The sequence below is a fragment of the Dermacentor silvarum genome, chromosome 8, assembly GCF_013339745.2.
Source record: "Dermacentor silvarum isolate Dsil-2018 chromosome 8, BIME_Dsil_1.4, whole genome shotgun sequence".
Lineage (NCBI taxonomy): Eukaryota > Metazoa > Arthropoda > Arachnida > Ixodida > Ixodidae > Dermacentor > Dermacentor silvarum.
In genome coordinates, this window is record NC_051161.1 from 8,636,914 (window position 1) to 8,753,954 (window position 117,041).

At 45.6% G+C, this 117,041-nt stretch overlaps 2 protein-coding genes across 5 annotated transcripts; one reads left to right on the top strand and one right to left on the bottom strand.

Moving 5' to 3' along the window:
- Positions 1-2,005: 2,005 nt before the first annotated feature.
- Positions 2,006-60,176, top strand: LOC119461932 (aminopeptidase N-like). 4 transcript variants are annotated; one of them, XM_049672787.1, is made up of 23 exons: positions 2,006-2,124; positions 4,396-4,615; positions 8,220-8,547; positions 11,066-11,265; positions 19,694-19,849; positions 22,362-22,464; positions 23,094-23,214; positions 28,145-28,299; positions 38,432-38,545; positions 40,945-41,079; positions 41,969-42,034; positions 43,110-43,175; positions 44,547-44,704; positions 46,649-46,743; positions 48,943-49,073; positions 50,250-50,305; positions 53,467-53,614; positions 54,274-54,353; positions 54,435-54,548; positions 55,147-55,323; positions 56,698-56,850; positions 58,627-58,705; positions 59,812-60,175. In XM_049672787.1, exons 2-23 carry the CDS (start codon positions 4,419-4,421, stop codon positions 60,019-60,021), a joined length of 3,042 nt encoding a protein of 1,013 aa, XP_049528744.1. In that variant the 5' UTR covers positions 2,006-2,124; positions 4,396-4,418; the 3' UTR covers positions 60,022-60,175. The 4 variants fall into 4 exon arrangements, with proteins under 4 accessions (XP_049528744.1, XP_049528747.1, XP_049528746.1 ...); XM_049672790.1 differs by lacking the exon at positions 55,147-55,323 and having other exon boundaries at positions 59,812-60,176; XM_049672789.1 differs by lacking the exon at positions 40,945-41,079 and having other exon boundaries at positions 59,812-60,176.
- Positions 60,177-61,213: 1,037 nt separating this feature from the next.
- Positions 61,214-106,623, bottom strand: LOC119461935 (aminopeptidase N-like). Its single transcript, XM_049672791.1, has 22 exons — positions 106,568-106,623; positions 103,904-104,294; positions 100,693-100,969; positions 99,668-99,823; positions 95,002-95,104; positions 92,799-92,919; positions 92,209-92,360; positions 84,645-84,758; positions 83,505-83,639; positions 83,286-83,351; positions 82,320-82,385; positions 81,491-81,651; positions 80,451-80,545; positions 79,916-80,049; positions 78,772-78,827; positions 77,048-77,195; positions 75,301-75,380; positions 74,484-74,597; positions 71,874-72,050; positions 70,493-70,630; positions 62,009-62,087; positions 61,214-61,457 (listed from the first exon to the last, which is right to left on the bottom strand). Exons 2-22 carry the CDS (start codon positions 104,289-104,291, stop codon positions 61,257-61,259), a joined length of 2,961 nt encoding a protein of 986 aa, XP_049528748.1. The 5' UTR covers positions 104,292-104,294; positions 106,568-106,623; the 3' UTR covers positions 61,214-61,256.
- Positions 106,624-117,041: the final 10,418 nt, after the last annotated feature.

The window sequence follows — 117,041 nt, forward strand, 5'->3', positions numbered from 1 at the left end:
TGCTGGCTTGCGGAGAATCAATATTATTGGCCTTTCCTAGTGCCCACCACTTTAGGTTAGTTAGATGAAAATGCGCGAGCACGCTCATTGTCAGCACCCGAGAGTCTAGACCTTTCAGGTATAATGCACACACTGAGGAGAGTGTATTTCACAGTCCACACGTACTCTTGGACTAAGACCCGTTGCCCTTTTCCTTCTCCCAAAACTTCCACCTCACGCCAGTTTATCTGACTCAAGCCACCACACCTGGCGGACTTTATTGAGTCGGCTTTTATGACATTCGCAAGTGAGGCCTCAGATCACGACGACTCTTATTTCTGCACCGAGGGCCTCTATAAACCTAACCACTTTATAAACATATTAGGGGGAAAGCCTTATGTCTATGTTGGCGGTGCCCTTGGCGGTGTCTTTGGCGAAATCATGGTGTGATGAAAAATTGCCGACGCCGCAAAGAGTAAAATCACGTCGACAAATGCTGTCTAGGTTTCTTCTCAGATTGACGTCACATTTCTCCGGGAGGTTCCTGTAAAGAAAGTAAATTAGTTGCTTTGAAAAGAAAATTTGGTACATTTCGGTCTGGGTGGGAATCCAACCTGGGTCTCCGGGCTGGGAGACGAGCACGCTTCCCTGAAGCCACGGCTGCTCCACGGCTTTGGCTTACTAAAGGTGTGCCTAGTGCGTGCCTGATTGTACACGTCACGTGGTCACAGAGACGCGCTCGTGCCACTGCTCGCACGTTCGTCGTCGTCTTCTTCCACCGCTGGCTGCGATGCCGCTTATCATGCCAGCGTTCCCATACTTCCCCTACCTCTACGAAGGCGTTGACGGCACTGGCCCACTACCAGTAGGTGCTGCGATTTCGGTGAGTTTTGTCGTGCGCTCCGATGGACAGTTGTCACAATTCTTCACAAATGTATCTTAATCGTGACAAAAAAAATTGACTGAGGTTTAACTCTTGTTAACCTAGTTATCACGAGTGAAAGGTCTCTTTGGCTTGGTTTTGCCAAGACTATGTACACAGTGTTTCATTAAAGTTAGGCTTTATTGCAAATCTGATAGTGTGTCTGCGTTCCTTGAATGGCGACGAAGACTGTCTTTGCTTGAGATTTCGCAGCCTGCCGTCTAGCTATATCTACTGGATGATTGGATTCAACCTGTCGGTTGCGCCGAAGCGCACGCACAGACGGCCCAGCCGGTGCACCATCCATGGCGAGACGGAGCGACCAAGAGCCTGCGAAGCAGCCGTTAAACCCTCTCCTAGTCACGAGGTACCACAGCGGCGAAGCTCCGAACAAGCGCAGCTGCGACGCCTCTCCGCAGCGGATCACGTGGCGTGACGTCACACCTACCACACTTGCGCTCCGACGACTCAAGGTCATTGCGACGCGATGAATAACCTTGCGAAACATGGCGTAGTAGAGCTGTCGCTATAAAAGTGTGCCGAGTGTGCAATCAGGCTTTCGCCTTAATGTTTTACAAACGTGATACACTTGCTTAATTTTTTTGCCTCTGTCTCGCGTCTTGGTTTTGGTACAAGACGAAGATTAGCAAGGTCTAAAAAGTGGAAGTTGCATCCTGGTGCGTTCCTCAATCAGCGTTTTTGTTCTTTTTTCTGTTGGGCTGCTGAGCACGAGGTCTCGGGATCGAATCCCGGCCACGGCGGCTGCATTTCGATGGGGGCGAAATGCGAAAACACCCCTGTACTTAGATTTAGGTGCACGTTAAAGAAACCCAGGTGGTCCAAATTTCCGGAGTCCCCCACTACGGCGTGCCTCATAATCGGATCGTAGTTTTGGCATGTAAATCCCCACAATTTATTTTTTTTCTGTTGTTTTTTTCTCTTTGATCATTTGGGAAACGGGAAGGTTTGAGGGACCAGTCCAAAATGCAGAAAGAGCATTTACCACCTTTCCTGACACGCTTTTATATTAGCGAAAAACGAGTGATTAAAATTTAGATAATGCCATTGTCTTGACAAACAAAGAAGACGTGTGTGAAACCACGCGCGTTCGTGCCGTGTCCTAGGCGCGTAAGGCAAAAAAAGAAGAGAAAATAAAGATTCGCTCTTCGAGGTCCGCCTTGCTGGGAACGCGCCCGCAGCCTTTCTTCGGAAGCGTCGCCGAGGTGAGTCTCGGCCTCTCATAAATTCGCTATGTCAGCGACACCGTTTTCATGTGGTTTTGTTTGCACCGGAAGCTTAAAGGTTATCGAAGTTAATATTAACGAAATTTCACCTCTCAACGCCGCCTGCATCCAGGTCTCTAGCTTCAACGCAACTCTCTACTTTTGGGCAGTTACTGCGGTCAGAGGATTATTTCCTCTCTCGGTCATTGCTCTTATATATCCTGCTCTATTCAGTAATGACTGATGCTCGGTTTCCGACCCTACCACAGTGAGGCCATCAGGGAGACTATACCACAAGATATATCGTCGATTTGTAGCCGTAAGCTAAACCTTTTTTTCGCTTGTTGTTTGCTTTGCCGTTTGCGAGTAATAAGCATTTCAGATCACGAGTAACAAATATGACTTCTGTTCGTTTCTTCTAAACTATCTGTATTGTTAACTTAGTAATCTTGGCGAGCGGGGCTTCACGTGAGTCGAGCAGGTGTCACCTGGGTGATACAACGCGCTTATCCAGACTGTCAGTGGCCAAATTCATAAAACTGTTAGTCCATGAAGGCTATATACTACTGGCCAATCGCCTTCGCTAATAGATGGTGTCCAAATTCTCGCCCCACCGACAGCGCTCGCTAGGTAATAAAAACAGATCTCAAAGGCGGTGTTGTTTCTCATTGGTGTAGCCAGGGGTGGCACAACTATGCACTTGGAGGTTAAAATACGGATAACCATTGTGAGTAACGACCTTGAGAATAGCTTAAATACAATTCACGAACATCTGATAGCCTGTTTTTTGGGCGTCAACTACTTACGTCTATTACAATTTAAACACCAGAAAACGCGATGCTGAAATACTACGTAGTTTAAATCTTGGATAGTGCGTGCATAACGACAGACTGTGACATCAAGAAAGTGCACAAGAACCTTGGTCTTGTCGTATTTGAGTTATTTTGACAAAACCACTTAAAACGAATTCACGCCGCTTTTATTATTGTCTGATTGTCGCCTAAGGCTATCTGGTTTTTGACAACTATCGATGCCCACCTGATTTCGTGAACTAGAGATTCGCCGTAGTTTTTATTCATCTAGCCTCATTACCTGGCAAGGATTCTCCTGTGTTGACCTCTATTGGAGTCACCGGGCAATACCATTTCGATTCTTATTTTCCGGCGTATAAAATGCTTCTGTAGTAGCTGATTTGTCCCCTTCCATTCTTTCAATTATGGTTCAATAATAAGCGCAGCAGATGTTTAAATGAACAAAATTATCACCTACCTGCAGTTTCTGGAATGACATAAGAATGGAATTTGCGGCACCACGTCATAAGCAACTCGTAAAACACACAGTAAAGTGGCGTATCGCCGCCGAGGCATTTCCCCCAACATGGTACTGAAAGGAAGGCATGAGGACAAGGATACAAGTGTCAGGCTGATGAACAGTGCGATGCCTTGACCCAGCGATTTCAGGAGCACAAAGGTGGTGCCTGTCGAGAATGGGGATGGCTGGTGTTTGCACGGAGCAGTACGACACAAACCTTCCTGGATTTAAGTTTCTTGTATGGCGAACATTGTTTAATTGCGCGAACAAACGTACCACAGAGACGGCATGGAACAAGGATGGGCGCTTTTTGTACAACTTGTGACACATTGGCACATACCTATTCAGGAGGATTGGCTAAGAATGGACAAATACAAAGTGGCACAAGCCCAATTACTACATTAGAATAAATAAAAAAAAACATCAAAGGAACCACTCAATGTAATGCGCTATCCCATTAAGAGGCCTGTACAACACATACGCCGTTCTACTTGTGTCCGTGTTTGCACGCCTGCCCCCTTTCAGTACCATAAATATTCAACAACTTGCTCAACTTTCAGCTGTTTTATTCTCCAGACACTTCACCCGCTGCCAATACGGCCACGTATTCTCTTTGGAGCTGGTCAGAGATGACATTATCGGGCACAGAGCTGACCAGAAACAGGCAAAATGGCAGAATTTAATGAAAGACAGCGAGTAGGTCAACTTTTGATCGTAGATGTGAAGTGCCGCTGCTAGGTTGTAACAGAACACGAACGAAGAAGATGGCATACACATGAGCAAAGCGGTGCCTACGCGCCTTACGCATCGTCATGCGAGTGCCATCGCGGTTTTTCGTTTGTGTCTCGATACAACTATGAAGCACAACATCACATCAATGGCAAAATTCAGCAGCGGTGAGGTGCTCCGGTGCACTTACGAAGCTGTGTCGGTGCGAACCAGGCTGTTGTCCGCCGGCAGGGGCCGGGTGGTGGTGCTCAGAGATGGCGGACAAGAATGGCGCAGTGCGTCGCTACGTGCGCACGGGCTGCGGCCCGGGTCTGGCCGTAACGGCGCTGGTCACCACCGTGCTGGCCGCCTGGTTCCGCCTGGCACCTCGAGCTGCTGGCCGGCAGCTGGACACCGATGCCGGCATGCCCGTCTGGTGGCCTGGCGCCGCCGAACTGGCTGTCGTACGCAGGTATGTAAGCCGTGTCGTCCCGCCCTCTGCTTAGTCGTGGAACAATGTGCGCCGATTATAGCATCGGATGTACTTTGATTAAACTAAACATGCACTCACAGAATAAAAAGAAAGACAACATAATAAGCATACGTTTGATGTAGACGAGAGTTCGCCAGAGGAATATTGTATGGTTAGGTAAAATCATTGTGACTGAAGCATGTCACTGACCGTAGACAAAACGAATGACGTTTCGAGATCCTTAAGAATCCCTTGTTTACAATGGAAAGCCGTCTACACACAGGTACGCTAGCATAGAGCGCAAGACGCAAAGTTCGGGAGCACGTGTGACTCAAGGAGCCACATTATCTGTTCATTGTATTACTTAAGAGTGTGAATGGTTAAATAATAATACTGAACCTTGTTGCCTTGTGCTTTCCTGTGGAATCGATACGCACATCGTCCTAGTTAATCTTGTGATCCGTCATCTGGGCATGCTCTGCAAGAGCATTTGTCAGTACATTGCCTTTGGTGACATTGTTCTTGTGTTGTTAGACGCCTGCAGAAATTTCTACTCTCACCAACGCACACTGACTCGCATATGGTGCCCGGGATCTTCTGGACCACCCCAGGAAAACTCGCCCGAGAGAGCTGATCTTTCGCAATCATCAGGTCACATTTGAGCTTGCTAGGGCTTTGCATGCACTTTGTATACATACGGGACAGCGACGTGCTTCTGCCTTGATGCTATACGGCCCATAAGCATTCCATGTTTACCATGTTGGTGAAAAGCTATGACTGAATTGGTATTTTACATGCGTTTATTTGGTGAGTGCAGCCGTAAGTTCAGATATGTTCCTTTCTCGCCAGACGGGCTTGACTTGAGCACTGGAGTAAAGAACACAGAAAAAAGGAATCCGTACGAATACCGAAACGCCTATGTGTTTTTACTATGGTCAGTCACGCGTTTTTTTCCCTACTGGACTATACATATACGTATGTGTTTCTGACAGCGAGTACAGTATAGGCAATCACGTGGAATGGGGTTTAACGAGCCAATACCACGATCTGATGATGAGGAACGCCGTAGTGGGAGACTGATGATTAATTTTGACCACCTGTGGTTCTTTAACGTGGACCTAAGCCTAAGTAAACGAGCGTTTTCGCATTCCGCGTCCATCGAAATATGGCCGCCGTGGCCTCGAGAACTTGCTACATGTTGACACGCGGACACCAACTCACTCCTTCCACCCTCCTTACATTAGCGCAACAATTTCCTCCGTTTGAACATTTCCACTTCTCTTGCCCTGTTAACTCCTTCTTCATCATCATCATCAGCCTATATTTATGTCCACTGCAGGATGAAGGCCTCTCCCTGTGATCTCCAATTACCCCTGTCTTGCGCTAGCTGATTCCAATTTGCGCCTGCAAATTTCATAATTTCATCACCCCACCTAGTTTTCTGCCGTTCTCGACTGCGCTTCCTTTCTGTTGGTATCCATTCTGTAACTATAATGGTCCACCGGTTATCCATCCTACGCATTACATGGCCTGCCCAGCTCAAGTTTTTCCGATTAATGTAAACTAGTATATCGGCTATCCCTCTTGAATTGAATTTTTTATTCCGCAACAAGAAAAAGTTACGAGGAGGGCAGGTAAAAGCTGCAAGAACAGCTTGAGGTGCCCTGACCCCCCTAGCACACGGGAAAGCATAAAAGCGTGCGGCTAAGGAAGTACAACCTACTAAGGAAACACAAAAGATATAAAACGTCACTTGAAAAGGGGATTACGAAGCAGTCATAAAGAGCAAGGAAATCGTCGTATCACATCATTATACAAACATTAAACGCAGTTGTTTTGGTGATGTACTAGATATGTCAATGTTATTTTCTTTTATTATGTGGCTTAGAAGTGTAGGCAATTGAAATTTTAACATTTGATTTCCGTAATTAGTTCTACATTTCGCGACATACCACACTTCAGGATGGCGTACATTATAAGCATGAATGTTTTTCTCTAGCCTTGCTAGGCTTGTCATGTCATCATTATTTTTCAGCAAACCGAGTTTATATAAACTACATAGCTTGTAATCATACATTGATGTAACCTGAATGATGTGGTACTTCTTAAACAAGTCTGCAGTGTGGTAGCGATATGGGACTTTACAGGCTAGGCGTAGAGCACTTTTTTGCAGGACGGTAAGTTTGCTAATGTTTCCAGCTGTTGTTGTTGACCATACAAGAAACGCGTAATTTAATAGAGACAAAAATAAAGAGTTATATATGAGTATGTTAACAGAGGTAGGAAAATTGTAGCAGTGGCGGCGCATAATGCCTGTTGTCCTAGATAGTTTATTAATTATGTAGTTCACGTGATCATCCCATGTCATGTTTTGTGAAAAATACACGCCCAATGATTTGAAGCTTTTTACCACTTCAATTTTAGAGTTGTTTAACAAAATGGTGGGTAACTGGACATATGCGTGGCGGGGGTGAAATAAAACTGCCTTCGTTTTATTAATGTTTAGTTTTAGGGAGTTCATTTGGGCCCATGCATTAATTTCAGACAGTGCGCTATTCACTCGACTACCCAAATCGGCACATGATTTCCTCGAAAAGAATAAACTCGTGTCATCAGCATAGATTATATAATGGGCTGTTTTATCAATGTGGACAATCTCATTAATATAAAGTATGAACAGAAACGGTCCCAGGATGCTTCCCTGAGGGACGCCTGTTTTAATGCATTTTATTGAAGAAGGATTTCCTTCGATTGCAACAAATTGAGTACGGTTTGTTCTCTGATCCACACCACTTTCTTCCTGTTTCTTAACATTAGGTCTAACATTTTTCGTTTAATCGCTCATTGTGCGGCCCTTAACTTGTTCTCGAGCTTCTTTGTTAACCTCCAAGTTTAGGCCCCATATGTTACCACCGGTAGAATGCAATGATTGTACACTTTTCGTTTCAATGACAGTGGTAAGCTCCCAGTCAGGATTTGGCAATGCCTGCTGTATGCACTCCAACCCAATTTTATTCAAGATTCTGTAATTTTCCGCTCATGATCCGGGTCCCCTGTGAGCAATTGACCTAGATAAATGTACTACTTTACAGACTCTAGAGGGTGACTGGCAATCCTGAATTCTTGTTCCTTTGCCAGGCTATTGAACATTATGTTTGTCCTCTGCATATTAATCTTCAACCCCACTCTTACACTTTCTCGGTTAAGGTCCTCAATCGTCCCCATTGTTGCTGAATAGGACAATGTCATCTGCAAACCGAAGGTTGCTGAGATATTCGCCGTTGATCCTCACTCCTAAGCCTTCTCAGTCTAACAGCTTGAATACTTTTGCTAAGCATGCAGTGAAGAGCATTGAAGAGATTGTGAGATTAACTCCTTAGTACTCACTTATTCTCCTCGCCCCAGGAATAAGAGTGAGTTATACATAAACGCTGTCACAGTAAATCCTTTTGTCGAAACGATTGGTTCCAGCTGTGGCTTCACTTTTGAGGCAGCTGCTGATTGCATCGAGTCTCCACCTTCCTGTGAACCCTTTGCCTTATTTGGCTAAGAAACTGAAACGTGAGACATTGATCGAGAAAAATACGTGTGCTTTCACGCGTAGGCCCGGCCCCCTGGCGCACACGTCGGTGCTGCGCGAGGACACGCTGGCGTTCCTGCGCGCACGGCACCGGACATCGGCGCAGGTCTCCAACAACCGTCTGCCCCGCGCCCTAATGCCCGAACACTACGACATCGAGATGCGACCTCGCTTCGCAGCTGAGGATCCGTCTACAACGACGGCAGACGGCTCAGCGGGCGCGGACGACGATACCTTCACGGCCACTGTGGCCGTGCGTGTGCTATGCGTGCAGAACACCAGCACTGTGGTCATGCATACCGGCAAGTTCAACTACACCCCGGCCTCGACTGGCACCGGACCAGCAGTACAGGTGACAATGGAAAAAAATTACTCCATCTCCCGCTAAAGGGAACCATGTGTGGATGCGAAGCAGCGGGGAGATAGTTAGCTTGAGCGGGAGATGGTTTCGCGGCAGCGGCCCGAGCACTCATCGCGGCGCTGCACAGGAGAGAGAATGAGGCGCGCGCGCTCCGTCATTTTCATACCGCGGAACTACCGTGGCGCCCCCAGCGGAGTATGCAGCTGTCGCACCACCTGTCGTGCGCGCCGCTCCGGATTCCTAGAGGAGAGAAAGGGGGGAAGCGTAGGAGAAGAGAGAGAGGGGGAGGGGACGCGCATGCGCTGTGGGGGTGTGGCACGCGGGCGCCGCTCCGTATTGTAGAGGATTCCTAGAGGAAAGGGGGGGAGCGTAGAGGAGGGAGAGAGGGGGAGGGGACGAGCATGCGCTGTGGGGGTGTGGGACGCCGCGGGAGGGACGGACAAAGCCCCCGCCATAAGCTGCTTCGCATCTAAAAATTTCCAAAGTACTTTTAGTATCCTTATATGGCCGCGGTCACCTCGAGCAGCTAATGAACAAGTTATTCGCAGTCGAAAAGTCGATGGCTTGAATCTCACGCGGTGGTTTTAAAGTTGCATTCGTACCGCGCGTGAAATCACTGATTTGGTGCACAGACAGATCGCCGGAAAGTCCACATATGGTGCGGATTAATGAGTATAAGACTATTTGCATTTGTTGACTAGACTTGAACTCTTAGCTTACTCTCTCTCGGCCGTTTACTTTGAGTTCTGCAGTGCGATGTTTGCTATACCAATAGCTCAAAATAACAGCGCATTAGAGCCTTCGATGAAATTCCTCATGCGGTTATACAAGGGTTCGGGGTGAAGAGGAATCCGCTGACACTTTGATGAGAAGAAGTCGTGGGTAGCTTTACATATCAATCCGTGTGCATGAGCAATTAAACAGTTCCCAGCATCTCTTGACAGAGGCGTCCAAGTTTCACGTGTGGGATACGAGTGTGTCTATGGGGTGGAGATGTTTTGCTGAACACAATTTCGTCACTGGCTGAGGCTTGCTCAGGCTACGGTAACCGCTCTTTTAGAAGGGCAGGGCTGGACCGTTGCACTTAGTGATGTGACGCGACACTCGTTTCGAGCTGATTTCGATGTCCAGGCCCTGCAATGTGTGGCTTGACTTCCATTTCTTTCTCTCTACGCTCATTAAGGTTGCGACAGCGGCCGCGTGGGAGCCTTAGAGAATGAGTGGAATTTGAATACCGGCTGGCCCGTCACATTAGATAGAGGTTGCTGTATCATATAAGGAGTAGCGCCATACAATAATAATTAAAATGCTTTCCTTTAACCAAGGCGAGACATCACTGCAGATAACAGGCCTGACCATGAAAGAGAATGTACTTCATTTGGCAATAGGCCTTTAGTTCGAGCCCTTTCTGCTGAATTACCTGGGCGTCGTAAGCTATACCATGGCTTAAAGGGCAACTTCTGGAAGACAGCAGAATACAGTACACATAATAAAAACGACAAAGACGGTGACATGATCGATGCATTCTACAATAAATAGTGTTATTTACAAAATTTAATTAGGTCAGGACAACAGTCGTAAATTTAGTCAGAACCATAAAAATAAAATCAGGAAGGTGATCCTACACAACAAGCACAAGTATACTGAAAAGCAGGACCAGAATTCGAGAAGGCTATTTGATAACATCTTTACAAGCTGACGGTAACAAAAAGGAGGTAACAAAAGACGCACGGGGAAAGAATAGATTAGTGCAACATAAATTATTTATCTATAGGGCCGGTCCCATCAGATACCTTAACAGGGTCCCTTCGTCAGATAAGCAGTTCACGAAGCCAAGATACTGTCAAAAACATAGTAAACATGACGTAACTTAAGAGAAAAACTACAGTGATGAATTTGCGCTATTGAAGGAGATCAGTGAGAAAACTATAGGGCTAATTATTTCTTATATATAAAAAAGAAAACCCGCACGAAGCATAAAAAATATAGTACATTGTACTAAATGCACAACAACTCGAAGGACATGCCAGAAAGATTGAGTGAAGGGAGCAGCAGTAAAATTTGAGTCATTACTGCGATTAGCAATTAACTTGAAGTTCTCGCTCGCCCCGCTTCTCTCGCTGTTTCTGTGCGTGGTTCGTCTGGTGTTGGTTGAACGTGTAGACTCGGTCCTGCGTCGACTCTTTCATAGCTTCGCCTGGCATTCAAATACTCAATTTTTGAAATGTATTACGCAAATTATGTCTGTCTGTGACACAACACGCGAACTAAGGGTGAAATAGCATGCGTAGCCTTAAAAAAGTGAGCCTGATGTTAAGTACGCTACATGCGAACCCGCATTCGTACGTCTTAACTGTTTAACGGATCTAGCAAAAGGATTGTCGGTCATGCTGTGCTAGGGATTTATTCATATGTTTCGGATCAGTAATAGCATTGTAGTAATGTCGCTGTAGTAAGTTTTGAGTGAGCCAGAACAGTTGCTGCAGTGCTTTCTGTCCTTTCGGCGCAGGTATGGGACGCATCCAGCCCTATCAGTCAGGTGGCAGTCACTGGCATCGAAAAAGGCAGCGACAGCGGTCTGCTTGTCATCTCGCTGGCCTCCAGTCTAGAGGCTGGCAAGAAGTACGCCGTGCAGATTCAGTTCAGCGGACGCCTGGGTGACACCAGAGGGTTCTACAAGTACCACTACACCTCGGCCGACAGGAAGCAGTGAGCCGTCCTACTTCCCGCGCTCGTTGTGACGTCACGTGACAATGTTTTATCGGCGAAACGACGGCATAGATGGACAAGAGAGCATAAAAGAGAATCGTCAGGATAACCAGCACTGTATTTCGATGGGCAGATGCGAAGAGATAGCACCAAATTCTTATGATTCAGGTGTGCTCTATTCGAAATATTCAAAATTTAGTTAATGTACTGCGGTTAACGTCCCAGAGCCGCAACGTGCTTGTGAGTGAGGCCATTGCGATGTGCTCAGGATTGACTATGACCAAGTGGGACTACTTAAGGTACCCCACAAAGCTCGGCAGGCGGCGGCAGACGGCCTTTTTTTTCATTCTGCCACTGTTGTAATGGCAAATCGCAAACGCCACAGCCGCAAGAATCAAACCAGCGACCTTGTGCTCAACATCATAACTCCATATCAAATGAATAACAGGAGCACAGTTATTAAATGCTCAAGCATTTCTATGCCTACCTAACGAGGAAACCCGTCCGTCCGTCCGTCCGTCCGTCCGTCCGTCACGTAAAAGTGCATTCACACGACCGGACGGAGGAGGAATTTTCGTAGCGGATGGCGCATCACGTGACGCGTGCGTCATCAAAACGTGCCGCCCTCGCCTAGTCCGGCCTCCTCCGCTCGCGGTCCGGATTGATAATGCTCGCCGGTATTTCCGTCCGTACGTTTGGCGGTCGTCTGACTTCAATTTAGCCTAGTCAGCGTGACATCTGTCAACAATGGACGGATCGGCGCGGCTACAATAGCGTGTTGTCGGCTTGAAGCCACGTGTGTTTTTGTTGTGCAGCAATGACCGCATGTGCTTTTGTTGTGGTGCAGCGGGAAAGGCGAGTCGTGGTTGCACGCGCATTTCTATTTACTCAGACCGTGCGGCCTGCGTGACCTCGACATGAGTGAGGTGCACAAGAAAAGTGACGAGGCAACCGTCACTTTTCTGGCTCTTGTTGAGGGATTCGCAGCGCTATGGAATATAGAGCACGCCGATTATGCAAACGCCGATTATGCGAACGCGCAGCTGCTAAGCGTTGGAGTCGAGAGTAAGCGCGTGGATTCCGCAAACGGCGCTCCGGCTGTGGGAATGCGACCTAACTCGGCTCCGCCGGATTCAAGTGAACACGTGACTGTTTGGCCCGCGGAGCAGGCGGGATTTTGCCCTCGCGTGTGTATCCACCTTAAGAGGATCTCTTTCAAGATAGGGCCCGCAGCAGCGAGCGAATTGAGCTTCCTGCTGTCTCTCGCCTCAACGCGAACTAGGCGGCGAGAACACAGCGCAGATGACGCTATCAGCACTTGGCTCACTCTGTTCCCATCGCAGGTCGGTTTCAAGATAGGGCCTGCGCGGCCCGCCATACGCCGCCGCCGCCGGAGTACCGTTGATCACGGTTTATAATGATTCAACGCAGATGAATAAGGCGCGATAACGGCTTATAACGGACAAGCGTTAACGGCTTATAATGATCGGAACGTCATCAGTGCACCTGGCGCCGTCACCTGCAGTAGTTTGCTTGCGTCTTCAATTCACCTTGCGCCGCCGCCCGCAGCAGCTCCTCCGCAGCAGTGAATTTTTGCAATGTACAGGAAATATTTTGCAAAAGTGAAAAAAAAAAAGAAGTCGGAAAAGATGCTCAAGGAAGTCGGTGGCATCGGCACTGAGCACAAGTACAGTACAATATGACAGCGCGATAGAGACAAGACAGGTAATAACTACAACCGTCAGTTGTCGGTGCTTTTTCGGTAAATAGTTTTTTGTTGTTTTGGACTTCAGCCATTTAATTCACAGTGTGTTATTCAACGGGGCTGTCAGTTAGTATGCCGGGTGTTCAAAATTAAGCTTTACGGAATTTTTAAATATCGCCTGTGGCAGGTAGCATAATTCTTATCGTTGAGCTGGGTTATTCGAAGAGGCGGACATTAGTAGCAAGAGAAATCCAAACACATATTAAACTAATTAACAAAAATTGACTAATGAACTTATTAGTTAATTAATTTAAGGTACATATTGCAATTTACGAATTGTAGCCAGTGACTCTGTGAGACGCATCCACTTGAAATGAACTTCCAGGATGACACAAATTACGAGATATTATTTCCCCAAGTGTGGGACGAAATACATGGGCGTTCCAGTTACTTTTGTGCTTCAATGTATAAAACTGCATTTTGGTAAAGAAGAGGAACAGCAGTGCATTGTTATGGCGAGTTTGATGGCGCATATCTCCAAACTGGTGTCATTCTGGAAATTCATTCCAAGTGGATACGCCTGACAAGCTCACGGCTATAATATATAAATTTCAATGTGTCGTAAAATAATTAACCGAGAAGATAATTAGTGCATTTTAAAATTAGTTTAATATCGGTTTCGATTTCTCGTGCTACAAATGTCCACCTCATCGAATAACCCAGCTCAATGATATGAATTATGCTACCTGCCATAGGCGATTTCTAAAAATTCCGTAGAACTTAAAAATGAACACCGGGTATAACGGCCCATGTTCATAGAATACTCGAGTACCTTGTTGTGGAGTTTTATTATAATACACGTACGTGGGTGCATCAACCGACCTCCGTTCAACGTTAACTGCAGAGGGCAGAAATAACTAAAGCAAACTTTATAATTTCGCTGGAATAAACCAAGACTGGGGTGTGTTTGAGGTCACCACGTGTATACTTGGAGTGATGTGCAAGTAGGAGTATCCATCCCTGGTGCATTCAGTAGAATGTCGCGGAGCAATAAGGTCGCACGTATGGACGTACCACTCCACGATTGCATCTTCGAGAAACAGCACCCTGTGGTCGGAGGGAGTCAATCCAGAGCACATCCACTGTCAGCTGTTAGCGCTTCCCTAAAAAAAAAAGAAGTCTTTTTTTTTTGCTTCCCCATCCTCCGCCATACACTGCCTTGATATTGCCACATGGTGTGGCAGACCAGGGGAATGAAGAAGAGGAGAACGAGGTTCTTCATCGTGGTAATGCGCGTCGACGCTTACGCTCAGTAAAGTGCTAACGTCTGGGACTATGTGGCAATAGGATGCCATCGGATTACCACACATTCGGCCTTTTGATGGGGGAGCCACGTGGTAGTTTCAGCTCACACGATGAGAGTCCAACAAGTGGTGCAGACATTGATTCGTGAATAATCATCTTTGCGGACGGGATACATAACCCGATTACATGATACGAAATGTGCAATGCCGTGCAGGGGCCACATGTTCAAAAGTGATATGTATTGTTCTTTCTGTGTAGAAAAAAATGTAGCTGTTTCGCCCGAAAGGCGAAATTGATTGCATTGCATTGATTGATTGCATTGATTGCGATAGCCAATTATTAGACAGCTCTACGAAGCAAGGTTAGTAGTTTTATTAGCTGTGTAAAGAGAATGGCTACCAAGGGAAGGGAAGTGCTGTCGAGGACGGCAGAAAGTTAGGTGGTGTGATGAAATGAGGAAATTTGCAAGCGCAAGTTAATTAGAATCGGCTAGCGTAAGCCAAGGGTAAGTGGAGATCGCTGGGAGAGACCTTCGTACTGCAGTGGCCATAAAACTAGGCTGATGATGATAATGAATCTGCTGTGAACATTCGCTTACTCAGCTAACAAGCATGGTACCACGCGCGCACAGTCAGATGACCGTGGACACTCGCTGTCAGATTGCTGGCGTGATGAAGAGGGGCGGCAGCGTCGAGGGAATTTCCATTCGTGCAGCCTCTCGCTTGAAGGCGAACCAGGCGCGCGAGAACACATCGCAAACGAAGCCATCACTTATCTCGGGTCGGCTAGCCTTTGAACTCACCGCAGATTACCTCCAAGATAGGACGCGCGTGGCTGCGCTTGGCCGCGCTCAGCCACGCCATGCGTAGCCCGTGCTACCCTCTTCGCTCACTTCCCTCCTAGCAGAAGATAGCGCCAACCTTTCCCTTTCCTCAAGAACCACTTACTACCTCCTAGCGCGAGCACATCTCGCTCTTTTCCTTACGCGCGCGATAAGTCGGCGCGCACCCTCGCCGCCTTCTCCCCTTGCGCACGCGAGAAGACGCCGCCTCGCCACGCCACCATCCTTCTCGGCTCACCCTCGCATGCTTCCTCTCTCAACTAAGCACGCGGTGCGCGACCACATCTTATCGCACTTGGACTTTATGCGGATCTTTACGGCGACGCCGACGACGACGGTGTGAACTCGCCTGGAGTATCCATATAATGGCTATCGCATTAATAAAGTTATGTGATAATTTGTCTTTACTTCTTGATATACCCTCGCATAATACCTGGATAAGTGCCAACGATGCCGGAACCTTGCATTTGAACAAATACCGAAGAAATTTATTATGAAAAGTTGACTCGTTCTTTTTGGGTCATGCTGAATGAAGCGGTTTCTAGCACCGTTGCAGAGATTGCATTCCTTTGTTGTTTAATAAATGACAGCGATGAAATAGCGCATATATGCAGATTTGGAAGCTGTTTTGCAAAGTATTGCTGTGGTCCAAGCGCTGGCGACATGTGGTTCTCCACCACCATTTATTTCCGGGCGCGTGTCGCAGACGAGCGTGCTCACATGAGACCTTTGCTTATAAGGGAATAAATAGTGGAACGTACGATGGCCCTTCTCAAATTCACCTAGTCGTGAAAATCGCTTGCTCCTGCTAATTTATTTCTGTTCCTGCCTTTATGTTGCTTATTACAAACTATGAACCCATTCACATTGGTCAGTCTTGCAGCTGTTGATGGATATTTTGGAGCACAAACAAAATACCGGGTGTTTCTGTGAACACTTTCAAACATTTTTAAAGACTGCCTGTGGCAGATAGCACAATTCTAGTTGATCAGCAGGTCTACTCGAAGATTCGGGCATTACTTGCTCGAAAAACCGAAAGAAATGTACAATGCGCACACACACACACACACACACACACACACACACCACACACACCACACACACCACACACACACAACACACACACACACACACACACACACACCACACACACACACACACACACACACACACACACACACCACACACGCACACACGCACGCGCGCGCGCACACACACACACCACACACACCACACACACACACACACACACACCACACACACACACACACACACACACCGCACACACACACGCACACGCACACCCACACACACGCACACCACACACACACACACGCACACGCACGCAACACACACACACACACACACACACACACACACACACACACACACACACACACACACACACACACACACACACACACACGCACACACACACACACACGCGCACACGCACACGCACACACACACACACACACACACACACACACACACACACACACACACACACACACACACACACACACGCACACACGCACACGCACACACACACACACACGCACACGCACACGCACACACACACGCGCACGCACCACGCACGCACACACACACGCACACGCACACACGCACACACACACACACACACACGCACACACACACACGCACGCACACGCACGCACACGCACACGCGCACACACACACACACACACACACACACACACACACACACACACACACACACACACACACACACACACACACACACACACACACACACACGCACGCACGCACGCGCACACGCGCACACGCACAAATAATTATCATATTTAGGACGCGTGGAAAGTGGTGTGCCCACCTAGGGTGTTTCACAGTTTCACATATGTGTTACTCGCGGGTTCCACTATTACCAAAATGAAATTACTCGTTCTGGTTCTGACATAAGAAAACAGTGGCGTTTGATCAATTATTTGCCAATAAACCTATAAGTCCTACTATAACTAATGTTACTCACGAAGGATACATTATCTCTACCCCAGTCGACATCGCTAACGCATTCGGTGAATACGTCTCCTCCATCATTCCTGTTCCATCTGTTGCCACAGACATACTTCGTCATTGCGGACAATCATTTGTTTTCTTTTCCCCACAACTCCTGAAGAGGTAAAGAGTGTAATAATCAACCTAAAAAGCTCTAGTGCTGGTGTAGATAATATTCGTGCTAATCACATAAAATTGGTTGCTGATGTTACTGCGAATGTGCTCGCCTTCATAATTGATCTTTTTTTTTCAAACGGGTATATTTCCCAGCGTATAAAAAATAAGTAAGGTAACCCCGGTATTTAAAAAAAGTGATAAATCAATAATTTCCGATTACAAACCAATTTCTATTGCATTTTTTGGGGTAAAATTATTGAAAAACTAATCCACATTGGTCTGTTTAGCTATCTTTAAAATTTTAAGTTGTTTCACCTTAAACAATTGGGATTCAGTGACGGGCATTCAACTAACCTTGCTCTTATCCGAAAGTAACAAAGGTAACTACGTTGGTTCTGTCTTTTTTTTAGATTGCACTAAAGCTTTTGATACAATTAATCGTGACGTTCTATTCCCTAAACTTGGTTCTTATGGCATCGAAGGAACACCTCTAAACCTCTTTCAAGGTTACTTAGCTGATCGTGACCAAGTAAAATACAGTGGCGCACCGACGGGGGGGAGTCCGGTTGTTGTAACCCCCCTCCCTCCCTCCCCTGCGGCCGCGTTAACCTCCCCCCTCACGCGTGCAGCCCCACCAGTCAAACGTGTACCTTCAGTGCTCTGTTCACATTGTGATTACAATTCAGGAGGTGGCTTAAGGTCGAATTTTCTGCATGAACAAAAAACACTCTATAACTGTCTTGTATTTCTTCATTCACTTTCAAATTACTTTGAGTAAAACTCTGAAGAAATAAACTTCGTCATCATCCTTGGTCTCATCATTGTATTATAATTATTAGGCATTTTATTTGCTGTTGGATTCCTCTGGCTAAAGCAAGGAAATTGCATATTATGCAAAGTGCTTGCTTCCCCGCACTCCCCCCCCCCCCCCCCCCCAATCACCACACACACAAAAATGTAACCCCCCCCCCCCCCCCCCCCCCTGGCAGAGATCCAGGGTGCGCTACTGGTAACATACATTTCTGGCGTTTCTTCTAACAAAAGAATAATAAACATCGGGGTTCCACATGGCTCAATTTTGGTCCCCTTTTATTTTTATTATATATTTACGATCTACCTAAATGTCTAACTTCACTAATAGAATGCATCTTATATGCCGATGACACCATTCTTTTATCTTCGGGTGACTGTTTAAACACTCTTATAATGGCCCTTAATGCTGATCTTATAGATATCTAGGCTTGGTGTGCTAAAAACAAACTTTTAATTATTCATTACAAAACTAAGTTCGTAATCTTTAGTTTTAGGCCCACTAATGACTCGCAAGTTATGCCAATTTTTATTGATTTGCATGACATTTATCCCTTCAACCCCTGTTCATCCCTTGGTGTCGAGCTTGACTCGCCTTTAAAATTTAACTTGCATATCCCATGATCTACAAAGAAAAACTTCATACAGTATTAGGATTACTCAAAGCTAGATGTTATTTTGATTTACATACTCTGGTTGCTCTATACTACGCATTCATTCATAGCCTTCTAAACTATTGCATAACTTCCTGGGGTCAAACCTATCACTCTCATCTTTCTTCCTTATAACATGCACAAAATCAAGCAATCCGAATTATTACGAAGAGTAATCGCCGACCACATGTTACCGAACTGTACCGCGATCTTAACATACTCTGCATTACTAATCTTGGGAAATTTAATGTTTACATATTTGCATAACGAGCAATTAAAGATCATCACCTTATAAAATTTGTTCTTATGCAAGGACTTACCAATACAAATAATACACGTTTTTCTCTAAACAACAATTTTTTGCTTTTAAAAGTTCGTTAAACTATGGTACTCAAAGAGTTGGTTTGGTCTAATTAAATTGTGAAATGATTTGCCTTGCAATATTAAAACTATTTCTGTATCATTATTTAAACGTTTAATTCATGATTTTATTTGTGACCAATAACACAATTTGTCTAGTGCAATAACCTGACCAGTATCGTTATATGCTCTTTATATGCTGAATAATGACTATTCATTTATTTGTTTAATCACTCAATTGATTGTACTTGTTTAATTATTGTAATAATAGTTGTGTTACTGCTCGTATTTCATTGTAACAGTTTCTGTTTCTGTTATTCTTTTTGCTGTTTAGTAGTTTTACATTTCATGTGACATATTATAGCAGGTGCCCCTACAGAGTACAGACCTCCTTCTGCGATATCAGACCCACTTTTGTACATGCATTTACCAGAACAAACTGCAAAGTTTAAACTTCAAATAAAAAAAAAAAAACAGTCGGAAGTCAGCGCTTGCCTTCCCTGTCGTTGTCCCAGTGTGCGCTGTAGTTTACAGTAACATGGAGCAGCAACTAGCTCGGACTGTTTGCTTCTTGAAGCTCCTTTCTGTCGGCGTTCGCAGGCACCTCTTGGTGACATTCTTCGAGCCGACGTTCGCCCGTGAGGCGTTCCCGTGCTTCGACGAGCCGGACATGAAGGCCACCTTTTCCGTGGTGGTGGTCAGGCCCGAGGCATACCACTCCATATCCACTATGCCCCTGGTGCGCTCCGAGGGCAGGTAGGAGGTGCGGCGTACCAAACTGCTGGACTGAACAGGTTCAGCGAGTAAACGGTGCCTACCTGGGAAGAAAATTGCGCCCTATTGGCCGCTCACGTGGTACTACATATGCTAGCTGCAAGTATGCGATGTTGAAGGATGAAAGTCGTCCGCGATATTTGGCAGTGAACTGTTTGTTGTAACATTGTTGTGCGAAGGGCACACATTTGCTTAGTTTATTGATTTTCCTTGTTGGGGTGACTTTCCATGTCGTTAACTGTATTGCAGCATTATGGAATTTCATGTTCTGTGATATCGTTATTGTTTACGATGGGTCCCCTAAAATTCATGAGCCTCCGTTGCACACCTTCTTTCAAAGATGATGCGATTAAAGCACTGCCTTGCCGCATTATACTAGCTTCTACGTGCATGGCGCACGCATACTCAACCAAGCTGCAATAAGGAAATACTCTATGATAGTAATATTCATATTTGAAAGATTTCTGGAATGCACCTGAGATTTTTTTCTTCTTCAGATGGTGTCTTTCCCTTTAGGCGGTTTTGTTTAATGTGCGCTCTGATAATGCGCCTATATGATTCTGAAGTTATTACGGTCGCAGACGCGGCCAGTTAACTGACGCAGGTGAAAAAGTTGCGCTTTGTGGTCTTTGATTAACCGCATGTTTTCTCGTGAAATGTTTCATGTATCAAACTCCACATTTGGCTCCGAAAGCAAGGTTTGCATAGGTTTTCATTCGACGTCACTAAAATGGCCGACTTTGTACCTGGAGTGCCGCCATCCTTTCATTGCTCCTGGCAGTATACTTCCAGAATGTATAAGACCGAGACACTCGCGGTCCGACCATTTTCTGTCCCTAATGGCACTGGAGACCGTCAGGGGGGGAGGGGGGGGGGGGTAAAAGATGAGCTAGATTAGTTTCGCAGTAACTTGCAAAGTGTGTCTGGCGGAGAGTGCTACCAACCCGGGAAAGTTTCTCTACATCTAGAGACTTGTTTAGGAAGAACGGGGGGATTTGTCTAAATCACAGGATATTTTCATCTAAGACAGGGAGAAAAGTAACACTCAGAGACCTAACAAACCTCTGCTGCGACGTTGCGATGACCGATAAGTGGGACTAATGTTGTGACTGCATTATGGTTTCAGTGACCACAGAATACCTGTAGAGTATGCCTTATAATAGTACTGCAGCGCGGTCGACGTATCCCAGCAGATGAACGGCAGGGTGTGGATGCCTTGGACACGTTACGAATTACTGCTACTGCGCTATTGCTGTTCGTACCTCTAGCTGGGCTGTGGATTTCTGCGCACATTGAAATACTTATCTGTAAGAAGCAAAACAAACGTATGGTGCAACACCAAACAAAGCATCATAGACAAGTCTCGCCGTAAGAGGAGTCATATACCTAGCGCCGAGCACGACAAAGCGGTCGTGGCACTGAGCAGCTTATTATGCACGCACGTACTAAAATTTACTGGCAACCGCGCATATGTAGGCAGAGCTGTCGTGTACTAGGCAGTGATATAGCGTATATAAACATTTAGCACTCTATAGCTTAGTAAATTTGTGCAGACTTCAAGTGGTCACGTGTTTAAAAGCCAGTTTTGGCATGGAGGACAGAAACAAGATTGGTCGCATTTTGCGTGCTTCGCTGTGAATGATACGTAAGCGTGGTGGTGCTACTCAGTACATGACCTGCAGGAAAAATTTCATGCAGAACTCTTACGTTGGTCTCGTGGAGTGGCACACTTTTTTGACATTGTTATACTCTGTAAGGGAGGTCCCACGTTCGTCTTCCTTTCAATTCGAATAAGATTCCGTGTCAATCTTGGCACTTTGTTGTTGGCCAAACTTGTTTGCCTGTAGAGTTATGTATCAACGTGCTTTTGTGAATATGGCTTCAAGAAGGAGGCTGTGTCTTGCATTGCTACATTAGTTTAGCTTGAGTGCAGTGACGTCATTATATAAAATTCCTAAAGCGAGATATAGAAATCAATGGTAACTATAAAATTTCTGTCTATTTGCATAGCACAGAAATTATCTTTGCACAAAACGTATTAACAACAAACTGAACAACCGCATCTTGCAATGATCTAAAGAATTCTAGGGATTGAAAAAAATCCGAGTTAGGGGGAGTTAGAAAGGAAATCGGAAGAGAAGATAAACTAAACCGTGCTTCAATTATAACCACTTTCCTGTCTTTCCGAAGCTGAGTTCAGTTCTGCTATGCTGTAGTACTGACGAACAGAGCTGATGTACTTGGATATGCGATCACCGCCGGTGGAGTTCTCGCTGGCTCTTCTTAAGATGGTTGGTGGACGTACGTTTTGGTGGTCGACCTTCAGGTTCGACAGCGTTTCGATCTTATAACTGTGGTGATTGAGATACACTACGAGCTCGCTTGCGGGTTTTAGTTATGCCGTATTATACATACGGAAGCATCCGATAGGTTACTTGGAAACCTTTCAATTCTTTTTGTGTGCATATGAATACATTCAGCGCTGCCTTCGCAGAACGGGCGGATACGTGGCTGATCACTTTATGACGAGCATCAAGATGTCAACGTACACACTCGCCTTCATGATCAGCAACTACACTGCCACTAAAAATGGAAAGGTGAGACATAGACGAGGGCTGTATAACACTATTCTTTTGCAATTCCACTTTATGCCACGCTTCGTAAGCCGGTTGCGCAGCGTCTCTTCCACGTTATCACCAGAATCAGTCGAATGGGTGCAGCGGATGTAATAGAATCAAGTAAAAGGAATCGTTTCCGTTTTCTTGTTAAGTTTCTTATATTATGTCGCGGGTGAAACTTCGTTACTGGATCGAACTTTCATCGAAGTCTGAAAGCAGTAGTTTTAATGTACAGTTATTCAGTAGTGTTGTGACAGCTTTCATATACTAGGACATAAAGATAATCAATAAAGATAACACGAGATACAACGAAATACATATCTACATTGCATGTATTCTGATAGGTACAGACTTGCCTCGTCATATTAAGGGATAGCTTACTTGAAAGCTTTCATTTAGCCTTATATTACTGCAAACAGCGTGCTCTCAACGGTACACCTGTCACTTTGCATGAGGTGACATTGGCGAGTATGGCTGCGTCGTAAGCGATAGTGTCACGCTCTTTGTAGCCTGCCTGCGCTTTTCGCAAGCATACAAAGGCCGTGTCTTGCCTTAGGGCTCAGCGTGCTCGATGAAGCGTGATCGCCTTTGTCGTCATGTGTTCGCAGGTGTCCGTCTGGACGCGGCCCGAGGAAGCGGACCAGGCCAGCTATGCTGCCGAGGTAGCACCCCTAATGATTGACTACTTTGAGCGGCTCCTGGACGTGCCTTACGTTCTACCCAAAATTGGCAAGTATCCTTGCTCGTACGTCAAGCTGGTGAATCACCTGCGATGCGATCCACAGAGTGGCCAAGTGAAACTTTTTTTTTCCGGTTCTGTAAAAACAGATCAGTGCCTGTTCAAATCCGGAGCGAAAAAATACGGTTCAAATATGCTTGAGCCGGCACATGTTCGTTTGCATAAAATACAAAGTTTTACATTAACATCGCATAAATGTATTCTGAAACAACTCAACGGTGCCCCTGAGCTGAATGAAAATGCTTAAAAAGTACTCGTGCTGTTCTTTAGGCCGCAAGTATAGGTGAAAAAATCGCTTTGTAGCAGCATACCTCAAAAGCAATGCGTCTTTTTTATCGTACCTACCTCAGTTTACTGTGGTCAAAAGCAACCGCCCAGCTATAAAGCGTTCTTTCATTCTAGCGATATTATACATGTCTCCTACGACCGAATCACTATTTGACGGTCACCAATTTCAAACACTCACAAGTGTTATTTATTTTATTTATTCGGTACCCATCATTTCACCTGAGGGAATTACATTCTGTCTGCACCAAGTGGGACAGTGCTTTGCATTGAAGTGGTATAGATCCAAACACATGGTTCGTCGAACATAAATCATAGTCTGAATATTACGGACCACTGTTAAAAACAAACGAAAAGGTAACATGCAAATGATAAAAAATATTACCAATAATTTGTACATAAAAGCACTACTCTATGTGCATAAAAAACGCTACAAATAACCTACAGAAATATTCTGCAATGACAGTAACCGCAGATGCCACTTTAGCTCCTCACAAAAAGTATGAGTCGTGTGCAGCTTGAAAGACCTCGATGGGTAATTTATTCCACTGATTTATCTTACGTGGAAAAAAAAAGAATTTTGGTAAGCAGTGGGTTGTCAAGGCATAGTGAAACATACGTCGGAGTGTGAAGATAATGATCGACTTTGTGGATCGCGCCGCGTTTTAAAAGTGTGTCCCGCAAGAAAGAATGCCGATGAAAGCACTTCGTGTAGACAGCTCAGGCCAGTTAAGCTGCTTATCTCGGTCACGCTGCTTAGGAGTCTGTATGTTTTAATCGCAAATCGGGCTGCGCGGTTCTATATTGCTTGAAGACTTTTTTTTCCAAGGATTGCATATGCGGATCCCAAATTATGGATGCATATTCAAGTATTGGTCGAATGTTATTTTTGTGAATAAGACCCTTCACTGCTTGACGGGAATGTTTAAAATTTCTTTTGATGGAATTCAAGGTGCGGCCGGCTTTTAAAGTTATAGAGTCTGTGAGAATTCCATGTTACGTCAGAGGAAAATGTTGCATCTAAATATTTCGCCTGGTTTACTTCCGAAGTACTCAGATTTTTTATGTAGTAGGGGGAGCTTATTGGTTTCCGTTTGCGCGAAAAACGAACGTAGATACAAATTGACGTATTTAGCGACATAAGCCACTTTTGACACCATGAATGTATAATATTTAAATCTGCTTGTAGTACTACCCTGCCAGATTCGTCCTTAACTTCGCTATATAATAGGCAATCAGCTGCGTAAAGCCTGACTTTAGGAGTTATGATTTCCTCGATGTCATTAATGTAAATTAAAGATAAAGTTGGACCCATCACGGATTCCTGTACAACATCTGAGGTTACTGAAACATGAGCGGATTGATTGATCACCGTTAACAATTACCTTTTGAAAACGACCTGTTAGATAATTATGCAGCCACGAAAGAACATTAGTGGGCAAACCAAGGAAAGACAGCTTGTGCGAAAGAACAGGGTGGGATACCTTATCAGACGCCTTCTGAAAATCAAGTAGAGTGCTGTCGGTGTTCAAACCTTGATCGAATGAGCGAAATATATCGTGGCAGAACTCTAGTAATTGTGTCACGCATTAACGTCTTCATCGAAATCCGTGTTGGTATTAAAAAAGATTATTTTCGAGGTGTCGGAATATGCTTGTGTAAATATGCCCAAACGAGTCACTTTATGCAGAAAAGTGCTTTTTTGTTACCGCGTGGGATACGAGGGAGCCAATTAGACTATGGTGCCCCTGGCCTCGCCACGCAGTCTGCTGCCGTGACTATTCCTGGAGCACCTGGTTGGGTTTTGGTGAACTCTATTCACGGACCGACACCTGTGGAGCTCTGAGCGTAACCGCCATATCTTTAGCACTTTTCTGTCTGCGCATACTCGAAAATGGCTGACGATGGCAGGTCGTGTCATGCATGCTCTAAGCAACTAGCTGCACAGAGTCGAGCAATGAGTTGTTCAATGTGTGAAAAATTGTACCATTTGGGCAAGTGCTCTGGGGTAACAGAGACTGGTGCTCGCGGTAAAGGTGAAGCATTTTTTGAGTCTTGGCTGTGCCCGGCATGCTACTCGCTACGTCTGAGAGGTGGAAGTAACGACAAAGACGTCGATATTCATGTAATTTTGGCAGAGATACTAACAAAACTGGAAAAGCTTCAAAGCCTGCCGACCAAGGTTGATGGTATTGAGAAAGCTATTGGCCTAATGTCAGAAAAGTACGATGAGTGTTGTGCACAATGGCTCGCCACGAGGCAGAGATAAAGGAACTCCGGAAACGTGTTAATGCCGTCGAGGTATGCAATAACAAAAAAGAAGTCAAACAATTAACACTAGCCGTAGATGACCTGGAATGGAGAAGCAGGCGACATAATCTATTAATTCACGGTGTGTTGGCAACTGATAACGAACAATTATTGAGTAAGGGGAACGAAGTGGCACGACTGGCGAACCTTCCCGACCTGGGTCCAAGTGATGTGGAGGCAGTGCATAGACTTCCTGCAAAATCTGGGATGGTCCCTGGAATTATTGTCCGATTCAACAAACAGCAGCTTAGAGATGATTGGCTGCGACAATGTAAAGCACTGCGAAACTCTCATTCCAAAGTGTTTGTTACAGAAAATCTGACCAATCTAAACAGGATGTTGCTTCGCTTAGCTAAAGAATGGGCGCGCGAAAAGGGTAATCAGTACGCATGGCATCGTAACGGAAAGGTGTACGTCCGGAGAGCGGGCGGGGAGCAAGCGCATGCCGTCCGTTGTGCTGAGGACTTGCAAAAGCTAACATCTTAGAGTTGTCAAAGTCGTAACCAGATATCCTAGGATGACTGCCACTTACCAAAGTCCTCAAGACCTGAATAACCTTGTTGAAAATAAAAGCCCTTTTCTCTCTCTGCTACACCTAAATATTCAGTCTGCCTGTGCTAAACAAGACGTATTCCAAGCATTTGTGGAAGAGTTCAACTTTAGATTTTCAGTTATTATGCTAACTGAAACGTGGTTATGCGGAAATGATTATTTCGCCCTAGATAACTATGTGCCATTTACGTTGAACCGCAGCCTCAGACGAGGTGGTGGAGTGTGTATACTGGTTCAAAGCGAGATGCGTTGTGAAAGGGTTGACGATTTTAGCGTCAATACACCTGATTATGAAGTGTTGTGTGTAAATTATGGTAAACTACTCTATGTTGTAGTTTACTGTCCGCCTGTGGGCTGTATTGAGGAGTTCTTTGATTTCATTAAAAATGTTTCAATATGCTAATGAATATAACTATGCTGTGTTCGTTGGAGGTGATCTAAATATTGGTATGACAGATAATTCGAGCAGAACAAGAAGGTTGCTAGCTCTTCTTGAATCGTATTTTCTTATGAATGTAGTGAGGTTGCCAACGCGTATAACCACAACGTCTTCAGCACTAATAGATTTAGTTATTACTAAATGATCAGCCAGCGTGATATCTGCAGGTGTTATCAATAGATCACTAAGTGATCACCTTCCTGTCTACCTTATAAGCCGCAGTACTGTCAACCCTTCCGCCAACCAAGGTAAACATATAACACAACTTATTAACAAGACAACTTTGAACAATTTTAGAGATGCAATAAGGAGACATAGCTGGCAGCCAATTTACAATCACGAGTCAGCAGATGTTAATGACTATTTAGTATCGTTGGTGATTAGCGTACATGAGTCGGGCGCACTTGATGGTATGAGTAATCACCTTAACAGCATATTTCTTCCTTCTTGTAGTAGTGCTGACGTGCTGTTCATTTTTAAACAAATGAAAATGAGCAAAAGTGAAGACCCGTTCGGTCTTAAAATGAAACCTATTATCTATGTTATTGATGGAATCAAACCTGTACTAACTCACATATATAATATGTCTTTAAAATCGGGTGTGTTTCCGCAGCAAATGAAGAAAGCAAAAGTTATCCTTATACATAAAGGAGGCTCCAAAAACGACCTAAGTAAATACAGACCTGTGTCGCTTTTGTAGGCAACGCGGTTTGCCTATACAGCCCGCGATGTCAAACCGCAATTCATACTAAACAGTGTCTATTACGATTTTACTTTTTTTATTGCGATAATTTTTTATCACAATACGTTTTGACACTTCTCGCAATTAAACGCAGCTGGGGCGTACCAACTCCACCTAAATAGCACAAGGCCTACGCCCTCCGATTATGACGTCATGCTACCTGGCCCGACTGCCATAGAATCGAATGGGGATGCTCCCGCGTAAGCAAAAGGGATTTTAATATCACCGTTTTCTTCACGCCAGCCTTGGCAATGGAAATATCGAGTCAGGTAGCATGACGTCATAGAACTGAGTGCGCAGGCCTGTGCAATCTAGGTGGTGTTGGGCTTACCCGGCCATACTCTTTTATCACTTTGTTAATCAACAGGATCGGCCGGTCGTGAGCTCTGAGGAGACTGCCATCTTTTTTGCCTACGCACACGAACCTCCAGAACCTAGCGTATAACAGTTCCGATGTAAAAAGGTGATAGATAAAAACAATGCAAGAACGACATTCACGTCATTGCCACCCTTGTTCTGAGTGTTCACGCAAAAGTTTACTTTGAAAGTACCCGGATGGAATGTACCATTTCCTGTATATTGCCTCTTGCAGACTTGGCGGCGCTTCCGTCCTTCCTGGTGGACGCCATGGAAAATTGGGGACTGCTCACGTTCCACAAGAACAGTCTACTCTTTAGCGACACGAAAGACGCCGCCACGCACAAGGTGGTCATCGCCACGGTTATCTCGCACGAACTGGCACACCAGGTACGTCTGCGATTGTCAATTCGGTGCGGTAGCCCGTGTCTTGCGCGCTAGCTCCACCAGTTATTCGCCTTCCAATGGACAATCCAACGGTTCTTTTGCTGTCTCTAATGGGGTTACCTGTTTTTGTACTGGAGATTATCGGTGCCGGCGCGGTGAAGTGCGGAAGAGGAAGTAGACGAACAAGTAGTGTGCGCTCGATCGGTTTCCAGCTGAGACTGCTCCGTTTTCCTGTACTTCGGTCAGACGCCCTGTGGACTTACTCGTGGTCTGGGGGGAGTAGGCATCGGTCGCCAGTGGCGTAGCCAGAAAATTTTTTCGGGGGCGGCTCAAGTTGCAACGCGGCCTCCTCCTTATAAACGTTGTCGAGGCATCAAATACATGAATAATAACTGCATTGCCATTGCCAATGTCATTGTATATTAGGTGCTGAAAACGAATTATTTAACGCTACGCACAGTCAAGACAAGTAAATTATGTGTTTGTTTCATAAAAGAATAGCTTCGTATGTCCCAAAAATTGTGGCAGTAATAGCTGATATCAATGCTTCCACGGTTTTTTTTTGTTTTTTTTTGGTCTATCTAATAAGTAAAGAAAATATCACGCGAACTTTAGAACTATATCAGTTCGAAACCAGCAAAGCAGTGCATGCAGCTGGTATGAAAAACGTAAAGGCCATAAAATGAACAAGTTGACAAATATTTTAAAGAACCTTTGTCATTTAACAACCAATTGTTTACATTTTTGTACATATGCAACGGCCAGGGAAAAACCTCAATGACGCTGTGCTTCGTTGCAATGGATTGCGCAGGAGCAGATGTTACCGGTCGTATATTGTAATTGTACCGAAATTATAGTTGCAACAACGAGTACATATAAAAAGCAGAAGTTCCGCAAAATATACATTAGAAATGCGAAGATAGAATGGAATATACAAATGCCAAGATAAACGGCAGGAAAGTGTCGCGTGAAACCAAGTTCACTGCTTGTATACACGAAACCTCGCAACAAGATATTTAAATATACGTATAAGTCTGCAATAAATCTACGTATCTAAGGAAACGTCATTGTATATAATGCGTCAAACAAGACAAATAAACATGTTGCGCAGTCACAGATAGTAAACATCACGCATACGAGTATAAAGACAGACGATCCAGACAAGAAGAAAACTATGATCTCAGAAATTGTGATATGCATTTGGGCCATGCTGCGATCGCGACAGCACCATGTGGCTAGAATAAGAGAAAAAGAATGCAGAAATCAATACGAAAATGCGTATTTTAACTGCCTGCACAACGGCAACAATTATTCTGCACCCAAAGTCAAAGAAGGCTATTGCTTCGTTTCAAAAAAAAAAAAGAAGTAAATACATGTAGCTAAAAAGGAAAGAAAAGGACAAACGAAAGCCACAGATGATGCGGCAAGTTCATTTACCTAACATCCGAGTGCGTTTTTGGGAAACGCCGCGTGTGCCGGGCTTTCAATGAGCAAGGTTTGTCAAAATTGGTTATTGATGTCCCCGTAATTTTTCTATTCCCAGGATAATTTTGATCATCATGCTAACTGTTACAATAAACGGTGAAAATTTCTGTGGTTTTAAAAGCTAGGAAACAGTCATACGTTTTCATAATTACGAGCTTATATAGGAACGTGAAGGAACAGATATTTTTACAGGCATTGATTTTTGCTGCTTCGCTATCTAAACGATAAACTTCACTCGGCGGGGAGGTTTAGCGAAGCGTTCAGTAACTTCGGACACGTTGATGGCGACGTCTCTGTGGGCGTATAGAAGCGCCAGCATAACCATGCGTTCCTCATTGTAAAGCGCAAGTGGTTTTTTTAGTAATCTCATGTTTGAAGATCTCTCTGCGCTGCAGTGGCACTGGAAAGGCGACTAGAATATGCAGCAGTTTGTACTAGAACACTGCACGGGCCGATTTTTTCAGCCCGGACCCGGCCCGGGCCCGTTTTTACGTTGGGCTGCCCGCCCGAGCCCGAACAAAGCTTTTATGGCGAGACCCGGGCCCGGCCCGGGCCCGGAAGTAATCTACGTTACCCGCCCGGCCCGGCCCGCCACCCCTTTACCTTAGGCCCGAGGCCCGGCCCGAGCCCGGCCCGAGACCGAAAAATACATGTTTTTCAGAGTTGAAACGCTCGAGAATAACTCGCTGCACGTTACATGCACACCACCAGAAAGCCCGAGCCCGGCCCGGGCTCGGGTCAAAAAGCACACGCCGTGCCCGAGCCCGGCCCGAGCCCATGAAAAAACTGCTCTACCCGGCCCGGCCCGGCCCGGCCCACGGGCAAGCCCGAGCCCGTGCAGTGCTCTGTACACATATACATATAACCTGCAGTCTCCATGCGAGAGGGCATCTATTCCTGTGCTAAAGCCTAAAAACACTTCGGTATCGTTTCCTCAGCACCACGCTCGACAAGGTAGACAGCCGTCCTCTTACGGAAGCCACAATTCTTGGTCCCTGGTCCCAGCCGACGTCGGAACGAACTGCTTTAAAAACGCTATTACGCTTTTAGGAGCGAAGCTCCTTATAGCGGCACCCGTTCCGTCCCCGTCGTAGTAGTAGTAGTGTGTAACCAGTCTGAGAAAAAAAATTCCGAAGTTGTGTCCGTAGGGCGGAATCGAACCAGGGACCCCTCGCTTCCGAGCGCGCGGCGTTAGCCCACTACGCCACGAAGCTTTTTTTTATTCTTTATTTCCAGGTTGGCTACAAGCCTGAACAGGAGTTTGTCAGATCACACTCGTTTTATATGTGCTAAAGCATCCCACATTGATATCACATCTTCATGACAGTCAGTCGTTTTGTACACATCACGTACTTTCACAACCATTTCAACAAAATAATCATGCACAGATCGGCCTTTAACATCACAGTGTCTATATGCCAACAGAGAACGCCAGACTGCATGCAGCCCGAGTAAGAAGATAACGTCCATCTGTTCAAAATCGCGTTCAGGAGGCAGAAAACGAATGCCATGTGGATTGAGGGGTAGGTCTATCTTTAAGGTTCTCTGTAATATATCCCAAAAGAATATAGCATTATTACAGTCAATAAAAACATGTTCAATAGTTTCAGCTTTGTTGCACAGAAAGCATCTGCTACCCCAAGGCACATAAATGCCTTTTTCTTCTAACCACGTTTTAACCGGCAAGGTTCCCGTGTGAAGCTTGAAGAAAAAAGTTTTAACGTTGGCTGGTATCTGCATATTTTTAACCCTCTTGAGTACGTCTTGCCCACGCCCTTCGTGAAACATTAAACGATACAATGGTACAGGGAAAACATTCTCCACAAGATCCTTCATAAGACGCTTTCTTTTTACATTGGAGAGGTACTCAAGGGAAAATCTTGCTCTGAGGAACTGATAGGACGTAATAACTTCGAAGCGCACATAGACATACGCACCACGATGGCAATAAATACCCAACATTAACGAAAGGCCGCGTTTCTAGCGCGTTTCTAACGCGTTTGTGCTAGCGCGTTACGGCCCGTGTAAGAAGCTGGTGTAAGACGCTGTGGCCTCTCCGCCTTACCTTCAACGCGTTTCGAACGCGCTGCCCAAGGCGGTGGCAAGTCAAGTTCAAGTCGAGGAGCGTTTTTGAATACGGGGGGTATACTCTCTCAGCAGTCATGTGATGGCGTCGGCAAACGCGGTGCACGTTCCGGCATGTGTAAATGGCTGCGTAAGACGCTGTGGCCGCTCCCCCTTACTAGAGAGTAGTGCACGTTTCTAACGCGTTTGTGCTAGCGTCCCCTTAAGCGGGAGATCCGATGATTCCCTCCGGAGCTTCGCCCACTCATCATCATTCACCCCGTGGATATGCTGTGATTTTTTTAAAAGAAACAGGACTTAGTGAAAAACTATAGAATGTGCGGACTGATACGTTTCTTTTAGTTTTTTTTAATCTTCTTTTGTTTTCTAATCTTTTCTGCCCTTACCCCATCCCCCTGTGCACAGTAGCCAATCGGACACTTAACCTGGTTAACCTCTCTGCCTTTCACCTCTTATTTTCCTTCCTTCCTTCCTTCCTTCCTTCTTCCTTCCTTCCTTCCTTCCTTCCTTCCCTTCCTTCCTTCCTTCCTTCCTCCTTCCTCCTTTCCTTCCTTCCTTCCTTCCTTCCTTCCTTCCTTCCTTCCTCTTCCTTCCTTCCTTCCTTCCTTCCTTCCTTCCTTCCTTCTTCTTCCTTCCTTCCTTCCTTCCTTCCTTCCTTCCTTCCTTCCTTCCCTTCCTTCCTTCCTTCCTTCCTTCCTTCCTTCCTTCCTTCCTTCCTTCCTTCCTTCTTCCTTCCTTCCTTCCTTCCTTCCTCCTTCCTCCTTCCTTCCTTCCTTCTTCCTTCCTTCCTTCCTTCCTCCTTCCTTCCTTCCTCTTCCTTCCTTCTTCCTTCCTTCCTTCCTTCCCTTCCTTCCTTCTTCCTTCCTTCCTTCCTTTCCTTCCTTCCTTCTTCTTCCTTCCTTCTTCCTTCCTTCCTTCCTCTTCCTCCTTCCTTCCTCCTTCCTTCCTTCCTTCCTTCCTCCCCTTTCCTTCCTCTTCCTTCCTTCTTCCTTCCTTCTCCTTCCTTCCTTCCTTCCTTCCTTCCTTCCTTCCTTCCTTCCTTCCTTCCTTCCTTCCTTCCTTCCTTCCTTCCTTCCTTCCTTCCTTCCTTCCTTCCTTCCTTCCTTCCTTCCTTCCTTCCTTCCTTCCTTCCTTCCTTCCTTCCTTCCTTCCTTCCTTCCTTCCTTCCTTCCTTCCTTCCTTCCTTCCTTCCTTCCTTCCTTCCTTCCTTCCTTCCTTCCTTCCTTCCTTCCTTCCTTCCTTCCTTCCTTCCTTCCTCCTTCCTTCCTTCCTTCCTTCCTTCCTTCCTTCCTTCCTTCCTTCCTTCCTTCCTTCCTTCCTTCCTTCCTTCCTTCCTTCCTTCCTTCCTTCCTTCCTTCCTTCCTTCCTCCTTCCTTCCTTCCTTCCTCCTTCCTTCCTTCCTTCCTTCCTTCCTTCCTCCTTCCTTCCTTCCTTCCTTCCTTCCTTCCTTCCTTCCTTCCTTCCTTCCTTCCTTCCTTCCTTCCTTCCTTCCTTCCTTCCTTCCTTCCTTCCTTCCTTCCTTCCTTCCTTCCTTCCTTCCTTCCTTCCTTCCTTCCTTCCTTCCTTCCTTCCTTCCTTCCTTCCTTCCTTCCTTCCTTCCTTCCTTCCTTCCTTCCTTCCTTCCTTCCTTCCTTCCTTCCTTCCTTCTTCCTTCCTTCCTTCCTTCCTTCCTTCCTTCCTTCCTTCCTTCCTTCCTTCCTTCCTTCCTTCCTTCCTTCCTTCCTTCCTTCCTTCCTTCCTTCCTTCCTTCCTTCCTTCCTTCCTTCCTTCCTTCCTTCCTCCTTCCTTCCTTCCTTCCTTCCTTCCTTCCTTCCTTCCTTCCTTCCTTCCTTCCTTCCTTCCTTCCTTCCTTCCTTCCTTCCTTCCTTCCTTCCTTCCTTCCTTCCTTCCTTCCTTCCTTCCTTCCTTCCTTCCTTCCTTCCTTCGAGATCGTTGACATCCTTGTTTACGTACCTTGCACAAACAGTAAGCTGTTCGATTCCAGCAATATCCGTCGTTTCGTCAGCAAGTACGGAGAAGCAGCCTGCAGCGTTCACTTTTGCATCTAGGCTTTTTTTGATAATTTCACCACAAATTTCTATAATTTGGTTTTGTACGTCTGGTTTAAATACGAGGCATTACTGGGGCAACTTTCCAAATGGTTCTTCAGATGTGTATCTCCACAATCAGCTCGCATGCGAAGAAGCGCTCTGAAAATACCTGTATTTTCAGCGGGGACTTTGCTTAAATGCATAGGACCAGTGTCCCTATCGCCACGGAGAGCAAGACCTTGCCGCCCGCAAAAAAGAACTGTCTCAAATTAAATAGGCCGTTGAGTTTCTTCTGTTTTCTCTTATTTTACTTTGCCTGCCCTGGTCCAGCTTATCGATCACATTGGGCGCGCTTGCTGAAAACTTTTGGAGAAAATTATCAGATGCCAGCTGACAGTCACGGTGATATTTAATATTTTCGTGTCTGTGGAAGATTGCGAGCGCGTGCTTCCATTTCTGGAACGGCTTGGACACGCGCGTTCGAGTGCGTGCATGTTGGCCCAAGTTTATAAAAAACATTAAACCCAGAAAGTTCCAGAATTAAAAATCAGAAGCACGCCTTTGGAAATGTCAGTGCACTTTTCGCGTCAAAAGTGTATGAGAACTTTATACCCATCAAGTTTCGGAATTGAAATCCATGCGCTCCGTAGATTCCGGTGCCGCTGCGAGATGCCGCGACGCGCCCGCTCGCTATCGAAAATACCTTGAAAATTTGTGCTCGGCTGGGGCTCCTTACGTTATGTGACTCCAGGTGCATGGGCGTTTCCACGAAATCCAGCCCGAGTTCGCAAATTTCGCGCCGAAATGTCTTTTCGAGTGTCAAAAAGACATTGTAGACAAAATCCACAATGATTCCCGGCGCCGGTGGTTGTTTTGGTCGGCGGTGCATGACAGCACGAAAATATTTCGGGGGGGGGGGGGGGGGGGCTGAAGCCCCATCAGCCCCCCCCCCCCCCCCTTCCCCCCTGGCTACGCGCCTGTCGGTCGCGGAGGAGGTCGGTTGAGAGCGGCAGCGTAAGTCAGAGGTGCAGTCACATACGGCGGTGGAGAGGGAGGTGGGAGCGCCTCGGAAACTTGCGCCTGGATCACACGACGGAGCGACGGTTCTAGTGCGGAAGCAGGCTTAGAAACACACACCACAAGAGATAGCTGGCGAGCCACTTCTTCCCGAATGTATTGCTGAATCTGCGGCAGCAAGCCGGAGTGATCAGCGCTAAGGCATCCAGGCTCCAAGGCCGAGAGTTCCGCGGATTGCAAACTGGTGCGACTGGTGGAAAGGCGCTGCTTGCGCAGCTCGTCGAAGCTTTGACTGAGCTCAATTACTTGTGTAACTGTCGTAGCGTTCTTGGCCACGAGCATATGGAAGGCATCGTCGTCTATGCCTTTCATATGTCTTATCTTATCGGCTTCGGTCATGGACGCATTCACCCGCTTACAGAGGTCGATGACGTCCTCAATGTAGCTCGTGAAGGTTTCACCGCTCTGTTGAGCTCGACCACGCAAACCGTATTCAGCACGGAGTCTGCGCACAGCGGGACGGCCGAAGAACGAAGTTGAGGGTCTCGGTGAAAGCTGACCAGGTTGGAAACTCGGCTTCGTGGTTTCTGAACCACAGATTTGCCAAATCAGTCAGATAAAAGATGGCGTTGGTCAGCTTGGTGCGGTCATCCCACTTGTTATTCGTGCTAACGCGTTCATACTCTGCAAGCCAGTCCTCCACGCCGTGATCGTTGGTTCCACTGAAGATCGCAGGGTCGCGCTGACGTACCACACCAGAACACACGACAGCCGGGGGGGGGGGGGGGGGGGGGGGGGGGGGGAGCGGATTGCGAGGGGCCGGCGTCGTCGGTCATTGTGGTCGCAGATGGCAATGTACGGCTTCGGAGCTCCAGGTCGGGGAAAACGGGTACTCCGCACCTCCACCAAATGTCACGGTATGTTCTTGTAAGTCCACAGGGCGTCTGACCGCAGTACAGGAAGACGGAGCAGTTTCAGCTGGAAACCGAGCGCACTACTAGTTCGTCTACTTCCTCTTCCACACTTCACCGTGCCAGCACCGATAATCTACAGTACAGTTTTCTTCACTTTGAGCATTCTTTGGACGTAATGCTTGATATCCCGTAGCGCTGGTGTAGTGTATTTAACTCCAGTATAGATATATAAATAACTATAGGTTTAAATAACTAGGGCGTTGTATGCCCCGTGTGCTCGAGTTTTCCATACTGGCAACACCGCCAAACCAAACCGCGAGCGGAGGAAGCGCATCTCTTCGAAGTCGTTACGCATTCTCGGTACCCTCCAGCCACCTTAATCTCAAAGCAAGTTTTCACGTTCTGCAAGGATAGTACAACCGTGCATGGCTATAGGAATTGACGGCCAAAGCCCATGAATTATGCATTCTAACGCTGCCATGGATTGGGCAAGCTTTCCCCACATTTATAAAGTTCAAGCAAGCTATGAAACGGACGCGTCTCTTTTTCTCTACAAACTGTCGTCTCGTTTCTTTCGTAATACAGTGGATGTGGTCGGCAGCACTTGTAGGAAGCTGCAACAGCCGAAACGCCATCTGACAAGCTATTTTAGGAATGGAAGCATCCATATCTGGCGGGATTTCTGTGAACTCATCCTTTTCGGTCATATATAGGTCAATATAGGGCCTATCGGTAGGCACTATTGATAACTTATTAAAACACGCTAGTAATAAACTTATTTACACGGAGCACAAAACGCAATTTTCATCCGCGAGGGCCCCTCGTATGTGAAAGTAAAGTATACTGCGCTGTTGTGGCGCCCTTGCAAGTTAAGAAATATTTTGCATTCAAAATGGTGAAGTGGTTTGTCGAAAACAGCCGACCAGGCTTTATCGTAAAGGAATGCCATGTTCTGAGAACGCGCAGAGGCCAGAGCTCGGGAGGGCAGCGAACGTTGGCGAGTTCACTTATTTAGAAAATTTGTCGATTAATAGAGGACGTGCCGCGGCTCTGGCGCTAAAGCTTGGCGTGGATTCTGGATTGGCTCAGCATTGGCTATACAAGTGAAGCGTGAAAGCAACCGAGTCAGGCGAGAATAGTTATTTGTGAGATGCAGAACGAGCAGCTGGGGTGATTCCCACTTCAGACAGATAGCACAAGGTCAATTCACATGGTTGCGAAGGCGAGGCTGAAGTACGGTTCCAAGCCAATGAGCAGCGGCATCTATTATGGTCGTGCGATTGAAGCGTGACTGCATCTCGCGGGGCAAAACACTGGTTGTTGAAAATTATGCATCCAATACGTCTCCAATGGAAACATTTGAAAAAAAAAAAAATGGGCTGTGGCTTAACTCAGTTATGGCTGGGTGTGCGTAGCGAGAGGTCCGTGGCGATGCATGCTGATATATGCCGATATTGTATTTCCGTATTTAACAGTATAATGCCGTCAAAACTCTCTTATGCGTGACTATGAAAAGCAATGACTTATATAGTGTTAACCTTATAACATTTGATCAGTAACTTTATTTTTGAACTGCCTTTTCACTAAATATTACGTTTTGGCTACGTATTTAGTACCAGAGAAAAACTACAGGTGGCACGCGTGCTGTGTTAGTGAAGAATAAAGTGTGGTATTTGTGAATAATTTCAATGTAATGTTGATTTTATCTTAACACCGACATAACAGATGTGTGTTGGTATGATATGACGCATGGATATGCTACTTCGTTCAAAATCTTGGTGAACACATTGCTCGAAATTCATGCAAAACTCTCAAAGCTCACCAGTGTAATGTGTACGGTTATAGAATGAGGTCTATAAATATAGCTGGAAGTTTTCACGTTAGGTTGTGACGCGATGCTGTAGCGAATATTCTCACTTACTACGCTTCCACCTTTTTTTTTTATGTAGCGGCCGTGGTATTGTTGTGTGCTCAGTATATGCGATGTCATAGTGATGTGATGTGAGCTAACACAGTAGAGTACTTGGCGCAAGAAGCCTCGAATGGTAAATGTTGATTTTTTTCCGCCAAAATGTTGGCTCCGCGAAATGTAGATGGCGTTGCTGTGCCTTCACAAGCCGCCATTGGAGGACGTATGGGCTTCTATGGCACCTTCGCCACCATGCGTACATAGACCTTGGATAGTACGCCTGACTTCTACACTCCTGCTAAGCAGAATAAAATGGTAACTTAGGCAATCTTCTGTGATGATACTAGCCAGTTCGCTTTCTTCAGCCCTTCTTGTGGGATGCGGGAGCTAAAGGAAGTATAAGGGGTAGGCAAAAATATATTTAATAGCGTTAGGAGGAAAATATTTTCAATAAGTTTAGGCCTCTATAACGTGCGCAAACGAAGCTCTGATTTGATATAAACAGATAGCATGTAGATAAAGTAACATAGGTTACTGGGACACATACACAGGCCGGCGGACGGATGGACGGACGGATTTCTACATGCAGTATTTAGATCTGCATGTGTACGGCTACGTGTCAGATTTACGGAATGTTCGCTAAAGCGAGACACACAGTTCCTTGTTCTCACGCGGCTGACGTTTGCGCGTCGCAGTGGTTCGGAAACTTGGTGACCATGCGATGGTGGAACGACGTGTGGCTGAACGAGGGCTTCGCGTCCTACATGCAGTACCTGGGGGTCGACGCCGTCCACCCCGAGTGGAACATCGTGAGTGCTACTCAGGTCACGGGATGCCTTCGCAATGCGCAACACTGAAAAAGCTGTCTCACTGGGCAACGACGGGTTTAGCCGACGTCGCGATTCGCGACCATGTGGCTACTCGCAAGCTGCCTGAACTATCTACTCCTCGTCCGCGCGGACCGGGAGTAGATACTTCAGGCAGCTTGCGAGTAGGCACATGGTCGCGAATCGCGACGTCAGCTAAATTTAGCGCGGACCGGGAGTAGATGGGATCGACAGGGCGGGAATGGCAGCTTATTGTGCGCCAATCGCATCCGGTTCGCATTTTCTCGCCGCTGAAGAGTCCAACCAAAGTTTAACCTTACGGCATCTACAGTTGGTTGTGAATCACACTACAGTGTTCAGAATGGGGAAAAAATAAGGAAGCCAACCTTTTCTATCTCGTTCTTCTGCTCTTTGCCATCGACGGGCCGCGATGGCTAAGCGGCGTTATGCTGCTGAGGACGAGGTCTCAACTCGTCTGCTAGCCGCGGCTGCTGCATTCCGATTGGCAAGGAGCGCAAGGATGCAAAGCCCGCGTACGATGCTTAAAGGGCACGTTAAACCACAGCGGTTTAAAATGAATAATCCCTCGCTCTCAACTATAGCGTCTCTCATATCTCTTGCGTTGCTTGCTTTAATTGCCAGCGAGCCAATAAACTTATATTTTTTATCATCTGTTTCAATATTCCTCTGCAGTCGCAAGTGTAACTACTTGTGACAGCAGGAGCCAGTACTTCACGTCCCCGCTAAAAAACTGAGTAGTTGCGCGTTTTCCGCGACCATCCTTGAAATCATTTAAGTGCTTGAATTTGAGTTTGCCTTGTCCGCCCCATCCATTCTGTTACGCAGGCGACAACAGTCGTCGTCATCGACTACATGCAGGGACGACTTTTGTAGTCGTCAGGCCACCTCGTCATCCCCAGCTTTGCCATTGCCGTAGCGTGAAGAAAGGGAAAAGAAAACCCTTCTATAACCGCCCCAACCGGGATTTGAACTCATGCCACTGATTCAATGTGCATTTGGGAGTCGACCTAACCACTGAATTATTGCGCAACAGCAGTGCTGGGCGATTAGTGCAAGGCTTTGCGCTGCTGCACACAGGCATAAGTGGCGTCTGTGCATGTATTTCTGAGCCGAAAACGGTCGGTTACTCTAGTGGACGAGGAGGACATTATGTGCATCGCATACAAATTGCTCTTGACAAGATGGCATGGTGTTTGTGAAGTATTCTTGGTTGTCATCCTTGTGAAAACAGCGGCGGTATATAGCAAAACGCACGCGTACATTACAGTGATGATGATAAATCTCAAACATGGCACATACCCACAATAGAGGATGCGACGAGAATAAGGTTGTTGGTGGAACTAAATGATGGAAGCAGAAAAATGTGACTGTTTTACACAGGTTCTCGACACTTACTACACTGACCACAACGCCACCGCACATTAGTAACACAATATACACGAAAATAACCTTAATACACCTAGATGAACTGAATCAAATATATTCGAATAGCAAAATGTTGAAACGCCTCGAACAGAAACAACAAAAAGGAGCATTACCATAAACATTTGGTGAAATAGCTGCTAACAAATAAAGCTATACATTTGAACTAAATAAACCTAAGCTACTTCGACATGGAAAGCCTGAAAGTGTTTAAGTCTGGTCATGTACGTAGTTAAAGTTCCACAACGTGAATTACTATGTCATCCAGAAAAGAAGTTGCGTATATCGCAAAGAAGGCAAAGGCAGCCTAATTTACAATATTCCTTTTGCACTATCACACAATAACAATATATATATATATATATATATATATATATATATATATATATGTGTGTGTGTGTGTGTGTGTGTGTGTGTGTGTGTGTGTGTGTGTGTGTGTGTGTGTGTGTGTGTGTGTGTGTGTGTGTGTGTGGGAGGGTGTGGGAGGGGGGTTGTTACTTTAAATCCTTACATTTTTATAAGACCGCACCCATTCCCCCTAACCAACCTCCCTAGGTTCAGCTCACCGTAGTGGGTGAACGCAACTATTTGAGCGTCTGACCGCGGCATGACGCGCAACACTTGCGCCGGTTAACTCAATGCTTTGACAATATCTGGTTTTGGAAAAAGTTCATTTCTAATTAATCAACCGGACGCTGACCAGAAAGCTTGAAGAGGTATAGACCAACAAGCTCTTTCTTCTTCAATATGGAAACCAAAACCTCTTTTAAGCCCATGTTATGCCAAAATATTATGTCCGCGTCAAGTTTACACCTGCATTACAGTGTATTCACCCCCCCCCCCGTCGTTGAAGTGTAGAACTCGAGCTTCCGGTCCCTATAAGCGCAGTGCGACAATTCAACCGTTGCTCTGCCGTACTGTGCCTGCGCGCCATGCAGCTGAACCAGTTCACCGTGACCGACATGATGCCCATCATGAAGGCGGAGTACAACACTGAGAGCCATCCTCTGTCCGTTGACGGCAACTTCTCGACCGAACTGGACAGCCTGTTTGACAGAATCGTCTACAACAAGGTCAGACTGGCGCCCATTCTCTCCTGCAGGGGTTGGTAAACTCGCGTCAGGCATCGCTGCCGCCCACAGCTCGGTGGCGCAAACTGGTGGAGGTTTGATTTTATAAAATGCTTAATCAGCATTCGCTATGCCAGTTTTGTAGTATCCAGAGAGTGCATTTTGACCACAACCATCATCATTAGTTTAGAAGGCAGATTATAAGAATAACGTGCGGCGCTGACTGTAAGCATAATGCAAATGTTGGATGAGCAAATTATTAGGTACTAGAGACTATAGGAAGTTGTCTTGCTTTGACCGACGCTCCGTGCTATACACGAGTTTAATAACTTTGTCCTGCGAGCTTTATATCTCCTGCTCACTTTACTGGAGGCTTTTTCAACTTGGTAGTTTTACAGATTAGTAATTTCGCACCTTACAACTTCGTAGCGTTTGCAGCGTGTGCGGCGTTTCAAGTGCAGAATTTTGCAATGAATTCACTTTTCTTGTGGAACTAAAAATTTACACGCTGCCATGGTTACATCGTGCACTAAGTAGTCAGTCGAATACCTTTTTTTTCTGGTTGAAGAGCAATTGAGAACACATAAAAGCTTGCGCCGCATTTCCAAGGTAAGATTAATTAGTACGTGTATGAATCACAGCAAGCCCTAACAGCAAAACTTAAAAAAAAAGCTCTTTTAGAAGGTGCAAAGTTATGGCTGGTAAATTCTAGCTTCAAGAACATCAAAACCCTTCTACTGTGTGTGGCGCGGTGATGTGCACAGTACTAAGGGACTGGCGGACTGCCATGTGAATATTCTCCATGCACTGCACGTTGCCCCCGAACTACGTGTTTAAGACACCAGGCCTATAGCACAAATTCTTGTTTAATAAAACGGTGTCTCCCACGCAGGGTCCTTCCATTGTGCGAATGATGTCATACTTCCTCTCGCCTCCGGTGTTCCTCAAGGGCCTCAGGGTACGCAAGCCGATAAGTAGAACATTCTGTATAGAAGTTAACGCTAAAGCGACGAAGAGCACAGCGGCAGCGTCGGCCTTTACGCTGGTGCCTGTTTAACCTTGCACTGGCAGACCAGTCTGCTTATCAGCGTTCGGCACTGTTGCATGATTATGACATGTGGACGATCGTGCACTTCACAGTGTGAGAGCCAAGTTGGGGGGACGTTGCATAAGCGCAGCTGACCTGCCGCCTGTGTCTGTCGTATGTGCGTAGTGGTTGTCGTGCATGTTCGCGCTGGAACACTTGCTTTTCAAGATGCCGCCGTAATAAGTTTCAATGCTATTGCAATAAACTATGTGCGCAGCTACAAAAAAAAAAAAAATTGAAGGCACGATTGCTTTGAGACATACGTTTTACACGAAGCTTACTAAAAGTTACAGGATCGTACGTCTATGCATATTTATAATTTTAGTACATTTGATATTCAACATTTATTACTACGCAATATTTTCATCAAGAATTCTTAGACTCGCTTCTTGAGTTGATGTGAAGACATATCTCTTGGTTCACTCATAACGCTCTCACACCAAAGTGAAAGTTCACTGGTTCGGTATGTGGCATTGATGACTTGGAAAAAGAAAATGGTTTTATTATGGCAAACAGCATCGAGTTTTTATCACTAGATAATCTAAACATTTGCGAATTGTCGAAAATTAGGCAAATGCTACTTTCGTCATTATTTTTTTTAACCTTGAATGACCGATAAATCAGAAATTATCAAAAGGCATGCATTCTGTAGTGCTCGGTGTTTTTCTTTTTGTTTGTAATTGCCTTTTATAATTTGGGCAGCATAGCTTTTTAGAAATAAAATAGAGAAACTTGTATCAAATGCAAGCGCTGTGCCACTTCATCGTGGAGGAAAACTGCACTGAGTAGACAAGAAAACCAGAAATGCTGTTCTATCTAAATACTTTTATCCACATTACACATTTATTCTCCTCATAGCGCACTGTTCTTGTTCTCTCCTGAACGAAACACCCTGATTACTTTCATCCTTTTCACCCATAAAGTTCAAGTCACACTGACGTTTCAGGCTTACCTTAAGAAGTACAGCTTCAGCAACGCGGATCAGGACCAACTCTTCGAAGAGCTCACTAAGGTATGTATCTAATTTCTGCGTGCCTTACCACGCACATGTGTTTTCAAGTGCGTTGCGTCTAGCTTAAATGATGGTTTTAATAACAAAACCTCACCCATTCTCCTTGGAACTATAATACGCAAATTAATCACATAGCATCTGTATGGGACGCAATTTCCCAGACCTCTATATTTACAGCTTCCGCAATGCCGAAAGATGTCGCTGGGAGTTTAAATTTCTTAAACGCGAGGCCTGTATAAGCTGTGTCATCGCTACGAGGCTGCTCTGTGGCTGAGGGGCAATCTGCAGCTTTATCGACTGGTCATCCCGCAACTTCGTTGCACACAAAAAAGTCACTCAGTTCAAAAACGAAAGTAGCATTTTTCCACGGCTTGAGCGCACAACCTGAAATCTAGGACTTCAACTTCTCATTTGCGTCATAGGCGGGAAAGAAATACAGCTTTTTTATGGCAGCTGTATTCCACGGCCTTATGAAGCCATTGTACGTTAAGATAAATGAAAAAAAAAAAAAAAACGTGGTGGGGCCTTCTTTCTTGGAATAAACGTTGCATAACAATTTTTAAAGTAAGAAACTGCGCCGTTCAGTGTTGTTTTGTACCGACGGGCTTTTAGCAGACAGCACTCAAAAGACTGACAGACGCCTGCTGCTCTCTTTTGGGCCATTCTTTTATAAAACGCACAACAATACAGTCGTTTTGGACAGTGCCTTGGTTAGTTATAAGGGCACGTGTGTGGGGCGTTGTTCGTCTCTGTGATGACGTGTCCTGGTGCGCTACATGCTGTATATACGTAACCGTGATTGTGACGCCATAAATACGTGCTTATGTCCCAAATTACTCCATCGACATGCCGACAAGTCATTTAACCCAGCGTCAAGTTAGGCTACGCGACAGGCATATAGCTACTCAAACCTATCATGCATTTATTTCTCTATGATGTGGGAACTGTCGAGGGGACTAGAGGGCGGGCATCTTTTCGATGGCGGTAGCCCGAAGCAGGCAGTAGGGAAGATTTTGATCGATTGTGGAATTCGTTAAGTAACAATTTACTTTGCATCAAAAAGTCATTCACGAAATGATTGTGGGGAATTCGAGGACAGGCAGGATGCTGTAGAAACTAAGAATACCATTGGACACTCACCTTATTCACTCTTTCTTTTTATTCCCTGTAAGGCAGATATTGAAAACAGGCATGCTCATAAAATCTAAGTATTCGACTACACGACTGAAAAAAAAAAAACTCTGGCCTATTTTATTACACTTTGGGAATTACTCCTCTCGCAATATGGTTTATGTAGCAGACTGTGCAAATCAGTAGCGTACATTTCGCGCCTTCTTGTGAGATGTGATGCTGTTATGTGTGGCATGGCAGGCGCAGCCCGAAGGTGGTCCACATGGCCGAGTGGACGTCAAGGAAGTGATGGACACGTGGACGAGGCAGCCGGGCTACCCAGTGGTGGACGTCGTCCGCGACTACGAGACGCGCACAGCCTCTCTCACTCAAAGGCACCACTGCGTCAGGGCAGACCAGTAAGGAAGAAAACCAGAATGTCCGCGATAATGTTGTCCAAACTCTTGAAGATTCTGACCTCACCCGAACTGTTGCTCATTGTTTCTTACATTTCCTATTCAAAGTGTCGTTTGTGCGAGCTGTCTTTCTTCTCCGTCCCCACTCTTGACGATCTCGACTTATTCGAGCCTGTGGTGCGTGCACACGGCGTGCTCATTGTTGCTGAACTGGTCGTCATCTCTTCATAGCCGCTTGTATTTGTAAGGGAACTATTTATTTAATCACGGAGAGACAAAGGGCAGCACTTGACGCTTTTTAGAGGAAACAGAAAACGAAGTCAGAGAAAACGTAGGAAAAATAACTCCCTTCTGTTTTATTAATGAAGAGTGAAAAGTGGACGAAAAGACAACTTGTCACAGGTGGTAGTCCAACGTACATATTACGTATTACACGTGCGGTGCTTTACCAGTTAAGCTACCACATTGGCTATCCTGTTCGTCCAGTTTCTTGGATACTTGTCCGTGTCTACACGATCAGCCCTGGAAGAGTTAGCTATACTCGCGGACAACTTTCTGTGGCAATGAAGGGAAAGCTACACAGCGCTTCTGAAAAGAGTCCCGCGTTTTAATCCACGTTGGTTTAGGCTGGGCAAGAGAAAACATAAACAGCTTATTAGCAACAGTTAAATAAGACAGAACACACCACTGAGCGTAAAAGTTTACTTATTTTGCAGCTTTTCCCTCCCGCGTCTTGGCAAACGCGAAACAGTCGCACGTGAAAGCTGCGTCGATTTAGCGTCCGTTCTGAGCAACCCAAAGCACTGTCAAACCCTGCCGGACTACTCGGCGCGGTAACACATGTGCAGCATCGACGCGCCCGTAGCTTTCCCTTCATTGCCACAGAAAGTTGTCCGCGAGTATAGTGTCTCTCACGTCCATGGCGGCGTATATGAAACATCTTTTTAACAGTTGACGTCACGCAGTACGAGAACTTAAGAGCAGGCAACTGGCTAATAAATCCTCGACTTTGGCAACTTTATGCCATCAAGTAACATACGAGGGTTTATTGGCCAGACGGGGTAGTGTGATGGCCCTATCTTATGGTAGAATTAATGCGTCCGCGTAGGTAAGTAGACTTGTAGTTGTAGGATAGTAAGCCTAAATATACACATTTTATTGCGATAGCAATGATACGGACGCTCGACACGTATTCCTCCCGTTGGCGCCGCCGCACCATGGTGTCGATCCCGCACCATGGTGTCGATCCCGCCTATTGACGGCGCATGCTAGGCTCGCGCGCGAAAGGTTAAAATGGAGCGCGTTTGACTGCAAGAGCGGTGCGTCCAAGGCAGCGCTCCGCTTCTTCCACTGCTATACAGTGTTCTAGTACACTGTACACTGCTAGTATGAACGTTGTGCACACACGCATTATAAGCACACTAGCGTTCCTGCTGTGCGTGTGCACTGGCCTGAACGCAGCGGACAGTAAGCATTAAGCTGCACTACTTCACTGGGCGCTCACTAACGCCCATTGTTTCCAGTCGGTCTCGTCTCGTGCACTATCGAGGTGCAACGCCTTCGAAGCCACTGGCAGTGCTCCTCACCACGCGTGCATTGTGAGGTGCCTGGTAGCATGCCAGGGTGCGGTTCCTTCTGCCCAGCAGCGGTTGCCTTGTGCGTCGCGCCAACATGTCGCACACGCGTATTAGTTCGAACACCATACGAGGAGTTCAAGCGCAACGATGAACATTCCGTTCATTGTGAATGCCTCACTCTTCGGGCGAAACTGCCAAATCTTTTCTCATAGTGGAAGCTTTGATTTTTTTGCAACGATGTAAAGGATGTGAGAACATTACCTCACCCTTTCAGGGTGAAATAATTAGTGTCAGATTTGTATGTTTGTTCTTTGAAGCGTGTTCTGCTGCGCGTGCTTCAAGCAGTCACTTCGCTTTTTTCTCTTTATAGGTCTAGAATATGGATAATTCCCATCACGTATACGGATGCTGAACACAAGAATTTCACAAACACGGAACACGTGATGTGGATGAAAACTAAGAAAGGTGAGGAACATAGCTCTGGTTTCTCTTTTTCTGTCCTATTTGGTGCCCCTGCAGGACGAAGCCTCAGCCATCGATTTGCAATTACCCCTGTCTCGCGCCAGTTGATCCCATTGCGTGCAAAGTTCATAATTTCATCACCCCACTTAATTCTCTGCCGTCCTCGACTGCGTTTCCATTCCATTGGAACCAATTCTGTAACTCTAATAGTCAACTGATTCTCTTCCCCATACCCTTACATGGCATTTCCAGCCCCATTTGTTTCTCTCCTAATGTCAGCTAGAATATCGGCTGTGCCCCCGCTTGCTGTCTAATGCATACCGCTCTCTTCCTGTCTTTTAGCTTACGCCTACCATTTTTCATTCCATCGCTCGTTGCGCGGTCCATAGTTTCCAAGTTTCTGCCCCATATGTTTGTACCGGTAAAATGCAATGATTGTACACTTTTCTTTGTACAGATCTCTTATGAGTCCCGCATACTTCTCGATAAAATTTAGACTTTTACGCGATCGCAAGCTTAGTCGCAAAGCCTTTTTTGAGGTTCGTTGAATTAATTTTGCCGGCACGAGCAATTCTTATCACGACGAGGTCAAGAAATTTAAGCCTGAAGGTACACATAAGTTCCTATGTTGGGGTGAAAGAGTGGCTTCGAGGTACTAGCAGCTAGGTGGTGTGAGAGCGGAGAGTAGGACAGCATCGCTGCCAATGGCAGAGGACTCGTTTACAAGCTTGGTGCTACAACGCTGTTTAGTTATTCTTTTAAATAAAACGGCACGTGAAAGCGAGGACGGATAGAACAAGTGACACATGCCACAAGCGCTTGTGGTGTGTGTCACTTGATCTATCCGTCCTCGCTCTCGCGCACCGTTTTATTTCAGGATGAAGCATTACCAACTCGCCCAAGTCGCAGTTTTATAACAAGATATACTAGGACCTGTAGCATTGTCGAGAGCAGCATGTTATACATATTCGACAAAAGACAAAATAACACAAGAAAACTAATATTCAGACAAGTGTATGTCACCGCTATATAAAGCTACACAATAACCTACGAGATATATAACTGCAGCAAATAAAGATGCTATACCAGTGCAATGACAAATGTAGACAGAAACTGCGAATACATTTTGGTGGACATGAAAAAAAAAAGAGAAAAACTAGACATAACATCGAAGTAGAAGCATTACTAAACAGTCATGGGAAAGTGCGCATTGAAAAAGTTAAAAAATAAGATTGCAAAATAGAGTATACTGAGAGTGACAAGATACCATCGGGAAGGTGGTTACATTCCTAACATGTACGAAAATACACTTTGTTGGTGCTTAATTCGGGATGAGCGTAAAATGGTACTGATAAGCTCAATGCGTCAGGGAGAGTGATGGCACACTTCATGGAAAAGACACAAGCAATTGAGTATAAGGTAAAACTGTATTTCATAGTGGTTATACTCAACTTGCGGCATTAATTAAAGAATAAAGCGAGTGACAATATTCTGCGAGTATAGGTGATTCAAGAAAGTTAGTATCTCTAGGACTCCAAACGGGCACGAATTATTCCCCTTGGCATATGTGTAGTAGTAATTCTTAGTGAAGTGGTGTATTCGCTAAAATTATCCGTGATATTTTAACGTATAGCGCTTTAAGCAATGTATTTCTGATAAACAAATGCTGTAAAATGCAAACTTAAACCAATCGCTCGCAGAAAAGCAGCAAAACACATTTTATCACCCACTTTACTTTCGAAGGCTTGGAGTACAAGAACAAGCTTGACATAGTTGAACACGCATCTGCAGCTTCCCACCATAACCGTAGTAATCACATAAAACAAGAAGTTTTGCGAACAAACGTAATTTAAATATTGAATATTTGCGAGAAAAATAACACGTAAGATGCATCGCCCGAAACTATGTTTGTTAATGTATCGATGCAGAAATTTTTATTGGCTATTGTTTCTTTTATGCATAATTTTTGTTGTATTATCGCCTGACTGATGTATTCTTATTTGCTCGACCCTACCACCTTTTGCAACACTGAGACGGTCGATTATTTTTTATTTATGGGTGCGCGTGCTGCCAGCGTCCTTTTCTGCCTGCGCACCTGCGATGTTTGAAAATGAGACAAAATCAAGGTGCGGCTTGCACCCTGCAATTAGCATTGTAGCCCAGCCAGAAGTGCACGCACTCCATTTTTTTTTCTCTCTTCAGCCACGCTGCAGAACCTTCCCGAGAAGAACGAGTGGATCATTCTGAACCTGCAGTCGGCCGGCTACTACAAGGTCAACTATGACGTGGACAACTGGGCCCTTCTTCGCAGACAGCTGCTCATTGCTCCCGAGGTGGGGCTCTGCTTGCTCGTCATTCTCTCGATGAATTCTCTCGATGCACACTGTACGGTGCTGGTATTAATTGCGGAGCGTCACGCGTGGGCAATACAAAACACGTAGGCGAATCACTTCAGCTTCACCAAAGTGTGAGATGTCCGGCCTGTCGTAAGCGACGAAAGCTGCGAGGTGCCAGGTAGTAGTCGTAGATGGCCGTCATTGTGTTGCGCTGAATTTAACACTGAAATAATGAAAAAAAAAAGACCATGAATTGTTTCATCCTTCCGTTTCGTGTTGTTTCATTATTTCAGTGCTAGAGATCAGCGCAACACAATCGTGGACGTGCTATAACGAGCCCTGTTCATTGCTTTACTAAATACTCGTAGATTTACCTTCTTGTGGCCCTCTTTGCCATTTTGTTTGGAAAATCTGGTTACTATTTTCTAGTTAGCCAAGCTTCAATACAGCTGTTAGCATCGTGAAGCCGCAAACAACGAGCAAGTGGTTTCATACGATATTAATGAAGGTAATCGCGTGCTACAGTTGTTCGTCCATGGTAGGAATCATGGTATACCGATGATAGCCCATGTAATATTCCCATTTCAAAAATCGTCTCCATTGAGGTTGCACCTTTTGCCTTCCTCATTAGTTTTTGAAGCTCAATCCTGTTGCATCGAAGCCTACCGCCACAGAAATTAAATGCGTATTATCCAGAACTAGTTCGTTCATCGCGGAGTATTCAGTGCAGTGAAGAGTGTGACTAGTTTAGTGCATGTTCGCCGCTAAATCTGGGAAAATAAACAACACGTACTGTACACGGGTAAATCCATTTTTCCCGTATTCTAGACAGTTTATTCATCGGAAAACTTTGAAAAAAGAAGTTTTTGCAGCTCAATGGCACTTAACGAGATTCTAATGTAAAATTATCTTTAGAAAGAAACTAGGTAAAGAATCAGTGGCGAACATAGTAAGCCAAGAGAACTTTGAAATATGTCTCGAAAGCTGTATCTGCTAGCCGTCATTCCTACGTGGGTGGAACGGTTATGTGCACAAGCGACGCACTTTCTAGAGCTGTTGGTGTATGAACATTGACAGTTAATGCTCATCCCTGGTGCCGTAGCCGAAGGAGGCGAGGCGGAAACGCTGATGGAAGCGGCGTGTGTCGGCGCTCATTGCAAAATATTGTTTCAGGCCATCCCCGTGCTCAACCGTGCGCAGCTGATTCAAGACGCGAACGACCTGGCTCAGTGAGTAATTGCACCTTTTTATTATAGGGTTTCGTTCGGAGTTCAGAAAAATGTGCTCGTGTGGGAGCGATCCATCATAAGCATGCCTAATCTCTCGAACCTTGCCCCTATTTTTTATTGTATGAGCCGCTTTTCCTAAAGCTCTTCTTTTTTTCTGTTCTCCGAGCGAATGAAGTTTTCGAAATGTTTAAAAAGAAAAAAGTTCGTTTAATACGAGAACTTCGTAGCAATAAACTTATAACCCTATAATCATCATCTATAAGCCACGTGATGAGCTTCGTGTAACTTGCCTATTAGCGGGAATTATATACCTCTGAATTATATACCGCGTGAATTATATACCTGTGAACCATATAACAGTGAATGTCCTGCAGCCACTTCCCCGGGTTGACGACATTTTTGATGACCTTGCTTCCTGTTTGCGGTCTTGGATTTGTGTTGTGCATATTGGCAAATCAGAGTGAAAGAGGAAGACCAGGAGAAAACCGCCTTCATCCCACACAGTGGGACATACATGTGGACACGTATGCCCTTTTAACTCAGGAATGCACCTTCAACATTTCAACGTGCCATGCAGCTCGCCCTGCAAGACCTTCAACCTCCTATAAGGTCGGGCATCAGAGTCTACTTGGAGGACATCCTCGTGTTTGCGTCCACCTTTGAAGACTTCTCGCCCGGCATCACGTAGTTCAGAAACTGCATCTGCTTTGCCGCTGAACGATCAGTACCCAGTCAGACAGCCCAGACTGCCCACCCATCTACAGGACTATGATCTGTCAATACAAGCGCAGTTTTTCTTTTCCAAGTGGACTTCGACTTCTAGGTGGGGTGGGATGTGAGCTTCAGCTCTAAACATAGCTTTATTCAGAAACGAGGTCAAGCAACCCTGAGAGCCGTTGGACGTTTTGGAGAGAGAAGAGCGGGGAGCCGGAGTTTTTCAGCCTCAAACAATATGAACGCAGTTTGTAATTCTGCCAAATAAACCTTTCCCACCCTTTCCGCCCGCTTCCTCCGCTTCCTCCGCTCACAATACTTAAATGCCTTCACTTCCAGCAGTGCACAAAAGACGAACTTAGAGTAAGATACATTCTGGTCCCGTCTCGGTACCTCACTCCTTGCTTCGTGCGCTGCTTCAAATGGAAGCATTCGAACTCAACTGGTTTGCTTTGCTGAGACTGAAGTTGTTAAGTTTTGGCATCTAGGTATAAAACCAGAATCTAGTATGTGTATTTCAAATATTCGAGAAAAAAAAACTAACATTTGACTCATCATTGCGATGGGCCTCATGTATTGGACCGATAACTAAAGAAATGCTCTGGGCTTTTTTACACCAATAAAGGCACGAAAAACACTTGATTTGTAAATAACACCTTTGAGATGCCTCAGACATTTTTGTCGACATAAACAAAGTGCGCCATGTCGCAGCCAGGCAGCAACGTACCGAAAAAATAGCCGCGTCAACACCCCTCAGGTCCACCATCCGCGGCGCTCTTAGCTGAATGTTATGCAACCAACACGCTAGTTGTAGCACGTTTTCCTAATTTAAGGAATGCTTATCAGAAACGGACGATATCGGCCATCGATGTTACGTATGCCTACTGAACACGACAGTTGGCGTTTGTGACGGATAAGGTGCGCAGCAAAAAGAAGGAATGGAGAGAAAGCTAAAACACGACAGGTTTGATATATAAATCCTGTTTTGCCGTAAACGCCATCTTTGATTTATTCGAAGTACTTTTCATTTCTTGGCGATAAAATTTGAAACAACCTACTTTACTGCGTCGAAGGAGTAAGGAGAATCCTTTTTCGCGCTTAATTCAAGTCCGAGCCTTCGGAAGACTAGAATAAATGCCGGTAAGCGTCAGAACGCTGCACAATCTATTACTATATATTTTCCTGCGACCTAGCTTCAGTTCCGGTACACGGAAATGGATCCGTCTCGACGTCATAGCGCGAGGGTTACGAGGGTGCGCAACATCGTAGACACTGCCTCACTAGTTGCATGTGCTTTTGCATTCGTCGCTTCTCCCTCGACCGCGCTAGTCAAACTTGCTGCTGTTTTCTGTTTTGCTGGTTGTACTGGTTCTTGAAAATTTCGCATTCTGTCTGCAAAGAAAAGCTAGGTTATAGATGAAGACGGACGTTCTTATAATGCAGAATGTTTCTATTTTCAAAAAACACGAAGGCTGCAACGAAAATTTGAGTACCAAAAGGATGCAATTTGCATTGCCCTATACAGCCACCGCTCGTCGTTCGCTTAAATTACGGTGAAAATTACGCCGCACTGGCCTAAAAAGCGCAAAATTTGCGGATTTGGGTATGTGTACTGCGTCACGACGCTTACACTCATCGGCCCAGATAGGTAATTCTGCCCCATCTAACCTTCAATTGAGCGTAACGAGAAGAAAATTACCGACCAATGGAAATGATCGTTACCGTTATCGGACGTTGCATAGCTTTCATGTTTCTTCCTAATAAAATATTGTTATAATTCAGTCTTATTTACAAATTATTTGATGATTCAGAGCGATGCATAAGATATTACTTATCTCCGCTTTAGACAGTCCCGACAGACGCAGTGGACCAGTTTGTTAATTATCAGTTACACAGCTATAAATCTGACGCTTTATTTTTTGGGGAAAATATTGTGACTTTAAAGGTAATTCTGATAAAAATTGATGGCCCAAATAAAAACTTTGTTCCCGATAGTCTAGATTTGAACTTACTTTAGCTTTTTCTTTTCAATGCAACAAATCATAACTGATTGACTGCAACGGAAGCCGAGCAAAACGATTTCTTTGTTCCCGTGTATTCAAATAGTCCTTGAGTTAAATCTTCCTCTTAAGACACGCCGTTTTCCTGCTGCATCGACAGTGCTGACAATGCCTTAACGCCAAAGACAGCGAGGACCGACGCAGCATTCTCTCTTGCCGTACGTGTCGTCAGGTGGTATACGGGACGCAAAAGCAGTGGTCCACGTTGGGAGAACGGAGTTGTGTCTCTCGTCAGCGTACACTCATGTGATGCGCTGAATGAAAGTTAATAGAAAATTATGAATATTGGTGGATACTCGAGTGTTCGTGCCCTTCACGTGACCTCGCTTGTAGTACAATGATTCAGCAGTGCAAGCGCATCGCTGACACCTCACTCGCTGCGCGCAGCTCGGGAGACTTGAGCTACGCGGTGGCCATGGACATTCTGGACTACGTGCGCCGTGAGACGGCGTACGCGCCACTCAAAACGTCGCTAAACACGGTAGAGGTGCTCGACGCCCGGTTGCGGGCTACCGACTTCTACGCCAAGTGGCAGGTGGGTCATGTGTGTAGTGAAGTTTCATATGCGCGTTACTTTGAACCACAGCGTGCACGCGAAGTGCAACCTTGAGTGAGAGATGTTTTGCCGGTGTTACAGTCATGCACACTTATGACAGTGTAGGGGGCAAAGCCCACTAGAATAATGTTCCGTTTACCAAGGAAGTAACGCTGATGCCAATACCGAGACAGTGAAATTAGCTTCACTTTGCCTGAAATATCTTCGATGTTTAGGGGATAATGTTAAGGGGATAAGTCGCTGCATGCAGCTATAAGAATGTTTAATTAGATTCCATAAATCTCCGCAGCACCTTCGGTAAGTTGCTGCGGGCTCAGTTGTTGCGTCTCGAAGTGTAGACGCATCGCAAGGATCGTCAACGCCGCCCGGAGTAGCGAGCCGTTGTTGCAGCAACTTATGCAACATTGACAGTCGCAGTTGACGGTGGTTTCGCATAAAAGGCCAGTTTCCATATAGTCAGTAATTAGCGTCGCAGTAGTTCGCGTAGTTAAAAAAAGGAGAGCGGTTTTTTAGTGCACATTTTAGCGTATTTACACATGCTGTACATCTGGCCAATAAACGCACCTCATTAGACCCAACGGTTCCGCACTAAGCACAGAAGGGTGCCCACAGTGTCTGACTTTCTTCTCCCTCTGCAGACTTACATGAGCGGGCTGTTGAAATTCCACTTCGATCGGTTGCTCTGGGAAGGCCACGCAAATGAAAGCATGCTGGAAAAGTGAGGCTCGAGTTTTCGTCGCTTGCCGAACCAGTTGAACACCGGCCGGCGAACTGGTTTACAACCAACATTTCCTCGCAGGATGATCCGAAAAGACGTTGTCTTCTGGTCCTGCCAATACAACTACCAACCTTGCATCGAGAACTGCGTGCGCAGCTTCAAAACCTTCATGAACAGCCCGGTTCTCCTGAGAGAGTGAGTCACTGGGGCTAATTAGAGCTCAATGGGAGCGGAGCAGACCTACAACTGTTTCATGCAGCCGAATCGTCAACGAATTGTACACCGTTGCAAGTGCTAAGTAAACTGAAGGTTGAGCACGCATAACGGCGACTAATGTATAACTACAGAATCTGTAAGAGCGGGACGAAGAGGCATATAGGACAGAGCGCTGACTTAACAACCTAAACGCTTTATTTACAAAAGCTGCAATGAAAGCATGAGGAACGTAACACAAAAAATTAGCACTTCTTTTGCTTTTCCCTTTCACCGTTCGACCTCCCCCACTTTCGTGTAGCTTTTGTCATGCCTTTATATGCTGCTTTTGCAAATAAATCATTTGGTTGTAAGTCAGCGCCTGCGCTTATTTTCTTCGTCCTGTGTCGCGCTGTTCAAAATTCTACTGTTTGACAAGATGTAGCCGCCAGACTAAATGAACACAGTGCTAGTTGCAGTGCAGTATTTGCCGGAACCGCGAAGCCCCAGGCACTTGCAGTCAGGGCTACTGGCGTAAGCACTGCCGCATCGTTGTGACGAAGTCGCGGTGTCTGCATACCACACGATTATATTGACTCAGTGCTCTGAGGCGCGACCTGACGGGCACGTTGGTGACGCTGTGTCACGGCATTCGGCTGGGCGACAACACGGACTGGCGCTTCCTGGCCGACCACATCCGCGACGCCAGCAGCGCGGAAGAGGCCCACGTCATCGTGAGCGCCCTGGGATGCACTGGCGAAACCAAGAATCTGCTAAGGTGACGTTATCGCCTCGGCCTGCTGCTTTAGGACTGCACTTCTTGCTTGCCAACGCAGATGGCCAGAGACAGTTGTCAGTGAGCTTGACCTAACACCTGTACAAAACTGGCATCAATTCATAAGCGCTAAAGACTCATGTTCTCATACTCAATTTAAGGGCTTCGATGCTGAGATCTTAGAAATGCTTGATCGGCAGCTGTGCTTATGTACATTATTCCCAGAAAGTCGTTCTCAAGGCGCTCTGCAAGGTTTGTGTGGACCTAAGCCCGTGAAAACACTGAAATCAGTAGATAGATTTTCCTGTTCTTCCTGGGCGACTAGGTCCCGGTTTCTGGAAAGCAGTGCCTTGGTTTCGAGCGTTGAGCGGCGTTCCCGTGGACCTGGAAATTTGGCACAGCATGCTTGGAAAGCAATTTTGCATTGCTCGTAACATGGACGTATAAGTTTCTGATGAACCTGTCAGTAGAAAAATTGCAGTTGAAAAGATTAAGATGGTTCGGAAAGAGGTACATAATCGAAAAAAAAACAAGGAAAAACAACGGTAAAAACGGTTGAAGAGCGTATCGAGAGGAACGCTAATGACTTAAATTGGCGAATCGTGGTCCCGATATTGAATTCAATCTAAGGTCATAAACGTTTTACAGAATAATAAAATAAGACATCTGCAATGTCCATGCCTATGTGACGTAAGATCAATAACTTTCCGTAATAATCGTGGCGAAACGACTATTTTCTATAGACATTTATTTCTTTTATTTATGTAGCTTTTGGGTGAACCACTACGAACTCTAACAAGTTCGGCGTCACAGTCTCGAGTAATAATGACAGCTTAATATATTTCTTGAGGAACGCACTTTTTGAAGCTGTTTCAGTATTAAGTAAACCGTTTCCTTTTTCCTTTAAATAGGGAAGGTGGTATTGTACAGCCAAACAAGAAAAATAAAGATAGATGGCTAAAAGTTTGTGTTACTACTCATGAATATCGAACATTGTTCAAAACCAATGACCTTTAAGTTGGGAAATGAAGAGAACGATTAAAGTAATCCCAGAATGAATCAATAAGGCTTCTGAGCGACCTGTTCACTTGTAATCAGGGATCGAATCCACAAAGCTTTTTGTTCCTAACTGCTGTTTGCCATTGACCTTCGCTAATGATATTACTAACGTCGTGATTAGTTGGCATCTGCTCTTGCGAACAGTTCTAGCTTAAGAACCTTTTTGTGAATACAGACCCAGTTTCGTTAAGATTTTGGGTAGTTAAGGCGGGGTGAAAGTTCATGGGTCAGTGTTTCTCTTCATCCATGCGTCAACGTGTACGGGTGAAAATTGTTCCTGATGAATACGCATTTCATGGAGACATTTTCCGCTTGCAGCTTGCTGTCCTTCTCTATGCGCAACATGACGACCCTGAATAAAAACGTGGAAAACTCTGTGGGGTACTTCTTCGAGAGCGCCTCCTACTCGAACAAGGGCAGCGACCTCACCCTCAAGTTCTTCATTGAAAACTGGAAGACGTTGCTGGACAAGTGAGAAAAAAAAAGAAAACAGGACGAGGGTTGCACCAAAAGAAAGCTGACGGAATTTGCTTTCGTTAACATTATTCGTTGTCTCTCCCGTGAGGTAATAGGGCTATACATCACTCTAGCGACTACCGGTTGCAGAGATCACGACATTACTGCTGTCGACCATGTCGGTGCGCTAAACAGATACTCTGTAATGCTTTCAGAAACTACAGTGACATGCGTTTTTACTCTAAATATGCTGAAACAATTTTTTCGCTTCTGTGGCTTTTTTTTTCTCCAGTTTAGCAACAAGACTGAACTTTTTGACTCGCATTTTTTGATAAGGCACTGACATTTTCGCCTGCTTGGTTCATCAATAAAAAAATTGAAAATAGATAAAAACGACAATTGTATGCGCGTCTTGCTATTGTAGAAGTGGGATGTTGCAGATACGTCAAATGGTTGCTCTATACCTGCAACGAGCTATGCAAACAACGATGCCAAGTGTTTTTTTAAACGACACTGACCAAAACATGTAATGTTGCGGAGAAATGTGACCAAGAGCAACATATTTCTCTCTTTTTTATCGTGTTAAATTGCAAAACGCAGGTCACTGTACACCCGGCCACATATATCCTTAACGAGGTCTGTTGCCGCCCCTTTAGGTATTCGTCGCAGTTCTGAATACTCCCAGAAAGTATTGAAGGAAAATGTAGCCTCGGATATCCAGAAGTTCCCTAAGGAAAGCTAAGCGGTTTCTGTGCGATGACAGTAGACAGCCAGTCGTGAATGTTGGTCCTGATGCCAGGCGAATCAGGCACCTGATGCGAGCGTTGTGCACGCTACAAATTTACGCGTGACGCGTGAGAGCTAGCCGCCCTATAAGGCTTAGCTGTAGCACTCTTATTTGAGCGTGTAAAACTTCACTAGCTACTTGTTGCAAGTATAGTTCGCTCACACTTATCATTGTAGATAAAACGCGAAACCATTATCAAGAAACGACCGGACATGAAAGAGCAGTAACACTGCTAGATGAACGTGCTCCACACCTCTTTCCAATGCGTGCTAAGCTCCATTCTCAACGCGGTCTCTACTTGTGGAGGTTAGCCCTCCGCGAGTTGAGGGGTTTTCGAGTAGAGAAGCACTTGATAAATATGTGTTCTAGTCTAGCCGGTTTAACTCCCTCGTCTACTTGGGAGCGCAGCTGGATGATGAAAACATCTCTATAGGTAAGGTGCTAGTGCCATTTCTTATTCATCTTTTCAACTACCCATTATTATACTCATACCAAAGCGCAGTCACCAGCACCGTCTCCGTCTAGAGCTTTCTATATTATTATGTAGCTGTCTTTATAGCGATTCAGTCGATCATATGTTTGAATATGCGGCTGTATTCTACTACACCCTGCGGACGCAACCATACATATGCGTGGAACTGTCATGGATAAGAATTGGTGAAATATTTGTGAAGTGTGAGGCAACGTTAAATAATTAGTTGCAGAATTCTACTACAGGACGCAACCATACATATGCGTGGAACTGTCATGGATAAGAATTGATGAAATATTTGTGAAGTGTGAGGCAACGTTAAATAATTAGTTGCAGAATTCTACTGCAGGACGCAACCATACATATGCGTGGAACTGTCATGGATAAGAATTGATGAAATATTTGTGAAGTGCGAGGCAACGCTAAATAATTAGTTGCAGGTGAAATGTGGCTCGAAGGTCACTCGCTATGCGGGTTTACGACGGTTACCTCTCTGCAACATTCGATCGGCATGTGTATTCTACATCCGTAGGTATGGCCAGAGCCCATCACTAAAGGACACCATCTGGTTTTCCATTCAAGGCATTCGCAAAAGTGAAGACCTGAAACAGGTACGTTTTTTTTTCTAGCATGCACGAGCTGAATAATCGCGACAACGCGTATAAAAGGAAGGACGCCATTCGAACTTACCCTCTTATACTGTACATGCTAAACATCGCTGTATTAGGTCCCCGCGTATCAGGTCGCTTAAGGCGAGTATGATTTCAGTGTCCATTTACGTGAGAGCTACTTTATTTACTTACTCTTTCTATCTGCTCGTCCCATTCTGTTAAAACGACATATTAGAACCTCTGCTCGCCTTAGCCCACAGCTTTCCGCTAATCCGCATTCCCTGTCGCCCACCGGGAATGAACAACTCTTTATTTCCATACGCAATACAATTCAAAGAAACCTTTCACTGACAATGCTGTAACGTCTATACAGACCACTTAATACAAACCGATGGCCCTGTAGTTGGACTGTGCCTCGAATGTTCTAGTTTTTTGTTTTGATGTTTGCCAATGCCGTTCGTCGAATAATTTTACTGCGTTCTCCTTTTTGCGTATTGGGGCGCTTGCTAACGCCATTAGGATTTTTTCGTATTTCTAGATGCAACGCAATATATTTTGTAGAGTTATCGACCGAATTGTATGTGCCTGACTTTTAGGTTAAGGTGGAAATAAAAGACATGCATCACATTGCTACATCGTAAAGAAATTGCTGTAAGGAAGCGCCCCTCCAAAAGCAGCGTATTTGCTGTTTTTCACACAAACGCACTTCCGATTGATTTCAAACGAAAAAAGTCGAGTAACGGCACCCAAACGTCCTGTTAAACTGCGGCAACCACGAAATGCCATATATATGCGAAATTTTTATGCGAACGCGCGAGTGATCGGAATAGTCAGAAAATACCTAGCGCACCTACCTTAGTAGGCTTCGGCATTGCGGCATCAAAGCCAAATACAGTCCAATTTCAGCTGCGTTGACCCCGTGTGCTATCTGGATATTTCTCGAATTCTGTAAAATCGGCATTTTGAGCCATTCAGAGGGGCGGCGGCATCCCTTTGTGCCAAACAGAGGTGACAAGGTGGCGAATGTGACAATATGGCGGAATTGTTCAATGTCCAGGATAGCATTCCCTGACTGGGAGAGGCTTCGCTTCTGTGATGGTGCGCAGATGGAGCACTTTTTCGCGACCAACGTGGAGAGGAAGACGACGGCCAAGAAGCTGACGCGCACTTTCCAGACGGCGCTTGACTTGGCCAGGGCCAACATCAACTGGGTGCGCAAAAACGCGCGGGTCATCGAGAACTGGCTCGACAACAGGCTCGCCCGCAAAGACGACGAGGGAGGCAAAGTCGACGCCCGACCGGCACCTGGGGCCTGACAAGAAAGGCTGCTGTGGCTGCCGCGGCATTCGGCGCAGCTTTGGCCGAATGGCCTCTTGCAGAAATAATAAAGCCCGCGCATCTGTGAAAATTACAGTCGCACCGAATAAAGTTTCAGCTATATGAGGCGCAAAGATTATACCTGTCTCGGCTCTTCTCCGACTTCTACAGTCGTAGCTCTTAATAAATCGGTATTTTTCATGAAAGCTTGCGTACTCGACGTTTTCGGGGAAAACAACGTGAGTTAACCACAGCACGAATCGATATATTTCTTTGCACTCGCTGGCATCCAGCGAGGACCAGTCATCTAACCAGAAAAAAATTCTGGAACAATCTTCCTTCGCCTTTCGCCTCGAATTTATCTAATTTTGTCGAGTTACCAGGCTGGCCGTATATGGACTGTTCCGCGAGACAGTTCCCGTAGACGCGTATTCTGTGCTCACGTGCTCATGGCAGTGTATATTGCGTCTTCTACCAGGTGCTCGCACTTGAACTGGGACTGAAGCAGCGATTTCGTCCGTATAGTTTGAATCTAGGTATGTTTACTGGGCACGATTAGTCAATGATATTATAGTTAACTTACCATTCATCAGGCTCCGATTGCATTATAGTACGATGCTGATGATTAAGTGGTCTTTCTTTTCTCTTCGTGATTTACTAGAAAAAATGTGGATTCAGTATTCGAGCACCTAATTTGGACCTTTTCGCCATTGCCTGCGATTGCCTGCGCTCGCTGTCGCACCTTCAATTTGTTACTGCACGTTGCAGACATCAATCGGCGATTGGCGCGAGGAACGCAAGTTGTTCGCGAGGTTTTGTATCTTTTGAGCACGCGCAGATGCAAGATTTTCTAGAGTTCAACGACGATGATGATGGCTATGGCCTTTTCCTTTGTAGCGGAATATTTACGGGAGAATGAAACTGGGGTCTGTTAATGTGGGCCTGCAGCGCACCACATTCACTGGTACAAGACCAGTGCTCTTCTTCTGGTACGGCAACATCTTTTCTCGTGAAAGTAGTCACCCTATACAGAGAGGCTACGCAACTCCGGAGAGAGAGTACGCACTAACGCCCCTTTAGTTTGCAGCGAGATCCCTGCTGTTTTCGACTAACAGCCATAGACATGCATGTGACACGCGTGACAGGATGACTCCCGCCGATATGCACAGGTTGGCACGCATCACACTGGAATCACCCATTTATTTCCTGCACATGCACACGATGCTTCAGACCCCTAGTACATGGCCCTAACGACGTCCTCGTACAGGAAGGGATACTTGGCCATCTTCTCGTCAAGCCACTTCTCGACGGCTGAGCCATGATTCTGCGCCCAGAGCAGCGCCCGCTCGGCCTCAGACAGCGCGCCCGCAAACGTCGTGTCCACTTTTCGCGGAAATCGGTGACGCCGAGAGAGGTCTTCGTGGAAGTTCTTGATCTGAAAGCCCAGAGCAGAAATGAAGTACGACGCTTAAACCGAAGATGAAACACAGATTCGTGCAAATGAAAGGAACTACAGTGATCGTATTGTTTTGTAATGTGAAGTTGGGTGCGTGTAGATAAGCAAGTAAACGATACATGAGGTCTTTGATCTGCATTGTGCTAAAGTGACCGTGAAAGTAGGCGAGCCGCCGGCGGGCGCCTGAGAATGGTATTGGCGATTGTCGCCCCCTATATTTTACAACAATTTAAGCTACCACCCTGTTCTGATTTCATGGGTATTAAGGCGCACGCGCCGATATGCAAAAAAGGCCGCGTCTCGTGCATTGAAGACACGGTAAAGATCCTCAGGTGGAAAAATTACTCCGGAGTCCCCCACCACGGCGTTCCTGATAATCAAATCGGGGTTTTGGCACGTAATGCAATCCCCAGCATGCAATTCAAAGCGCACGCGCTTGTAATCCACCCAGCACTCGTATACTTGGAATGACTCCAGTTTTCATGACCAGTGCGCGTGTTTTGTGAGCGGAGAGCTTCCACCTAGCGTACCTTAGTGAACCTGTCGACGCTGCGGACTCCGGTGACGACGGCCCGTATGGCATGCCTCATCGAAGATCCCGTTCCGTACCTGCGGAGAAACAAGATCACCAGTGCCTTTTGACCACACCACACATCTGCTTCCGTCGAGATTAATGTGAATAGTGGATCTACTCAATTGCTCGGCATCCTCAAAGTTAAAATTTTACTTCTGGGCTTTTATGACCTTTTTTACGCGCAGTACTATTGCGTGATTTAACAAAGCACAAGTGATAAAATATAGTTTTGGACGTATATTATTCTTTTTGTCACGCGCAACCAAAAATACAAATTACTATTCCGAACAATGCGTTCGCGCTTTAGGAGTGTAGCAATACAGTTATGTAACGTATGGAGAAAAAAATGTCACAGTTTCGCCCTAAGGGCGAAGCAATGAATGCGATAGCAACACAGCAATGTCATACGAAGTAAGGTGAGCGGCTTCGGTAGCAATATGAATTGTAGTAAACATGAGCTGGTTAAGTAAGCAGGTGTGCTGCGGCGTAAGTAGACCGACATGAAGAGAGACTCGATGACCACGAGGAGGCGCGTGTGAAACGGTGGTGTTGATGAGAAGCGCTTCCCGTGGGCAGCGCGTGCGAAGGGACACACCTGTAGCGCTGCACTGCCGACCCGGGTAGCATTGCATGTGTAGCGTGCGTTGGAAAATGTGGCCCGACTATTACTAACTTATTGAACAAGCGTGGTGTGAGCGCGCACAAACAAACATGAATAGATCACACTGAATGACTGCAGACAACGACCGTCAAAACGCTGGCAGCAAGCGCATATATACGCCGCAGCAGCGGGCGAAGGTACGTGCGGTCTATCGCTTCAACGGAAACTGAGCGGCGAATGCACGGCGCATAAAGGTCAGAGCCGTGTGGAGATAAGAGACGGTGCGGACGAGCGACGAGCGCGGTTGTTGGCAGCGTAGAAGTGCGCCCCCCCCCCCCCCCCCTCCGCGCTCCCTCCGGCGCTGGCTTCCCGCTTCCTTGCTTGCGCGTGGGTGATTGAGTGCGTTCGCTCTCCGTGATAGCGCACGTCCCCGCACGCTTCCGCTCGGGCATACGGCGCGCGGCGAAGATTTTATCTATAGGGAACCTCACGGCGACGGCGACGGCAGAAATCCGGTAGAAGTGTCCATATAATTGCTATCGCAATAAAAATTAGTGTAAGACATGGGGCGTTCATAATGAAGCCTAAAAGCAATATTTCCTGGGCAATTTTTTTGACCAGATAAAAAGAATGCAACGATATGAACAAATCTAAGCCAATTGTGACTCGCACATCTGCTTGGCAACCAGTCGTGCTGACTCAACTGGCTATGACGTTCTGCTGCTGAGTAAAAGGTCTCGGGTTCGTTTACACTGCTTGCGGCAGCCGCATTCTAATAGTGGTTGAATGCAAAAGCGCCCACGTACCGCACTTTAGGGGCGCGTGAAAGAACTTGAAGCATTAAGAATTTATCTGAAGCTCTTCACTGCGGTGTCTCTCATAGCTCATGTGATGCCTTGGGATATTAAAGCACTCAATTTATCAATCAATCAGCAACTTTGATCAATCCAGAGGCATCAGAATCTTACTGAAATATTTTAACTACACTACTATGCTATCCAGATTCCCATGAATGCGCATATTTTAATACCCGTGAATGGCGTTTACTTTCTTGAGTAAGAGTCTAGCATTTTGGGCAGCAGTGGTTGCGGCTGTGTGCAAGTGCTGATACTTGTGTTGCTCTGTCCAGGTGGCGAATCTAATCTGCACGATCCACTGGGCAGCACTGTTAGGCTGCTGCATATCCACGGCACGTGCACATCTTTACACTACGTCACTGAACTTCAACTACGGCGTTCGCCATCTACCGGACAAGAAACTCTACAAAAAGGCCAACGCTTCCTGTTGCTCATCATTTGGGCAGCAGCGGTTGCGGCTGTGTGCAAGTACTGATCCTTGTGTTGCTCTGTCCAGGTTTGTACACTTTTGTGCACGATTCTATAGCGTTTTTTGCCCGCTTCCACTGCTGCCTATATCTTTTGTATTGTGTTTACTTTTTGCATTGCTAAACTTGAGCATGCCAACTTCTGCTGAACTAGCAAAGGAATTGCAGGCTCTTCGTGAGGAGGTTGCCGAACTGAAAACTAGCTTAGTGGTGTTTAATGACATATGTGACTCTGTGAAAAATCACAATGAGGCACTGACCAAGGTAAACAAGGTCTTGAGGGATGAAAATAACAAACTTAGTAAACAAATGTGTGATCTCGAACAATATTCGCGACTCAATAATGTTGAGCTGAAAGGCAACCCCGAGTCAAAAGGTGAAGACTGCCTCGCAGTCGTCCAAACTATTGGTAAGAAGGTTGGTTGTCCAATTGCCAATACAGATATAGACACTGCACACCGGGTGCCCGCGAAAAATGGAAGCCACATTATTGCGTGATTCTGTTCGCGAAACAAGAAGGCTGAATTCACTAAAAAAGCAAGAAAGGCGCGGCTGTTTACCGCGAATCTAGGGTTTGCCCAGAGCACGGGCCCCAAACCTGTGTTTGCGAATGATCACTTCACGCCAGAGCGAAAGCGCCTTTTTGCGCAAGCACTTGCGCTTAAAAGAGCACACCAGTGGAAGCACCTCTGAACCGATAATTGCACAATCAAAGCTCGATGACCGATAACAGCCGCGTGTTTCCAATGGCACGTGCGGAAGATCTTGGTATCTTCCGTTAGATTTGCTGTCGTTTATCATTTTAAACCGACCGCAAATCACCATGGCTATATACACGTGCCAAAAAACTACAGAGTTGTTACACGAAAAGTCTCCAGCATTATCGCTTCTGCACCTAAACATTCGCAGTCTTAGAAAACACCATAATGATCTTGTTGCGTTTCTTTCTTTACTTGATAATTCATTCTCTATCATATGTTTGTCTGAAACATGGTTATCTGGCAATGAAGATAACTTGTATGGATTGCCAGGTTATCATTCTGAATGTTGTAATCGCGAATTGTGTCGTGGTGGTGGAAGTGCCATGCTTGTAAACTCGTCCTAAACATACACCCGTCGTCTTGATTTCACATTTAACAATGTTCCCTGTGAATCTGTTTGGCTTGAATTTAACAATAGTATTATACCAATGAACAGTCGTGACACCATCGTGGCTTCCATTTATAGGTCACCTTCATCTTCGTATACATAATTTTGCAGTCAATTAAGCAACATTCTTAATAATTTGGTAATACAAAATAAGAACGTTCTCATATGTGGTGATATTAACATTTACATCGTCAATCGTGATAGTGCATCATGTTTAAAGTACATGCACTGTTTATACAGCTTTGGCTTTTCTTCGCATATTTCAGCTCCAACTAGGAATGATTTATTGGGCTCCAGTACACTAATAGATCATATGATCTCCAACATTTCATCTGATCACATTGCAGGAGTGGTAGATCATTGCATTACAGACCATAATCCTATTTTTTTTTCACCTTAGGCTTTAAAAATATCAAGAGTAGTAATACATTGACAAAGCGGCGATTTTATTCCGTCAAGCTTGTGCAGCTATTTCGTGCAGTAGATTGGACATCGGTGATTAAGGAGGATTGCGCAGAAAAGGCTTTTGGCGTCTTTCTCGGAATCAATAGCTATGTGCATAGAAAACTGCACCACTTACACTACTGTGACAAAATGGTTTCGCTCACACAGAAATCCATGGATTAGTAACTCACTGTTACCGTCCATTAATAAAAAGAATAACCTCCATAATAAATTAAAGTCGCAGCCACTCTCCATTAAAATCCCGCTTTCAGTTATATTCTGCAACGTTATCTTCTTTATTAAGGCGCGCTAAGCGCAATTATTACCAGGATCTTATTCTAAAAACACAACTAACAGGACGCGCTGCTGGAAAATCATAAGAGTTTCTGAACAAAAATGATTGCTCAGAGACTACAATAAAAATAAAGCAAGGCGACGAAATGTATACTGATCCTCTCAGAATAGCTGACGCATTCAGTGGGCATTTTTGCGCCTCTACGGATACGCAGCAGCTGGCGTGTCTTTTACCTGATATACCTCGGTGTAGTCATTCCTTTTATCTGCATTCAATGACTGCAGATGAAGTTCACCAGGTCATCACATCTTTTGAAGACTACAAGCGCTGGATTAGACCATATTGATCCGTGTAAAGTAAAACTAATTTCGCATGAAATATTGTCGGTTTTGGCGCTAATCATTAACAAACTGTTCTCTAGAGGAGTGTTTCCAAGCTGTCTTAAAGCTGGTAGAATAGTTCCTGTTTTCAAGAAAGGTGATCAGACTTCAGTAGGCAATTAGAAGCGAATTTGTATCCTTCCTTTCTTTAGTAAAGTGATTAAAAAGCTATTCCAAACTCGATTGATGCACTACTTAATCAAATTTAACCTTTTGTCTCCTCAGCAATTCGGTTTTCGAAAAGGATATTCAACCGAACTGTAACTTTTTTCATTAACTGAAGAAGTTAAGCAAGCAATTGACAGAGGTATAATTCTGGGCTGTGTATTCATTGATCTGACGAGGGCCTTCGACACCATAAACCATCGCATACTACTTGTTAAACTCGAATCATTTGGTATATCTGGTCCTCCACTAAACTTTATTAAAGACTACTTGAGTAACCGGTCTCAAATGGCACAGGTCAACGGCCATCTCTTATCATCAAAGCTAATTAACGTAGGAGTCCCACAGGGATCAATTTAGGCCCACATTTATTTTCGATGTTTATTAATGACCTACCCACTATTCTTGCTAAGACCAAGTGCATACTTTACGTTGATAACACTACCATCCTTACATCCAGTAAAACAATTGCCACACTCCAGTCTAACACCGACTTAAATAATATTACTTCATGGTGCCATAATCATCATCTGCACATTAATCCCACTAAAACATTTAAGGTGTTCCATTCCCCGCGAATTTCAATCGACATCCCACCTTCTGTTAACATTGGTGATCACGTCACACATGTTTCGAACGAAGCGCGGTTTCTCGGTGTCATCTTAGATACTGAACTAAAATTTTATGGACACACCCGATCACTTGTGAGAAAGATTGCATTTGGCATCCACATTATCATCAAGACAAGAGCTTATTTTCCACCTTACATCGTACGATCTTTGCATTTTGCTTATATTCATAGCCATCTTTCGTACTGCGTATCGTCATGGGCCAATACGTATTTTACCCATATTGAACGTCTGCAGCGACTTCAGAACCAAGCTATAAGAATATTGGCTTTCACCCCATTTGAGTCGCCCTGCAGGTCACTGTTCCCTAAACTCCACATTCTCCCGTTACGACAACTATTCCGTCAGAAACTATCCATAATTACATATAGACTCATCGCCCATGACATCATCATTGAATGTATTCACCCTGAACACTTTACTAACAACAACAGTACCTAGTTTTCCCTGCGCAATAATCTTTTACCTTCCGTAAGGACGAATTACGGGAAGTTCACAGCCCCCTTCTCTGGCATGCAATTCATTACGTCTCGAAACAAAATCATCACACAACGTTCATACATTCACCGCGCGCACCAAGAAATATTTCATTCAGGAATTAACCGACTCATGTGAATTTCCTAATTAATTATCAATGTTTTTTGCTGTATACCTTGTAAATTGACATTATTAATAATACGAGTTTGGTCTCCTATGTCGGATTGATTATTCTTGTTCATATTAGTTGTTATTCTGTTCGTTCCCACGCTTTCGATTATTTTTTCATATTATTCAATTATTAGCATTGAAATTAACCTATATGCATCCAATTACCTGTTATAGATGGTAAACTTACCTAATTAATATTATTATTGCTCCCGTGACCATACTTGTTTGCTGTTTTTTTTGTATAATAACCCTATTTATGTAATCATATATAGGAGGTCCCTTTGACAGTTTTCTCAAAACTCTGGGACCTCCTGCTGTAATACTGTCACCATGTAACTCCATGACTGTTGCGATAAATTTGACTTGACTTAAAATTACATTTCGAGTAAACTACTTAGTATTCTATAGGACATGACCTAAACATGAGCTAAAGGAAACTAAAGCCGATTGGAAGTAAATTACATATACAGGGCGTTTCACCTAACTTTAGCCAAGGTTTAAGAATATGCCGATACACTCAAGATGCAGGCGGCGAAATGCATGTTGTTGGCTATTGTGTCTAGCCAGCCACCATATTTTTGTATTTTGCTTAATTGCATAAATATGCAAGCCTATTTAACTAACTTCCTCAGTATTAACTGTAGAAAAAAGCTTGAAATGAGAAAATTTTACAGCGATCTAAGAAACGCCCAATTCAGTAGGTTCCAACTTCTTACTTATTTTTTTATTCAATGCTGCAAACCTTGTACAGTTCGAACCAGAGTGGGTGAAAAGTAAGCAAAGCAAAAATAAGTTTCAAAGCATCAAATTGTGGTAAAGGCAATAAAAATCATTCCAATTGGTTACAGTGCGAGGAAAAAAATGAAAACGAATAAATCTGTTCGTACAAAATACAGGTCAGCGAATTAGGATGATGGCGGCGAGTATGCCTTGATGTTGAAGACGATAGATAGGGTGATGGATTAATTGCTAGGTCCCAATTCCAAAGCAAGAAAAGAAATTGTAAAGTTTTTGCTTCTTTGTTAAGACATTGAATGCCATTAGCCTGCATTATTTCAGAGGGTGAGTCATATGGAGAAAAGTTTGTGCAAATAAACCTTACAGCTTTCCTCTGTACCTATTCGAGATGGGTAAAATGGTCTTTAGTACACGCGGGTCCCAAACGACACATGCATATTCAAGTTTCGGTCTAATTATTGAATTGTACGCAAGTAATTTTTACACTCGGGGGTGAATTTGTAACGTATGCTCCAAAAAATAATTTCTGGACCGCGGAAGAGCAAATATTACCTGTGTGTAAATTCCTGGATAAAGTAGTAGTAAGTGTGACACCTAAGTACTTGTATTGAGTGTCTTCCTGCAGCGGTGACGAACCTAGCGTGTACGTAAAAGAGAGCGGAGCTTCTTGGCGAGAGAAGCGAAGAAATACGGCCTTATCAGTAATATGCTTCATATACCATGTTTCACACCATTAAAAATGTTAGAAAGTATTACCTATTTATGCGTCATAAAACAATCCTGCAAAATATGAAAAAAAGTATTAGTCAACATTAGTTAACCAACTAGGCAAATAAATTTAGGGGAAAACTTAGTGACTAAGTTGTAGAGCGTTCTGGGTCGTTGTTTTGTAGCGATGCCTTTCCGATGCTAGTGCCTTTTCGCGCTTTTCGCGCTTGGTCAGTGGTCAGAGCGACGGTCCGCTCACATTATCAACGGGATCAGCCGGCCGTGAGCGGTGGATGATAAGACTAGTATGGAATAAGGCATAAGGCATCGCTACAAAATACCGGCCCTGGAAACATCTAATGCAGCAGCGTCTTCGTCCCTACTTGTTACGCAATCATTTTTCTGTCCCGTGAAATACATAAAAAATGCACGTGACATGCCTGTTCGCTCGTCGCGATTGCAGTGCTCACAAACTTGCCACGTATGAACGAACAGCGAACTTAACATGGTGCGCTGCCTGGTCCGCTTATCGCTATCATGAACCACCGCGAGGCAAGCATATCACTGGGTTAAACCTGTTTAAAGCGTGCAGCGAACGTCTGTGTCACTGTCCTGTAACTTGTTTAAAGGGCAGCACAGCAGGCTAAATTCTCTGTTCGTTCATACGTGGCACGTTTGAATTCACTGCAATTGCGACGCGCAAACGCACATGTCAAGCGCATTTTTTTAATATTTCGCGGGACAGAAAAATTATTACGTTACAAGTAGGAACGAAGACACTGCTAAATTGGATGTTACCTAGAATGGCCTACAACTTGCCGAGTTGACTAACTAGTGTTGACTAATTGCGCAACGAAGCGGAATACAAAAAGAAAGACTAGTATGGCTTGATTCGTACAATAACCAACAGCATGCATTTAGCAGCGTCTTCCTAGAGTACATCGGCATATTTTTAAACCTTGGCTGAAGTTAGATGGGACACCCTGTGTAAGGTTCTCCAGCCAGGAAGGGTAAATCCGACGCATGATGTTTACGTACATTCCTTAATGGTAAAATTACTTGCCCCACCGTTTTACTGCGTTTAGAGAGGTTTCATGTTGTATGATGTTTACGTACATTCCTTAATGGTAAAATCACTTGCCCCACCGTTTTACTGCGTTCGAGAGGTTTCGTGTTGTACCGTATAGAATTCCGTGAAGGAACACAACAGGGCATTTTGTCAGCCAGGCTGCTTGGTGGGACAAACACAGCGCGCAAGTTTACTGCAGCGCGATGGCAGTCGAAACATCACCTGGGATTGAACTGCCAGAGAGCTACGAGAAATCGAGGCATCCAGCCAGAAGGAAGTGAACGACTCACTTGTGAACGAGCTTCTTCAGGTTCTTCATGAGGAAGTCCGAAGCAAGCTCCTCGCCCACCGGCGTCTCCATGAGGCTCTCGAATATGTACTCCATCTTGCCAGGAAACTCGGTCTTGTCCATGGTGTGGTGCAGAAGTCTGCGTAAAAAAATATTTTAATGCGCCAAATTTCTCTGGGTTTTCACCATCGCTCTGGCCATCGTTGTAGCTTGCGATGGTGTGGAGGAAGAGAGAATGAGTAAAGGCTTGGGAGAAAGTAGTGAAGGAGAGGAGCTGAGGGTAGCGCCAGTGCAGAAATAGAGGGCACGACGCGTAGATTTCTTTAAAAGTTGTGCGTGATGGAGGTGACGCACAAAAGCGTGTATTTACAAATATTTACAAGATAAAATGAGACGTAAGGGCATACCAGTAGCCAAGATGGCGCGCGTCCTCCTCATCTGCTCGGTAAATAGTCTGAGAAGATACCTTCAGTTTCGCGGCAATACTAATCCTAGGGCAAGATCACTGACGCCGGGCTGGTTAGGGTGCAGTATCAGAGGCCGGGTTATGTGGTTTGAGTCGACCGAGGTGAACAATATTACTTTGTGGGCACGCCGACAGTGGCGTAGGTTTGATCAGTGCAATATGATATAGGTGACTTCGGTGATCTGGCGTAAAACTCGGTGGGGACCGTTCTAGCGTGGTAGAAGCTTCTTTGAGAGACCAAATCTTCTCAATGGTGACCACAGGACCACTATAGTGCTCCTGTGGTCGCCATCTCGAAGAGACACTTATTACGCTCCTGGTTCCTTATAGGGAACCAGGAGCGTAATGGGTGTCTCTTTGGCGGCCGTAGTAATGGAACTAATGGAGGAGGCATCAGCCGCCGCCCGCCACTCCAGCAGCATTCCACCGAGGTGCCGGGAAGCGTAATTCATTTTCCAGAGCAGCTGGGCCCTCGGACTGTGGCGCCGCCGCACGGGAGAACGTGAACCACGGCGGCGCCTCGCATCTGTTTGTGCCCCGGTGCCGTGGCGGAAGCCCCGGTGCCGGGCGCCGACGGTCAGCGGTGGTCGTTGGGGTTTTGCGGAGCGCAGCGTATATGTCGTGTATATATATATTACATGACTCTAAAATAATGCGTTACCAGTTGGAGTGCTGCATCACATGCCGTAGTCGCATCAATTTGATAAGTAATCTGAAGCATGACAGCGTGCAACACAGTCGATGACCTAGGAATCCAGCCGACCACGCGACTGGTCGCAACCATTGAGTTCCGATATTGCGTCTCAATTTTGGTCTAACGCGCGCCGATCTCGTTGCTAAATGGCAGTTAGCTTTTCAGGACGTTGTAATGAAATCAACTTTTCTCGAGTTCTCTAGACAGCAAATACAGGCGTACTCGTTTAGCCGGGTTTGGTTTTTGGCACATCCGAGTGCCCTGACGGCGGCGCGCTTGCTGTCGTCCGGAGCTGCCTCGTCCAGGTGGTCCAGGACAAACTGCCAGTGGCTGCCATTGTCCAGGCGCACGCCTTGGCACAGCACCACCATGGTACGCCACGGATTCTTGCGAAGGGCCCTGCAGGGAAGGACGTAATGAAAAACACGGCAAATTTCTCGGCTCCTGCCTAGGAAATAAGAAATGCAGTATAGCGTTGACAGATCAAGCAGTGCATGCTCGTTCGGCTTCTTTCAGGAGGTCGGCTTCACCCTGACTTCGCCAATTTGTCCTCGTTTGAGTTTTCCTCTACAGAGTTGCCTAAGCGTTCAACGACCTCGCGCAGCCTTCCGATTCTTTCAACGGAACAGGTGCTGTTGGTTTTATGCGATGACGTTATTTCTCATCTTTCCATAACTATGTTAACTGTCCTTTCGAGCACCCATCTCACCTATGTTCCACAGCTACCTAACCTTTACTGAGGTGTTTCTTAAAGTCAGAAAGTGGCCTTGAATGACGCTTTGCTTCATGTGGCGCATAGCACCATTCATAAACACCATACTGCGTCTTATCGGACTGAAGTGTCAGACTGTTCCTTTGAAGTGTTGATTATCTGTCAAGTGATGACATTGGTAAGAATACATTCACACGTATTCAAACATTTGCGCCACAGTCGGTGCAGCGGGATCTCTCTCTCTTGTGTTTTATTCTGCCGCTGAGCATGACGTCGCGGTTTTTCTACCAGGTGGTTATCCTACCACCGGAATGCCACCGGCATTCCAGTGGGAGGATAACTCGAACATTGCTCTGTGCTGCTATGTCGGTGTAAGTAAACCTGTAGCCGTCTTGTGCGGTGTCTCTCACAACCACCGAGTGCAAGGTTGCGACTAATAAAGCGTTATCAATTACAAGTATTCTTACTTTTCTCTCTCTCCAAGTTCAGGTGCATGGCAAATAGCATGTTATAACCTTCTTAAAATTTGTAGACAGCACCGTAATGTCAATTATTGAGTTTACATGGCAGCTGCCTCGCACTTACGGATCTGTGCAAAACAGTCTTTCATTCTCAAAAGGAAGAGACCCGGACACCGATCAAAATGATTTAAAAATATATTAACGTTTCGGCTCCCCCACGGGAGCCTTGTTGACAATCCACCTTGTTCAAATAACCATTTTTGTCGGTGTCCGGATCTCCTCCTTATAAGTATGCATCATTCTGACCAGACATGCTTCAGTCATACTCTCGACTTCAGTCTTTCATTGTGCGCAGTTGCCTCAAGCAAGAAAACAGACGACGTAGCACGTGGTAGAAAGCAACAAGGCGTAAGCGCTTGCCGTACTCGACACACAGCCGTCGGTATGAGTAGCGCAACCACACTCTTATCTCAGGCACCTTCCCGGTGCCTGTGATACGTATTGTCAGATTGGAGGCTGCAACACCTCAGTTGATTAACGTCGGTACAAACAATAACGCAAGCAGCTCCCGCTGTATGTAAGCCAAAGGCAGGGGTATTTCAACTGTTGTAACCTAACCTAACCTAACCTAACCTAACGTATACTCTCTATAGTGTCCTACAAGATAACCTAAAATTGTTCTCAATGAGTCAATGCCTCCCAAGTGTCCTTGAATGACCAGAGCTATTGTTTGAGCTAGTTGGTCAGCCATATCGGTATGAAGGCGCGAAAGAACGAAGTGCCCGTTTTGTCGTTGTGTGTTTCTTGTCTTCCTTTTTTTCCCGCCTTAACACTCAGGTTCTCGAATGAGGTCGCAAAAAACGCACAGTATTCAAATGATGTGAGTTCAATATACTTTTGGTAGCCATCAAGCAGTCAGTTTCTTATTTCTCGGCAGTGAATTGTTTTATATTCGATGCCTCGAAAATTGAATCTGTTTCGGCCACAGCGGAACGCTTCAAATAAATGGTAGACTGCTCCCGTCCACCCAGGCGTTTCTAGGTTTCTCTCAGTTATTTAGCTATGAAGTTCACCACTGTTTATCCTGGCAGCAAATAAAACAATAAATGACCGGCGTACTTTGCAAAAAAAAAAAGAAGAAAGAAAGAAAATGAAGAAATGCATTGGAAGTCAATCACTCAAGTTTTAAGTTACTGAAAAATTCGGGCAGAAACTATCTTATTGACAGTTCATCTGATTAGCAATGAAAGCAATGTACCGGCCCACCGTATTTCCACTGCCGAAGCGTGTCGTGTCCTGCAGCCGGGTTTCCCTCTGGCCACGCTGCGCCATCGAAGTCCGTGATTGGCGCGTGTTTGTTACATTCAGACTATTTTGGCTGAATACACGTGACGCAGGTTCGATTCCATCCAGTACCAGAGAAATTATTAGGGATTCTTTCTTGCCATTCGAGAACGCCGCATACCCAGTGACCCAAATTGGTCGGACGGTTGTTGGTTTGGAACTCGGTTCCCTTAGCACAGCAACCCGATACTACCCCATTGGACCATAGACTACCCACTGATTCAAGTTGGAGTGAAAGAGGTTAGATATGAACAGACATATCGGAAAGCGCGTCAAATTCCCCCAAAATGCTAATCGTTTAAACATACAACTCACTTTTGTATCTTCGAAGAGTCATTCAGGAAGGTTCGGAACTTGTTCGTTGAGAATGCCAAACATGCTTCGTTCTCGAAGTAACACGAGTTCATGATGACGGCTTTACGAAGCAGGCTGTAATAGCGGAGAAATCGTGAAAAAATAAGTTTGCACCAAAGAACGGAATCCCAAGGTTACCGAGAGGCAGCCTCGATATATCTGTTAGGATTTTTGTTGCAGTTAATTTAGTCGTTACGACTCCAATTGCATTTTCCTTTAATACAGATACATAGGCGGTGACTGAAAGGCTCAAGAAATTGATGCAACATGCAAGGAACATACTTGTGATGTGTAAAATGGAGTGGCGTCACGATGACTCAATGAGTTGATGAGAGTGGCTTGTTGGGCTAGTTGGGACATGGTTATACTAGAAGAATGCCAGCAAACTTGAAAGTAGAAACAATCGAGAAGCACACATAGACAAAGCGACAGGAAGGGGGCTGGACTAACAACTCATGACTTAATGGAATCGATAAAATGCAGACAAAGTGCGTGTTGATGAACCCCGAGATGCGAGTTCGTATCTCTCCGTAATGGTGGGAAAGGAAGTACGTGTAATTGGAAGCGTCAGTGCGGGCAAATGCTTAATATGTTGTTGCTACGAGAAGTAAACTGTTCATTTTATCTGATTTCACTAACTCGTCTGCATACATAGCTGCATCGCATCTTGAAAACATATGTTAGCATTATATACTTGTACCACAGGCGCGAATAAGAACAAGCTTGACATGTACATTATTATAAGGACGCCATAATAAAAAGGCAAGGGGAGTCTCACTCCTCAGCAATCGTCAGGTTGCTCCTCTTTTCTTTTATGAAGGCCTCGAACTTCCGCTCCAGAATGAACCGCACGAAGACCTGCAGAGAATTCGATGGTATATTATGGAATCCGTCGGGATTAGCAAATGTCAGCCGTGCAGTTGCACTGACACAGCTCATGAACGCACATTCTTTTTCACCACTTTCGCGCAGAACTTACCCGCACCGCAACACGGCGCGAACGCATCACGCAGCCGTTGTTATGATGATGCATTTATTAGACTCACAGCTTGCTGGAAAAGTAATAACTATCACTGGTTACGCGAGTGCGCATTACAGTTTCTGCTATTGTTCCCGTCATAGTTATATATGTGCAGCTGCCCGTTTAAAACCATAGGGTGGACGTTTTCTGTGCCCTGCGCGAAAAAATGTGAATTAGAAAGTGGTGTCGACATGATGGTCGGGCCATCGCCGAAAATATGACTGCGCGAAATAATCCGCTCTAGTTATGTATGCAATCAACTTCAAATTTAAGGTTCCTTGAGTTAGAATAAACTGATAGCGTTTAGAAGGCACTTATCTACGTATGACCTAATGTTATCTAGGCTGACCTAATGTTAAAGTGAACATACTCATGGATATAGTTATGTTACTGCAAAAAAAAAAAAGCCTCGAACGACGTCGTTAGTGGCAATGTTACGAGAACCAATAACCTTGACTGACGCTTATTCCCAATTCGCTGTCATTGGAGCATCCTGGAAATTAATTTCAAGTGGATGCGTCTTGCAAAATCACCGGCTACAATTCGTAAATTGCAATATGTGTCGTAAAGTAATTAACTAAGAAGCTCATTAGTCAATTTTTGTTAATTAGTTGAATATGTGTTTCGATTTCTCGTCCTAGTAATCTCCGCCTCTTCGAATAACCCAGCTCAACGATAAGAATTACGCTACCTGCCACAGGCGATTTTTAAAAATTTCGTAAAACTTAAAAATGAACACTCTGTAGTCTGTAGTTTGTCATGCCGAGAACTTGACCACAACCATTTATTCGCGTGTTCGCCTGTTTACCCCCTACCCACATTATTTCACTTTTATTCCTATTAAGAAATCATTGTCGCATGCATTAGGGCTGTCCCAGGACAGCTTGGTGGACTGTAAATTACTCCTGTAATGATGCTGTCGAGTTCTCACGCGTAATATTTTGTGCACATGCGCGATTAGTGCGAAACGTCTTGTCTTTTTTTTTTTTTTTTACTTTTTGAATGCGATGTAACGAACATATCCTGACTTGACTTGGGATGAAAGAAGCAGATGCCGAATTGGGGGGGGGGGGGGGGGGGGGCAAAGCTTTTGGTTCGTAAGTGCTATATTTCATTGGCCGGCCGCCTTTACTAATAGTACACTTTTAAATAAGTTTAAATAATAGTACACTTTTAAGACAAGATACCACCCTGTGGGTGGTATCTTGTCACCAAACAATAATGGTCACGTGTCTTGCTTGCGTTTGGTTTCTTTAGAACTCTGCGATCGCTGCTTTCGTGTCGTTAATGCTGTGTCGCAAAGCTCACGCACATGTCGTTCGCGACCTGAAAGTACCGGGCGAGATAGACGAGTTTTGGTTGGGGACAAGGTGCGCCCCAAAGGGGGAAATCTTCGCATAGAGTGTATCTTCTACATCACGATTGGCTGTAATCTGTTGTTACGAAAATTTCTAGCGTAAGAACTTTATTTGTGAATACGAACCCCGTTATTTTTATTACCCACCTGATACTTCCTGTAGTATTTGGTCTTCCTGATCAAGAAATCAAGATCATGCATGGCATCCAGAGCCGATTTCCAGGGCATGTAGTCGTCTTCTGGCCGAACCAGGTCCAGGAACTCCAAGGCGACTTCGTAAGGCAGGTGACCGTTCCTAATGTGGCGCACGCAACGAAAAAGAATGAACATTACTTGACGCCCACCGCAAATCAAAGCAAGCAGTTAGTGATCAACATGGAGAAAAACAGAACAAGAAAGATGTGGTAAACTGCATAAAGTTTATGAAAAGGTTCTTACTGTTTAAGTTTTTTAACTTTTAGATTTGCTAACGAAATTGATTGTTTCACTATCTAAAAACTCGCCCCTGGACGGGGGAGTGACAGTGGCCGGGATGAATAGATATAAGCTTAAATTTCTACAAATGCTGGGTTTAATTACAGTGTGCACTAATTCGTCACCGTTCACCCATGGTTTATTTTGTGGGGATGACGCATTCACCTGATTTCGGTTCGCCTGGAGAAATCCTCACGTGTTCAGTTTTGAAGTAATGCTCACCACAATGTATTTAGTACGAATGATATTTCATATAAGCAGAGGTCAGGGCATTGCTCAACTGGAATCAGGGTATCAAGTTTCTTGAACTTCCTCAGTTACCAGTACGTAGGAAGGTGCAGATGTGACAGTGCAGTCTCTGGATGACTGTGAAACATAAAATTAAGACGCAAACGTTTGAAGAAATTGGCCGGAGTACAGTGCTGCAACGGTCAGCAACGCGCAGACTCAAATGCGCGCAGCTTCCATAGAACAGAAACAGGTTGACCACGTTCAAATAACTGTCACGAGATGCTTAATGATACAAATGCGCGGGAAATGGCACTGTTGCGTATTGCTTCTTCATGGTGACAATAAAACGCTGAGCTATAACAGAAAAATACAACGAAGAAGGAGCGTGCGTAAAAAAAAATATGTTGTCGCTCGATTCTTTAGCTGCTGCTTTATGATCCGCTAGAATAGGAAACGGAGCAAGTAAAAACTGCATGCTCGCACTTTTACGTTCTGTTCAATCGCGGAAAATAGCACTTTTTGTCATAGCGTTTTCTCTACTGAAGCTACAAAGTAAAACAGCGCGCTCGTTTGCGTGAGTAAATGTACACTATGCGTTTAAAGGTACACTAAAGACTGGAAACGCGTTTTTCCAAAGCTATTTGCACTCAATGAGCCAAAAAAAGGTTGATTACTACAAGAAAAAATGAGAGCTACGATGTCTTTCTTTCTTTCTTTCTTTCTTTCTTTCTTTCTTTCTTTCTTTCTTTCTATGATGTAGCAATAAGTCAGGGTGACGTCACGCATTAAAAATATTTTCTCGTATTTCGGCCATTTCAGCGCAGTAAAAGTAATTGAAACATAGTCTATTCACTCTTCGATTCCTTTAGAACGCAATTTAGTCCTTTACCAACAAACAGTTAACTAAATATGTGTATGCGATTTCAAATTCAATACATCATGGCGAGAAGGGGCAGAAACTTCAGCACGGCTTCGCCGCCCGTCTTTAGTTTTCCTGCCTTTCCTGGTTTACAAAACCTCCTCTCACAGTAACAGTGGCCGTTTTAATACTGGAAAAGCGTAACTGTCCAATACAACTTAACTTAATATTCGTCTTGAGAGTTCATATTAACGCTTATTAGCCCTTACTAACGCTAATCTTTACCAGTGATTCAAACAACTCTTACTTTGCAAGATCCAAGGCATCATCAATGAGCTGTGCCCGATTCAAGACGTGTATTGCCTATGAAAAAGGAGACAGCAGAAAATGTGTTAGGCATATTTCTTACCAGAAGCAGCACAATGGGGCAAAAACAGAATTGCGTGGAACGCGAAAATAACGTTGCCAAGAAATTGCTGCTTTAATTTGTTGCATATAAACATCAGGCTGCAAAATATAGAGCACTTAAAACTTCTGTAGGTTGCATGTATTCCAAAGCGTAGACTACGGTGCTGGTGGCGTTCTCCCGGCCGTGGTGGCAGCATTCCCATGGGGACAAAAAGCAATAGCGCTGGTGCGCCAAGCTTTGGGTGAACGTTAACGAATCACAGGTGGACAAAATTGTTCCGGTGCCCTCCACCACGATATTTCTTATTGCTTTGTGTTGCTTTGAGACGTTAAACTTTATTAAACATTCAAGTGTATGTTTAAACAAGGCCAGCGCCACGAAAAACATGAACTTATGGCTTCCATAAACGAGAATGTCTTCATTAGCTGGGTTTGTCGTTTCAATTCAGGGAGGATAGATTGGTTGGCTGGGCTCGTCCTCTAGGTAGATATGATCTATGTGGATGTTGAGCGTATATCGCAGCTAGTGACAGTGAATCATCAGTCAGTCGATTCCTGAAGCGTAGAATTACAACGGCTGAATAGATAGTGTTTCAGACAGGTGTTCAGGGCTTAGCCCTTTGAATCAGCCGACTCAGCCGCTCATGCGTGTTGTGGGTATTGTTGAGTGCTGTTCGCCTTATCCTTGACTATAGGCGTCAATTTCCGCTTTCACTGGAAGACCGACCACGGGAAGCTTCGGAAGTATCTGAATTTTCGGGGTGTCAAGGAACGACTGAGGCAAACGAGGTAGGATGAGACGACGAGATGGCTTTGTCGGGCCATTGTGGGAAAGCCGTCGGTGGCAATGAAGGCTGATCGCGAAAGGAAAGGAGCGTGACGTCATGGCCGTTTTTGTTTTGCTTGTGATTTACGTTTACGCCGTTCTCCGCCAGGGGAAATTGGCGTTTATTGTAGGCCTGACGTAATTGTGACGCGATCAGACCCGGGCAATGGGAGACATACGGAGCTTCCCTGCCGCGCTTAGACCACGACTCTCTCACCTCGGGGCTGTCCCGTAGCTGAGACTGCAGGAGTCTCCAGTTGAAGACATCGTAGTTGACCCGGTAGTAGCCTATGCGCTGGATATTGACGATCAACCACTTGTTGCCTCCTCCAACTTTCCTCTTGAGTTTCCCTGCGCGTGCGCAGGTGCGAGATGTTCGAATCACGTTTTCTCTCAGTGCACACTCGTAAACAAATGAACTGTGCTCATGCTTGCATCTGGAGCTTATAATTTATATCGTCATTGGCTGCCATAGGATGCGGTACTTAGTTCTACCGCACTCGTCATAAACCTGTTCTGCGTCAGCCTTTCCACCTCGCGCTCGTACAAGGAGTACGCGAGTGTATGCGCGTCCTCCTGTCTTGTTTAAATTGTTTCAATTCGTAGCGCCCCACAAAAACCATTTCTGTCTTTTTTTATGTAACAGTAAGTCATGGTGACGTCACGCATTTAAAAATAACTAGGCGCTCGCGCCTGGTTATTTGCTCCCACGTTCTCTATCTCTCTCTATGCCACGCAAGTGGTGCACTCACCTTCTCGCTTGTTGAGCCATTCGATCTTGCCATTCCTGTCAAAGTTTTTCTCTGACATGCTCGTGTACGTGATTGGAATGTTCCAGGTGGTTCTCCTGTCAGTAATGGAGAAACACTAGCTTTGTACTTGTTTACTGTTGCTGTTAATATAAGTATGTGTATTGAATACGGGCCTCCACTAGCTTTTGGATACTTACCCAACAGTTTTTTTGTACATGTTTATGTATTAATGACAAATAAATAAAATGAAAAAAAATCATATGAAATGAGAAATTCATATGGGCAGGATTGACCGGTAAACGTTCTGACTCCCAAAAGCTTTAGACATCTGTAAACACAGACTATTGATTAGTAATAAACATTTACGTACCCTTTGCATCTTGGTTAAGTTCGCAATCGTTATGATGTAAAGACTGCCTGATTATCTTGAAGGTCTTGGTATATTAGGCATGAATACTTTTTCATAACAATCAATACAATAATTACACATGTGACTTGTAATTGAGTAAGGGTTATACTTTGTTGAGTTCGCATATTTCCACCTTGACGATATGAGCTTGTTTGTTTTGGGGGTGAAGTAGCAAGGCATGAGCTTTATAGCCGTGCACTGATTTGTTCAACTGTTCGATAGATAGATGCCGCGCACTTCTTTTTCTAACGTATCTGCATGTTACATGCGTTCAATTATTTTGTTTGGTGTTGTCTCGATTTCGTTTTTTCTGCCCCTTTTGTTTACGATATCTGTAAATAATGTAATAGTAAATACTGTAAATTCATCCTGAAATTTGCAATAGGACGGGTTGGGGGGGGGGGGGGGGGTTGAGCTCTCGTCAAACGGGTGACTTATTTCTCTCGCACTCTCATATTATTGGCGTATGAAATAAATTGAGTTGAAATGAACTAAAGAAGTTGAAGTAAATTTTAGTTAACTGAACAGTGAAATTTCACTTCCATTTTCGGAGTCCGGAATTAATAAATCACTTTTCAAGATGGCAGCGCCTGCTTGCCGACGACTACAATGCCGGATACGCAGATCTCACGTGTCATTGTGAGTGTTCTCTGCCGGTGCGTAGGCTTCTTGCTTGACAGCCACTGTGCCCGTGGTGTAGTTCCGGGTGGCCGTCAGCAGAGGGTAGCCGGGCGTCTTCACCCAAGACCTCATAACTCGCTTCACATTCACCTTGGGCTCACCATCTTGAGCCTGCGGTTTGCGCTCCATTTGTTAGTCACCACGGAAGAGGACATACACATCAGCAAAAAGTGGAAATACTGAATCAAATGACGGTTAAAATTGCCGTGTCATCATTATAACTGCACGAAGTAAGCGGTTGTGAAAGGCCCATCGACGAAGAAGCACCTGCGAACAACTCGAGCACACTGTTCGTGTCATGCAGAAGCGTGGAATGCGTATTATGTCGTGGTGATGCCCGTCGTAAACCTCCTTTGCTTCCTACAGCGAAGTACTGCACTGCCGTCATAGGATTTCGTGTTTCTTGGTCTCTTGGTGGTCAACGGCATGGGTGAAACTTTTGGTCATTAAGTGCGCTAAACCGTTAAGGGACGAGTTCGGCCCAGCGCAACTGATAGAGCTCGACTAACGGCCGTAAGCAAATCTACCGCATGTAACAACTACAAGTTCTGCACAAAACGTAGCCAACATCTTTAACAGAGTTATCTGACCGATTTAAGTGCTGATAAGCAATAAACTTCAGTAAACTGCAGTCTATCGAGAAACGAAACAAATATCGCTGCGTCATACTTAGGTGCTGTTGAAAACAAATCTCATTTGAATCCTCAGTTCACGCGTGCAGTCGTCACAAGAAGGATCAACAATTGTACAAAGAAATAGTCACCACGTTCTGAACTTACTGCGCCGAGTTCACGAAAGAGGTCTTCTTGCTTGACGTTCTTGAACCTGTATTTTCTGAGATAGGACTGAACGGAGAAAAAAGATTGTCATGAAATGGCGCTTTATTGGGCTGTACAAACATCGTCAATCTGCAATATAAAACAAATAAAATAAAATAAAAGTTTATTTTTTGTTCTGTTGAGGTACAGAATAAAGGACTGAAAAAAGGCTGTTTTTTAGAACTGCTTGACTAGTTGACGTCCCCAAAATATGAAATCAGGAAAACAATATTTCCATTCAAGATGACTTCGTGGCTTAACTTCATTGTCGAATACAAGTATTCCAAAAAATATGCAGCTTGGAAGGTATTTCGTACGTATTCACTTGTTTGGCTAGAATCCCGAAGTCAACAGTTATCATTATTGAACCGGCGCTCTCCCGCATATTGCACATAAGTGCTCACTGTTCTTCATATTCATATAGAAACAACCGGTACGCTGCCCAAGTGACGCGTACTGTACTCTGTGTTAGTTCAATTTTTTTTATTCACATAATATTCACTGTCGTCAAAGTTCTGTTCCTCACAACGACACATAACTAAGCAGCAGCCACCACATGCATTACCGTTCGTCAAGAGGGTTTGTTTTCCTTCGGCTAAAACACACCACCGTCCTTGTCACTGAAACATAACCTACCGACACATTCTTTATGGCTTCGAGACTTTATGCATAATCAAAACACTTGTTTGACATCTGGCATGTATTATCCTTCTGCAAGCCTAAATACCTTTTCCGAGCTCATGCTGGCCTTTGAACTCATTATCAAGTCGGTCTACAGCATTTTCTTTTCGGTGGTCACTACGATTATTCTTAAGGAAATGGACAGCTACGTATCGAACGAGATCAGAGCAAGAATGCCCATTCCAATGCGCTAACAATGCTGCATTTCCATCAACGTTCTGCCTGAGCTGCAACGACGTAACTGACCTTGAGACCGCGGATGAATACTTCCGGTGTCAGGAAATGTACCATCATCCGAATAACACTTGATGCCTGGAAATTAACCGAAGAAACATCAGAAGGGACAAAAAGTGCAAAACTGTCCTTCACAAAAAAGTATTAATCGCGCAGCGACAACCGTGAAGACGTTGCACAATCAACTACACCCAAGGACCATGGGAGTGACCAGAAACCCTCAGAACTCGCCTTGCTGTAGACAATTCTGTCAAACAGCGCATCCAAATGATGCGTCGAATTTGATGTCACCGACACTGGATGTGCCGTCACGGTGGATTCGGCTCTCAAGATAGGTTGCATCTCGTTAACGACAAACAGGTCCATCTGTAAGAATAAAGCATGCAAAGCACATTCTTGCAATGTTTCCACAGTACGGACGTCGCAACCTACTTGGCCCATGGTGTTCACGAACAAGCACGTTGGTAACAAACTTTATCGCAAGCCTGACTTCGTTCTATATACACACTAGAATATTATGAAACCATACGGGCGTTGGAATAAATGACCTCAAAAATGAATTGTTGGAAACATGAGCTTATTTTTTTATGTCCAGTGCAGGACGAAGGTCTCTCCCAGAGATCCCCAATTACCCCTGTCTTGCGCTAGCTGATTCCAACTTGCATCTACCAGATTTCCTAGTTTTATCACCCCACCTAATTTTCTGCTGTCCTCGACTGCGCTTCCCTTCCCTTGGCACTCATTCTGTAACTCTAATGATCTACCGGTTAAATACGCATTACATAGACTGCCCAGCTCATTTTTTCTCTCTCTTAATCTCAACTGGGATATCAGCTATCCCCGTTGGCTCTCTCTGATTCACGATTGCTCGAATAAATAACCTCAAATTTTTGCTACTTCCTGGATAAGTGATTGACTAGTATTTCTGGTATACCAAAATCGGATGCCGATTTCCTACAGGTTTGGGGAGCTTTAAACATTTATGAAATGGACACAAACACCAAAGCGCAAGTATTTTATATTTTTGCGTTGCGCCGCGATGGCGTGTCTTATTTTGCACTTCTTCCACGATAGACTTGCGTAAATAACTATTCCCAAAGTATTCGCATTTAGTTGCGCCGATGATTTACGTTTATTGGGCAAATTTCGTTGCTTCAGGCCGTTCACCATACTGAGCATGGTTAATAACTAAGTTGATAACAAGCGCTTTCGTCCTTTCGACAGCGCATACAGACGTAGTTAGCTTCTCTTCCATCATGCTAATGGTGTGACTCGATTTAACTCATGTCATCCGAGATTGTAGACGCAGCGTAGACTTGTGCCGCGCCAACACTCTCAGAGGCCAAGCTGCGCGCGGCAGTGCGCACCCACCATTCGCCATTGCTTTTGGATGTAATCGGCTCCGGTGTACTGCATGTAGGTGGCAAAGCCCTCGTTTAGCCACAGATCGCTCCACCAGTTCATTGTGACCAGGTTGCCGAACCACTGCGGGCAAATAGAAACCGTATGTGGCAAACAACAGACAGCACTTTAAATAGATGAGCCTATCGAAGTTTTCCTGTAATCCTGCCTGTTACGTCAAGGTCCACGCCCCCCCCCCCCCAAAAAAAAAAAAAAAGAAAAGAAAAAAAAAACTTTACGGAGGCCCTGGCGCTGCAGTGTGCCGAACAGGTCACGGCGGCTGCAGCGCTAGAAGTGGGCGGACGTCCTGCCGCATTCTTGTGGATAATGCACCCGGTTCGACTAATACGACATTGCTTACATATATTATACTAAACACGCAAGTGATAACTTTATTTATTGCAAGTTTCACTAAAGTATTGGGAAAATTCCTCTAGGTGGGCTTTATTTGTGTCGCTTCCTTGCAGTACGGACATTAAAAAAATTAGACACATAATTTGCAACGTCTAATTTATTTTTCACACTTATTTCAGTATAATGCATTGCGCCGAGTGGCAGATTTAAGATCTAACGGCGGCACGGCGGCCAACGACGACCCAACGACGATGAGCGAGATGAATGTAACGTGAAATACGGCCCCTAGTCATTGTGTCGGAATGGAACGAAAACAAAAACAAAAGACGAAAAAGAACGATATTTTTTACCTGAACGAAAACGTAACCGAAACGTTATTTATAATTTTGTTCCGCAGTGAAACCGGAATATTTTGATCGGTTTTCGGTTCAAGGGGAAAGTCGGCAATCCGCAACAACCGACGTCAGGGGACTTGAGAATTCGCCCGTATCATAGGGGTCCGCATACGCGCGTATCTCAGGCAGCGATAGTGTGTGCGATAGCCGGTCGAGCGCTCCACTAATCTAAGCCTGCCGCTCGGTGCACTAGCAGATCGGCATCGTAGCAAAACCCAGAGCTTGCGCGCTGAAGAGCTCATCGTTTCGTTTCCTACGGGTACAACGCTTTGTTACCGAAGCTTTATAGTTCGTTTGTGTTCATTTAAGTTCGTTTTATCGTAACAGTGGTCTGGCATTTTGGTGAGTACTCTTGATGACGTGCTGCTTCTGTGATCATGCACAGTGCCTGGACTAAAGGCTTTGAGCGTGACCTCAGAAATCACAATCCATAATAGCGCGAATAGCGCGCAGCAGGCACGTCCTCACCGAGGACGAGACTAGGGTAAGCCCTCGTCGTCAGCTGCATCACATTCACGTTACCGTATCAAACCACGCGATAAACGATTACAGCGTGCATAGACAAATAAATTCAGAGAAAAATACTTGAGAAATGTATTGAGAAACATAAATATTGAGAAAGCTATTCGCAAGTTATTGAGAAAAATAAATACCAAGTTTTGATCGTTACCTTGCTTGAAAATTTTTGCATGCGAACGAAAACCGTTATGAATCGTTACGGATCATGTTTTTTTTTTTTCGTTCCGGAGCAGAACAGGAACCAAACGTTTTTCAGTGGAACGAAACGAAAACCAGAACTAAAAACATTTCGTTCCGACACCCTGCGCCTAGTGTCTGCTCCCGGTAGCCAGTTTTCTGTGAGAAAAAGGTCTAAGAACCTCCCACCTAACGGAAATCCGCGCCGAGACTATGACGGGTCACCATGATTCTGGCACGTAAGCCCCAGAATTTAAATAATTTTAAGTAACTGCGTGTGCAATACACAACACGATATTGTTTATATCATGGCGTACACAGAGATGATATCCTTTCGAGAGATTTTCGACGCTGTTTATATCACGGCACACACAAAGATGATAGTATTTCTAGAGATTTACTTGGACGTGCATGGATAGCAGTGCATGTTACGCGTATGTGTTCGCATGAAACAGCATAAGCAGGCGTATGCAGAGTGTGCATAATATACACCGCACCAGCACATGGCCATGCTCTGCATAGACGTTGTCGAGGGCATGACGCCATTCTGCTTTGTCGTCGAGAACAATACTACGGTGACCATACGGCGCACGTCTGAGTCTCCGCGTCAAGGGCATCAGCACGAGGACGGCGAGTGGTGGACGCCGAGCAAATGTAATCCGGGAAGAGATCTGTCGCGCTCTGCATGGAAGCTGTCACAGGCTTTTTCTCCTTTGTACGCGATAACCACTTTGCGCATGCAATATGAAACGCTTGATGCCGCGTGAAACGGCATCAGCCCCAACACGAGGGAGCGATATGCACTGAGCAAGTGCTTGTCGAGATAGACATGCAAAGGTGGATATTGTGTCGTGCCAGGTTATATGTAGTGGGAAAAGCCTTGGGGAGGTGCATACCACTTGCCTTTTGGTGTGTCGGGTTAATACGTAATGAGTGTGGTTTGTGTCGTTTCTGTGCACGTAAAATTGAGCGCGGTAAGAGGGACTACTAATGTCCCCAAATGAATTAATGCGTCCGAAGCGCATCTTAACAGAGGAGGAAAAAACAGCTCTGAAGAAACGGTGCGCAGAGCAGGAAAGAATTCGATATGCAGCAAGGTGTGGCATCAAGCGTGAGCGGATGCTTAAAGTGAAACGCGACGCTACGCGTCGTAGAATGTCCGAGCAGAAGCGTCAGGTCTTTGCACGCTGTATATGCACGTACACAATTCATGGACGTCCACACTACATGTGTACGTCCACAATTCATGGACGTCCACACTACATGTGTACGTCCACAATTCATGGACGTACACACCACATATGTACGTCCATGAATTTTTGAGATTGTCCATTTGGCTATTTGTTGAACTTCACCGCAGTGCACCAGGGTAACTTAATGGGCAGCATGTAAAAAAAAAAAAGATATTTCAGAAGGCCACCCGAATGTCATGGACTTCCAGTATGCAACGTCGAGATTGTACACCCTTTTATTAACATGCGTATTTACGGCACTTGGTTTAATAAAGTGAGAAGCGTAAGGCGATAAAGGCAAAAAGTTAAAACATTCGACGATAGATTTACAGATCAAAATACAAAAACGAATTTACAACATGATATACGAATGTATGAGTATTACACATTAACCAGTTGTAGTAAGTAGTAACTAGTTCCTTAAATTTTTCGGTTTTCCTCTCAGTTTCAACGTTATCTGGGAGTTTATTCCAATCGTCAATGGCAGCAGGTAACAGTGATTAGTAAAAGGCTACTGTTTTGCCGAACCAACGCTGACACGTAAGGAGTTAAACAGCAGCCGCAAAGTACGTGCTGAAGGAAAAAATGCCATTACGCAAGCCGAGGATGTGTAATATAAGTTTTGAAACAGATTTAACACAGAAAATTCTCTAGGGGGAAGCTCCGGGGGTGATTTAGTGGCACTGACACTTTGGTTATGGTTGTACTGCGAGGTGATGAAGCGTGCAAGTGCGATTTGAAACGGCTTCGACAGAGTTAGTCAAGCATTCTTGATATGGCTTCCAGATTGCCGAGGCGTGCTCAAATTTTATGCGAATGAGCGTAATGTACACTAATTTTCGAACAGATGCCGGACAAAGGCGGAGGAGTCGCTTGATGAAACCGAGCGCTTTGCAAGCATCAGACGCGAGCTCAAGTATGTGCTCTGACCACGCTAGAGTGTTTGAGATGGTGACTCCAAAAATAGCGATAACACTCGACCTTCACCATGCAATGGAACAGCGTTTAATGAATATACAGAAGGGATTGCTGAGCGTTTGCACGACTCTTGCATACATTTACACTGTTATGTTTAACTGCCTCATACACTGAGCATACCAGTAGGTCGTCCAGTAATAATGCAGCTCGGTCGTCAGCAGAAGATACGCGACAATAAATAGCGCAGTCATCTGCGAAAATACGAAGGCTTTCGAGTATGACCATGAAAGCGACATTACGCTAACATTGAAAAACACATAAGCTCACTTCTTGTGTTATTTAGACTCGAAGAAGTGGGTTGAAATTTTAGATTTTTTTTGCAATATTCTTTCTCTGCCCACGCATTTTTCGCAATTTACTTTCTTTACTCTTCCTGTTCATTTCCATCATTTTTGCATTACTCCCAAGGTTCGCATTATTTTGTGCTAATTAATATTCGTACCTAAGAGGTTCTTCCTGGAGCTTTTAGTTTGGAACTTTTCTCTACAATACTGTTACTGTATATCTTAATGTGCTGTGTCAATAAAACTTAATTTGAATAGAGAAACAAGGCGTATTGTGCGTCTGATGTGTGTGCGGCGTGACAAGTTAGATGCAGAGATGTGCAATTTTTAAACATTCTCTAGCTGGAAGAGATGCCAACAACATATCGGGAGAAATTGCTGAATTATGTGAAAAGTTTATGTACCTTCTGGTAGAAGTAATAAATGTATCCAGATTAAAATTTTAACCCTGTAATGTCCAACGTATCGTATATGATATGCCAAATTTGATGCGTACAAATATTGGTTTAAGTGCGGAAACCTTATGCTAAGTCCATATTTGCGTCATTGATTTTCCGGAGGTAAGTTTCAGCTGTGGATTGTGGATTGTTCAACCAACCAATTACTAATTATTTAACTAATAAATTTATTAAGCTTTAACTCAAGAAACATTGTTGTTTTTGTAGAAATGTACTCTCCATGAGCAGAATTAAAGGTGAACAAGATGTTACAATTATCTTTGATACAAAATGTGTTGGAATTACTGGGTTAAAGTCGTGAGGAGTTACTAAATATTGAAATATCTAAAAAAGTTCTGATCGAGGAACTCCCGAATTTTGTCAACTATCGCGTTCGCAAAACGGTATGCCACAACGGTTGGAAACGTTGCCCATTGATGGGGCCATCACTCCAGATGCTCAGTTAGGGAAACATTTGGCAAAAGACGGAGGCTATGCGTCGGAGATCGCTGTGGCGGACGGGCGCAGTTGGGGCGCAACTGTCGGCATGCCAGCGCGGGAATTCAGTGGCGTAATGCATGATGCCATATTCGGGTACAAAACTATAGGCGCGCTCTTGACGGGTTCTCTATGTCCGCTGAGCTCTGACCCTGAAGCTTGCATCCGAAGCTCAAATTGCTAAAGACCCCTATGCGTGCTGCATTGGAGCTTGCTAGTGGGTGGAGGAAGATTGCGGGAGTTCAGGCCTGTATTGCTTAGCAGCTTTGCAGCTGACACTCTGTGATGTATACTTACTAAAGCTGTCACGAGTCTGCGAGGATTTTTACTGCAGAAGCGGTTTTCTAAATAGTATTTTCGCCACGAATTGTTTAGTCGCGTAGGCGGCTGCCTCATTGCCATGCTTTATGCGATTTCCCTGCTGGAGTACGCACGTTCTGAGTTGGGTATGTTTGTCTCGAGCACGCTTGGCCATAATATTGTTACGCGTGAGGAAAACGAAGACCGGTGAACGTGCTTGCGGTCCCTGGCTGGAAAAGAGAAAGAGGACGACGCTGAGTGCATCAACCAGCCAGCCGCTCTTGCGCTCACCTTTGCGACCTAAAATAAACGGTACCCTTCATCTGTAAGGCTTACAAACGGTCTCCTTTGCGCGTAACAATATATCGTCGGGCGCATAGCTTTTCAGCTGTTCCGCGAACACCGACGCATTTTTGCACCCGCGTTTGACTGTTACTTTCCTCAATTAAACGTAAATAAATTTCGTGTGTTATGGCTCGGTGGGATTCCTGCCTGGCGATTTTCACGAAAACTGGCCTTTTATTGCACGCTATGACTCTTATCTACGAGAGCTTAGGACATTCGAGCTATTGGTCTATTGGGCTATTCGAGTCTTAATCTTTCACCCAAACTCTAACACTATGGCTATTCCCGTCGAGAATTGGCACCGAATACTATATTACTGTACTTAGGTTTGAACACAGTTTTTGGCACTGCTGGAAGAGAACACGTTACTGTTCGCATTTCCTTTCCGCTATTCTGCTATAAAGCTATGTGTATCTTGCGGCAACAGCAATACGCGCAAACCATGTACACGCTGAAACTCTCCACCATCGTTCTCAAGTGGTGCACTTAACTGTCTTTACGCGGAGATTGACGACATGTTGCTATGCTTTTTGCTAAACTTCAACACTGCTTCTTGGAACCTTCGGCGGCTGTTAAATTTCACGCCACATTTGAGCGTTAGCACATCATGAGGGTTTCTTCCCTAATGTCGTCTGGACTTCGAGTTCGCACCGACTGCCGACTCTCTGCTCTGCATCTTGTTTGTACAGCCTTCACTGCCTCCCTTATCTGTGCTCGTTAAGTGCGTCCAGCTGTTGCTTCTTCTATACATGCCTGATTTTCCTCCTCAATTTACTGAGTGCGCCTTGCTCGCTATTTGAGCGCTGCCTATTTTAGAAGTCTAGCTTTGCCGGTGTCTGTGAATCAAATTTGCTGCCACGACTATCCGTGCAGATAAGTGACCGTCGTCACTTGTTGGTCCGGGGAGGCCCTTGTGAAACCGTTGCTTTTGGTTTCAGTCATCCAAAATATATGAACCGTATTTGGTAGTATCCTTTGTACACTGAATTCTTTTCTGATAATCCGTCGAACATAGTGACCGTTCCGGGAGATAACATAATCACGGTGGCGTTCGAACCAAAAAGAAGGGCCAAAATAATGGAAGGTGGAATGGCCTGTTACAATAAACGGCCCCATTCGTTGTGATCATTGCAATGCAAAATATCTAGAGCACTTTGAGTCTAGAAATGGGCCGTAAAAGTGAGGCTGAAGAGACGCAATGGTGGTTCGAATGAAACTGCGCGTTACAGCGCATATAAAGTTAAAAGGTGGTTGTTTGTATGATACAGCCATTGTTGAGTAGCCCAAAAGGTTCGAACAATTGTAAGAGTTATCTTCGTCGTCTTCAACCTGAGCAGTGTACAACGAAGGCTGAATCTTATAACGATATATTTCATTTTTCATTAGTATCGCTCATTATAATCCATTCCGCATCGCTGTTGTCATTGCAATTGACCCAATGACAACGGGGCTATGGGGCGTTAAATAATAACGAATCAAAAATAAAATGAATATTTAAAAAATACGGCCCCTGGCAGCAATGAGTACTTTTTTCTTCTTTCTTGTATAATCTGTGACATCGAACACCCGGTTGGGCGACAAAAGCAACTCGACGGAGTCCGAGCCAGTGACAAAGGAATGGAAAACGAGATGATTCATCACAATTTACTGTGCGCGATGATCATAAATGAAACTCGGCTACCTGCCTAGCCATTTTGTTTGACCGTCGAAAACAACTAGTCTTCAATGTTTCTGCATTCTATCAGCCCACTCCAATTGCCACAAACAGCATAACACACTCCCTTGGGCTCCATAGTATGTAAACACACGGGCACACGCACGCACATTCACAACTCGCTCAATGTACAGCGTACGGTATGCATAGGGAATCCCGGAGAACTTTCAGCCCATGCTCACCGTCGCCCCAATGATAATCTGCGAGTTGCACAAGAGCGCTTTGCACAGCTGCGCGTCCAAGCAATCGTTGACACACGAAATGACAAACTGAGCAATGGCGCGTAAGCAACATTGCATACCTGGTGCGCAATCTCATGTGCTATCAGGCCTGCGATGAGTGGCTTCTTGTACGGCGTCGACCGCTCGTCGTACAGGAGGCACTGCTCGTGGAAGGTGAGCAGGCCCCAGTTCTCCATGGCGTCCGCCAAGAACGACGGCAGCGAGATCATGTCTGGCAGACGAATGACAAACAACCTTACAAGGGTCTCCTCTCGTTTTGTTCAACGATGCTGCAATGCCACACGAGCTCTGAAAATCTTATTGTTCAGAAGAAGCCAATGACATTTGTGGAAAAGGGACAGGTGATGGTTTTACGTGGATTATATTATCAAAATATCATTACCTGTAATGTTGTCATAGTATGGGACAGCCACCTCACTACGTTACAATAGCTTCTACAGCTGATATATTAGCGAAGTGAGCGGTAGTAGTAGTTACACTGTTTAACTAACAGTGGAATGCCAACAAGTCGTATTGAGTAGCACCAGGATATCTTATATCACATGAGATTACACCGTGTGCTGTAAATTTCATAGCGCGAGATGTGTGATATCATTGGAATGTAAGAACCACAGTAATTTTGCATAGGATGAATTGAGTGTTCACGAACCCATCTTTGGTAGCGGATAAGCGACGCCCAGCAGGTCTTCGTAAAATTTTAGTAGTTTTGGAGCCACGTCTAGAGCGTACTGCAGGTATGGAGACCTGTCGGTCAGGGACCATATGGTGACCTGTTGAAGAGCGTCAAATGCTCAGTCAGCTAAAAAGGAAACGCGATCAATCAAGCATGCAGAAACTGGCAGAATATGTGCTACCACCTCAAATAGGCACTTAAATGGTTTAGTCATATGCTGGGGTAATTTCAATTTGTAATGCAGCCTGGACCATTCCGGTCATTTGATCAATGGTCAAGAAATCGAGTTAAATGTACGACTTGTCTCTATAACTTTGAATTTCTGAAACACAGCAAAATTTTTAAGCGAGAACTAAAAGAAAAAAAAAACAATACAGGTGCGCAGCACTTGTAATTATGTAGTAATTCCTGGGGAGGCGCATGAAGTATATTCTGTGGGCCGAACAATTAGTGCCTCGGGTATTTGTGAGAGTAACCTTCATAGCACGAAAACGCTTTGTGGTTGTAACTAATGTAACTAATGAGCTGTAACTAATGCTAATGAGTCTGCGCTATAAAACATGGGACGCTAAATGTGAGACACGAAATTAAGACAAAACTGCAAATTACTCTCTTGGAAGCCTGTCAACGTTCGTTGGACTCAAAAATTGTTATTTGCAGGAAAATAGAGTTCAGTTTAACATACCCCCTTTGTTAAAATTTTGTGCCACACTGCATATTTTGTTGCATTTTCGCGCGCTTTCCAGATTGTGCTTACGCTTATATTCGAAGTCAAATCATTGACAAACAACAATAATTTCAGTTTATTTCCAGATTAAGTTTTACAGTGAGCGCCTAAGTGCCAGGCATTGCCGAATTTTCTTAAATGATACTTGTAACAAAAATTCTGAAGTGACATTTCTATTTACTGCTCACATTTACATGGTATTTGTTTTACACACTGTCTCCTCTCGTTTCAAACGTCATATTCTTGCGGTTTCAAAAGTGTAACCTAGCAAAGAACAATTTTTCTTATTAGAAAAGGTAGGCTTATTAATGAGGTGAGGGCACTTTCGTTTCCTGTCATTGCAATTTATGGAACATTTGTCCATTTCTTTTACGTAGCTTACAACAGCAAAGCAGCACATTTCCTGCACGCGCCGCGGTGGCTATGGCTTTCTGCTGCTGAGCACGAGGTCGCGGGTCTGATTCTTGGCTGCGGCGGCTCATCTCAATGAGTGAAGTGCACAGGTGCTCGCGTGTTAAGGTTTAAAATTAAAATTAAATTATGGGGTTTTACGTGCCAAAACCAGTTCTGATTATGAGGCACGCCGTAGTGGGGGACTCCGGAAATTTAGACCACCTGGGGTTCTTTAACGTGCACCTAAATCTAAGTACACGGGTGTTTTCGCATTTCGCCCCCATCGAAATGCGGCCGCCGTGGCCGGGATTCGATACCGCGACCTCGTGCTCAGCAGCCCAACACCATAGCCACTGAGCAACCACGGCGGGTGTGTTAAGGTTTAGGCCTATCTCAAAGAACCCTAGGTGGTTAAAAATAACCCCAAACCTTTCACTACAGCGCCCCGCATAACCAACCGCGCCCAGTTGCAGACGTAAAACCACAGTTTATTTTTATCGCTTTTCTTGCGCACACTTTCTGACATGTGAATTGTTCTCGATAATGATTGCGCAATACTGTATTTTGCTTTTTACTAGTGTAAACTAACTGAAAAACTCTGCTTACAATACTGTTTTTCAAGAATTGCTAGTTATATTATAAACACTTGCATTCCTGTGAGCTTCGAATATTTGTTCTGTAGTAGCTATGCACCATAAATTTCTTATGCGGCGAACAAGTAATTAGTCTCTGTAGCCATTAAATAGCTTCTAGGCTAAACTTGCTGTTAATATGACAGATTTAACTGCGCATAAGTGTGCGCTCGGTATACGAAAATGAGTGTGTATAGCGAATATAGTAAATAGTACAAGAGTAAACAGAAGTAAACAGTATGCTTCACGCCTAATGAAAAGACAGGCTGGTTCTACACGAGTGCGAAAGGCATAGGCTTGGCAGCATAAAGTTTCCAGTAAACCTACTAGTGTACTTATACTGTTTTCCAATCCCACTCGCATTGGAGCGACGAAGGTTTTGTAGGAAATTATTCGGTAGGTGGGGATTCCATCAGCCTCTGCTTACGTTTCCATTGCTCTGGGACGAGAAGTTGAGGACCGCGAAGGCCAGAGTGTACGTGGACATGGGCATGGTTGGCGCGAACGTGTCCGCCACAAAGCCGTGTGATCTGCGAGTTCACAGAATGGAGTGAGCAGGTAAGGACACCACTTCAAATGCACTCAGAAAATTGGACAGCGCTAAGGCGGTGCACACAAATATTGAAAGGACGACGAGGTCCCGCTTCAGCTCTGTGTAAACTAGGCACCGACCAGCCCAACGTTTCTGCCGATACGGAAGTTCTGTGACTTGAAACATATGGATACAACACGGGCATGTTTTCTCCTCGTGGGTCTCACCCTAATATATTCCCTTAAATAGACCCGATAACATTATAATTTAAGGAATCAGACTCCAGCAGTAAGCAGAAAAGTGACCCCGTGCTTCAAGCCTATGTTCCACATCGTGATGACGCGAGTCTGTGAGAGCCTATGCTTGACTGTTCCATAGTGCGAACATGAAAATGGAAGTACACGTTTCCTGGAAAAATGTTTTCTGCTTAACGTGTGGCATGTCTAGCATAAGCGTCACCTCATTTCTCTCGAAAGTGACATCCAAGCGGCGCGTCGAAGAAATTATCTCGTGTAAGCTGCACTAACTTCGCATCGTAGCTGTGTTGCTCCTTCCGAGTGATGAATCCGGCGTTCGTTCGACTTCCTCTGGCCAAGTTCAGCGTTATAGACAACTTATAGACTTTCGTGGCACGTTCCGCAGCCTCGGTTAGTTGGCACTTGAAACTATTTGAAAATATTTTGAGTGTCTTCAAACAGGCAGTAGAAAGTCTGCTGACCCTAATTTCTCGCTAGGAGGCTACACAGTCTCATGGCAATACTAAGGGCTACTGTACAGTTGAATAGCGCCAATGTACAAATGTGACCTGCAATGCGTGCGCCAAGAGTCAAGGAACCTGCATACCCTGGTTGTCTCAGTTTATTCAACTAAACTTTTTTTCTTTAAGATTGAGTTACTCCCTTTGAGGTTCTATGAAGATTTTGTGAGTGTATTACAGTATATCATCAATTTAAATGTACAAAAGGAGAAGACTGTTCGGGACCACTATTAATTAGATCATCGAAACACCGACAATTTACTGGTAAAACAGACCACGTGCATCTCAGTGGCCTTTCTTTTTACAAAATTTATCATTTAACTCTTTCCTTACCATGCCTATACAAATCGATCAATTTGATCAACAGTTTATCAACACACTGTCAAACATTTCCTTTCGAATACTCCTACCAGCAATACCATGCACCGTTTGAAATGAAATCTGAACTTAAACTACTGAGCAAATTTGACAATCTTCTTCTTTCTGGGGTTTTACGTGCCAAGACCAGTTCTTATTATGAGACATGCCGTATAGTGGAGGGCTCCGGATTAATTTTTACCGCCTGGTGTTCTTTAACGAGCACTACAAAGCAGGCACACGGCGTTTTGGACAATCTTTGGCAGATTAGGTAGTCTCGAAAAATAAAACTTTTCAACTAAAGCTATTGTCGAAACTAGCCTCCAGTGCTCCTAGCACTTTCTCAATAAAACGACGCAACATTTGCGATTGGTTGTCTCGGCAACATAATTTTTAAATGACAGTGGCAGTGAAGGCATGGAAGCTCCTGTCGGGTTAAATTTTCTGATCCGACATCTAAGCAGCTTTAACGATGTCTCAAGCAACGGTAGGTACTCGTGAGTGGGTTATATTTGGACAATTCTGTTCGACTGCAATCAAGTGCAGCATTATATTTACTCCCGTGGGTCACTTTGATCTATCAGTGTTCCGACAGCTTATGCATGAGTTATTACGAGCGGTCCTTGCCGCCGTGTTCTTCCTGGCTATGGAGGAACAAGGCGGCAAGGACAGCTCGTAATAACTCATAACCAAAAAAATGTCACAGTTTCGCCCTAAGGGCGAAGCAATGAATGCGATAGCAACACAGCAATGTCATACGAAGTAAGGTGAGCGGCTTTGGTAGCAATATGAATTGTAGTAAACATGAGCTGATTAAGTAAGCAGGTGTGCTGCGGCGTAAGTAGACCGACATGAAGAGAGACTCGATGACCACGAGAAGGCGCGTGTGAAACGGTGGTGTTGATGAGAAGCGCTTCCCGTGGGCAGCGCGTGCGAAGGGACACACCTGTAGCGCTGCACTGCCGATCCGGGCAGCATTGCGTGTGTAGCGTGCGTTGGAAAATGTGGCCCGACTATTACGAACTGAATGAACAAGCGTGGTGTGAGCGCGCACAAACAAACATGAATAGATCACACTGAATGACTGCAGACAACGACTGTCAAAACGCTGGCAGCGAGCCCATACGCCGCAGCGGGCGAAGGCACGTGCGGTCTATCGCTTCAACGGAAACTGAGCGGCGAATGCACTTAAAGGTCAGAGCCGTGTGGAGATAAGAGACGGTGCGAGCGAGCGACGAGCGCGGTTGTTGGCAGAGAAGTGCGCCCCCCCCCCCCCCCCCTTGCTCCCTCCGGCGCTGGCTTCCTGCTTCCTTGCTTGCGCGTGGGAGATTGAGTGCGTTCGCTCTCCGTGATAGCGCGCGTCTCCGCACGCTTCCTCTCGGGCATACGGCGCGCGGCGAAGATTTTATCTATAGGGAACCTCACGGCGACGACGACGGCGACGCCGACGGCAGAAATCCGGTTCAAGTGTCCATATAATTGCTATCGCAATAAAAGAAGTCAACGGTCAAGCCCAGGCCGCCGCCGGAAGCCAACTGATTCCGCCCAACGTCTATAGGGGGGGGGATTGATGGTGAAAAGCGGAGCTGCGTTTCACCCCGATTACCCATACTCTATGACGGGTGCAAATAAAGTACCTTCTCTCTCTCTTGCCGCCGTGTGGGGTTTTCACTCACACAAGAGCTCGCAGTCGATTCCAGACCACCGACCATCGACCGAAGCTTGACTAGCACTCTAATCCCTTATATCTTGAACGCCGCCTGTGTAAACGCATTTATTCGTTACTGTACAATAGTGTGCATCACTGCACACAACTGTACAGTACTGTACAGGAACTGCAAAAATCATTGGCAGGTTCAAGCGCCAGTTGAACGCGCACTGGACCAACTTGCTTGCACAGAAAAGCTGATCGAACACAATATACAAGGATGAAGAGGCTTATGCATGTTTCCTGACTTGACAACCATTGCTTCGCGACCATAAAGAATACAGTAAAAAACGAACCAAGTGCCCGTTGCCACTAGTAAAATGAAATGTTCCCTGCACAAGAGGAACTTGGCCGTTTTCACATTTGCGAAGCTACTGCTTTCCCGCATAGCATAGACATCACTACGGTTTAGTGACGCAAACACATCTGCATAATATTTTTTTCTTGCGTAGTTTCACTTACAAAAGTTGGAAACTAACATCCAGATGTATATTTTATATATTTCGTTTTTTTTTTACTTTCAGTACGTATACTAAAAATAGAAAATTATTACTTCTATGTTGCTTCAGAAGCTTGTTCAAGTTTCACACAAGAATTCTCAAAAAATGCCTCAGCAATTATTGCCGCTTTACATTCCTTCAATACATCAGCGATCAGGCTATGATGTTATGTGTCATGGTATACGTTGCAACTTCTACGTCCTGAAATAAAACTTGAAAACATAAAAGGAGAGTAAATGAGCACATTCCTAGCTGTAACGAAAGAGCTAACCACATCATATAAGACCAGCTCCTCACACCTCTAACGCGATAGCCTTAAGCGCCCCGTGTCGCAGAAAATCCGGCGTCGGCATCGGTGTCGGCATCGGCTTTGGCGCCCGCGGCCACACCATTCTATAATTGATGTTGCTCATACCTTGTCTTGGATTCCCGGCAAAGCTATTCTTCGGAATTTTGAGAATGACAAACCACAAACAAATGCCATGAAACAAAACACCCACAGCGCATGCCTTTTATGTGAAATCTTCTCAGATTGAAATATTAAAGATACGAAACAAAAACGAAAACCTGGAAATTTTTTGGCGCGGCTGTGCAATATCTCCGGGACCGCCCCACGCAAGAGGCCGCGTTTCTACCAGAAAGCTCGCCTTCGTGCATAGCGTTCGCCGCCAGTGTTTCCCGGTAACCATTACGGTTGCTTAAGCTGCAGTTGTCGGGAAGCGTGAGAAGCAGTCGGGGATATTTGAATGCTATCGCGTTCCACTCTTAAAAGCGAAGCTTAAGCGTCCTCCCAATTTTTCATCCCGTTTTGACTACAAAGTTGGCGAGCCCTCTTCCAAAACACACTTATTCAAACAATCTTTCATTCCGCAAACAAGTCTTAACTGAATCTGCCTCCCTGCTTCCGTCGCCACCATTCCGGACACCAGAAACTTCAGGCATTCATCACATAATTTTGTAACGATGTCAACTCATGCATGTACGTATTTTGCTAAAACCCACTTCCTTCTGTAATGCATTCGGGCTTTAAATTAAATAAATGAAATGAAATGAAATGAAATAATATAAATGTGTCATCAGCTTGAACAAGTTTGGAGGGAGCCGTGGAATTCTTGTTGTTCGCTTCTTCGAATTTGGACCACTCATATAATCGTACTACACAAGCCATTGTAAATTCAAAAGGCGCCTTTTGGAGATTTGCAGGTTCATGGTATCGCTTGGTCGTTGTCAGAGGCGTACCTTTCCTCCTGCTTTTGAACTGGCATAGTAGACAGTGCAGTGTAGCCTTCCGGTCTCACGATGGTCACAGAGAAGGTGGCCTTGAAGTCTGGCTCGTCGAAACACGGAAAGGCTCTTCGTGCGAATGTTGGCTCGAAGAAGGTTAGCAGCAGGTGCCTGAAATTACAGACACGCGAAAAAAAATAAACAGAACAACGGTCACCGCCTTCATCCTCATTATCAGCCTCCTGTAAGGGCCCTTTGCATGACAGAGGCATCTTTCAGCGATCTCCAATTATTTCTGCTTTTGTTAGCCGACTCCAACCTATGCCTGCATTTTTTATCTCATCACACTAATTTTCGGCCGTCCTACTCCGTGGGCCGTCCTCAACTACGTTTTCTTCCAATCGCACCCATTGTGTTACTATGTAGATCACAAGTGTTTGTTGTACGCGTTACCAATTAAGTTTTATCACAACTATAATGTCAGTCACACCCCCTTGCCTTATTAGCAATCCTGCTTCCTTTCTCTCTCTTAGCTGCTGTATTTGAGCGTTATGTGATCAGCGCCATGGCGCATACGCATAGACAAGGGGCTTCAGCGCGCACACAATTAAGTAGATGTAATGCCGGGCGCCTTACAAGAGACAAGAATTCACGGTGTCCGCCTACGTCGTTTCCCAAGTGCTAGACCTCGTGATTTTTTGTAACATCAAGTCGCAGTATCGACCTATCATGCACTCTGCAATATATGAAAGCATCATGAAGGACAACTTTGAGACCCTCTTGCACGTGTTCTAAATATGAAATATTCTTACTGTTTATTCGTTTCAGCGTGGATAAAATGTGTACAAAAATGCTTCTCGGGCCCAATGAGAATCTTGCGGGTGCAAAGCATCTATTACTGAAGGAAAGGTGCATTAGTAGCAACAGCTGGAGAATACAGTATCGTGTTGAAAAATAGAAATAGCTAAGTGGGGCCATATAAGGATAGGGGAGCAGGAAAGCATATCTGCAGGCTCCTGTGCAGCCCCGCTCGTGCTTACTTGAGTGTTCCATTGACGCGGTAGTGATACTTGTAGAATCCTCTGTCGGTGCCCAGTTTCCCTCTGAAAGCGATGCTCACTGTATAGGACTCGTTAGCGCGCAACTTTTCGGCCAGCTGGATGTGGAGAAACTCCTCTTCCGGCTCCAGCGTCAAGTGGTTGGTCTTCACTTTGATGAAGGGAGGCTCGTAGTGACGCACCGTCACGCCGAGGCCCTTGTGGCTGCTTAACGACAGCTCCAGCTCAGACGATGCGTGCAGAGTGATGACCTGCGTTTCTGCATCGCCGTGTAGACGGGTATGTAAGGGGATGCCGTTTGACGTCGCGGTAATATTATCACGAGCGTGAAAACTCACCTTAGGAAAGCAACTCTGCCTTATATGGTTACTAATTACTAGCCTTCTATAGAGCGAATAGCTTTGTTTGCCTCTTTTGTTTGTGTTTGCCGTTGTCGGTAGCCCGATGGATTTGCGATACAAAGGCACCGATGAAAAGCGTGCGTGCTCTCCCGAAACCGAGTTACGCGGTGCGTGCGTCGCCGAACGACAGCATCATAGGTCTCTGAGACGTACTGTACATACGTGCTAATTCGCGTGAATTGAAGTACCGCGAATTCAAGTGGTAGGGACGGCGCGGATTGTTTAGGTTATTGAGGGTTTACTGGAGTCCAGGATGTGGGCATTCAATCGTAAATGTGTTATTTACAACCATTCGCCACAAGATCTTGCGACGCGCGCTTGCCAAATGTAGCGGACGCGATACATTCGGAGTCGTTATGGTACGGCGTTAGCGCTCGTTTAGATACTTCAAGGAATCCTATGCCGTACACAAAGTTACTCGGAGTTAGAATGCCAACGCGAACACTTAAAGCGCACCGCATTGCTATGCGTGCATTCACTCTGCGAAAGGTCGTCTGCTACACTCAAACGATGTACGCGGCGCCACGGTCGAGGAGGGAGCGCGAAAGAGAGGAGAAACGAGGAGGAGTGAAGGCGGAGGAGGAGAGTGTCGCTACTTTACAAAGTTTCAGGGGTTTAGACGGAGCAGAACTGCTACCCCCCCCCCCCCCCCCCCCATCCCACCTCTCCGTCGCCTCACCCCCGTGCCTCGAGCGCGAAAGAAGACCGCGCGCTGCTGGCCTGCCTTCCTCCCTCGCGTGCGCTACATCGAGCCGCGGTTGCCGGCTCACCCTCGTACACTTTCACTCGCACACACAGCGCACGGCGCGCGGCGACGAGTTTATTACCGTTGAGCTTTATACGGAACTTCACGGCGACCGCGATGGCGATGCCGATGGCAGAAATGCGCAATAAAAAAAAATGTCGCAGTTTCGCCCGAAAGGCGAAGCAGCAATTGCGATAGCAAATTAGTAGAGCGCGCACTATACGGAGTAAAGATAGTAGTTTTATCGGCTGCATAAACTTGTACCCTTACTAACTGAATTAACAAGCATGGTGTCAGCGCGCATAAGCAAACATGTATAGATCACACTCGATAACAGAAGACAACCACTGTCAGAACGCTGGCGTGAGCAAGCGCGGTGTAGCAGCGTGCGAAGGTTGGTGCGGTCTATCGCTTCAACGGAAACAGCGGCGAAAGCACAGCGCGTACAAAGGTAAAAGCCGTGTGGAGGTTGCTTTCAAGATACGGTGCACCCGGCTACGCGCGACCGCCCGTAGCCGCGCAAGGTACGCAGTTGTTGGCAGAGTAGAAGTCGCACCCCTTCCCTCCCGCGCTGCCTCTCCGCTCTCCTCCTTTCGCGTGGGATTGAGTCACCAGTTCCCCTTGCGCGCGGTCGCACATTTTGTGCTGCAGCTAAACGTCGCCTCCCCTCCCTCCCCCCCACCCATCCCCCCACGGCCATGCGCACGATGGAAGACGTCACGTTTGCTCTCCGCCGTGCGTTCGCTCTCTGTGAAAGCGCGTCCTTCGCGCGCTTTCACTCGCACATACAGCATAAGGCGCGCGGCGACAATTCTATTACCCTTAGACTATACGGAACCACACGGCGACGGTGACGCCGACGACGCCGATGGCAGAAATCCGCTTGCAGTGTCCATATGATTGCTGTCGCAATAATATAAACTGACGCGCCCACTAGGCCTCCTTTGTTACTATTACATTTTGTGTGGCACTGGATGAGGCTGAGATACGTATCGTCGGCAAAAGTACGAACGGCAAAATATAAGGGGTGTCACTCAGTGTTCAGTATTGAATGAGATTATTATGCGGCATCCCCTCCAGTGGCCTCTTGTTAATAAATTCCGTCAGCCCTTAAAAACGGAGTGTACGCAAGGTTGCATCGTAACGACGTTACAAACACTGAATTATGGGAGGCTAATAGATTCTTCCTTATTTCTTTTGACTTGTTCGCGTGCAATTTTATGACTGTATAGTGCCAACTCGTCCAGAAAGTGACAATGCTGCAGCTCTGGACGTTTACGCATCGATGTACCAACAGACGTCAATAGCACGACGTTAGAAAAACACGTCAATAAGATTTATTCCAAAACATTTGGCACATGAATAATTACTGCGTGCCCCCTGGTATATAATCCTGAAAAATATAGGAAAGAAGTGGATGGCTAACATTATAACGCTTCTTTCGTGTGCGAGTCGTGTGCATCGAAATATACTCAAGGTTATGATAATTCAAAATCTGGCTAAAAAAGCTTGAAGAGCCTGCTTCTATAAGTCATGCTTTGGCTGTGTTAGGTCTATTAAATAAATTGACGCGTATACAGAGCTGGTCAGCCAGCGAAATTTTATTATGCATGAGCGTCTGCCGTGTTTAATGACAACCGTTTGACCTGCGTAAAGTTCCTGCGGGACATACAGGGGGACATCCTTTCGCATCAGCGCGGCTAGCTGCATGCATTTTGAGGAATGCGCGAGCCGCGACGACCCAGACATCCTGAAACGTTTTAATCGTTTCGTTCTTGTCAGCAACTCCGCAGAAGATGAAAAATTTTAGGCAATGTGAAGCTTGAATATTGGCAGAGCTTAACAACGAAACCATCTGGAGACCAACTTCTACCTAGAACATGACGATATTTCGCCGCGTCTAAGGTATCCAGGACTACGGCGTCGCAGGAAGAAGTCAGGATAGGGTTTGCTTCATGTGCTCATAGACGACAAAACCACACTAGCGGAAAAGCAGGTTTGTCACAAGTAAGTTTTGGCGACGCCACTACAGAGTAAAGGCGCGCACCTTCAATGCAGTTGAAGCGTATGTCGACGTGTCCGCGGAAGGTGTCCACCTGCTTGGGCTTTCCCTCCAACTGGGGCTGCAACTCGAGCGCGTAGTGGACGGGCACCAGGTGTCGAGGCAGGCGGCGCGTGTGGTGGCGATTCCCCGCGGACGGCGCCACGATGCTGTGGCTCAGGTAGGCCTGGCGATCGATCAGGGACCACGGCTGCGGCGGCAACACGTCCTCGGGCGGCGGCGGCGGCCCGGGCTCGCCCGCGGCCAGCGGAAATAATTGGTGCTGGATGAACACGCGCCTTTCGGTGGCGATGAAGATCACCAGGATGATCACCACCGCCGTGGTCACCGTGCCGATCACCACGCCATTCGTGAGCCGGTCGATGCGGCCCATCCTCTGCGGAGAACGCCGCCTCGTCAAAGCCTCCACGAAAACTGAGCACCGTTCTAAGCAACTGACCAACGATCAACCTGCCCTCCGTCGGCTTGTCTGCGGCCCGTCGAAATCACAGTACCTTTCGTACACCAGGGTTGTAATAATCCAATCACTTCTACGTGGGAGACAGACGTCGGTTATGTTCAGCCTCCCGCATTTTTAACTATATCGCTCGAGAACACTATAATATGGTCGTACGTCGTCCTGAAGGGAACATCGCATTAGACGACTCTTGCACAGGAGAGAGCTTAGTGCACTTGAGAGTACTTCCGTCGGTCTTGGTGATTATCGCCGCTTAAAGGCGCTAAAACGACGCGTGATGGATGCTCGCGCGATATAGTTAAAATGCGGGAGGCTGTACGTCTAGGGAAACAGCTCTGAATTATCGGCAATACGAAGGCCTCTACCCCATCACCCATATACGGTTGCTAGGCAGTGATAACTTGCTGAATATTTTCTGTGGCAGTTACAAGGGCATATATACAACTAGAACAAGAAATATAATTTGCACAAGTTATCACAAGTATTAGTGTGACGCGCGAAACGGGTCATGGAGAAATGCATAAATAATACTGGTGCCACACGTACACTTCTGATCGCGATCAGGGCCGATCCGGATCGAGCTTGATCCGAGATCGGGTGTTGCTACACGGCATTTCTGATCGACATCTTGCGGGATCCGGATCCGGGTGATCGCGATCCGAGAATCGCGATCAGACCCCTTGATCGCGATCGCAGGTGGATGTCTGCGCCCTCTAGCGCAGTATTCTGAAAACACTAAAAACAAAAAGTGAGGGCAGCTCAATAAAAACGTTTTAAAACCACTTTATCCGCAATAGTAAGCTGTATTATTGAAATAGTGTCCTCATGTAACCATATTTTGCAAATCTGAATTTGTAGCCAAGGGATTCTGCAGTTCTGAGAGTTACCGACGATCAGCAGACGATAACAACTCGATCCGGATCGTTGGACCATGTAGCAGCGACCACTGTTGATTGCGCTCCGGATCTGATCTGATAAATTGAATGTAAAGTCCAAGTTTTCTGTCTTAGTTTGCAGCTAACAATGGTATTAACACGATAGCGTTAAGGGCCCCGTGTCGCAGAAAATCCGGCGTCGGCGTTAAGCATCGGCGTCTGGCGGAAATAATCATACCGAACCACATCATCCCGAACCACCCCGACCACACACCCCGACCGAGTGGCGCAAGGCGTTAGTGAACAAAAATTGAATTTCTCAATGTAAAATCCGTCAGAAAAATCGTAATGTACAACTTAACGACTACCTACAGGCGTGATAGCGTCGGATTTTAATTTGAATATAAGAGAAAAAGGCCTGATAAGCATCCAGGGATCTTTGAATGCTATAATGTTCCACTCTTAAAGGCGAAGCTTAAGCGTCCTCCAATTCTGATGGTCTTTCGCTGTACTTCGGTTCTAGGCAACATTGAGGGGGACGTTGAAAACCGAGCGCTTCTAAATTTTGGGCACGCGCATGCCTCGGGGCAACAGCAAACAATTAATAAAATAATAAAAAAAGGTCCTAGGGCCTTCACATTTTCGAACTGCGCCCGTGAGCGGACTATTTGTATTCAAACCACCCAAAACCAACCAAAAATGCTTACTAACGAGAGCTGTTAATGATATTTATAATGAAATGATATTTAAAAGGATTTACATCAGCTGCTGCATCACTTACTGGATTATACTGTATTCAGATATATAAAATGGCAAGAGTAAATAGGCTTTTACAGGTAAATTTGCCACTAACAAACGGACCGAGAAATTCAAAGTGCACCGCTGCACCGTCGACATAACACAATGCCAATAGCGAAGACGAAGCTCGACATGCGATGTTAATTAGCTATTTTGGATGCTGCCACCCACAGTGGTAATGCTGGAACTTTCTAATTTGACCGCTCTGCCAATGTGCTTCGGCAAATATGCAAATAGCAAGAGTCGTTTGGTGCTGCTCGATCATAGTGAGTTGAGGGTGACCTAGCACGAAAATGAGGAAATATCCGCGTCAATTTCTCCGCGTTTCTAACGTGGCATCGCCCATGCGCCGAAGCTGAAACGGTCTACGGCCATGGAACGGCCGAGGTTCGGTGGTGATGAGGCAACGGTAAAGCTCGCCAGGCGCTGCCACGCACTTCGGACGTCGCTAATGGTTTCATGTAAGCTGGGATCGGGAGGCACTAGTGGCAAACGAAGGCGATTTCGCCCAGGACTTACGAGGATGTGGCCCGGTCTGTGCGGTCGATTTTTCTTCTTCTTCTCAAATCCCTCGCTACGCGCTGCGCGAGACGTATTTGGTCGCACGGTGATATGGCCAGCCAGGATCCGAGATTCGGGCTTGCTTTACCACAAAAAGCAATACCGCTGAATTAGAAACTCAGCGCGATTATTTTGCGCAAACACGCTTATTTATTCGCAGATTTTCTTTAGTCCATATTACCAGTGCCTTGTTTTTGAACATAAAGTTATGCAGATTCAACGGGCAGCTACAAGAGTAGATTTTTTTTTACTTCGTGGTACCAATGGCTTGCATTTGTGCAAGATATTACACAGATCAAACGCACATTTTGGAATCTATGTGAAGTGATCTTTTGTGAAACGGATACTTGTAAACGGATAGTGTTATAAAATTTCAGATTTAATTCTTGTCTTTGGCACAAAGGAAGCTGGCGCGCGCATGTGGCCTCGCGCACTCGTGCTACGCAATCGGACAACTCTTATACTGTCTGGTATTTCTTCATTTTTTATTGCGATAGCAATTATATGGACACTCTAGCTGAAATTCCTCCGTCGTCGTCACCGTCGCCGTGAAGTTCCGTATAAAGTCCACAGGACGGTGAGCCGGCAATCGCCGCTCGCGCACACAAAGGCGGGATGCGGGAAGGAAGCGCAGTCTTCCAGTCGCACACAACGCTCCGGAGGCAGTGTAGGGAGGTGGAGGGGCCACTCTTTACTGCGGCCGCGCGATCCCGCCGGGCCGGAATGCTTCGGGGGGAGGGGGGGGGGGGGGCGTTCTACGCTGCGAGCGGCCGCCCACGCAGCTGTATCTTGAAAGCCATCTGCGGCGAGGGCAGAGTCCGCCCTTCCTGTGTTTTCGCGGCTAAGATCGCGTTGATGCGAGCACCGGCACGATGCTTAATTCGCTTGCTGCTGCTGCTGCGCTGACTCAATCCAGCGTTTTGACAGCGACTTTCACCCGTCGGAGTGGCTCAGTCAGCTAAGGCGTTGCGCTGCTGAGCACGAGGTCGCGGGATCCAATCCCGGCCGCGGCGGCCGCATTTCGATGGAGGCGAAATGCAAAAACGCCCGTGTACTTGCGTTGTAGTGAACGTTAAAGAACCCCAGGTGATGAAAATTAACCCGGAGCCCTCCACTACGGCGTGCCTCATAATCATAACTGGTTTTGGCACGTAAAACCCCAGAAAGAAGAAGAAAGACAGCGACTTTCCGCGGTCATCGAGTGAGATGCGTTCATGTTTGCTTGTGCGCGCGTGACGCCATGCTTGTTAATGTTAGTTAGTGTGTCTATGTTTACACGTTTATACGACCGATAAAACTACTATCTTGACTTTGTATAGCTGTCCACTAATTTGCTATCGCAATCGATGCTTCGCCTTTCGGACTTTTTTTTTCGTATTTATTTTACATGTACCGCCCGCTTTTCGGCCTCGTAGTGGGTGTGTGACATATAGCATGTAAATCATCATCATCATCATCAACACTTGGCAATCATCTCAAAGAGGTAGTTGGCGTTGACACGATAGAAGTGCGATTGTGGCCTAATGGTTAGATAGGCAGGCATAGAAATGTTTCAATGGTTTCGTTTATTAAAGACATTCTGCAGCAGATGACGTACATTTAGGATATTTAGGTGTAATTTGTTTTATCGCTGAATAATTTTTTAGAAGTGAGACCAGACAGCCTGGACATATATAAAGGTATATTAAAGATGCTAGTGATTTCTCTCGTGCTAGTTATTGCTATAGCACGCTCGGGTGCGTAGAAGCCGGACTAAGTGTGCATTGAGGGAGGCACACAAAATATATAAGTCATTGTTGTGACCAATATTTGGAAGTTTGTGTACGCGTGGTTCATTCCTTTGTACAGAAATAATCCCCTTGTAACATTTAATACCAGCACAACCACAAAAGAGAAGAGCTAATAGATACATTTAGGCCCTTGATTCGCCCTTATTTATGCGCCAAAGCTTGTTACTTTGTTTCCGAAGCACTTATCCCTCAAGAAAACCAAAAGAAAAAGAAACAAACCGTCGTTTTTTATAGTCATCGTATATGGCTTCTGCGCGAGCTTCAAGGAGGATAGGGCAAATAATCTCGCGAAGCTTTTGCCAATACGTACATTTCGTCTGAACGCACACATTTTAATGTACCTTACATTAAGGCATATGAGGAAGCTGCGGCACCAGTAGCATTCATCTTGATGTTGTACTTCAGTGCAAGAACCTAATATAGGAATTTATGTTACTGAAGGCAGACGCGCAACCACTGACACATAAATAGGTACGCCTGTGCTTTCTTTTTGGTTCTCACATGTGTACGCGTTTGCATGCCTGCCTACCATAACATGAATCCCTGCCAACTTGCCCAGTATTCGGTCGTTCTAAGCTTAGAGTATAGGAATTGTTGCAACTCACATAAGTCGCGTTTGCCCTCCGCCGTGCGTTCGCTCCCCATGAAAGCGCGCGTCCCTCGCCCTCGCGCGCTTTCACTCGCACATACAGCGTACGGCCAATGAGAGTTTTTTTTTTTTTTTCTATTGCCGGACGCGACCATCGAAAAGTGAGCCCTTAACAGCTTTACTGTAAAAGTATGATCGATTTTAGAGTCCCAGGCAAACCAAACGCACTTGCGACAGACAATTCAACCTTTTGCAGTGTATACATGTTTACGGTCTGGAGGAGAGAAGGGGAAAGAGAGAGAGAGATAAAGGCGAGACAGCCGCGCGAAGCGTGCAAGGTTAACGCACGCGTGTTTATAGACCACGTTGTGTGCTACATATTCAGAGCCTTGGCGCATAATTCGCAAACAAAACATTTGCCGTGAAAGGGCTTCCTGATACTATACTGGAGGGTCATAATACCGGCTCGCATGACAAAGCCTGCCGCAGTTTCTTGTCTTTTGAGTCGAAGTTTGACACAGACTCGATGGCTTGTATCCGACACTGTAACGCCGAACTCTACACACCATCATGACGGACGCGTCGCAGACGTTTTCTTTCTGCCGCCGAATGTAACGATACTGACATTGGATCTATAGTAAACCAACCTCAAAGGCGACACGAAGAAGGCCAGTTTCACTTCCTAGATTTGATTCCCGCTTGCTCTGGCTGCAGCAGGCGCGGCGAGGCGTTGCTGCGTTATACGGGGGGATCCTTTTAAGTGTTCCGGAATTTTTCAAGATCACCTGTGGCATATAGCATAATTATTGTCCTTCAGGTAGATTATTCGAAGAGGCGGACATTACCGCACGAGATACCAAAACACATATTCAACTAATTTACAAAGATTCACTAATCACCTTGCTAATTAAATACTTTACGGCACACATAGCAATGTACGAATTGTAGCCCATAAGTTTGCAAGGCGTATCCACTTAGAATGAATTTCCTGAATGACCCCACTTTGCAGATATGCGCCATCAAGCTCTCCATAAAAATGCACTTTTTTTTTCACTTACTTTTCAACAAAACGCTCTTTCATGCATTGCAGCACAAAATTAACTGGAACGCCCAAGTATATTGTCCCACATTTGAGAAATAATATCTCGAAACTGGTGTAATCCTGGAAGTTCATTTGAAGTGGATATGTTTTGCAATTTAACTGGCTACAATTCTTAAATTGCAATACGTGCCATAAAATAATTAATTAAGAAGTTACGTAGTGAATTTAGGTTAATTAGTTGAATATGTGTTTCAATTTCTCGTGCTGGTAAAGCCCGCCTCTCCGAATAATACAGCTCAAGGACAAGAATTATGCTATCCGCCACATGCGATTTTTGAAAATTCCCGTAAAACCTAAATATGGTCACCCTGTATATGATATACGCCGTTACGAATGTAGCCGACATTCCCGCCAATGGAGCTTGAAGTCTTTAGAGAAGGGCTCAGGGAGGCGGACATGTGACGGGCGCCCACTTGTAACCAAATTTAGCAAAGGAAAAACGCCACCCGAAAAAGTGCTCTGCGCATGTGTGGCAACACAGCCATGACAGCTTGACTGATGCTTGTCATGTTATGCACCACTTTAATCAAGTTATGCCAGAGAGAAGCCATACCGCCTTTTTGATCGGCTATCTTGAGGCAACACTTCATCATACTTTTTTCTTAAGAATGCGAACACACTCAACACTCAAAAAGCACATACGGCACGCTTGGCTTACCAAGTTGTCACGTATTTGTCTTCTTAGCTGTTAGAACAGAACACAGCCACAAGTCATTAAGCCGAGCCCTGGACTGCGAAATGTAATAGCCGTACACTTACCGAGGATACCACCGGATAGTGCCGTGGCGTCTATGGAAAGCTGTGGGATGTTTCAACCGAGCTAAGCCCGCTCCTTGACACCTCTTCCGTAAACACATGGTGAAAGCGAACGCGGGGCAAATGTTTTTTTTTTTCTTTTTTTTTATGGCATTCACGAACAAATGAATCATTCCACGCGAAATCAACTGTTTTTTCGACTGTCATAGATATAGTTGAAAAAAATTCCACAAGTTTGTTGAATTTCAAAATTCATTCTCCACGTTTATACTTCTTGTCAAAAATTGTCTAGCATTTTGGCGAATAGTTATTGTTCTTGCCCAGCTGAGCTAGAAAGCACCAATCAACATTTTTTTTTCAAAGGCATGTTGTATGATCTAGACATTCAGATGGTGTGTATGGCAAGACAATGAAGTGGTGTGACTGCCAAATTGCCAATTTTTCACATATTTGAATACTTGTGCTTTTGTTTGTGCGTGCTTTTGGCACCGGCAAAAGCAAGTGAAATTGCAAAGTTTGAATTGAAGAGTTTGAAGTGTTTGAATTCAAGCTTTGAAGATTTGATGTATCGCGTGAAAAATAACTGTGAAGTTCAATTTTCATGCAAAACACTTCGTTTTAAAGGTAAAAGATGTTTTGGCGGTCACCCTAAGAATATATGTGATGTATCATTTGATAGCACTACATGTCTGCTATGCATGTGGGAAGTTACAGAAAGCTATTGTTTTTTTTTAATTATTTTGAAATGTTCGTACGTGGATGGTGCAGACAGCATAAATATATGAAGCCTTGCCGTCTAGCAATTAGAGATTGTTAATAAAATAAGCCCGAGAAACGTTTCGAAAATTGCGACTGGCTTTTTTTTTTATTGCGATAGCAATTATATGGACACTTAAACCGAATTTCTGCCGTCGCCGTCGCCGTGAGGGTCCCTATAGATAAAATCTTCGCCGTGTGCCGTATTCCCGAGCGGAAGCGTGTGGGGACGCGTATTCCTATTTCAGCCCCCGTACAGCGCTCGACCGCTGGCGCCACGCTGCGCCGCTCGCGCGTACCGCGTTTCTAGGTGGTTGCTTTCGCCGAGGGTGCTCGAACGCAATCATATGGTTTGCATGCTTGCTGAACTTGCAAGTGTGGCTGTATGGCTGAGTGGTTACGGCGCTCGCTTCGCGTACGCGGGTTCGATTCCCGCCCTGGCTCGATTTTTTTTTGTTTATTCAATCACGCTTTTCCTTTTGTTTTCCTACAGGACTGTTTGCCAGCGCGGTCGTTTGAACCCCGGCGCCACGGCGGAAGCCGTGGTGCCGGGCGCCGACGCGAATGCGGCGGTCGTTGGGGTGTTGCGGAGCGCAGCGTAGCAACACCCCAAATAAAAAAATACTGCTCCAGTCAGGTAGACTGCTCCCTCCCTGATAGTGAGATTATATTTGGATCATCAAAACAGTGATGCGTTTATTTAGGAATACCACCGATCCCCTAACAGCAGGCTAGTCAGCCCCAAGCCAGCGTGTTCTCCGTAAACGCCTCCTCCGTTCCAACGGCGGCGGCTAGAAACATGGTACGCGCGAGCGGCGCAGCGCGGCGCCAGCGGTCGAGCGCTGTACGGGGGCTGAAATAGAAATACGCTGCGGGGACGCGCGCTATCACGGAGAGCGAACGCACTCAATCTCCCACGCGCAAGCAAGGAAGCGGGAAGCCAGCGCCGGAGGGAGCGAGGGGGGGGGGGGGGGGGGGCACTTCCACTCTGCCAACAACCGCGCTCGTCGCTCGCTCGCACCGTCTCTTATCTCCACGCGGCTCTGACCTTTATGCGCCGTGCATTCGCCGCTCAGTTTCCGTGGAAGCGATAGACCGCACGTACCTTCGCCGCTGCGGCTTATCCGCTTGCTGCCAGAGTTTTGACGGTCGTTGTCTGCAGTCATTCAGTGTGATCTATTCATGTTTGTTTGTGCGCGCTCACACCACGCTTGTTCATTCAGTTAGTAATAGTCGGGCCACATTTTCCAACGCACGCTACACATGCAATGCTGCCCGGGTCGGCAGTGCAGCGCTACAGGTGTGTCCCTTCGCACGCGCTGCCCACGGGAAGCGCTTCTCATCAACACCACCGTTTCACACGCGCCTTCTCGTGGTCATCGAGTCTCTCTTCATGTCGGTCTACCTACGCCGCAGCACACCTGCTTACTTAATCAGCTCATGTTTACTACAATTCATATTGCTACGAAAGCCGCTCACCTTACTTCGTATGACATTGCTGTGTTGCTATCGCATTCATTGCTTCGCCCTTAGGGCGAAACTGTGACATTTTTTTAATCGATACGAATACAAGCGACATCAAGCGACGCAGCATCGGCTCACATTTTTACCCCCACGAATGCGAGAAGTGCACGTCCACCACGTCTGAGCACATCAGACTGAACAGGGCACATATGAATTTTATAGACAAGCATTTTCAAGCTGTCGAACAGTGTTAACACGCAACACCAGAAGATTTTGTTCACGCTCGTGTAGGCTTTCAGTTGTAATTATGAAGGTGTTTTCTACTTGCATCGTCTTATGACAGTAATGGGCTCCCTGTATGTCACACTGCATTGCATGCCACACTGCATGTTGATATGTCGCAAAGCAATTCAGTGCTACATATCTTTTAAAATGCTTGCGTGTACGAGAGCTCTTTCTGGATTTACTGGCTACTTAAGTGCAGACATTCCTATTTATAAACTACATGAAACGTACCGTTCAACTCGGCAGGCCTCCCTGAGAAAATTAAAACCTGGTGATATTGTATGTGCAATGGCTGCAAGGTTCACCTGGCGCACACCAAGCACGCGCCGCATTGTATTAGAGCGGTCGTCGTTTGGAAATAAAACGCAGACCATGGGCGCAGAGAGGTCCAGGTTCTTCTCCCTCTCTCTTCATCGAGGGTACTTCTTTCCAACTTGGGCGCCCGAGACGCCCTGCCAGAGGCGGTCTCCGCTTGTGAACCATACTGCCGCTATAGATGGCGGCGATAGGTTCGCTGGAGGCTTCCGATGGATTTGAAGCAGACGCAGATGAAGATTGAAGAAAATTTGAATTTACAAGAAATATTTACAGGAAATACACATTCAGATGCAAGGTGGAACTGGAACACATAAGGCGATCTTATATCGGCAGAGCCGATGGTGCATAGCACCGCAAGTTGAGTCCAGAACGCTTGGTCGGGGCAACGCGACCCCGTTTTCTATCCCTCGGTGCCTCGCCCCAAACATTTACAATCCAATCGCCACCGAGTGGTTGTGAGTATGGTCCGCCGGCAAACCCATCACCAACCCTGTGTGAGGATCACCGTGTGATTGGAGCTATTCGAGCATTAAGCTTCGTCTACGCCCCCGCGGTTTAAGCTGTTTTCTCCTCTCCCTAAAAAACGCAACAAGAGAGAGGGCTAGAAACGAAAAGCAATCTTGCACTGCGCAAAGCAGGAGGGTCCAACTCAACGGGCGAAAGTAAGAAGTGCTGCCGTTTCACCCGAAAGGCGAAGTATCGATTGCTATAGCAAATTAGTGGATAGGTATACAAAGTAAGGATAGTAGTTTTATCGGCCGTATAAACATGTAAACATAGGCACACTAACTATATTAACAAGCATGGTCTCACGCGTGCATAAGCAAACATGAGTGCATCTCACTCGATGACCGCGGTATCTCGCTGGGAAAACGCTTGAGTGAGTCAGCGCAGAAGCAGCAGCGAGCGAATTGAGCTTTGTGCCGGCGCTCGCATCAACGCACTCTTATCCCCGAAAACACAGGGAGGGCGGACTCCGCCCCCGCCGCAGACGCCTTTCAAGATGCAGCCGCGCGTGCGGGTGCTCGCAGCGCCGCATGCTAAGGTCCCTGTAAAAATACAGGGACCTTACCACAAGCGCCCCCCCCCCCCAACTCCTCCCCACGGAGCCTTCCATACTGGCGAGACCGCCGGCCGCAGTAAAACATGGCCTCTCCCCCGGCGAACCCTCCCCCCCGGAGACTTCCGGACCGGCGGGAGCGCGCGGCCGCAGTATGGCGCGTCCCATCTACTACCTCCCTACCCTCCCTCCGGAGCGCTGTGCGTGACTGGAAAACTGCGCGCTTCCTTCCCGCTTCCCGCCCTTGTGTGCGCGAGCCGCGATTGCTGGCTCACCGTTGCATGCCTTCACTCGCAAATACAGCGTAGGGCGCGCGGCGACGTTTTTATCGCCCGTGGACTTTATACGGAACCTCACGGCGACGGCGAAGTCGACGACGACGGCACAAAATTGCCTAGAGTGTCCATAGAATTGCTATCGCAATAAAACTGATAAGCAGTAAGACTCTGCCAGCTACGGCGGCAGGGTGATTGACATGTGTTGTCTCCCCGTCCCACTCTCGTAACTGTGTACGGTCTTTGGATAAACTAATAGCGCAGTCATTGCGAGCCATTTGTCAACGAAACCTGCCAACGTGGCACTTTAGGCTCGCGTATATTTACCGAGTAAACGACTGCTCAGAAAGGGTTTTCCACGACGGTCACGGTCTTAGAAGGGGGTTCCCACGTTGGTCACAATAGACACGGTGCGCGCAGCACATGCGACTACGGCGTTCACGTGTTCTGTGCCGTTACCACGATAGTCACTCACCGCTGACAACCAATTATCCCATCGTGCTTCGCTCGTCAAGCAAGGACCATGGGCAACATACCACCAACCATTTCTTTACCCCCTCTATGCAGTCGTTCCGTTCGGCAAGACCAGGTTGAAGGAAAACGCCGATCCCAAGCTTTCCGAGCAGCAATTAAAGAAATAACTCGCGCTTTTCAGCAGCATGCTTACAGGCCCTATAACGTAAAACTATTCCAATCTGTTTTTATTCCAATCTATTGACGTCAAATTTACGTAATCGCCGACGCAAGCATCGGGCGGGGACCCGCAGTGCTGTCTGAACAGCTCAATCAAACGCTCTCCTCATTTATGGGAGGTCACATTTGTTCGCTTTCAAAACGAATAACATGGCCTACACTGAGCGGTTTTTCTTATCTAATTGGCTGACAAGAGGCGAAGAGCATGCTCAAGTGAAGAGGGTTTGGATGGGGCCGAGCCAGCGCAGTGAACATAGATAACCGGATTTCGCGTTTAAAAAATGAAACCTTTTTGTAACTTCTCACATGCATAGCAGACGTGTGCAGCTATTTAATGATGTGTCCCACATATGTTTAGAGTGACTCCCAAAGATATTTTGGGACCTTTAAGACGAAGCTTTCTACAAAAAAAAAAAAAAAAAATTGGACATTACAGTTTTTTTTTTCTGGCGATCGGCTAAACCTTCAAAGCTTCAAATATTTTAAGCTATGGTAAGTCAAACGGGCTACTATTCCATAGTTAATTGAAAAATAAATTCGAACTTTGCGATTTTACTGGCTTTTGCCAGTGCCAAACGCACTGGAGGTATTCAAATATTAGAAAAATTGGCTATTTTGGCCACCACTTCACTTCATTGTCTTGCCATACATACCATTTGAACGACTAGATCATGCAATATGTGCCTTCGAAAAAAAATGTTTATTGATGTCTTCCGGCTCAGCTAGGCCAGAAATTGTCGCCAAAATGCTAGAAAATCTGTTGCACGAAACATAAACGTGGATAACGAGTTTCGAACTTGAAAAATATGTAGAAATTCTTTTCAGCTATATATGCGATATTCGACAAATCGCGGGCTGATTTGGCGTGGAATGACCCAAATATGAGTGGCTATCTATGTAAGGGGTCACTCAGTTTTAAGTTGTTAGTTAAGTGCGAGCGTTCCGAAAACTTTGCAACGCTTACCACTGGACATTGTGTCCACGGAGTAAGATAAGACAGGAGCGCCGACTCCACCGCTGCGCAACGCATTCGCTCGGGACAAAGCGTGCAACGCAAATTATACATCTCACAGCGCCATCTGTCGAAGCGCGTGGAAAACACTCAACAGCTTGCTTCCATGTGCGCATGCGCTGAGTGGCGGAGACCGGCGGAGACCGGTGGCGACGGCGGCGACGGCGGCGCAGAACGGGCAGCGCGGCACCCGCTGAGCGTGTCGTCTGCTACAAACGTGGACCGTCGGCCGTCTCAATTTGACAGCAATCAAACACAAAAAATATATGCGCACAAATAATAAAGCGCAAGTACTACAGTCGTCAGGGCGTGCGCGGAGCAGATGACAAAAC

Coding starts and splice junctions, on each gene's coding strand:
- LOC119461932 (XM_049672787.1), top strand. CDS start 4,419: ATGGCGGACAAGAATGGCGCAGTGCGTCGCTACGTGCGCACGGGCTGC. Junction 23,215..28,144: donor TTACGTTCTACCCAAAATTG/GCAAGTATCCTT, acceptor TGCCTCTTGCAG/ACTTGGCGGCGCTTCCGTCC. Junction 56,851..58,626: donor TGGAAGACGTTGCTGGACAA/GTGAGAAAAAAA, acceptor CTACATCCGTAG/GTATGGCCAGAGCCCATCAC.
- LOC119461935 (XM_049672791.1), bottom strand. CDS start 104,291: ATGGGCCGCATCGACCGGCTCACGAATGGCGTGGTGATCGGCACGGTG. Junction 92,920..95,001: donor CGTCCCAGAGCAATGGAAAC/GTAAGCAGAGGC, acceptor GCTCTTCAACAG/GTCACCATATGGTCCCTGAC. Junction 77,196..78,771: donor GATGCCTTGGATCTTGCAAA/GTAAGAGTTGTT, acceptor GCGCCACATTAG/GAACGGTCACCTGCCTTACG.